Source organism: Sciurus vulgaris (assembly GCF_902686455.1).
Source record: "Sciurus vulgaris genome assembly, chromosome: 7".
NCBI lineage: Eukaryota > Metazoa > Chordata > Mammalia > Rodentia > Sciuridae > Sciurus > Sciurus vulgaris.
In genome coordinates this window covers 146,329,081-146,472,849 of record NC_136467.1, presented here as the reverse complement: position 1 = coordinate 146,472,849, position 143,769 = coordinate 146,329,081, and the positions used below count along the sequence as shown (strand labels likewise).

At 46.4% G+C, this 143,769-nt stretch overlaps 4 long non-coding RNA genes across 7 annotated transcripts in view; 3 read left to right on the top strand and 1 right to left on the bottom strand.

The window, feature by feature from the left end:
• The window catches only part of LOC306665492, a 5,185-nt gene extending 320 nt beyond the window's left edge, over positions 1-4,865 (bottom strand). Inside the window, exons 1-3 of one of the 2 annotated variants that reach the window (XR_013765044.1) lie at positions 4,551-4,865; positions 2,339-3,482; positions 1-1,654 (exon numbers count right to left, since the gene is read on the bottom strand). The exon at positions 1-1,654 is cut by the window's left edge and continues 320 nt beyond it. This is a non-coding gene — a long non-coding RNA (uncharacterized lncRNA). The remainder of the gene's footprint in view (positions 1,655-2,338; positions 3,483-4,550) is intronic. The other variant, XR_013765045.1, reaches the window with a different exon arrangement.
• On the top strand, positions 3,398-12,432 carry LOC306665497. Its single transcript, XR_013765052.1, has 3 exons — positions 3,398-3,501; positions 9,988-10,085; positions 12,370-12,432. It is a non-coding gene; the product is annotated as an uncharacterized lncRNA (long non-coding RNA).
• A 27,543-nt stretch (positions 12,433-39,975) lies between these two features.
• On the top strand, positions 39,976-113,549 carry LOC306665491. Of its 2 annotated transcripts, XR_013765042.1 has the most exons (6): positions 39,976-40,153; positions 56,499-56,627; positions 90,907-91,153; positions 101,514-101,682; positions 106,996-111,066; positions 112,624-113,549. It is a non-coding gene; the product is annotated as an uncharacterized lncRNA (long non-coding RNA). The 2 variants fall into 2 exon arrangements; XR_013765043.1 differs by lacking the exons at positions 39,976-40,153; positions 56,499-56,627; positions 112,624-113,549 and adding an exon at positions 88,791-88,885 and having other exon boundaries at positions 106,996-111,798.
• An 11,816-nt stretch (positions 113,550-125,365) lies between these two features.
• On the top strand, positions 125,366-135,468 carry LOC306666741. 2 transcript variants are annotated; one of them, XR_013765389.1, is made up of 4 exons: positions 125,366-125,509; positions 125,712-125,835; positions 134,863-135,043; positions 135,368-135,468. It is a non-coding gene; the product is annotated as an uncharacterized lncRNA (long non-coding RNA). The 2 variants fall into 2 exon arrangements; XR_013765390.1 differs by having other exon boundaries at positions 134,863-135,059; positions 135,368-135,427.
• The last annotated feature ends 8,301 nt before the right edge of the window (positions 135,469-143,769 follow it).

Here is a 143,769-nt window from a genome sequence, read left to right as displayed (position 1 = left end):
GCTACTGTTGGGATGGGCACTGGAGAGCTCCTCACGGTGCTGGTAGCAGTGTGTGTGCGTGTACAAAGGTGGAAGAAGGCTACAGAATTCAGATCCTCCAAGGTAAGAGTCTTGGTCTTTGTTTTAGCTTTTGTGTTGTGAAGAGTTGCATATGGCTATAAATATGAACGCAACTGGCAAAATCTGCAGATTAAGTAAAACCTGTGAAGGCTATAAAATGCTTTATATACATCCTGCATTGGCAGCGTCTATTCATAGACGCGCGTTCTAGAATTCTCCCTCTTTCTCTGTCTTTTAAAAGCTCCCTCGTTCTGTTTATATGTACTTTTCTCCCCTCACTTTCCTTTCAGAAACCTTATTTTGAGCAGACTAACGGGAGGTGTGTAAGTAGGGTAGCTTTCAAGATTGTATCGTCTCCATCAAAGGGCAGGACTATTCCCTGATGTTGGCCGAGGGATTATTTCACAAGGAATCCTCTGTGACATGTGGGATGACATGACACGTGGGAAAAATAAGGATATAAGTCAATATTCCCTTACCAGCTTCAAAGCTGAAAATCTTTTGTGTAAGTTTTTTTTTTTTTTTTTTTTTTGTTTCTTGTCTATTGTTCTCTCTTTGGAACTGACACCTGGAAAATTCCCCTGCTAATTTGTTCTTGTGATTCTGGCCACCAGCGTGCACGTTCGCAATCTTGGCTGCAGCGGGACCTTGGAGTCTTGCTCCTCCTTGCCCTCCTGGCCCTCCTTTTCAGCAAGGCATAGAAGGAGATTGGCTTTGCTTCAAGACCGGGCAAGTTCAAAGTATTTAAAGCCTCTTGCTCTTTTTATTTTTCAAAGTCAGGAGAGGCTGGAGATCCTGGGCATTGACCTCCATTTGGAGTTTGCAAAACAGAACCTGTGATAGGAACTTTGGTGACTTGTCACAGGTAACATCTGATCTGAACTGGAAAGAATAAACCTCCAAGCCGGGAATGAAGTCCTTCAAATGAAAGGCACATCCCAGGATGGGATTTTAGCCTTGAAAAGACTGTGTAAATCTTAATCTTCAAAATCTCTGACCTGTCTTCCTCCCAGGGCCTGGAGGAAGGCTTTGACAGGAGGCCAGGAAGGAACATTTCAAATATTCTCCACTTGGTTGCTTCTCAGACTTCTGTGTGCGCTCCGTCAAGTCATCTGAACCACTTGTTCAAATACAGATTCTGGTCCCCGAGGTGGGGGTGGGTGGGGCTTGAGATTCTGTCTTTTGGGAAGGAAGTGTGCACAATGCTCAGGAGCCTCCTCCGAGGCCTGAAGGGTCCCCTCTCACTTCCTCGTTGACAGCGAGGGAAGATGGACGTGGGGTGGGCAGGGTGCAGAGGAATTTTCATTCCTTCTGAGGACTCGCAGCCCCACTAGCGTTCTGCTCTTTGCAGGCTTCCTGCCGTGACATTTGGAAAAAACCAAGCCAGGCTGTCCTCTTTTAGGAGCCAGCCTGTGGGAGACGGGGTAGGACAGGTTTCAGAAGGGAATGAGATGAGGCAGATACAGGGACAGATAAAGCCCGACGGAGACAGACAGTCTCTGCTGTGATTTCTGTCACTCTCTATCTCTTCCATCCTTTCCTCTCTGTTTCAATTTCTTTTTTCCCCATCTTGTTTCCCTCATTGCTTTTCTGTCTGTTGGAAGATAACAGAATAATTTCACTAAAGCTCAGAGGTAGGGGGGCTTGGAAAGCAGCCCCTGAGCCCAGCTCTGCCACTGGATGTAGCTGGGAGCTGGGCTGGTTACTTGGGGTCTCTGGGCCTCAGTTTCCTCTTCTGTACCGGGAGCGAGGTTGGTTAGATGACCTCTAGGCTCTTTCCTGTTCCCCAGTGTTAAGATTTATAATCCATGTAAATATGTTTATCTGCTACTCGGGGCAGATCTGTTCAACTTTCAATGTAAATGAGTTAACTGTGAGTCGTCAGGGTTACTGGAGTGCATAATTCCCATTTCTGCAGGCGAGCAGCCGTGTGCTCCGGAAGCTATGGAGTGAGCATCATACCACCCTCCCAGCACCACCCGAGCGTGCGTGCGCGTGAACCACCCTCCGGATTTCTCAGAATTAAAAATCTGTTCTTCTTTAGGGGGTTCACAGCCTTTGTCATTCCAGCAATTTAAAAGATTACCATTATTATGATTCATATCATTGTAGGGGCAGATTCTCATCTTCTGTCCCCAGAGTCAGAACACTCACTTGGAAGCCTTCAGTATAAGCTAGTTGGTAAATAATGTCAAGCATTATGCCTTCTTGACAAAGGGCCCTGTTGCTTTAGGAGAGCTGGTGTGTGGAGGAGAGAAGGTTGGGGGACCCCTCTTACCTTTCTTTTGATTTTCCTGTAAGTCATTTGTGTTGCAAATGCAACAGGCAACAGGTAACCAGATCCCAGAGGGGGAGAAGATAGAGAGTAGCCAGGAGACATGGCAGAGGATGAGGTCTGTCCACCAGTCTGTCACCACCAGGAAGAACCTCAGCTAGACTTGGCCCTCATTCTGCATCTGTAGGGATCATGAAACCAATCGGGAGAGAAGTCAAAATTGTTCTGGAACATTTGACAACGATACAGAAAAACAGGGCTTCACTTAAGGCAGCAGCAAAGAACAGAACTACTGCAATTTAGTGGAAAGACCTTAACTGACTTTATCTGCGATTCTGAAATCAGGCCACACTTCATTCCATGAAACAGAGTAAGTGGACAGTAGGACCTGAAGAAAGCAGCTGCAAAGAAAAAGTGGATCAGACATTCCAAAATTACTCTCCTTGTAAGGACAAGAAGCTAGAACTATAGAAAAACTCCTGGTTAACATGGGGTTACTTCAGGTTACCTTTGTGTGTGTGTGTGTGTGTGTGTGTGTGTGTGTGTGTGTGTGTAAGGATGAGGACAGAGGGAAGTTCTTTATCGTGCCAATGGAAACTGGGCAGTGTGGGAAATTTGGCTATGATTTCTGTAATTCTGACTTCTAGGAAGGTCAGATAACAACTTAGTCTTGGTTTGGTTCATTTGGAATTTTAGTACAGGAGTCTAGTCCTGACCAATGGCTTCCTGTAATTTTTACTTGACAGTAGCTAGGGGCACTTTAGAGATTGCTTCTTAGGGATGGTGACAAACAGAGGGTCGACATCTGTGTTGACACCGAGTCACAGGTCCCTGGGCACCCAAGGTCCCTTAGCTAGTGAGGGTGGTGATAAGAGAGCAGCTCTGAACCCCAAGCATCCCTTCACTGGGCGGAACCTGTGGGACCAAGCAGCTCACACCTGGAGGGCTGGGAGGAGGCCCTCTGACGGAAGGTGGCTGCCTAAGAACCCGTGCGGGAGGGCACGCAGGTCATCACTTGCCTTCGCTGGACTTCAGCCTCGACCCTCGGACCTCGAACTGCAGCCACAAATAAGCAACTAGCCAAGCCAAACATGCCAGTCAAGAAACCTGTTCCCAGAACTGCTACTTCAGAGAATTTTCAGTACACCTGTGGAGGGAGGAGACAGGTACACTAAAAGGAGGGGAGAAAACTGCCCTGGGGGGCGGGAAGTGCTGTGGTGCGGGTGTAGGTTTGTTGTGATTTTTCTCTTCTTCATTTGTCCGTGAGCTCTTCTAGCTGAAGATCCTTCTGAGGGTCTCTGTAACGCTTCTCAGGTGTGGTCCACGTTCATACACCTGATAAAACCTTTCCTAGGGGCCAGTGCTTGGAAAACTCCTGGCCAAAGGCCCTGTCCTGGTTCATTTTCTTCCCTTTCTCTCTCTCTACCCCACTCTCCTGTGCCGGGGGTGGAGCCCAGCGCCTCACCCATGCCGGGAATTTGCCCGGCCATTGAGTTAACTAGCTCTTCCTCAGGCTCCAGGCCTCTGCTTACTCGCTTGCCTGGTTCCAGAGAACTCTCCTCAACGCAGCCAGAGAGATCAGTCGGAACTGCCCCCGTCAGGCGACCAGCTCACTCTTCTGAACCTTGCATTGAACTATTCCCTTGCTTTGTGGAAATGCATTGTACCTACCTGGATTTACAAATGAACATTTACACATATATATTACATAAAGATCTTTCTAAAAATACCTTGTTAAACTTTAGTTGCCTTTAACTGTATGAAAAGTTGATCAAGCGGCGCACTGTCTTCTGGGACTCGCTTTCCTCAGGCAACGGTCTGTTGCAAAGATGCACTCATGTCGCTGCACGTGGTGGTAATAGATTTGTTTTCATCACTTTTTAATATTCCATTGTGTGAATCCGTCATTGTTTATTTATCTGTTCTCCTGTGGCCTTGTGGTTGCTTTCAGAGTTTTGCTAATGAAGCAGGACTGCTGAGCGTAAGGACTGCTTTTGCCTTTGAAGTCTCTTTGTGGCCTGGCCCTACCTGACTCTTCACCTCCGCTCATTTCTCTCTCCCTCATTTTCTGTGCTTCTCCCCATCCCGGCACAGTACAGTGGAAGAAAGAAAGAAGGATGTGCTCAAGAAATTGAACTAGGTCACTCTTTCTGTCCCCCTTCCCTGTGTTGACAAACCCCAGACAGCGGCTAATCGACACTTCCTCATCTCTTACCTGATATTCCAGGGCGGGAGATCAATGCCTGTTTCGTGTGTCTATGGCCCCGGTACCTCCGCCCTGGGCTCCGCTGGGCTCACCCTCTGCAGCACACGGCGTCTGTGGAGCAGCGTGGTTTACACCTGCTCTTCAGCAGGGGCTGGCCTCTGCCGTTCACACTCGTACCCCCAGACCCTGTAGCTTTGCCTGGCACAAGTAGGAACTTGATTTAGATTTCCAAATGAATAAAAGTCATCTGGAGAATCCTTAAGCTAAGTGAAATAAGCCAGACTCAGAAAGTCAAGGGGCAAATGTTTTCTCTCATATGCAGAAGCCAGGACTGAAAAAGGGGATCTAGTGAAAATAGAAGGGAGGTCAGGAGAGAAGAAGTGGTGGCCCAAGGGCGGGGGGGGGGCCGGGGGAAGGGAGGGGGGAGGGAAGGGGGAGGAGCTGTGAACTAGGGTGACTGAAGTGCACTAGTGCAGGTGTGAATTTGCCGCAGTACCTTCCGGTTTCATGTATCGCTATAATGCACCAACTCACAAACAGATCAATGACTAGAAAGAAGACCCATGGAGTAGAGGGGGGGACGGGGAAGCAGAGAGGGGAGGGAAAGAGGAAGTACTGGGATCTAAATGGGGCACATTATTTTATATGCGTTTATGAATCTGTCCAAATGAACCCCACTATTATGCATGATTCTAATGCACTAAAAAAAAAAAAAAAAAAAAGTCATCTACAGGGTTTAGGAAAGCAATGGAAATCTCAGGGAGGGCACGTAAGAGAAGCAGGCTCCTTCCTTGAACTCCAGAGCAGGAGAGGTGAAGCATGTTCCCTCCGGGGTCAAAGTCAGCATCTTAGACTTTGTAGGTCTCAGGGCCTGGCAGATGTCCTCAACCGTGCTGCTTCGTGAGAGGAGCCACAGTGACATATAAATGAACAAGACTGGCTGTGTGCCAACCGAACCTTGTTTTTAGACGCTGTAACTTGAATTTCATATTATTTTAATTTTCCCATGTGATGCAATATGATTCATCTTATGAAATATGATTCTTTAGGTTTTTTTTTTCCAGCCATTTAAAAATGTGAAAGTCATTCTTAGCTCATGGGCTGTACTTTAAAAACAGGTGGTTGTCTGGCATTGACCTGTGGGATGTGGTTGGCAAAACCTGCTCCCGTGTAGCCTTACTGGAAGGACCTGGGGTTCCAGTCAGCTCCCAGTCACTGTAAACTAGCAATCAAAGAGAGTGAGAAAGGTCCAGACCTAGTGCCCAATTTCACACATTTAAAGGTACTTTAACAAACAAAACAAAACAAAACAAAACAAAACAAAAAAACTTTTCTCAAAAAGTTGCCAAGTGCCTCCCCTGTTGCAGGGTATTGAAATGGAAGCTCAGCCACTTGAAAGTGCATCCTATGACAACCATATCATCTCCCCCAAATTGCATAATAAAGAAACTGCCCACCCACTCACTCGTCACCCTCCCCCCAGCTGATTCATCCGGGCACCACAGGCCCCAGCTGGGCTGACATCACCTGCTCCATCTACTTTGGTTTGAATGCAGGCGTGGATTCACCAACCTCACCCACGAACTGGGAAGGCAGAGCAACAAAAAAAACCAAACAAACAAAGGCTTCTGCTTTGCAATATTTGTTAATATAAAGGCGTGTTGACATACTTTTTAATCTGTCAGCAGACAAACCCTGGAAGGTAGCCCACGCTGCCGGCGTGTTAACTTGTTCTTGCTCACTGATATGGAAATGCTAATTCACTGGAAGGGCTAGACACGGGTGCACTTCTGAGAAGGCAGTGGCAGTGTGCAGCCTGGGCGCGTGCCATCAGGGGCTGCAGAGAGGAAGGGAGGACACGTGGGCACTGTGGTCCTCTCACGTCCTGTGTTGTCCACGATGGCAGAGGAAGATCCTTGACTTACCCAGAGGCACCTGTAGACACCACAGACTCTCCCACTGGAAGGACACTGGGAAGGTCATCTAATCCTGCTCTCCGCACTTAAAATCCCATTCAAGTCATGTTCTGGCCTCTATTTGAAGGCTGATGGTCTTTGGGCGCTAGTGTGTCCCTTGGTGGACTGTCCCCAGACAGCTGGCACTTACTGATCAGAAGTTCTCTGGAGAGACTGTCGGCCCATTTCCTGGTTCTGTTCTTTGACAGGCCTCACGAGTGCTGTACAGACCTGATGGCATTAATCAGGATGCCTTCAGCCCAGCTACCGTCATCTTCCGCCTGATCTGGTGTCCTTAATTCTAGTCTGGCCCCAGTAACCCATTCTCTACCCAGAGGCCAGAATCATCTTTTAGAAGCAGAAATCAGATCCTATCACTTGTCTATTTATCCAAGGGATTGCATTCAGAATAAAATTCTAATTTTTTTACTCTGTTATGGGTTGAATTGCATCCCTACCCCTGAAAAGATGCTGAAGTCCTAAGTCCCTAGGAATGTGACCTTATTTGAAAATGGGGTCTTTGCCCATGATCAGAGTTAAGATGAGGTCAGTTAGGTGGACCTTACTCCAACAAACAGGTGTCTGACAAAAAGGAAAATCTGACATAGGGGCAGACAGCCACGGAGGGAAGACAACGTGAGGTGGGTCGGGAACCCCTGTACACACTGAAAAGTGCCCTGCAGCCACAGAAGCTGAGGAGGAAGTATGCGAGCGATCTGCCCTCACAGTCCTCAGGAGGAGGGGGCCCTGCAGTCCCCTCCAGACTCCAGAACTGGTACGAGTAAGGTTGTGTTATTTAAGCTTCTCATTTATGGCACTTTGTTACAGCAGCCCTCGGAATCTAACACACCTGCTCAAACCTGCTCATAATGCCCAGCGTGATGAGGGCCCTCCTTCTCCAGCCTCACCTTAAACTGCGCACACCCGACGTGCTGTGGTTTAGGGTTTCTTGATTGAGACATCACTGAACAGCTGCCCCAATGGCACTGGGAAAAGTGTGTGTGTGTGTGTGTGTGTGTATTTTGGTTGCTAGTACTCAGGGCTTTACTGGCGTTCAACGACGGGAGAGACCAGGGATGCTGGAAGTCCCCAGGTGCAGGCAGCAGTCACACGCTCGTTGCTACTGGTGGCCCCACCGGGACTGCTGCCCCTCACTGGCCTTCCTTCAGTTCTGCGGGTCTTCCCCTACCCTCCTGTCTGTGCATGGGCCGTCCCTCCTGCCTGGAGTGTGACCTGCTTGCTCTTGACAGGGTTTAGTGCTCAATTTAAATGTGATCTTCTCAGAGATGTTCCCTGACTGCAGGGTATTTTCTTATTCACTTCCTTTCATGTTAGTCTTAAAAAAAAAAAAAAACAAAACAAAACTCTCCTGCACCGATGGCATGCTATTTTATTTTTTTAACCTGTTGGTTTACTTTTCCCCTCTCACTAGTGCAAGCTTGGTGGGAGCAAGGACCACGTATGGTTGCCTAGGATTCAGAGCCAAGCTTGGTACCCAGTGGGTGCTCACATATAAATGTCAGGTGCATGAGTGAATCAGGAGTCCTGATGGAGGTAGGGTGGGTACCAATAAGGAATGGGTGGGATGTGGTGGCAGTGATTGACAGCAGCTGAGCTTCCTGAATGGAGAAGTCCATGCAGCAAGGGTGCATGGAGTCCTGGAGGGTTTTGGTTGGAGCACCTTCTCCCCTTCTTCGTACACTAGAGTTCATGATCTCCAAGATGGTGGAGATGGAAAATGGAGCTGGCTTTCCTATGGATGTCAAGTTGGCTTTTATTGAATTACTAGGATCATTAGGGGCCAGGTGGGGAGGACCCAGCTATAAAGTTGACTTTAAGAAAGTCAAGCCCCCTGCTTCTGTGGATATCCCTTCCTTGTCCTTGAGGCAGCTGGACACTGCTGAACAGCACCTGGACTTCTCCAGGGTGGTCAACTTTCTTTTCAGGGACTTGTTTCTTTTTTGAAAAGAGACAGAGCATATATTCAGCAAGCTTTTACAAGGACCTTCAAACTGGGTCATTTCGAAGGACATACAGTAACCAAAACAAGGTTATATTTTTCAAACCAGCTGTGGATTTATTTTTCCTGTAGAAACCTTCTATTTTGCTCAGTTTTCTTTATATAAAGTTTCGTTTTCCATCTTGCCCCGGACTCAGAACTCCGGAGGCAAGGGACACCGCTCTCAGCTGGGCGGGGGCGGCCTGCGTTGTAACTCTACCTCCACTGCTAATTTGCTGGGTGACCTTTAGTGTTTTACTTAACCCCACAAGGCCCTCAATTATTCTATAGAAAACTCGAGGAGAATCCGTTACACCCCAGGGGACTGGTGATGGTGAAAGAAGAAAATAGTATGTGAGTGCACACCAAGGAACTTTCTGGATCAACTTTGTTTTTCTTAGTTATGTTATTTCAACTCTCTCCCCAGGCCCTTTCCTCAGGGGCAGCCTTCACTTTTCCCTCAACCAGGTTTCCCAGACTTTAGTCATTTGGGTACTGAATTCGCAATCTGTTGCATACTGGAGTACTAATTGCTTTATTAATTGCTTAATGTTTTCTTATTTGACTCACTTCTAAAATGCAAATCGGTTTATTTAAAAAGGGAAAAGTTATATCCGTGGACAAGGCAAAGAAAATCGTAAGTTTGTCAAGTATTTTTTTTTTCTTATACACGTTTGTATTATTATATGATCATTAAAATATAAAAAGTTAACACCAACCTCTAGTACATCCATTATGGAAAACAGTAGTATGGATATTCCTCAAAAAAGTTAAAGGCTGGGCTACTCTGATCCAGCGTTCCCAACTCTGGGCATATATCCAGAGGAAATGAGCTCAGTATGTTGGAGAGATATCTGCTTTCCCATGTTCATGGCAATACCGGTCACCATAGCCAACACTTGGAACCAACGTGAGCGACCATCAGTGGATGATCGGATAAAGAAAATGTGGTGCATACATATGCAATGGTGTTATTCAGTCATAAAAAGAAGGAAATTCTGTCATTTGCAACAACATGAATGACCCTCGAGGACATCATGCCAAATGAAATAAGCCAGGCACAGATAGAAATATTGTGTGATCTCATATGCAGAATCTAAAAAGTGGAATTCATAGAAGTAGAGAGTAGAATGGTGGATCCCAGAGATGGGGGTGGTGGAATCTTTGGTCAGAGGGCACAAAATTCCAGTGAAACGGCAGGAATAAGTTCAGGAAATCTGTTGTACAAATTGGCGACTGCAGTTAATAATGTCAACGTACTGTACACTTGAAAATTACAAAAAGAGTAGATTGCAAATGTTCTCAGGATAAAAAAAATGCCAAGTGAGCATGTAAGGGAGTTTGTCATTCCTACGTATGTAAGTAGTTCAAAACATTATGTTGCATACCATGCAAACATACAATTTTTATTTGTCAGTTCAAAGGAAAACCCAGTATCTGAGAGTCCTGGCTCAAGTAACCCTTCCTCAAGGTCAGTTTCCTTCACTCACAGGTTGTGTCAGACCCCCATCACGTATCTGCACGTCCTCTTTTGTGACACTCTCACGTCTTCTTACGATTACCACCTCACATCTGGCTCCTCCACCAAAGGTAAGCTTCAAGAGGGCAGCACCAGGGCTGGTGTGTACACGGTCTAATACACACCCGGTAAATAAGAGACGTTCAAAACATTTTCATGGGATGAAATTAAAAAGTCCATCTGTGTGCCAACCTAAGGCTCTTGAGACCGCTGGTGGGAAATCTCAGTGCCCGAGACCTTCTTTCTTTTAGTCTTGTGCTTTCCAACCTGGGGACAATTGTGGCCTCTTGTGAGTGGTCAGGCCAGACGAATGGGAGTGGTGGACACAGAGTTAGAAATCTTCGACTGTGGATCCAAATTTCAAAGATTAAATTGTGAAGGAGAGTAAAAGCTTAGAGCTCTGGAATTGTCAAAGCTCTAAGTTCTTGGGATGTGTAACTAATGGTTAGTTGGCAACATATTTCTCTATCCCAACAGACTTCTTCCCATTCAAGAGTATTCTGCAGGGAAGTTTTACTGTTGTTGATGTCAGTGCCCAGATAGCAAGGAACCTTCCGTGGAGTCCCCAGAGGAGGCCCTGAACCTTCTTCATACCTGTCGTTCTCTTGACCTTCCGCACCTGGTTCTGTTAGAAGTTTCCACAAGTTTCTGAATGTCTGAGAAACAGCCATGGCACCTGCATTGCAGAAGTCTTGGCAGGTGTCTGGTTCTGCATGGGTACCAAGTCTTTGACAGTGGTTTTCTAGAAAAAATGATGTGCTCCTTATCTATTTGCTAATTCCTTCCACATATCACAAGACTTTTCTGTAAATTCCCATCAGCCTTGACAAAGTTATCTTGTAGACTTATGTAGTGATTTTGATGGCTGCACAGAGCTGTTTGTCTTGTTCAGAACTAAATTAATAACACCACAGTGGCACCTATTTTAGCACCAAATTTCTTAAACTCTCCTAATATACTAATCAGCATGTCAGTGAAATAGTTTTTTTTCTGGATAAAGACAAGCCTGGTGAAACGGATTAGACATTCACGTGGCATTGCATAATTCTGCATGCCAGTACGGTGCATACAATTTGCATTAATAGCCTGTACTGGAAGCTGCTGCTCATAGGTTTCTCTCATTAGGTCGAATATGGAAGATTCCAGACTGTCAATCAATTACAGTAATTTCCTTTTCCATATTTATTCCATCACTATCATTGACAGCTACCATTAAGTGACATTAATACAATACAATATCATCTTGCATTTCTACAGGAGCATCTCGGGATGCCTAAGAGTTCCTCTCCAGCCAAGAAATCATATTATAAAGGAAAAAGTGCCCTCATTCTCTAAGAAGAAAATATGCTTCCAATGCTTTGAATACTGTGGGAGTTGTCCAGAATCTCTGGAAATGTTCTTAAATTCTGGGCAAGGGTATTTGTTTTTCTGTTGTCCCCAAATACACAGACTGTGACTCTAAGGACTGGATGGCTTCATGGGCAGTGATGACTTTCTAAGGAGCATTTTTAACCCCACATCCCTTCTTGCCAAACCTGGGCTGGTGGGGCCCTTGCAGGAGAATTTATTTTGTTAGATGACCAGCAGTTGCCTCCTGCCACTATTTCTCCCCCTGCTCCTGTTCTCCTTGCTTTGCACAATCACTTTAAATGCAATTAGTGACCTTGACTCAGGAGGATGGGCCAAAACCCTCCTTTGCAGATAGATGATGCATATGTGCCATTTGCCAGAGCTGGCTCGTTCTCACTCTCCTTCTCTCTCTCCTGTAGTCAGCAATGATCAGGTTGTGCTGCCTAGCACCCATCTCTGGGGTCCAGGTGTCACTGACTGGACATGTAAATTAATCCCTTGTTCAACTTCGGATGACACTCTTTTGCAGATAGGGCACAGAATGCCCAGTTATACTCATTTCATATAAACAATGATTTTTTTTTCACATATACATGCCCCATATTGCATGAGGCACATACAATGATTTATTATTTATCTGAAGTTCAAATGTTACTAAATACCCTCTGTTTTATTTGCTACATCTGGCAATTCCACCCATCAGGTGACTCAAAGGCCTACGAACCAAGCAAACCAAGCTTCTGAGATGTTGGGAGAAATCGAATCAAAGCAATATGTCCACATTGAACTGAGGTATTCATGAAGCGCTGTGCTCTCAGCTGTGGGAGATGCAAAACTGTCAGACCTGATAAGAAAACAGGATGAGAAGGAATGTCTGCAGGCCACAGGAAGGCCATGGTGCTGCTGCCAAAATAGGCTTAGGACCTCCAGAAAAGCAAACTGGCATTTAAAAATGGTTTGTAGTGGTTTTCTTTATCCGTGACCTTTTGTGATGTCTTCTTACAGTGGGGACTTGTGCTTCAAAGCTACAGAGAAGGCTAGAGACCAGAAAACAAAGCTTTCTGACTTAGCTCTTGCCTTGGTCTTTTATTGCCCTGGTAAGTACACATCATGTTGATTGACAATTTAGAGAGAGCCTGGGAGTAATAACCAGTAGGTATTTGTGGAGTTGACAGCTGACAAATTTTTGAGCAGGAATTGCTTGATGAAAGATTTTTTTTTTTTTTTTTTTTGGCCTAGACTAGTTTGGAAGCATCGCGGGAAGGAGTCCTGAGGATTCAAGCCCCTTTGGATAACTAATAACAACAAAATCATTCTTCTACTCCAATTGGTCAGTGTTATACACTGGGACAACACCCAACACCCAACATCACCCTCCCTCCTCTTCCAACAACCTCAGGATCTGGCACCCTAGGGCTCAGGTGTCTTCGGTACTCATGGTTATTACAGCAAATTTCTTAAGCTATTTCTTAAGCTATTTCTTCAAATTTATTAAGCTATTTCTTCTGAGAATGGGGATGATTGTATGCTATGAGGGGTGTAAGAAAACTAGAGGAAAGAATTGTGGCAGAAAGAAGACAGTATTAAAAAGTGAATTAGAGACTAGCACTTCATTTGAATTTTTTTTACCCCTGACCAGCTAAGATTTGTGCAGTTGGGAATAAGAAAGCATCTTGGATTCAGCATCTGCTATGAGCCTGTATTAGTAAGTTTTCTGTTACCATGACAAATACTAGAGATAAATCATCTTAAAAATAGGAAAGGATGCCAGGCATGCTTGTAATTTCAGCTACTCAGGGAACTGAGACAGGAGGATTGCAAGTTGAAAGCCAGCCTCAGCAACTTAGCAAGGCCCTAAGCAACTTGGTGAGACCCTGGCTCTAAATAAAGAAATAGAAAGAGCTGGGGAGGTGGCTCAGTGGTTATGCAGCTCTAGGCTAAATCCCCAGTGCCAAAAAAAGAAAGGCTTATTTTGGCTCAAGGTTTCAATCCATGGTCAGTAGGTGCTGTTGCCTTTGGGCCTGTGGTGAGGCAGCACATCCCGGCAGGGAGCGTGTGGTAGAGTGAAGTCCTTGCCTCACAGCAGCTGGGAAACAGAGAGAAAAAGGAGGGCTTGATAGCTCCTGCAAGGGTACCCCGCAGCCCCCACCTCCCAGAGGTTCCGCCACCTCCTAATGGCGCCACAGGCTGGGGATCAAGCCTTCAACACATTCGGCCTTGGGGACAGTCATCCAAACCATAGCACCACTTACATATTGTTTCTGTTATATACAAGCAAGTTTATCCCTATTTTAATGACATTGTTAGCAGTAATGTTGTGGGGCGCAACTTAAGAACAGCCCAATCACCACTGAGAAGTCTGAATCTGGGAGTCTTTATTAGCCGGCCGGCTGACTGTCACACAATGCCCAAAGTGGCTATTGGGAGAACAGCCCTGACCATAGGGTTGCAGGGGGTTTTATACCATCAGTCAGTACATCAGTCATAAGGGTCTATTGCTATGATTCAAAACTACAAACTAACATCATGAGATCTAAAATCATAGGCAGAAGGGGAAGTGGGTCAAAACGACCTTTGTTGGGTACAAGTTAAAGAAAGTTTACTAACATCTAGGCAGTCGCTGTTAACATGGTACATTGTCTAAGAAAAATAGGAATCAAAAAGAGAACAGTTTCACATCATATAAGAATTGCCATTTTGTGTTGCCAAACCTGTTATGCTAAGCGACTGTTGATGGGCACAGAGACGTGGTGTTCCCACAAGAGAAGCATTTCCTACATGACATGGAGTCTCAGGTTAAAATGGAGTCTGTCTGGTCATTCCCCATGTAGCCTGGCCTATAACATTTCCATAGAGTCAAATATGTCAACCTGTCCCAGTAAGAAACTTTCTCAAGAGTACACAGGAACCAAGGCAGAACCAGGCTTGGAGAATTGGTCTTCTAGCTCCCAGTCTTGGTCTACTTCCATCTCCCTGATCTCTTGAAAACCTGCCCTGCAAACTGCCCATCTAGTCTACTGTTGTGCTTGTGGACACAACCAACCCTTTACTCTGTGTGTGTGTGTGTGTGTGTGTGCGCGCGTGTGAGATATTTTATTTTCCTGTTTAGTACAAAAAAGAAACTTACATCATGGATTCACTCTAAATGATAATAAAGATCTTACCTGCCCCTGTGACAGGATTTAATTGTGAAGGTATAAGGTTCTAGATTCACTTCCATTTTTCATTTCTTACAATGGCCAACCCTTCTGGAGAAAACAGTATTTCAGATACTGGCAATGAGATCACTGGCAACTTGGTAAAAGGGTAAACCATGATATTTTACAGAAAGAAGAACTATAGTCAGATGATATCCCTTAGGAGGAAGCACAAAGGACCAAGCAAATAGATGTCATCTTTTCATGACACGGAGATTTGTTTCTGAGGCTTTGGAGATCCAGGGAGGAGAAAAAGATGTCAAGGCTGAAATGACCTTCGTGGGACCTAAAGGTGAATGTGACAATACCCTGGTGATACCCCAGGCTATCAGGCCTCTCTTGCAGAGCCTGTCCAGAAACCAACAAAGGAGTATGTGACTCAGGAATTTCAAAATTTACTAAGAGAAGAAGGTACTCCTCTACCTCCCCACTTCTCCTGTGTTTGGTTTTGGTGCTGGGGGTTAAGCCCAGGGGCACTTCACCACTGACCCCTACCCCCAGCCCTTTTTAGTTTTCATTTTGAGACAGGGTCTCACTTAGTTGCTTTTATGATCTTGTTAAGTTGCTCAGGTTGACCTTGAACTTGGTTTTTCACATCTTAAATAATTAATGGTTAATAAAAGGGCATCGACTGCAGGCTATGCTTTTGCCCTTGTGCCAATTTTAAAGCAGGGCTCTGCGGTAGGACATTCCCCCAAAGAAAATTTGTTCCACCAGGGAGACAATGAGGATCCTACCAAAGATTGTATAAGGAAGACCAAAGAGGGAGTTGACATCTCATAATGCTCATAATGTCATTCTCTAAATCATTATTAGATATCCCTTTCTAATTCTATTCTCAACTGTTGGTCTTTAGGTCTTTAAAATCTTCTGCCCAGTAGTTTCTAGAATGTTCTCTTTTAGAGAATTCTTCCCCTCTGCTGATGGCTCTGTTGCCAAAAATTTAGCTTCATGTTTCTCAACGGGGCACCTACAGGCCTGGAGACTCAGCCTTGATCTGGTTTATCAAAGCATCTTCTGCCAATTGCATCCCTTTCCTGGCAAGCAATTTGGGTAACAATGGCTAAGAAAAGTGAGATTTTTCTCTTTTAAAAAAAATTTTTTTTAATTTGTTCTAATTAGTTGAACGTGACAGTAGAATGCATTTATACATTTTGATAGATCATACATGGAGTGTAATCTCTCATTTTACTGATTGTTACCTATTGTAGGATTGGTGAGATTTTTCTTTGTATTGTCGCAGGAACATGATTTACCAAGGAACACTATCTGGCAAAGTTTACCAGGTGCTTTGGATTTCCCAATCCTTAGGCTGTCTCTGTATTCTTACCCAAGGCTAGAAGTCAGTCTTGGTGGCAGTGAAGATAAATGGAATCTTGTCCAGCCACATTTTCAGGATGACTTCAATTCCTTCTCCACCTCTAGGTGAAAGGTTTCCGAAGCACTCCGAGTGGATGTTTCCCAGGAGCTGAGAGAGAAGCTGGGATTTTTTTTTTTTTAACTTCCCCATCCATCCCATCCATAAGGAGTGCCCAGTGATCTTTCATGCATCCCTTTACTTGAGGGCTGCCCTCCTTAGCAATTTCCCATGTCACTTGTAGAGACCATGAACTTGGGCTTCCACTGTGTGGGGACAATTCCTTTCTGTCCACACTAAACCTCAGATTCTAAGATCTTGGAATTACTGCATGAATTTCCAGACTTTGATATCATGCTCTTGGGATGCAGAAGGTAATTGATCCTCGTTGGTCTACATCCCTGGGGGTCTTCATGGTGTTTGCTCCAAAGCTGGCTTATCAATACTGTCCTCCCGTGGCAACGCAGGCTCCTGTGCTTTATTTTTTGCACAAACAGTGCTCCTTAAGATCACATACCTTTGAAGCAAAAATCAGGCTTGATGTGTGCTTGACTGCAGTAGGAGGTAGTGAAGATCTTCTGTTAAATAAAGCTGGACATTTCAGGATGTGTCGCTGGGTGATGGACCCGCCTTTCCAGAGGCTGCTGTGCTTTGCTGATGGTCAATTTCCTTCCCTGAAGGACTATTTAGTTTACTTCATTTTTCGGCCGTCATTTTCCAGAGCTGAGTGAGCCCTCTTCTCCTTCAGACTCATCTCCCTGTGATATGCTTTCATTACTGCATCATTATTTTATCAGGAATTCTGCTCAGGACCCCAAGGTTTGCTGCTGCTTCTTTTACCGACTGGCCCTCTGGTGCCTTCCTCTCCACAGACATTATCCGCAGTCACGCGGTCTCACACGTGATGCCTGTCAGGCCCGGAGCTTGGGCTGCCCAAGCCCTCCCCATGCCCCTCTGTCCCCGCAGGACCTTCCTGCAGCTCCCTCTGCCACATTTACTCCACGTCTTCTTGCTCACTGGGCTTCATTTCTACCCTGTCATCCAGGGGTAACAGTTCAATGATCTTTCGCCTTCTCTGTCCACTGAGTTCATTTACAATTTACAATCCAAACAGTTTCTGGCTGTCAGCTTGCCTGACCGTGACCTCTGATATTTACTCTGCTGTCCCCTTCCTTCAAATCTCACCTGTCATTTTTCATTTCTGCAGTTGTCAATATCCTTCCCACATCGTTTCTTTTTTCTTTCTTTCTTTTACTTCCTCCTTCATCTTTCTTGGCTCCCACTCTGTTTACTTTTTGATTTCGAAGGACTATAGATTTGCAAAGTGCTGCTATGATAGCAAAGATGATCCAGGGTGATCCCACGTGCCCTGTCCCCAGTTTCCCCCAGTGATCACCTCTTACATGATTATAGTCCTGCATCAAAATCAAGACATTGACATCAGTACCATGCAAGCGCACCGTTCCTCTCCGTTTTATTACACGTGTACATGCAGCAAGATACCACAAAGGCTCCCTCATGATATCTTCTGTGCTTTGGATAGTGTCCCACAAAGGCCCTGTGTTGAAGGCTTGGTCCCAGGCTGTGGTGCTATCGGGAGTGGGTAGAGCCCTGAGGAGGTGGGGCCCAATGGGAGGGATTAGGTCACTGGAGGTCTGCTTCCCAGCTGCCATGAGGTGAGACACTTTGCTTTACCACATACCCTGTCCTGTGATGTTCTGCCTTACCACAGGCCCAAAGGCAACAGGCCAACTATTCATAGACTGAAACCTCTGAGACTATGAGCCAAAGTAACCTTCCCTCCTTATCTACTTGATTATCTCAGGTATGTTGTCATAGTCTCGGAAAGCTAACTAACACAGTATACTTTCATAATCAAACCACACCTATCATCTCTAGGCCCCTGGCAACCACTCATCTTTTCCCCATTCTACAATTTAGTCATTTTCAGAGTGCTATCTAAATGGTGTTGTACTGTAAATGATTCATTGAAACTGGTTCTTTTTTCTTGCAGCATAATGCCCTTGAAGTTCATCCAAGCCATTGTGTGGATGAATGGTTCTTTCTTCTTTTATGGCTGAGTAGAATCTGTGGAATGGATGTACTGCATTTACCTTTCCAAGGACATTTTGTTGTTTCCAGTTTTTGGCTTGCAGATAGTCTTTGCTCTCATTTTATCTTTTTCTTCCAGATTGCTACTCTCTGGCAGGTTTTTGTAGGAAAAGAAAGTCATGGGAGAGGAAGACTTACCTGTCAGTTCTTCTTCCTAATCAAGGTTCAGGTTTAAACCAGAGTGATTGACAAAGGAGAGAAAGTGTTTCCTTTTCAGAAACTGCCCTGGCATTCTGGCATCTGGACTTAGACCTCTTGTTCCAATTCTTGCTTGTCAGTCAATGCCCTGCTCAGGGTGAATGCACTAGGTCAGCCTTCTCAGAGGTGTTCCAGTATAAACCTTGATCACAAACGAAAATCAGACTTAGTTATTTAAAATTGGAATTTAATTTAAAATGACTACATTGTTACAGAGGCTTGGCTCCTATTCAGGAGAGCCTTCGAGTTATTTCTGGCAAAATGTATAGCAGCTAGTAGCCTTTAGGACTCAGTGTGCCAGGGAAATAGGACACAGGGAGCTTCAGCTTTTGACTGAAGGCTGGGTTACTTCATGGCCTTTGCTAAGGAAAAAAAAAAAAAAAAAAAAAACAAAACACCTCACAGACTAATTTTCCAAAGTTTAAGGTTCCAAATTTTGTTACCCTGCATGGGTTTGAGAAGAACTCCTCTGCCCTGGCCAAGCTGGTGGCTATTTTGGGGCACTAAATGAGAGGATTTCCTAACATTTTTGGCATGCAGTATTGAAGGTTGTCCCAGGGTTCCTTTCTGTGAGAAACTTGGCTTCATTTTATGTTTGAAGAGTTCCTGTATTTGCATAAAGCCCAGTTGAGGTGGTTACATGGCAGAGACATAAAAGTGTAAATATTTAAATATTACGGTATATTTTACAGACTTTCCGAGTGAAAGAGGTATTTAACATGTGTGAAATAGAAGTTTGGATGGGCAAAACAAAATGTTCTCTTTCTTTTTCTTTCTTAAAGTCTGGAAGAATTTGGAAATGTTGATATTTGAAACAATAATCAGAATCTTCACTATTTTATGAAGTTCCTAGGTCTTCCTTGCTTTGTTGGGGACATTCTGTTTTGGTTGAACATGTTTGTAAAAATCAGACCCCATGCCCCTTTCCTCCCTGAATCTGAACGCCCCTTAGTCCCCGGGAGATGGGAATTCCTTGACGGCTCCTAGCCTGTATCAGAAGGGACCAGAAACACTTTGTGCACTTAATCTGATGGATTCTGTTTCCCTCCAGGTAGACAGAGGGAGGTGAACTTTGGACAGGCTCGGCGGGTGGTGGATGTCTGCGTGATATGCTGAGTCACTGACGGGATTGGGGGCATGTGGCGCTTTCCACCAGACTGGTGTCCTCAGGCCAGTGTTTTTAGCACCTGTTTTCACGACATCCCAAATTCTCCTCAGTGTCTCATGACGTTACTGTAGGATTCAAAGATCAAATTTGAATGCATTGAAAAAAAAAGGACGTAAAAGCCCACCATCCTTTTAGAAGAGTTTCTTAGGACATAGTCTAGAACAGGTCACCCGATGGCACTGTTAGAGTTCAAAGAAGTTTACGACATGTTCTGTTGATGCGCCACCCCCTCTTTCCTTCCTTATCTTTAGATGGGCCGAATCCTAGAATTAGGCCATTCAGGGAGAAGGGCAGGGGAAAACCACTGTCTCTTCAAGGGAAGTTGTGTTCGCATTAGCACGCTTGGTTGTCTTGAGCAATTCCATACATTTATTGCCACCTCACATTCTATAACCAGAATCCTTTATTAATCAGTCTCTCAGCACATCTGCACTGTGAGGACCGAGACTGGCAACCATGACTCAGGTGTGAAACGTCTCCAACTGACGGAATAATAAAACCCCATCTCATGTCACCCGGGAGTGTTTGAAGCTGTGACTCCTGTCTTTTGTGAAGATTGTACTTCCTTTGGTTTGAGCGCAGCATGTAACATGAGACACCCCATGAGCAAGTTTAGTCCTTGTGTTATTCTTTTGGGCCAGTGTATGGGAGGAAGGCAGCTGGGCACATGCCTGACCCAGTGCAGAACAGGCCAGGAGTTTCACCTCAGGGTCTGGCAAGATGGCGCTAGGTACAGGTGAGACACAGGGCTGGTGGAACTCACAGGTTTTCTGCAGGTTAGACTGGGTTCATCTGGTCGTGTCATGAATGTCACAGTGTTCTGCACATGTAGGTTGTAAACATGAAATTTGAAAACTGTACTACCTAAAACTTATTCTAAAGCTTGTATTTTCTAAAAAATCCAGGCACGACTTCTAGCTCATCAGAGGTTTGGCCTAGGAAAAAGAAATGGATGAAGTTTAATTTTTGCCTCTTTTCTTTTAGTGTCTGGAAATGAGGTCATCAGAACATGGTTTTCTCTGGTTTGTTCTCTACTAGCTTTCCAGGGCTCCTGCGAGGGATTACCACAAGCTGCACGGCTTCAACAACAGCAATGTACTGTCTCGTAGTTCTGGAGGCCAGAAGTCTGCAATTAAGGGGTCAACAGGCTTGCCCCTCTCTCTGACGGTTCTTGAGGAAGATTCTTCTTGCCCTTTCAGCTTCTGGAGGCTCAGTGTTCACCTAAGGCCTGATTCTACTCAGTTCTAGTCTCTGCTTCCATCTTCACATGTCCTTGTCTTCGAGTCTGCATGTCATCTTTTCTGGCTCCCCTAAGGATGTTGGTCACTGGAGTTAAGCCCCACCTGAATAATCCAGGAAGATTTCATCTTATGACCCTTAATTGCATTTGCAAAGACCATTTTTCTAATTGAGGTCACATTTCAGGTTCCAGGGCGTAGACATATCTTTTGGGGGGAGTCTACTAATCAACCCACTACCATCACCATGTTGTTTCTCAACATCGGATAAGAATAAAGCAGCCTTTAATAACTTTAATAACTTCTCAGCTTCCAAATCCAAGGCTTGGTAGCACCGCTGAAGTGAACTGCTTACAGGAAGAGGAGTGTCAGACATCACAAGTGACAGGCTGCATCCCACAGAGTTATCTTGTTTCCTTAAGATTGTATTTATTACCTGATAAGCTGAGGAAAAAATGGAGATCACAGTGAGTAGTTGCTAAGTTCTTTAGCTCCCGTCTGAATCGATCACACCCCTTCACTGCTACCACCAGTGACATAGGAGGACTCTGGTCATCTCTCACCTACTTTATCCCCAGCTCCCTGTCTCCATATTGCTGCGTGGTGAGCTCCATAAAAATCCAAGCTGGCGTTCCTGGCCCAGTGTTCAATAGCCTTCCCTTGTTCCTCCAGGGCTATCCTTCTTCACTTTGCCTCCTTTCCCAAAAGTTCCTTCGCCCTCTGGCTTCTGGCTGAGAATGGTCATGGGGGAATATGGTGAGATTCACAGCAAGGGGCACCATTTATCTCTCCAGCTCCTTCCCTGACTCTCACCGTGGGCTGGCTGTTCTCTGGACTGGTGCTGACAGACAGCTCCCATTGGATGGCCTTCAGTGTCTCTCTCCTCTAAGTCTCAGTGGCTATTTCTCTTTCTACCCTTTCAAGCCCACAGATGAGAGCAGGTCCCCTTACAATTTCCTGAGACTCTGCCCACAGCTTTAAACACCATCCCTTTATATATACTTCTCAGATTGCCAATTGCAGGGTGCCACATTTCTTGCCTGAATCATGACTGATCGATTCATGCTCAAAGTGTGTCACTGGCCCCATCTTGCCCAGAGCCTAGCCCATGCGGTGGGACAAGACTCCAGCCTTGCTGCTGACCTCAGTACTTCCGGAAGCACACACTGCATTCCCTCATGCCCACGGACCTCTGTTTTCTCAACACGCGGTGTACTTTGTCTTCCTGGGAGAGTTCATAGGTGCCGCTTTCTTTCCTGATTTATCTGCCTGGATGGTACCTATGTCTTGCTCTTCTTGGTGACTTACCCTCAGCCGGGTAGTTACTTCCCTACTTCCCACATCATGTTATGCAGAGGTCCATTAGTTAGAGTGCTTACCATGGCTAGAGTTCATTGCTTGCATGTCTGTTTTCCAAGTAATCTCTGGACCCCTTGACTGCATGGACTGTATGCTGATTTTTCTTTGATCTTCAAGTGTCTGCTCTTGTTCCTGGTATGCTTAATAAATATTTTTCAATGATTCCATTTTATTTATGGATTATATTACCATATAAACAGGATTCCTGCAGTAAAATACCACCTTCATCTCTGAAGCTGCATGTGTCATCTTGTGTTTCCATGAGTATTATTTCGTTTTATCTTCAGGAAAATGCTGAGAGATGGTAGAGGGAGGCAAAGCCCTCCCCGTCACCTGGATTTTTAGTGGCGGAACTATGCCAAGAATCTAGACCTCTTGATGCTGATTTGCTCCTCTTTTGATGAGACTCTTTTGCCTCCTGAGATGCCAGATTTAAAAAATATCAGAGAAGCTCAGGGGCAGGCTGGACTTGTGAGCACCACCCCAAGGGCCGTGGTGATGGAAGGCGTCTGGAGCCGCCATGGAGATACGTCCACGTGATTGTAAACACATGTCAGCAAGTCTCTTCAGGGGCATGTGTTGCCAGAAGGGTCCTCACAAATGGAGCCGGTCACATTACCGGAACCTCGCTTCCTGTTGAGTGAGAATTATGTCTGATGGAGGCTCTAGGGACTATGGGCCGAACATAACACTTGGATAAAAATTAGGATATGAACATCAAAAAGAAGTATTTGGGGACCCTGGGGAAGAGCTGGCAACCAATGGAGGAAGGGATGGATTGTTGCTATAATTCAAACCATATCCCATGAGAAAGTAATTTATAGGCAGCAGCACAAATAGAGATACATTTGAGAGCATTCAGGGCAATTTCAGTTATGTCAATAGAAGGCTTAAAGGTTCTTCCTTCTGTCTGCCTTTGGGGAAGGAGCATCATGTTGAAAGCATTGCTAACAACAGAGCTCACTCCTAAGGAACATTTGCAGAGACAGCAGCGGAGAATTTTAGGAGGAGAAGGGACTTTAAAGGTCGTCCGATCCTTGGCTTTGGACATTTGGATCTTTTCGAACAGGACAGGAAAACATAAAATCTGAATACTGCAGTTGGTTGAGGGTCAGGGCAGACTAGGTTTCAGATGTCATTCAGTCTCCAACATTGTAGGTGATGGAGCGAGAGTTGGGCAGTGACGGAGGGTCTGTGTCATGGCCCCAGAAGCCATCATGGCAGACCCTTGGGTACCTGAGTCATCTATTAGTTGTTTGGATCTCTTCCTGGTTCTCCATTGAAGACAAAGAGGTCAGTTAACCAAATATAAAGGAAATAAAAGATCCAGTTTTTCCTTTATCTACATTGGTGTTCTCGAACTTAACGTTTTGAAGGAATATAAAACTTATCAGAATCAAAATGGAGTCGTTTGTGCCAACTCTAAGGAGAAAAATAAATAAATAAAGCTGGGATGTTGTGAAGGCATGGTTCTTACATGTGGCGATTGCACGGAGACTGTCACAGAGCACTGTCAGAACCACGGAGGCCACCCCAACTTCACACAGAAAATGTTTCTGCAAGCACATCTGCCCAGCACTGTCTGGGGCTGACATCACCCTTGCTGTCCGTCAACATGGTCAAGGATTATGGTTTCAAAATATCGGACGTGATCCTCCTCATTTTTTCTTTGGATGCCTCTTGCCTCAGTGTCTTTGAATATGCCCATCATTTCCTGGGGCACGGATTTTCCCATTGCTGTGCTCGAATATCCTCAAATAAGTATCAGTATTCTTCGGAGAATCTCCCTCTGATTGTTTTTTATTTAGGTTGACAAAATGTTTCTATCTTTTGGGCTGATGATTCCCTTGTTGGGAATTTATCTTAGGGATATAATAAGAATTGTAGACAAAGATCTGGAAAGAAACCTAATTGTCCAAAAACAAAGGAAACGTTAATTAAATCTGATGATAGAATATTCTGCCATTATTTAAATCGTTTGTTTGAAAAACATTTACGGACATAAAGGCGCTTGTGATGTAAATCATGAAAGTGATGTACAAACCTGTCCCTACGGTCAAATCTTGGTCCAATTTTTTTTTGAAAATCTTTCTCTGCCTGGATATCTTTCCCTATAAATAGGAACACCAGAAGGAAAACCATCAAAATGTTAATTATGGTTTCTTCTGCATGGTGGAATTATAGCTGTATTTTATTTTCTCTTTTGTACTTAATTCGTTTTCCAAACTTTATGAGTATAAATCAGAAAATAACTTTAAACAATATTGAAAACGCTTCATTGGCTTTGCCCTCATTTCTAAGATAAAATCCAGACTCTTTAGCCTGGGAAGCAGAGTTCTTTTTTCGGTTCTGGGATTGAACCCAGTTGTGTTTGATCGGCGAGCTTCATCCCTGGACTCTTTTATTATTTTTTTTTGAGACAAGGTCTGATTAGGTTGCTTGTCTCACTAAGTTGCTGAGGCTGGCGTTGAACTTGTGATCTTCCTGCATCAGCCTCCTGAGCTGCGGGGATTACGGGTGCGCAACACCATGCCCCGTGGAAGCTGGGTTCCTAATGGCCTGGCGGCCCACTTTCTGGGCTCATCTTTCCCCATTCCTCCCTTGCCCTGCTTTCTAAGAATGCCCAGTGTTCTCTGTAGTTCCCTTCACCTTTCTTCCTTCTACGATGGCTGTTCTTTCCTTGTCAGTATTTGCATTTAAGAAAATGCAGCTCAGATCTACTCTCTACTGGGAAGACCCTGTAGTGTATTGCCATGCATTCAGGCCTGGGGTGTGTCCCTGCCCCATGGACCTGGGTCCCCAGCATCAGGGTATACCTGCTGCAGGCTCAGGTAAATCCTTCCCTGAAAACTGTTCTTGACTTGAGGGAGCCTCCTTGCCCAAGACTATGACTGTCCCCCTCCTGGAACTGCCCACCTCTTATAAGTGAGAAGAGACAGGATTCTGTTTCTTCTTTTCCCTCTTGTCCAAGCGGAGTACCAAGTCCTGGCTCCCTTGTCTCAATCAATGGCAGCTCTGAATGACCACCCTAGTGTCAGAGATGCCACCCCGTGGGATGGCTAAGAAAGGTGTCTGACAATTGCATTTCTTGTTTCCTTAAAAGTGAGCACCCTCCAAGAAGCTTTGCATGCAGACCTGTCTTTGTGTCTGTTTTCTGGGGAGTCCATCCAAGGACCGCTCCTGCGACCCCTTCCTCGTGTCCGGAGTTGGAGGCCCCGCTCTGGGCGACTCCGTGCTCTTTGCCAATCTCTGCTTTAGCCTGCCTCATACTGTGCTGCAGCAACCACGATCCTGGGGTCTCCCCCACCTGCTGGGATCTCCCGAGCGGGGGAGGCAGTGTCCGGTTCCTCTTCCTGTGTGCAGTACCTGCCACTGCGCGAGGCTCTCCCAAGGTCGTGGGTGAGTGAGCATGAGAGGGGCAGAGAGTGAAATATGGAAAAAAAGGGAACAACACAAGTCCTTCCCCGTCCTTCTGATCGAAGTTAATTTCCTATTCTGCCTTTGTGCATCCACAATAAGCAAAGCTCTGACTCGGAGGGGCCAAGCGGTTCTGCTGACTTGCACCTGCTCTGGGAAATTTCAGTGAGGGCTGATGGGCTTCTATTCCTTCTTTTCCCCCTTGTCCTGTTTTTGCAGAATGAACCCTCCTTGGCTCTCTCTTTCCTTAACCTTTTTCCTCCTCTTTCCTTTTTTGTCCTGCCTATTTTAACAAACTAGATCAAATAACTGAATATTGCCTATGGAATTACACAGGTGTCCTGGCCAAGGACTGATCCACCGACTTCTCAAGAAGTTGCAAGAGAAAAATTCAGGTGCCTTATCATTTCACACCATTCTCTGAAAAACAGCTCTTGGAGTAGGGGGTTCAGCCTCTTGATCCTCAGCAATGATTCAGGTAAGGCTTCCCCGAGGGGAAAAAGGGGATCTGTCCCAGGGTTTAGCGTTACCAGCGTGATTAATCACAATGTGTAATTAAGCCTCTGGCTGTGTATTCTCCAGACTGATTCAATGACACCCGCTCTCAAGCTGCGGTTAGGGAGTCTCCCTACCCTTCCCTCCATTTCACTTTCACAGGTCCACTCTTGGATGAATTATTCGGTGCTAAAAGAGTTCTGTGTGGTGACAAAAGGCTGCTCCACATTTATTCTATTTTTAAGGAAAAATGTTTTTCTCTTCTTATGGAATCTTCTCGTCCTCTGTGAAGTGGAGCTGGGCTATTCAGAGGCCCTTTCCCGTTCTGTCTTGGACTTCACACACATGGCAGGACAGGTGCTCTGATTTCCCAGGCGTAGCTGGGGACAGAGCACCTAGAAGACAGTGACCTTGAGTAATTCCAGAGCTGCTTAATACCCGCACCGGGGCCGGAACTCAGGACTCCTGATGCACGCAGGACTGTGCCTCTGCACTAACCCACGCTGAGAGAGATCCCTCACTGGGAGATTTCTCCATGAGGACACTCATTCCTCCCAGACTTACAAGTTGTCACAATCCCAGAATCACAAAGCATAACTACACTGTATCTGTGTGTGTGTGTGTGTGAGTGTGTATGTGTGTGTGTCTGTGTATGGCTCTGCCTGCTGTAGGAGTTAGATGGGAACATTTATTCCCCACTCTTCTCGTTTCCACTGGGAACATTTCGCTTTGAGTGTCTCCTCTGGCTCTCCCTGTCCTCTCCACTTCACAGGAGGAAGAAGGACTTCAGTTCGGGAGAAGCGACTGAACATGCACATCTCACCACCCCCATCCCCATCGGAATAGCCTGGAGGAAGTACATGTTCTCTGCTCCTTCAAGCCTTAAGATCCCTGTGTGGCAGTTTTCTGTCTGCCAGCACTACCTGGCACTAGCTGGGTGATTTCAGTGGCATAATATTAAGAAGCCCAAAGACCTCCAGTCATACTTTCCAACCAAGACTTTTTGATTTTAAATAATGGTGATATTCCCCCTCCATTCAATTCCTATGCCTTTTAATTGGTTCAGAATGTGGTCAGGGAAAAGGGGTCCAATTGATTGGGTGTCCTGCTGAGTGTCCCCCTCAAAATCAGACAAGGCTCCTCTGGCTGGTCCTCAGCAGTCACCTGGCATGGATAAAGATCTGCTCTCGGTGAATAATGATGAATTCCGGGGAGAGAGGCTGGAATGGGAACACAGGTAACTAAGATGCTAATGGAGTGAGCTTGTCCTGTCTAAGGTTGGATGACGACAGGGAGGTCCTGACTCACTCAGGGCTTATGAAAGGAAAGGAGGAGCCGTCCCAAAAAATCACTCACTCTTCAGGTGATAGTCAAAATAGTCACAGAACAAACAAGTTTCTTGCCAAGTTGGTTCTACAAACTTTCAAGTTTGAGTAACTGTGTGAGCAAGGGGCATCCCAAGAGTGGCTTCAATTGTTCTCTTCTGTGAAATGAACTCCAGTTCATGTCTGACCTTCCCAGCCTAAAGTAATCTGTCCAGACTTGTACACCCATTTCCTAAAACTTGGATTTGAGACCTTTTATTTCTGATTGGTTTTATTATTTGCTTAGTCATTGTGGTGGGGGTTCTTGTGCTTTCTACACTTTATCTCAAACTCCAAAGATTTTAATTTTATTCAGCCTACGAATTAGGCCTATCCCTTTTCATGTTTTCCTCCACCCTCTAAGAATCTAACACGAAACATACTTACATTCGGTGGTGCGGAAATAAATGAAGACCAAACAGAAAAAAAAAAAAAAAATTAAGCAAAGGCTCTTCAGAACTAACCATAGCAAGGGAATCAAGTTATTATCACTTGAGTTTTGGCAGTGACTCAGAGGCAGGAAGAGAGATGGGGAAGCTTTAGTGTGGGGAAGAAGGCTGGCTTCAGGTGTGAGCTGATGATGGAGGCTGTTGGCACTGGGGAGGCTGGAGGAGACCAACTGGGGTCCATTGTGTGGGGTCCAATGTGACTTGTTAGCATGCACTTGTGTCTCTCTCTGGTTGGTCCTAAGTTGGAAACAAGGACATGAATTAGGGAAGCTGTCAGTTGTTAATCAAGTTCTGCTATTTTGGGCCAATTATTATAGGCTTCCTGGGTTGTCGAGAGAGACAGTGGTCTGACTTCCCACGCATCTGCCTTGTGATGGCAGGCTGGCTTCCTGGGCTGGTTGCTGTTGATAATGGGTTGGTTTCTGTAGATTCCACTTTATATATTTTTTACATAGCCCCACCATTATCCATTTGTATATTCAGTCTCTTGGTAGGCACCAATAAATATTGGTTGATTAATTAATGGCTCCCTCTGACTATGGTTAGAAGCATGTCCTTTGAATTGATGTTCTTTCTTGTTCCTTTTGTTATTTGCAAAACTGCTTATTCAACACATATTTACCACTAAATTTTTACAATATGATCCCAGGAATAGCACAGGAAGAAGGTAACTGACTAGTTTTTCATTCTCTTTCTTTGTTCACATTATTATTATTATTATTATTATTATTATTATTATTATTATTATTATTATTTTTTGGTGCTGGGGATCGAGCCCAGGACCTTGAGCATGCTAAGCTTGTGCCCTACCACTGAGCTACACCCCCAGCACTTTCATTCACTTTCTTAATTGGAGGCTAAAACACTGGTGAAAATGGAGTCATGATGCGTTAGTCAGCTTTCTGTGGCCGTGACTGGAATACCTGACAAGAACAACTCATAGAAGGAAAAGCTAATTTTCGTTCGTGGTTTCAGAGGTTCAGTCCCTGGTGGGCTGACTCCATTGCTCTGGGCCAAGGGTGAGGCAGAACATCATGGCGGAAGGGTGGAGTGGAGGAGTGCTGCTCCATTGTTCATGGTAGCTGGGAAACAGAAGGGGAAAGGGGCCCCAGGGAAAATGCACCCTTCCAGGGCACACCCTCAGTGACGCACCTCGTCCAGCCCCATCCCCCTGCCTTCAGTTACCACCCATTAGTCCATTCAGACTGGGATGGACTGAGCGCACCTCATAATCTAGTTGTTTTATCTCTGATTATTCTTACATTTACCCAGGAGTTCATGTCCGCACCATAACACGTGGTTACCAATGTTTCAGTCTAAAATCGTTTTAGCTCAACTCCCTTATTTTACAGATGAAGAGGTGGAGGTTCTGACACCTGCTCTCCGTCATGCTTGCTCAGTGCTAAGCTGAATACAGAGGCAGTGACCATGGAAAACACATAGACAGTTCCTCTGTAGCTCCAACCTGTGGAATCTGCGCAACACATGGAACACATGAGGGTGGAAAGTGTGGTTTTTTTAGGGTGGAGGGGTACCGGGGATTGAACTCAGCGGCACTCACCACTGAGCCACATCCCCAGCCCTATTTTGTGTTTTATTTAGAGACAGGGTCTCACTGAGTTGCTTAGCACCTCACCGTTGCTGAGGTTGACTTTGTCCTCCTGCCTCAGCTTCCGGAATCGCTGGAATTAGAGGCACGTGCCACTGTGCCTGGCTTAAAGTGTGTGGATTTTAAAAATTAGAGGAAGACTGAGTTCCTGAGACTAGGGGACTTTGAAGAACATGGTTTCAGAGACCACGGAGCTGGAGAATGTGTGGTGTGAGTTGGGTTCACTACAATACACACGGTGCTCTGTTCATTTCCAGGGTGGCCTTTACAAAGTGCCACTAACTGCAGGGTTGAGAGCAAGAGATATTTCTTTTCTCCCACCTCTGGAGGCTTAAGGTCTGACATTTAGGTATCAGCAGGGCTACGCTCCTTCTGAAACTGAGGGAGAGAATCCTTCGCCTCTTCTAGCTTTTGGACTTTCTGGCAGTTCTTGGATTGGAGATGCCTCATCCCCATCTCTGCCTCTGTTGTCACATGCTGTTCTTCCTGGGTGTCCTGTCTCTCTGTCTGATTTTTCCGGGCATGTTGGATCAAGGGCTTGTACTCCAGAATGACCTCATTTTAACTGATTACATTTGCAATGTCCCCATTTCTAAACAAGGTCACTCTGGAGAATTAGGGGTTAGAACTTCAGCATGTCTTTGGGGGGAGCACAGTTCCATCCAGAACACACGCTATCACGTGGAGTCACATCCTCTCTGTGGACCTCTGTAATCATGAGCTGTTGGCCACCCTGGACTTCCCAGGCACTGCCAGCTGATGAATAAACTGCTTCTCCAGGAGACAACTCTGGTGACTCACAGTGCTGAAACAGGCAGAATGGAGGGGTGATTAATAAGAAATTGTCTTTTAAAATAAAGCCACCCAGTTCCTTTGTAAATAAGTGTCAGAGGGTATTTGGAATCATTGTACCAACCCACCACTGCACGTGGGTTGGACTATTAAGTGAATTACACACTTGTGCCTTTTGGGGAGGCTCTTATCCACTGTTCTCCTGAGTGGTATTTGTCTGAGGGAGTGTGCTCACCCACTACCATGACAGCATTTAACCTTGCCTGCTTCTAAAGTTCATGCTGTCCTGAAATCCCCTGCATCCACGCTGTCCCCTCTGTGAGTCATCTCCTCCCATTAGTCTTTCTTTGTGTTCTTGCAGAAAGTAGTGCTTTTGCTCAGGTAGAAGAGCTGTAGGAAGAGTGATCTGCTTGTCTGATGATTCATTCCTTTGCTTTTTGCCATTTCTAAATGTTAGCGGGGGAAACCCTTTTGTTAAGGACTTTGATGAATGGGCACGGTCAATGGCGAGGGAATGGAGTCAAGAAGCACTTTCGACTTGCGGCAGCAACGATCTGTTTATCAGCCTCATTCTCTGGAGTGGCCTTGTGGCTGCTGGAATCCAGGAGACTGACTTCCCTGGTGAGAAACTGCTTCCTAAGGGTATGAGCACTCATCCCCCTTGCTTCATGCTGTGCTGAGAGTGAATCATGGGGGGACAGGTGCTGTCCCAACATTCTGCTCACTTTGTTGAGCAGCGCGGACCCGGGCCATGGGTTCAGTGTGTGTTTGCGTTGAGGTGGAGCTGCATTTATTCAGCTGAATAATGAACACCTGAAGGGTCTATGGACTGAACGATGTCCGGTCACAATTTATATGTTAGAGTCCTCACCTCCAGTGTCTCAGACGGTGACCGTTTGGAGATAGGGCCCTGAGATAAATTAAAATGAGGTCACGTGGATGGCCCTCATCCTCCCTGACCAGTGTCCTTGTAAGAAGAGGAGATGAAGACTCAGTCACTCACAGAGGGAAAAGGTGGCCATCTACATGCAAGGAGAGAAATCGCAGAGGAGATCAACACTGCCAAAACCTTGATCTTGGACTTCCAGCCTCTGGAACTACCAGGACACACATTTCTTATGTTAAGCCAGCTAGTTGCTAGGTATTTGCTGTGACAGCCCTAAAAAACCAATGCAGAGGGAGACAGGTGCAGATGCACGCAGTGGGATTTTAAAAGGCACACCTCTACTAAAGGAGCTCCAGGGGCCGGCCCCGCAAGGTCCTGACTCCCACTCCAGCCCTCGCCCTACCTGTGCGATGTGACATTGCATTGTTATGAAGAACATCACGCTAACCATCTTCATTTATAAATGCAGTTTAATTGGCATCTCGACAGTGGTATCGAGATTTTTTTTTTTTTTTGCCATTTTTTGCAACACCAAAGGAGACTTTTCTAAGCTAGATTTTTTTTTTTAGCTGCAAAGATGACAAATGTTATCAACGAATCCAACCAGAGTGTATTTTCATCCCTTCTCCCGTCACCATAAGCCAGAAGTGTTTGTTGCCAGAAATGGAAAACAGCTTGCTCATCAGCCAGATGATCGCAGCGTTCAAAGTTCCACTCGTTTGCCATGTGTGAAAAGTTGAAGAGAGAAAACAGTCAGGCTTACTCTGCTCAAACCGTGAGCTCTGTGAAGCAGGAGAAAGATGTCTGGGTACCAGGAGAGAAGCCGTGGAAGGGGGGAAGGCACAGTGAACAGGGCCTTTTCACGTGCTGGGAGGTAGGACCCCTGTGTGGACCTGCCAATGAATATGGCTACTCATCATTTGGGTGAAAGATAAGCCTAAAGTCACTGTTTGAGTCAAAACAAAAAACCTGAAGAAAAATCAAGATTCACACTATGGACTCTAATTACCAGGTTTCTGGAAGCCCACATAATCATATTACATTTTATTCGCACCATTAGAAATCATTTGTAGTTCAACACGAATTCTTTCCTGTGTCTGATCCTCAAGGTCTTGGAGGTTAACTTGACCTCCAGGATCTGTCTCCAGGATCTTTCATTGCTGTGCTCAAAAGACCTGACGAGAACAGCACAGAGGAGGAAAATTCTTTTTGGTGTTCACGGTCTCTGAGGTCTCAGTCCACAGATGGCCTATGCCATTGCTCTAGACCCAAGCTGAGGCAGTACATCATGGAGGTCTCTTAGGACCTGGCAATTAGGAGACAGAACTCTGCTCACCAGGGACAAAATATAATCCCCGAATGCACGCCCCAGTGACCTACCTCCTCCAGCCACACCCTCCCAGTTAATCCACAGCAGTGGATTAGTACACTGGTTAGGTTAAAGCTTTCAGAACCCAGTCATTTCACCTCTGAACTGTCTTTCATTGTCTCATCCATGAGCTTCGGGGGGACGCCTCATATCTAAACTATATGTTACCTATCATGGGAGGCGACTTCTGTGTTCTAGAACAAATGTCAGTGTCCTATACAAACATGGCCCTGGAAACCCCAGCATTTCCATTTTGCAAAATTTCCTGGCGTTTCAGTCACTCTTGGATGGATATCTGCGTATTTCTTAGTGGAAGGCAGAAGTGTACAGTGGGTGGGGCCTTCCTTGGAAACTAAGGCTGCAGATGACATTTTGAATTATTCTCTTACGACTCGCTTCTACTCGTGCAAGGAAACAAGGGATATTTGTTATACTTCTGCATGACTGTGTTGTTACTCACTCGCTGATTCTGTTAGTGTGCTTTGTGTTTGCAGAGTGATTTCTGATCATTCTTATTGGTCTCTCTCTCAAACCATGAAAGGGATTTTTTTGGACAATAGATAGAGCCGTTTTAAGAATTAGAGATGCAGGTTTTCAAAGGTCAAAGGATTAACTCTGACTGCCCCGCCAAAACAAAACAAAAAACCTGAAGAAAAATCAAGATTCACGCTATGGACTCTAATTCCCAGGTTTCCGGAAGCCTACATAATCATATTACATTTTATTCGCACCATTAGAAATCATTTGTAGTTCAACACGGAATCTTTCCTGTGTCTGATCCTCAGGGTCTTGGAAGTTAACTTGACCTCCAGGATCTGTCTGCCTAAAATACACCCCATCTGATTCCTCCTTACCCCTAGCTCAAAAGAGGGTGAAATAAGCAAATTCTCAAGGATGAACAAGGCTCCACGGAGTTCTACCTCCTACCTGTAAATTCAGGGACTGCCAATTTGTGTTCAGGCTGGTGTTTTTTGGCAGCAGGAAGTTCCAGCTGGACGGAGACAGGTGACTGAGACGGGGGGGAGGATGGAGAAGACAGACGCATTTCAGTTGCATCTTCTGCGTCCTCACTGAGCCGGTTCCTGCTCACCCTACTCATGGCCTGCGGGTCTGGGGTTTGGAGTTGACAGAGCGCTCAGCGGTAGGCCACAACTGTTCTTCAGATGAAAGAACACGTCAGAAGGTACCTATTACATGTCTGTGAGCCGAGAAACAAAGGCCGGCTGCTGACACCCTCCCACTCACTTGGGTTTTAATGGTAGGTTTAATTTCCCCTAAGAAAGGGAAAAGCCCAGAGTGCAGGGAGCCAGGGTGCGGGAGCAGGGTGGTGGGGAGGTGACAGCTGTTGTATTCATGGTTAATCAGGTGTGTCTCTCTTTGTGTCGCATCTGTCTGCTACTGTTGCCGGGCCACATGTGAAAGGGGATAGAAGGGAAGGGCCATTCATGTTCAAAGCCACTGGCACTGACTGCTTGGTTCTCCTCGGGGCAGGAGAGCTTGTCTGTTTAACTTTCCCTATTATAGGAAGCTGTAATTCTACTCTATTAGCCCACCCTAACCATTTTGGCCTGACAAACTCAAGCTGCATCCAGAGTGCCATAAATCTGTTCCCTCCTTCCCGGGCTTTGGGATTCTGTTGGGTTTGTCAGATGAGAGAACCTCAGGCAGAGAATCAGCAAGGGCAGCCTGGTTCCCCTCCGCCCCCATCCTGACCCGGCCTGTAGAGCTTCCCAGCTGAGCCAGCTACGCTGCTTCCCCACACCATGCGTAGCACACCCTTTTGTCCTAGACCTGTTTGTCTCATGAGTCCCACACGTGTGTGCCGTTTGCATCAGGCCTTAGTCATCTCCCTAGCACCGAATCCTCCCCCTGCATCCCTCCATCCCCTCCCTCCATCCCCTCCCTCCATCTCCACCCATGTTCTGAGGGACTGCAGGCAGCTTCCGGCAGCTCCTGGAGCTGGGCCTGTGCTCTGGTTACGGCTGTCCAGACCTGTCAGGCATGACTCTTCTCCGTCACGTGTAGAAACAGCTGAACTGGAGACTGGCCCTGTTCCCCAGCCCCCAGGGCACCAGACTACATTAAAGCTTAGTGTCTCAGTCCCAACGACTTCTCCAGCTCGAGGCTCAAACGGAACCCCTCCTACCTGTTGTTGAAGGCCCCATCCAGCCCCTTGGGGTTGTTTGGCCGCCAGCCCTTCAGCTCTGGGGCCAGTGCTGGTGGTTCTTGGAGTAAATGGTAGTCATCAGCATTTCAAGATGGGGAGCTTCGGCTCCAACTTTGGTTTTCGTGGAGAATGGGCCATTCTCACAGCTGGCGGACACAAGAGCTTGCCACCTGCAAGATGACTTTGGTGTGGGCAACCTCTCAAAGTAGGCACTTTGAGCCCATCATGTCAATCATCATCATGACAAAGCTGAAGTTGGTTCTTGGGGTGTGGGGTGGGCAGGTCTGTGCATACATAAGTATTTATCTTTTAAAAATCAAAACGGCTACTTTCCCAGGACAGGGGTGGTGAGTGGCACCGGCTGAATTTCCTTTGTCCTGGGGCCTGTGCTGATTACCATGGCTGCACTACTGCCCTGTGCCTTTGGGGTCAGGAAGCCTCCGATTCTCTGATGCAGAAGGTCGTTGGAGAACTTCCCCACTGCCCCATGTTCTGCCCTCCTCCCTCTGATGCCCAAGGGGTCTCCAAATTCTCATGCTGTCTCTAGATAAGCATTAGCTCCTCACGGAGGCCCACCATTCTGCCGGGTTCTGTGAGGCCTTCGAGAACCTGCCCTCTTGTGAAAGGTCCGAGGCTGTATGAATTAAGCACGTGATGACAAAGTAGTGGTCTTGGAATTTAACTTGACCTCAAGGATGAGTCTAACTTAAACAGCTCCCAAGCATACAGCTCGAAGACTTGATCCCAAGTGAATGTACTCACGTAGCCACCATGCAGATTGAGAAACGGAATATTGATACAGATGGCAGATTCTTAGATTTCTATTTTTGTAGGCACCATTACATCTAAAACTATTCTTCTAGGACCCAAGTGGGGCTGAGATTTGATTCTTAATTATGTGGCTTTGGAAGTTAGAGGTGGAAGGGGTTTGTCGGGGGCCGGGTCTGAGTGTGATGTGGGTTGGTCTCCTTGATTGGACTTTTGAGGCCCTTGGTAGGCTGGATAGAGTATGATGCTCCTAGCTCTGAGAGAGGACATGGAAGATTCTGGCATGCACCCTTTCAAAAAGTCTGATAAAGTACACATGACATAAAAATTCAATAATAGCCATTTCTGAGTATATAGCTTCGTAGTGTGGAGGATGTTCATATTATCCTGCAACCAATCTTCAGAACTCTTTTCATCTTGCAAACTTGAGACTCTACCCACTAAACAGCACCTCCCCCAGCCTCTGGCAGCCGAGGGGCTACTTCCTCTATGATACTCTAGGTGCCTCACGAAGTTGAAATTGTCATAATACTTGCCTTTTTGAAACTGGCTTGTTTCATTTAGTATAATGTCCTTAAGGCTGGTCCACAGTGTTGCCTGTGTCAGAATCTACTGCCCTTTGAAAGAAGGAAAAGGAACCATAAATGAATAATGTGCCACTGTATATGTAGACCTCCTTGCGTGTATGGTGGATGATGCTGTGTGAACACGGGTGTACAGACATCTCTTCAAGTCCTTGCTTTCCAGTCTGTTGGGAACACACCCAGAGGTAAAACTGCTGGGTACTGTGGTGATTGTGCTGCTGGATTCTGAGTCCCTGCCCCATCCTGTGCCATAGCAACAGCATGGTTTGGGAGACCTCTTCTGGGTTTCCTCTGGAAAGCCTCCTGGGGGACCCGTAAGGACTCTGACACAGGGGTTGTTGGGGGCCTCTCTATGTCCTGCTCTAGGGAATTTAGAGCCACTGAGGCAGGATGGTGTGGAGACACGGCCGTCTGCTGAGAGTCCAGTGAATGGAGTGAGAGTCATTTATTTTGCACAACGATAGATGATTTTCATCTTAATTTCTGGGAGAATGGAGGGCAGGAGGTTTATCAGCTTCTAGGTATCCACAGGCCTAACACCTGTGCGGTGTTTCACCTCCAGATTTTCTTTGGGCTTTTGGTCTGTTTTGGAATATTTACAGAACAGATGGTGAAACTTTTAAACAGATTTAAAGAAAAAGGAGTAAGGGAAGTAGAAGCCAATAAGGACGCTGTGGAGGTGAGGCCCCAGCCTCGTTGCCTGATGGGGATAGAGGCCAGGATGGGAAGCTACTCAGAACTATGGGTGTGGTGGTGTGGGCAGCACTGTCGCTCATGCTGGAAGTTCAATGCTGTGTTGCAATTCCGGGACCTTCTCCAAGCCAATTGCAAGCATTTCTGTTTTAAGTCTTGCTGCTTTATTGCTCCCTAGCCAGCTTTAACATCCGGGGAAGTAGGATGATGCGGCCACCAGGGTAAGGACCGCTAGGTGTGTAGGTTTGGAGCACACGTTATTATTGCTAAAGGAATGTCTGCCCTTCAAACCCCTTTGCTTTGGCTTTCTCCCATTTCATCATGGAAAGAAACTCAGTGAAATCACATATTTTTTCTTAATTTTCAAAATAACATATGCTACCACCTAAAGTATGTAAAGGGAAAAAAATAAATAAATACCCCACCCAAAGGGTAACCATTATTTAACAGTTTGCTTTATTTTCTCCCCAAACTCTCTGTATATATTAAGCCTGCGCGTGCGCGCGCGCACACACACACACGCTTGAGGTAGCACAGCTTATTCTCTACTTACAATCCAAGCACCACCAACTACCAAAAACAAATGCACGTATGTGGCTCTTTATCATCATAAGCTGCTTTCCGACGTCGTTGCACCTCATCAACACTGCAGTCCTCCTCCCCAGCCACCATCTTGCTTTCCACAGGTTCAGTTACCAGCAGTCAATAGCAATCTGAAAATGCCGGATGGAAAATCCAGAAATAAACGATTTCCCCATAAGCTTTAAATTTCATGCCCATCTGAGTTCGGGGATGGAAGCTTGCTCTTTCCCACTCCATCCCTCTGCTGGGTTTACCCAGGCTGCACTGTGTGTATGCAGTAATCACATAATGTTGAAGTGTGGTCCTAGTCATGGCTTCAGGCATCCTCTGGGGGTCTTGAACTGTGCCTCCCACGGGTAAGGGGGCTGTCATATTTACAGTTGGTATTATTCTCATACAGAAAAGAGAGGCTGGAGAGACAAAGGCACTCCTTCAGATTTATAAGACATTCAGAAATGGACTCGGGGCAAGAATCCAGGTCGTGACAGTGCACTCTGGGTCCACGGGATCTGTAGTGACCACTGGAGGGTAGATTTTACCTTGCAGAAGGATTCAAAGAAGTCACTGACTCATGACCTTCATACTCTCCCAGTGGTGATCTATCCATGGTGCAAATTAAAATCCACTTTATCTTCTATAAGAAGGAACTCCGAATTCATTTACAAGTAAAATAAGAATTGAGATGATTGGAATAAGTATATCTCCAACAGAAGCACATGGAAAACAAGGGCTAGCCTGGAACGCATCTTTAGTATTCACAGGTATGTGGGTACCCATTTATTTATAAAGTTGTTGTGATGATTGGCATGCCTTGAACACCTAGGAACTTTAAAATAATTAAAATGGAGTTTTCTTCTTGACCATCTGAAGTAGAGTTTCTGTTTTAGGGCCGATGGTAAAGAAGTCTTCATTTGCTTCTTTGGTATAGAACAATAATTATTTTTCCTGCTAAGTTTATTTCCTCAAGTACATAAGTTAATTAAGAACCATTTACCTGAAGGCATGTTCTCTGACTTGTCAAGTACATCCTGAGAACACAGCCACAGGTTCCACGTAGCAACAGAAGCACTTTCATGATTTTTGGAGGTGGATTCTTTTAATTTTTTTGTTTTTTACTTCACGATAGCTGTATAAGGAATTGTTGATGCTTTGTGTTTTATTCTTTTTTTGTTTAAAACTTTCATAGTTGGCAAAAATAAGAGTTAGAAGCTTTGTATCCTTTATTTGCTACTCCCTTTGAGAAAGTTTAAAACAGTGAGAGAAGATTCCACGATGGGTATCACTGGTGGAAGAGGATGCTACTAGTACCTGATAGATAGGAAGAGGGAGAAAAAAATTGTTCAATATTCTGTGCTGACTAGGATTAGATTCAGCTTTATAGGAGAGAGAAATATCTTGCAATGGTGGCATAAAAAAAAGATAAAAGTTAATTTCCTGTGACTGGGGATGTAGCTCAGTGGTAGAATGTGTGTAGCATGCACAAGGCCCTGGGTTTGATTTGTAGCACCAAAAGGGAAAAAAAAAAAGTTAAATTTTCTCTCACAGAAAAACAAGTTCCCAGTTGGCTCTGCTCCAGGGATTTGCAGATACTACTTCCTTTTAGTTCATTAGTCTGTTGTTTTTAGGTTGGAGCTTCTCTCTTGTGGTCATTATGGTCCTAGATGAGTACTAGGCTCCAGCCACCATATCTATGTCTCTTTTAAAGAGGAGGAACTTTCCAGAAATTCCACACAGTCTGTTGCTTATTATGTCCTGTCGTCCAGAACCTTGTCACTTGGACTCCTGACAAGGCAGGCTGGGAAGCAGACCATGGCTGGGATCTTAAGGCTGGAGCTTCAGAGTCATCTCGGACTAAGACGTGAACCTGGGAACAGAGGCCACACGTGACTAGCCCTCAGATGCAAGTCCTGAGTGCCTGGCACCCTGGAGCTGTGAACAGACTAGCTCTGGATTTCTGTCTGAGAGAGAAATGAACATCTATTTTGATAAGCCATTTGCTTAGGGTTTTGATAGTTGCAACTGAGACTGATCTTAACTTATCTGCACCTAATCTAAACTTATAAACAGTGTTCTTTCTAAGGCAGCCCCTTACTTTACTGCCAGTGTGGGAAGACGGGCCCAGGGTCCATGTGTCCTGGCCCTCCCTCTACACCATCCTTGGTGCACAAAGACAGTTAAGAGGTGGATCTTACCCCAGGGCCTTACATCCTCCTGAGAAACAAACAAATTGATGCAGTAAAGGACTCCAATTGTAGAAATATGTATGGAGCAGAGCCATCTGCCGCCATCTTTAAATTGGCAAAACAAAGACACCAAAATCAAAACCTATGAGTAAGTTCGGGTGTGGACCATGGTGTGTTTTTTTCATTGTTAACATTACCATCATGTTAATCACCCATAATTAGTTTTGAGATATACAAAATTTAGGTATTATTTCTTTGTGTATATTGGGAGGACGATGTTATCAGATTAAACACTAAGTTTCCCTTGAGAATCTTTCCGTGTCATATGAGCAGAACATTTTTGCATAAAGCTAATGACCGGTTGGCTACTAATAATCATGGTCAAGAGGCAGTATGCGTTTCGGTGAGAAGACATGCACTTCTCACGTCAAATCTTAGGTAAACTGAATCCTTATTTACTTATTCTTATCGGCATGACAACAATCATCATGACATCTGTGTTCCAAACAGTTTCAGATTATTTAATTTCTCCTAGCAACTTCTGTTTTACAGATGAGGAAACTGAAGTTCAAAGAGTCTGGTTAATTTGCCCAAGGTCATGTTGCTGGTAAATAGTGGAGTCAGGACTTGAATTTAGATCTGGGACTCCTTTTGAATTTCATTCATGTGATCATAGTAACTTTTCCGTCCAGACTTAGCCACGAAAGCAGACGTGGAAGGTTAGCAGTAGCTGAAGAGGAAAAAGGGTAAGCTTTTTTGAAGTCTCCCTGCCCAGCGAGGAAAACATCGCTGCATTTATCAGGTAATTGAAGTGTCAACTGACGCTGTCAGAGAGGCTGGATGAGTTTGTTCCCGTTGGCCTCTCTGTGGTTGCTAAGTGAGCTGTACAATCGCAGTTTTTAGGTTCACAAACTCTGGCGGTCGTGGGGGTTCCTCTTCAGAAGCAACTCTAGTAACATGCAAAATCAATGTCACTGAAGTTTTTGCTTATGTTACTGCCGTAGACACTGTTTGATCCTTACATAAAAGAGACATTTGTCTTTTGACAGGACGAAGACTGAGAGAGGTGGTGGAGGCTTCCCCAGCTGTGTCGTGCAAACCTCTGCCAACTCTGCCTGCCCAAGTTCCGCGCTGTGTTTTCAGTGTGAAGTCTGGTCACCGAGGGGAGGGGTCCCTCTCGCCCTCTGACTTTGGTGAATCACTGTCCCCACTCCTGAGGCATCGGAAGGCCAACCCTCCTCATTTCCCCAACTTCGCCAATGAGAGAATGCTAGATCTCCTTGGCTTTGTTTTAATCCACTTCTTTTTCCTTTTCTGTTCTCTTGATTTTTGTTGTTCCTTCTGCACATGACCGACAGTCCCCATGTAGCTATCCCTTTCCTTTCCTGCCCCCCTGCCCCTCTATCCTGGCTGTCACACCTTCCAGAACCAGAAATGTGGGAATATAGGGAAAAGCTGGCCAATGGGCCTCTGAACCTTCAGATCAGCATTTTAAAAAACCCTGATCTTACATTAATTTTGTTTATTTATTCATTTCTTTTCTTTAATGTGGTGCTGAGGAGCAAACCCAGTTCCTCACACATGCTAGGCAAGTACTCTACCACTGAGCCACAACCCCTGATCTTAAGTCAACTGCTGCCCAGACCATGGGAGAGAAATAGCCCAAATTCAGAACTGCAAAAACTCTTATTTTCTCTACAATCAAATAGATTTTGCTACTGTTGAGTGGCTCTGTGCCTTTGATCAATTTCCATTTTCAGTTCTAGGACTTGCTTTTTATAGAGATCAGTGCCTTTTGCTTCTAGGAATTTAGCTGATAGCTGCCTTGACCAGATCCTGGTGGTCATGTCTCAGATTACAGGCACTTAGGTAGAGGTGTGTATCAATTATTTGGTTGAGAAAGTGAGAGCTTTGCTACAACATGGATCATATCATTCAGTAAAAAAGGAATAGCAATTGATGTTTTTCCTAAGAAGTCTTTTAAAAGTGCTCTTTCTCCTCATTGCCATACATATATTCTTGCATTAATCTCTGGGTGAGTCAATATCTTCTAGGAGCTCCTTGGATTTTGGGGCTTTTCACTCTTGTTATTGAGAATATTTTAGATGTTTATTTAACATTTTAAATACTATCCCATTAAAAAGGAAATGGAGGTTCATTTTCAGTAGAAAATATATAAAACTACAATGGAAGAATAAAAATCATCCATAATGATGATCAAATTGCTCTGTGTTTTATCTCCTTTGCTTAGAAGGTGATAGAACCTTTGTTGAGTTGCTATCGCTGAAGGTTGTGGGCTTTTGGTGAGCATGTCCTGGGAAAAACACAGTTGTCCTGATTCTCTCTAAAGTGCATGGATTTCTATGAGTCAGCCAATACTAGTATTTATTCTTTTTTGCTCAGATGTCAGATGTCAATGACTTGAGTGGTAAGTCTTCTAGGCTATGTATAAGAAATCAGTGTTCCCAACCATGATGTCCACACTAGATAGGAAAAGAAATTTGTTAACAAAATTGTCATTGAGGTTTCAGATGATTTACTTTGTTGATGCTTACAACATATTTCAGAGTGAACTTCTGTAATATGGCTGTCCTTAGACTCTTCCATGCTGATATACTTTCCTAAGCGAGAAAGAGAGGAGTGGTATATACCTGATATGTTGGCGTGTGCATGGCGCCATATTGGTGTGAATCCATTTGGGTTGGTTGCTGGGTCAGAAAGGACGTGAGGTGGGGTGTAAGGAGTTGTGCCTCTTTTCTCAGGTTTTCAGAGCCTGTGGTTGGGTTCCATTATAGATGATTTACTAGACCTCCCTAGTTAATGGTAAGCAAGGCAAGAAGGTGGAATAAGGAGGCCTGGAAACTTTAATCCTAATGTAATAATCTGGGTTTGTGACACTGAGACTATTATATGTATAAATGTCCCATGAAATAAACTGGCATACATGATATTCAAATACTGGTTATCATCTGAGTGAAAAATTTTCAGCCAGAAAAGACAGAAGGATTTCCTGCAGAGGAAATAGCTGAATGCTATCCTTTCAATATGCAGCCATTTCTGGCAGGAGGTGAAGGCACACATCTCTTCTTTGACGTTGGCCATGCTGAGCAAAGGGTCTCCCTTGCTGGTTGCAGGGGCTTTCTCCTCCTTGTTGGGCAGCTCCCATGGACTCGTTTTTTTCCCCTCTCAGAGGCTTAAAGTATCAACTCCCCTGCAGTTGTTTTTTGTGGAGAATGTCCACGATGGAACTAGAAAACTCTTCCTTGAATGGTGTAATTCGTACTTGAGGACTTTTGAGTTATGTTCTTTCAGTTTACGTTTAATCTGAACGAAGGAGAAATCCACGGGCCCCTCAGCTCTCTGCTTTGCTGCTGCAAAGGTGGGAAGGCAGCCCAGGTGGGGAGGGAGTCTCAGTAGTTCTTGTTGGGTTTTGTTCCCATGGGCCCATGTGGTTGTCCTGGTCTACAGATCTTCCTTTGCAGTTTGTTGTCCTGAAGGGTGTGAGCTGAGGATCTTGTACTTGGGCACCTATCTTTGAAACTATATGAGGACTCGTGGGCAATCAGCTGATGTCAGAGCATAATATTGAGGACTGGGTAGGGAGGAAATCAAACTCTGAGCCTTGACTATGGCAGAGGCTGTGAATGGGAACAGGGACCTGAGTAAGACAGATCTCTGCCCCAAAGGGCAGGGGGTGGGGGAGCTGGCCAGCACTCTGACACAGGCTTGTGGAGTCTGCCCACAGCAGGGGCCTGAGCCTCAGGGACCTGATACAATGGGGTTGATTGTGTGCACACTGGGAGGTGAGCCAGCTGGATACCAGGGTCTCCACCGACTGACTAATGCCTGCTGGGAACCTGTGCCTGCTTTCACTCCAGATCACCTTGAGGGGTCTTTCCCCTGCTCTGTCACCTCTCCCTACGGCCACCTCTCCCTCCTCTTTTCAGAAGCTCCGACTTTGCTTCCCTGTGCCTTCTAGGCCTCTGGCTTTGGCTCACTGCCTCTGCTTTGATGTCTCCTGGCTTACCTGCTGCCTTCACAGCTGCTTCAGCTCCTGCCGCTGGAGGGACTGTCCCCTGAGGGAGGAGGCGGGTGGACCTGCTTGCTTCCTACATGGTGGTGAGGCTCCCTCCCAGGCAGGCTCCCCTGCCGCCTCTTGTTGGAGGCCACCGCCAGCTGGTGGCTGACTTGGGTGTGGCTTCTCCCATCAGATGAGCCGATGGAGGCAGGACGCCAGTAGAAGATGGCGACTTTGAATAAGGAAGTGTCCTCGACGAGTTGGTTCCTCAGAGAAAGGCTGTGGGCCTTGGAAAGGGCAGGCCATCATTGTGTGGAGCAGTTGTGGCTACAAGTTTGAGCCGAAGTACTCTACATAATGGAAGGAAGGTTTGACTTCTGCAGGGAATCCTGGAGGAGCAAGGTTGCTGGGGCTGGGCTGGAGGCGCGCAGGCGAAAAAGACAAAGCCGCGCCCTCCGGCATGGTGGGTCGGCTGAGAGGAACTGGAATTGGATAATGTGAGTCACAGGTCCTTTATTTGTGCAGGGCGTGAATCTCGCTTCTTGCTCCCCTCTCTGATGCTTGTCAATCATTATGTAGGAATGGTGTTGAATGCAGGAAGGGATCAATGTGACACAACGCAGGGACAGTCTGTGAGGGTGTGGAAGCCAGGGGCAGAGGGCATGCTGGGAGAGGAAGTCCCTCAAATGGGCTGAAATTAAAGAGGAAGCTTTGTGATCAGAGGTGTTTTTGTCTAGGGCACCCAGACCTCCCGGGGACAGAAATGTCTGCCTGCATCTACCCATGCCAAATGAAAGGCAGTGTCTGGGGATGAAGATGGGGTCAGATCCCTAAGGCACAGCATGAGCGACTGTGCAGGCCAGACGGCTGGGTGACCTGAAGACTCAGGAGGCCAGAGTTGAGGAAGGCAGATGGAGCCTCTCTTGTGGACAGGAAGGCAGAGCCAAGATGGCCCCAGGCTGCTGGAATATGCCATCAGGGACTGCAGAGGGGTGGCCAGAGAGTGGAGAAGGCATCCCTTACGGACACTGCGATAATTGGGAAACGTGAAGCAAGAGTGATGGAGAGAGAGAGAGACTCAATCTCAACACAGTCTGTCCCTCGTGGAGCCTGCTGGTGGATGTACAAAAAGCCCGAGAAAAATACCCTCCAAATCCGCTCTCCTTCCTCTTTCTCCTCCATTCATTGTCTCCACTTCCTCGTTCCCTTGGGCCCTCTGTGAAAGGTAGGTGAGTCCTCAGTGAAGGCTTTGTTAAAACCCAGGCTCCATCCGGGCCGAGGAAAATGAAGGAAGAAGCGCGGAGCAAGGAAGCGCGAGCAGGTTCTGAGCTGGCCTTGGTGTTGGTCACCTGCTGCCTTTGCCTGTAATAGGAGTCACGCAGCTTAAAAACCCTGACTGCTGATTTGAAAATTTACCTCATGCCGTGATTGATAATAGAAGCTTTCGGGAAAGAATAAGACAAGGGGGAGGGGATGCCAAGCACGTGCTGGAGCTTGGGAGTGTGCAGAGGCCGAAAACCAAGCCTCTGTACCCGAGTGGAGCTCAGATGTCCAAATTCACCGAGTCTGTGTGACAGGTCGGGAAACAGAGGTACAGGAAGGAAAGCAGACTTGCCAGTTCTCAGGCTCAGCTTGATCATTTTCTGAATAGCTGCAGTGCCTAGGTCAACCACCTCTGGTGATGTCTTTTGAACTCATCATTGGCAGAAAAGTGAAGCCTGGTTTTTCATACAAGATGTGTCTCCTATATTCATTATCATCATTTGGCCATCCCTGGGAAGATGTCACTGTGGACCAGGGGCCATTCAAAGAGCTGAACAAAGCAGGAGTTTAAAAAGCACAATGAAGCACAACACAGACCTCTGTCTGATGGATTCTCCAGAGAGGGAAGGCATTTCCTTGTCTTCCCATCAGCCTTTGCAGCAGTCTTTGCCTCTCTTGGAGACTTTCCTCAGCTTTTCAGTGTCCTGGGCTCCAGTAGCGATTTCCTTGGGGGGGGTCGTGCAGTGGTTCTGATTTTAATGAAAGTATTATGTGGGATGTGGGTTCACTGAGGCTGATCTCAGAGCCTAGGTGAGTGATGTCCTCTGTCCCATCCATTGCTGTCAGAGAAGGAAGGAAGGAGGGAAGAAAGGATGAAAGGACAGACATACAGCAACTATCATGTATGCTGCATTCTTAGAATGACAGTCTTAAGGATGAGCGATGGCTTTATCATCTTGGAAAGAATTAATAGTCTAGAATGGTAAGTTCTAAATTGCACAGTCAAAACAGTCGAAGAACTTTTTAAAAAAATATTGATGTCTGGCCTGTGTCCAGAGATGCTGATTCAGTCAGCTGGGGTGGAGACTGGGCATTGGCAACTCGCGAGTCTCTCCTGGAGACTGCAGTGTGCAGCCAGGGTTGAGACTCACTGTTCTAGATGGATCTCTCCGAGGGTCCAGGAACAGCTGTTTGGAATAGAATCTTTGGACAGTGGAGTTTTTTATATTGTGAAAGTCCTGGACACTCGTGTGGGAAAAGGCTGCGGTCAACAGAATGATGTGAGGAGCTTTGACACCCAACAAGGGGACCATGGAGAGGCTTACTTAAAAGGTCCCTCACCCTGACCTGGAGAGAAGGGGCTCAGGCAGCAGAGTGCACAGTGCCCTTGGGAGAGCAGCTGGGTGGTGGGGGCGGGGGCGCCCAGCCTCTCACTCAGTGCCTGTGATCTGTGATTTGTGGTTCGGTTTCCTGGACTGACCCAGTCCCTGGGAAGGGAGCGCCCTGCACGGCCAGCTGGGCTCCCTGCTGGGGCCAGGAATACAGTGGAGCCTTATATAACCCTGCAACTGAGCTCTTGGAAAGAAAGGCCTGCCTGATGGGGGCTTGCTTAATAAGAGATGAGCCATTAATGGAGGCTGGGGCTCGGTTCCCAGGCCGACTTGGCGCGGGTGGTGCCTGGTGCGTGGGGGCCCCCGAGCTGTCACCATGCAGTGCTCATTCCTGATTCATCTGTGGCTCACCCAGCACATGCATGACAGGCAACACGGATGTCCCAGTGGTTGTTCCTGAGGCAAGGACTCTGCTCCCATTTTGGGCTTGCCCTACAAACTTAGTTTTGGTATTTTAAAGGATTTGCTGGCGATGACCTTGAAGGGTCCTTTTGTGGATGTGTCTGTTCATCATCCATGCTGGTGGTCAGTTCTCCCGTCACAGTCCCCAGACACAGCAGCAGGTGCTCTGGCTTCCGTCTCAGTGTCCCTTGTCCTCTGTGTTCTCACTGAACAGGACAGACATGCTCCCTCCCGCCTTCTCCAGCATGAGAGCTAAGAGCAATCTCGCTACAGGTTCATGTCTAGAGAGTACTTAAAATGAATGTGTTAATAAAAGGAAAGCCACATCGGTTCAAAGACCTGGTTTATAAGCCTATTTTACATAAGATGCTCTGTATCTTCTCCTGCAATGAATAAATTGTCATTTGAGTACAATTCAGTTCTCCTTGCTTTTAGGTCTTCTGAGCCTGGGCTCTGGTTATCTTTGACTAATAATAATAACCCAAGGCTTTGCACAGGCTAGGCAAGCATTGTACCACTAAGCTATTCCCAGCTGGAATAATGCCCATTTTTTAAGAAATCATGTCAGGCACTAATGTGAGGGGGTTCCTTATGTGTCTGCACATAGGACTAATGTAGTCAGGATGGGGGGTGTCCAGGCAGAGAGTGGTGAGGACCTATCTGGGTGAACCTAGCACTGGTTCGATTGGGATTCAGATCTCCATCTTTTGGACCCCAGCTCTTATTCCTAGCCATTGTGTACTCTGAACCACGTGGATCTCATCCAATCATGTGGCTTTAAAATCCACCTAGACCGTGAGCCAGTCTCTCACCCAGACCCTCCCAGGCTCAGGAGGGCCGCTGTGTACCGGAGTCCTCACTTGAGCTGCCAACAGGGGCCTCAAACCTCACCCCACCCAGAGCGCCCCACCCCCGCTCAGTCATCCTCCATTCACTTACTCACCTCTCAGTGTGGGAGTCACCTTTGACTCCTCTCTTTCTTTTACGTCCACATGTACTTCATCAGCAAATCCAAGGGGACCCCTGTAGCCAGATTGAACCACCTCCTCATACCCACCCTCCTCCAGGCTGTCAGCGCGAGTCAGCCTGTGTCACTCCTCTGTTCTAAACCCTTCGGAACGCTCTTGTCGTGCTCAGAGGGTGTTAGTCATTAACTTACTGCCTCCCGGCTCCATATCTGCCCTTCCATACTTGTTTTATGTTGCTGGGGTTGCGCCCCTGAAAACCTCATTCCTCCTTGGTCAGTGGGCTCACTGCGGGGCCCGGCCAGTAGGGGGCGCCAGAGGGAGCGCTGCTGCCGGTCGGGGGAGGGTTCGTTCCTTCCTCTTCTGTCTCCTGTGGCTTTCCTGTTGGTACAGCCGGGATTCAAACCCATGTGTCTTGGACTCTTGATCTTATTCCTAGTCACCGCATTCTGAGCCAGGTTGGCACCTGGCAGTGGCAGGCTCTCCTGCAGCTGCAGTTCAGTCCCCCGAGTAGCTTTCCCCACCCTGTGGAGCAGCCTCATCCTGCCTCTGCAGGGCCCTGGCACCAGCTACCATTAGCCCCTCTTGGAGGTCTGGGCTTCAGCCTCAGGGAGCCCTCTTCCAAACTTCTGTGTTTTGACAATCCCACATCTTCCCCTTTTTCCACCAGCCCTGAGGATGGAGGTAGCATCCCGCAGTTGCTGACCCCAAGATACCCTGGAGTTCTTTTTTTACCCTTTCAGTAACCTGGGTGGTGTCTTGATTCCTAGGTGACAATTCTTTGTATTAAATTAGCCCTATTGAAATAACTGGTGTGGCTCAGTCTCCTGACTGGGCTCTATTTAGGGTACTGATTCAAAGCTAAAGTGCTTAAGGTCATACCTGACCTGGCTGCTCTCCACTTCTCCTGTTCGAGCACCTTCCACTCTCCCCACTCCCCCTTGCTCGTTGTCTTCTAGCCCCCTGGCCCCTTGCTATTCGCCAACCCCTCTCCCACCTCAGGGCTTCAGCCTTTGCCATCCCTTTGCCTGAGAAACTGCCCTACAATTCTGTGGCTTTTCTTCTGGTTTTCCTACTTTGGGTCTCCCTGAAATGTTACCTCTTTTATGAGACTTTCCATGAACACCCTACATAATCCATATTTCTCCACCCCTGGGCAATTCCTGTCCTTAATCTGCCTCATTTTCTCTATAGCAGCTGTTACCTTCTGAATTAGCAGTTTTCTGTTACTGTAACAAAATACCTGAGATAATCAACTTATAAGGAGGATGGTCTTATTTTCTTTGATGGTTTTAGAGGTTTCAGTTCATGGTTTTTGGGCCTTACTGCTTTTGGGCCTGTGACCAGGCTGCACATCATGGCAGGAGTGTGTGGTGGAAGAAGCTGTTCACCTCCTGCCAGTAGGGAAGCAAAGAGAGAGGAGGAGGAGGGGCTAGGTCCCAATATCCCCTTTGATGGCACACCCCCAGTGACCTAACTTCCTTCCACCAGGCTCCACTTCCTAAAGGTTCCATATCTCCCAATAGTGCCACCAGCTGGGACAAAGCCTTTAACACATTGCCTTGGGGGACAATCAAGATCCAAACCATAGTCTCACCTGATAGTTTATATGCTTACTTATTAGTTAATTTCCTCTCTCCTCAGACTAAAGCATAAGCTCCCAGAGAGAGCAGGCTTTTTCTACCTTAGTGAACGCTGCCTCCCAGATGTTGTAACAGTGTCTGGCATGTGGAACGTGCTTGACAAGTATCTGTTGAATGAATAAATGAATCCAAGTTTCAAATTCTGTGGATTAAAACTGCTTCAGACCAAGTCTGGTGCTGCAGGAAGATTCTAACCAGGATGCCGGCCTCACAGGAAAAGCCTACACGTGCTTTCCACACGTGCGAGAGTCATCGGGATTGGCAATGTCCACCTCGACCCCTCTGGTTCTTTATCCAAGTACCTATTGTTGGACCTGGGGTGGTGGGGGAACCTGTAAGGTAATTTAGAAGCTGCTCAACTTTATCTTCAATTTCCACTCTGATGGCTTTTGATCTGACAGGCATCAATGATCTGTCTCATTAGAATACTGGAAAACCTCAAGAGGTTACCTGCTCCTCTGAGCTTAATTCATTAAGAAGAGCCAGGGAACGTGGGTTGTTGGCTTTCTGTTGTCATCTGTGTGGAGTCTGTGTCTCCGAGGGTGGATTGCCACACCTTAAATGTAAGATGGGGCCTGGCTCTCGAATCCAGGAGCCATGTTTTCAGGCCAGGAAGAAGTGAGAGAAGAATTTCGTACCATTAGCAATTGCTGGAGACCCAGCTTCACAGGGCTGAAGGCTGCATCGACCCTGAACCAGGGGCGTTGCAGGCTGCGCCCTGCCCCGTTGGATTGTGGGTGAGCCCCTGGATTACGGCGGCTGCTGCTGGGTCCTCGCTGCTGGGATCCATCTGTTCAGTCTTGTTTGCCTTGGACCTCAGCCACCCGGGTTTCAGAAGGTGCTGAGCTGGCCCATGTTCTTGGCCCCAGAACGCAGGTGTGATTGGTGCCATGTTAAATGCTAGTGGCAATTAGGGCTGCTGATTTGAAAGGAAGCTGAACACACTGGCTTTCATCAGGTCGGCTTTGCTTGGCCACATGCGACTTTCCACTGAGGAAAATGAGGGCTGAATTCCTGATCTGGGCAGCTCTTTCAAGGTGTTGTGTTTCTGCTCTCAAATAATGAAACAGGACAGCCTTGTGATGTTGGGGGGGGGCGGGGTCTGCACTGTCATTGAACTTGGTGCCTTGTGAAGGGGGACTCTTAAACACACACAGCCTGCACTCTGAGCATTTAGAATTTGCTCATTTTTGGCTCTAGTATTTGCTCAGCTTAGAGCTGTTATGACCTTAGTTAATTGTGCCATAGTTGAAACTAAAAATCACGCCTTAACTCTTAAAAATCTAGAATACATGCAGGTAGGGGGTGATGAAGAAACCCCTCAGGATACCTAGCACTGGGCTAGGGGACCCAAGGCTGAGGACCTGGTCGCTGTCCTCAGGAAGCTCCCACTATAGTTAGGGAACTCAGACACAGTAAGGCAACTGTTACATAAGCATTCAAATGCCTGTGTGGACAGGGGAGAAGGAGCAGATACTCACCGACCATATTTTCTGGAGCATTTGAGGCAGCCTTGAGAGGGGGTCTTTGGATTGATAAGGAGAAGGAAGGACCTCAAGGTCGGTGGCACCTGAACAGGGTTTGGTGGCAAGACAATGCAGAGATGCGTGGCATTATGCTAGTGGATGAAATCTCTCCAAGGGAGTCTGTGGAGAGTGAGATGAGCAGATGGCAAAGGACAGAGCCTTGGAGGACACCCAATCTGGTCGGGTAGACGGGATATGTGCATAAAAAGAGATAAGCCAGACTGTTGTTTGCTCAATTTAAAATAATAGAAGATTCAAAGGAAAAATGATAAGGAATACTTGGCGATGGACCTTAAAAGCAAACGAATGATACAAACAAGGAGAGCTTCCGGACCTCAGAGGAGGAAGCAAACAGCAGGGTTGACTGAGGAGGGAAGAATGCAGGGGGATGAGTCTTCACACGGGACCCATGAGGGAAGAGGCAGGAGGCAGGGCTGGGGAGTAGGCGAAGGGGGACTTGAGGCTGAAGCTGACAGAAGGCCTCTGGCTACTCGGACAAAGGAGATGGATCTTCATCCAGCATTGGGTCCTAAGACCGGATGGGAAGCCCTCTACCAGCCAGGCTGGGACAGCACTCGGGGAGGCTGGAGGAACAAACACTGGGGTCCCACCAGGGCCAAGCCGTTTCTAGGTGGTGTGAGCTTGTGGTGGGCCAGATCTGAGGGTGTGGGTCCCTTCCTTCCTTAGGTGTTTTGGGATTCAAGAGTTCAGGATTTGGAGTCCTGAGGATGAAGGACGAAGCCTGCGGCTGAGGAAGGCATTGGTCCCACAGCTGGGACAGCGGTGACAGGCTCAGGAAGGTGGGGACCCTGGTGGAGTTGGTGCTGCTGAGGTCCTGGGGAGATCTTGCAGACCAACATGCCAAGGAGCGGAGAGGAAGAACAATAATGGAAGCCAGAGGGAGATTATTTAGGAAGGAAGCAGAACATTAAACACTGGCTTTGGTGCTTCTCTAGTTAAGGAAGGCAAGTCGTCAATAGCAGCACCAACGCCATGACGGTGGTAAGAGAGTGAGCTCAGACCATCTTAGGATGAGCTGTTCTCCAAATTTCTTTGGATTCTCATTGTTTTCTGCCCAGATTCATTGCCCCTGTTTGGCGAATGTTCGGATAAAGGTTTTATGGAGGTTGAAAGAGCAGGGATGGCAGCTGGGAAACAGCGCCATATTTTAAATCATCTTCTAATCATGAGGTCCTGGGCAAGTCACCGACCCCTTCAGCCTTGATTTCTCATCCTTAGGATGGGAACAGCACCACCTCTCTGGTGGAACTTGTGAAGGTGAGAGTTAAGTTTCCACAAGTGAGAACTGCTGTGAGCCTCTGGGAGGAGTTTGCGTGTTAGCGTGCGGTCCCGTCCCATGCTCAGCCTCGCCCCTTCCCCCCAGGTCTCTTTTCTTTCTTGTCCTTCACTGACTCACTCACCATGTCGGCTTAGGTCTGAGGCTGGGGGTGTGGAGTGCTGAGACCTGTGAACCAGAACCGAGCCGGTGTTTTCCATAAGCTGCTAATTTTGCCACTTTTAACATGGTGAGAGAAGGAGTTGAGTTCCCCCCCATGTGTTGGGGCCATGTGGAAAGTCTCTGCTGGCCTTTGAGACGGTTGGGATCTTTCTCTTCTAGGTTCTCACTGGCCCTGATGCTGTCTCCTCCCACAGGCGCTGAGTCAGGGGTTGCTGTGCGCTGAGTCATGTGGCCATAGCTGGGAGAGAAGTGGGCAGCACTCCTCAGGGCCCCAGAGTGGCGGCCGATGATGGCATGGGAAACTGTGAGCTCCGCCAGCCCCATGGACGCGTCAAAACCACGCGGTCCCTGAGTCGTGATCCAAGTCTTAACTCCCCTCTGTGAAATGTACCAGGGAAAATAAGCCCAGGCTGGAAACAAACTCAGAGATAGTTGGAAGCTATTAATAAAAGGGAAAAAAATTTCCCCATTCCATCTCACCTTTCTCTCTATATTTAAAGCAATTTTGCCTCTCTGGTTCTACCTTTTCTGGAGGTATATTAGCAACACTGTGCTCATTTACAGCTAGGATGCTTTCTCTTTAGTATTATATGTAGAATGAAGTTCAGTTCCCTGGCACGGGGCATGGGGGTTTGGGCAGGATTTTCTTTTCTCTAATTTGATTTGTCTAAAGTATAATGAAAATTTGGTGGGCTGAGGCTGAGAAGTCATGCTTCATAGTTACCTAAGTAGATCTCAGATTTTTGCCTCATTGACAGAATAGCCAGGAGGACATAGGTTGATATTAAAAATGGATCTTCGCTGGATGTGTTGGAACACGCCTGTAATCCCAGCAGTTCCCGAGGCTGAGGCAGGGAGGATCACAAGTTCAAAGCCAGACTCAGCAAAACCTAGGTGCTAAGCAACTCAGTGAGATCCTCTCTATAAATAAAATATAAAATAGGGCTGGGGGTGTGGCTCAGTGGTTGAGTACCCCTGAGTTCAATCCCTGGTACCTGCACACCCCAAAAAAGAGAAGTTCCATAGTCTCTTGCTTTTTAACCTTTTATCATTCAAATCTTTTCTCTCAGAACTCAGATGCCAGATTTAGTCAGATACATCTGTTGCTCTTGGAATTTCAATTGTTGTTTTCTGCAACTCAGGCACCAAGTAGACTTCTTCCTTTTCAAATTCACTGTCTGAACACTCACTATCAGAACTTAGCAATCAAATAAATTTAGATAATGAGGGATACATTTCTCTTCTTCCTGCTTATTAGAAACACTCTTATTGTAGAAAATTAGGAAAGTACAGAAAAGAGTAGAGATTACAAAAGTGACTCATTGTCAGAGGAGAAATTGTGAATGCCAATTTCGTGGTGATGGTCTATGTCAGGGAGCAAGAAGTATCTTTGCTTGGTCTCTGTATCTCCTCAGCTCCCTTCTCAGAAACATTCACGATCTAGAGTGATTTAAAAAAAAAAAAAAGTTGATCAATAGCCCCAAATGTCAGTGTGGATGCCAGTTATGACTGGTCAGTAGATTTTGTGTGCACAGAGATTCTTCTCATTGCTAGTGCTTAAATCTGGATTAGGTCACTGAGCCTTCTCTTGGTGGCCAGCTTCCTGTTGATCTTCTCAGGCACAGAAAGAGAGTCTACTAGTATGGTTTTTCGAGGTGACATCTGTGCCGTAGGATCTGTGAAAACATGGGATCAATCATTCCCAGTGACTCATCTCCCTACCAATAGATGGGGATGAAAAGGTATCATCAAAATTCAGCTTGAAATCTAAGCATAAAGTCAGAAACGAAAATGATGCAGAATTGATGGCACCCATCAGTGTTCAGAGACTCACCCCCACTGCTGCCTGGTGTCCAGCTGAGTGAGTGGCAAAGCCAAGCCAGACGCGGTGGATTAACTCCAAGGCTTCCTTCTGTAACTCTGCCATGGTCACTCCCCCCCCCCCCCCCCCACACACACACACGCACACGTATTTTCTCTAAATGAGCTTCTTCAGTTCCACCTGCACTGCTTCTCGGGGATGCAGGATGCTTCTCGAGGAAAGAAGCGGGAAACAGAATCTGGTCGAATGCTCAGTGATGTACCCGGAATGCAAAGACAGCCCGCAGTCCAGTCGTCTGCTCGCTTCCAGCCGTTTGGCCTCAAACGCGCGTACAGGCGAGGACTCCCTCCAAAGCAGCAGTTTGCAAATGTGTCCCTCATCTGGCCTTCTGCAAAATGGCATCGGCTCTGGGTGTTGCTGCATTCCCAGTAAGAATCAGGCCACTATTGGGAATCTATAAAAGGATGAGGAAACGGCGCCTTTCTGAACAGATCAAACCCGGGCAATGAGGCAGAAAGCACCTATGTGTCAAGGGCAGCTTCCTTCAGTCGGAGGCAGCATAGCTCAAGGTGGAAAGAGGACTTGGATTCAGCTCCTCCTTGTGTCCTTTTGCAGTTGAAGGACTGAGCAGTGAGACCTGGTGGCCTGGTTAGGGTAACTGGAACTTTCCAGAAGACATTGTGGGGGACTTTCCTGATCATAGTACCTGTTTCGCATGCAGCTCTGAGCACCCTGCCTGCACTGTTCCCGTGCGCTCAGGGCAGCTTGCTGGCTTCACAGACGGGGAAATAGAAGCCCAGAGAGAGAGAGAGAGATGACTGACCTAAAGGACAGGGGAACCGGTCATCCCACCTAGAGCAGAAACTCATTTTAACTCATTCTATAAATCCCCCAGTGGAACGCAACTGAGATTTAATTTAGTTTGTAAGTCTTGGCAAACTGAATGCCGTGTGTTTGTGTAGACTTGCACCATTTAAAAGGTTCTTGCAACTTAGATCTTGCATGTAATTTGCTACATTAGCTTTGGGCAGAAACATTTGCTTTTGGGTCCTTTGTGGTTTTATTTCCTTCTCAGCACTGACCTGGCATGGTAGAGAGCAGTACGCCGGAGCCCAGCAGTAGGTGGGACGGTCAGGAGCCGTCCATGCAACCAGGTTTCTTAGGAATGGTAGCTTTTCAGACTGCAGGAGCTCATACAAGATTTTTCCAGTTTAGTTTGTTTGTTTATGTATTTTGGATATTACACTGTTGTGATTAGGAAACTGAAACAGATCAGACCAAGCTTTTAAAATTTGAATTAAGACTTGGAAAAAATTTTCTCCTGATTCATTGGATTCAGTTAGAGTATCACTTGGATGTATTTTGTTCAAAGTTACACTTACACTCTTGGAAATTGTCCCAACACTTCAAAGTTTGGCTGTCTTTGAGGTGAACTGACCTAGGATGGGTTATTCCAATCAAGAATTTAGCTGCTGTTTGGAGTCTCTAAAAGGTTAAATCATGCAGCTTTGGAGAATGGATTGCCTTGTAGTTGAATCTAATCCCAGGCTATTCTTTTGTGATAATAAGAAAGAGGCAGACATTATGCTTCCATTTTATGAGAGGGACAACTGAGACACAGAAAAGGAAGTATAGCATTTTCTTCCTATGTGTGGCTTCAGTTATCTATAGTCACCTGCAGTCAGAAAATATTAAATGGAAAATTCTGCAAATAAAAAAACTTTTTTTTTTTTTGACACTGGGATTTGATCCCAGGGCCTTGTGCTCTACCATTGAACACTATCCTCATTGTTTTTCTTTTTATTTGTTTTGAGACAAGTTCTTGCTAATTTGTCCAGGTTAGCCTCAAACTTGCTATCTTATTGCTTCAGCCTTTCAATAATCTGGGATTACAGGTATGCGCCACCATACCTGAACAGTCCATCAGTTTCAAATTGTGCATTGTTCTGAGTAGCATGGCAAAAATCTCAAGCCATTTGACTCCATCCTTTCTGGTGCATGAATTATCCTTTTGTTCAGTGTGTCCACACCGTATAAGTTACCTGCCCATTAATCGCCAAGTAGCCATCTTAGTTATCAGATTCAACGTTGTGGTATAATAGTACTTGTGTCAAAGTAACCTTCATTTTACTTAATTGTGGCCCCAAAACACCAGGGTAGTGATGCTTGCAATTCAGATACACCAAAGAGAAGCTGTAAAGTGCTTCCATTAAGTGCTGAAAGAACAGTGAAATGTTTTGAGAAATAGCAAGATCATAGTCATATAGCTTTTATTACAGAATATTGTCCTGATGACTCTATTTTATTATTAGCTATTGCTATTGATCTCATTATGCCTAATGTATGAATTAAAATTGATCATGAATATGTATATAAAGGGAAAAGTATAGGGTGTGGAGGGTTTGGTACTATTTATGCTTTCAGGCACTCACTGGGGTCTCCTGAGGATATAGGAGGATGATTGTAACTGGTTGAGTCATAGGGAAAAATCTCAAAGTGCTAGCTGAGTGTTCTGGGATAGTCTATGAAGATAAATGACTTATGGGGATAAATCCTGCAACTGCAGCCATGTTTGACAGTTGCCTTTCAGTCTCTGTTGACTCTCTCTCTCTTTCTCTCTCTCTCTCTCTCTCTCTCTCTCTCTCTCTCTCATTTTAGTAGATTGTGGAACTCTTTTCTTCCTATTCCTGCACCATGGCCAACATCCCAGTTGAATCTTCAGTCCCGTGGTATGTACATGGGAATGATGCCATTCAGGAGGACTTCGTTGGGACGTCCTCATGGACGGTGAGTCTTGGTGCCCATTTCACGCAGCTTGTCTAGTTTACGTGTCATCCATCACTATCAAGATATACCGTAGTATGCATGTCATCACAACTACATAAACAGCCTTTAATTTTACAGTGCCATGTCTTTGAACATTAGCATCTCGTCAAGAAGCTCGGAGAGATCAGCAAGAGTGAGGATTGACTGAGGGCAGAGCGATCACGTCGCTCCTCTCCTGATTACTCCAGGCGGGACAGTAGCTTGCTGAGTGAAGTGGTTGGTAGAGTTGCCCACACCACTGGACAGTTTCTCTTTCTCCTCATCCCCATTGTGCATGCCCCTCCGTCTCTCTCTCCTCCTCTTCCCTGTGGATATAGGGGAATTGGTAGGAGTTCAGTCTGCCTGTGCTCTCATTTTGCTGTGTGTTGCACTGATGCTGGCTCCAAGTCATGAGTGTCATTGTGAAATATACAAAAAAGAAAAGGGAAGGAAAAAGGGAAGCTTGTTGCCTTTTAGTACTCAGGACCGGAACAGTGCACTGATGAACTTCATGTTTTTGTTGGAAAGATCAATGTATTATTGGAAAGCGAGTTCTTCTTGTTCATGCTAAACTGGTAGTTTACAGTGGATGTTACCTTTTCTAAGCCCATGAGATCCAAGTCCTTTTGGAGAAGCAGGACTGCTGTTCCAGTCTGTGTGCGTTGCACCAGGAAATCACCAGCCAGGAGCAAGTGTAGCACGTGTTTGCAAAGCATCTAGGGGAGAATTCTGGAACTCACATAAATGAGTGTTCCTTACCAAGGTCTTTCCATCTCAACCCCATTTTATCTGGGCATTTGTTGGGAGATTTCCTTTTCATTACTCCAAAGCAGCAGTACTTCACCAGAAGATTGGATGGCAGCCTCTGGGGTTAGGAACGTCAGAGAAATCAGAGACCAGGAGGAGTCCACTCTGGAAAACTCTGGAAAACTCATCTCTGAAGCTAGCGCCAAGGCCACCTGGTTGGCTAGTTGTCTGTTTGCTCTCAGATCCTTTTCTCATTTTTCCTGCTGTTTTATAGTGCACAGCAATGACCAAATAGACCACAGCAATGCCCAGGCGACCTTGCCAAGTATTTCCTCGCTAGGTTGGCCAGTGAGTCATTGGAAAGCAGCAGAGAGAGAGGTCAAGGTATTTCTCCCTCTAGTTTTCTGCTTGAGGGTAACTGAGTCTCAGCTGTGCTTCCAGCTCTTGCGGGACAATCCATCCTCCTGGGCATCCCAGCCCTGGGTACTAGTAATATTACCTGCTCTTTTTATTCCCTCACTTAGAAGGGGCAGAGGCTTCTTACTATTGCTAATCTCTGGCCTGGTTTACAGTCCCACTTGGGTTTATACAACTAAAACTTCGTGTATATTCATGGTGTAAAACATGATGTTTTGAGGTATGTATACATTCTGGACTGTCCAAATCAAGCTAATTCACATATGCATGACCTCGCATACTTACCAATTTTTTAAAGCTCTTCTAACACTTCTGTGGTGGGTCCCCATATTAAATTTGCCTCTACTGAGCTATCTGATTTGGACCGTGTTCTGCTCTTGTTCTTGTTTGTTTGTTTCTGCTATATGCTGATGGATGCCCTTCATGCTCCAGGCTCGGTTTCAGGATCTTGTACTTGGCCTGGCGGGTTTGACCCTGGGCTTCCCTTAGATTTAACCAGGCCTGTGCTCTTCACATACACCTTCTTGCTGATTTATGGTTTTCCACGTTGATGCAGGGGCCCTACAGTTCTACCTGCTATGCCACGGTGACTTTGATGCCATCTCTGGAAGTGTGCTGCTTTGTGGCATGAGACATGGTATTTTAGAACCAGAAGAGTCCTTAGGTGTTTGACTCAGCTTCCTAGAAGGACAAGGATTCTCATATACAGGATGGTGTTTTAGTCAGCTTTTTCACTTTTTTAGTCAACTGTGACTAAATGACCCAACCAGCACCATTATAGAGGAGGAAAAGTTTATTTAAAGGTTTCAGAGGTCTCCGTCCATAGATAGGCAGCTCCATTCCTTGGGGCTTGAGGTGAGGCAGAACATCAGGTGGAAGAGTGTGGCAGAGGGAAGCAGCTCACAAGTTGATCAGAAAGCAGAGAGACTCTACTCACCAGATAAAATATATACCCCAAAGCCATGGCCCAATTCCCACCTCCTCCAGCCACACCCCACCACTTCAATTACCACTCACTTAATCCCTTCAGGGATTAATCTACTGATTGGGTTAAGGCTATAACCCAATCATTTCTACTCTAAAGTTTCTTGCATTGTCTCACTTGTGAGCTTTTGGGGGACACCTCACATCCTAACCATAACATTCTGCCCCCAGACCCCAAAAGCTCACATTCAACTGACAATGCAAAACACATTTAGTCCATCCTCAAAAGTCATCACAGTCTCAATCGTTTCGAGATTGCTCCAAGTTCAAGTCCAAAATCTTCTCTGAGGCTCAAGGCAATCTTGCACTGTGAGCTCCTGTGAAATTAAGTGTAATTTACAAGTATCCAGTATATAATGGTACAGAGTAACATTTCCATTCACAAAATTAGAGGCATAGAAAGAAGGGATGGGACCAAAGCAAGACTGAGATCCAGCTGGGCAGGCAAGTCCTACAGCTCCATGTCTGGCATGTGGGATACTTGGCCTCATGGTGTCCTCTCCAGAGGGCTGTGTATCTTCTCCCCTGTGGCCTTTTTTTGCTGCAGCTCAAGTGGACTTCCTGTTAGCTGGTCTCTGCTTGATTTCTGCAGCTTTCCTAAGATGATGTCCCATGTTACTGGCATGTCTAAATTTTGGGGGTCTCCACTGCAGCCTCAGCTTCCTCCTCATATCTCCACACTTTGACTTCTCAGGGGATGCCCACAGGGACTCCAACCCTGCTGTACTTTGCCTGGCCTCCCAGGTCTTCCTCTGAAATCTTGGTGGAAGCCTCCATGATCCCCTAACTCCAGTATCTTGTAATCCTGCAGAACCAGTACCATGTGGTTGACGCCAGGGTCTGCCGCCATCTCGGGCAGTAGCCAAGCCTCCAGGACCCTGGCTGCAGAAGCCGCGAGGGTCTGGGTGGCAGATCACACTGAATAAACTTCCTAGGCCCCCTTATGCAAGACGGGTGCCCCACTGGTCTCTTCTCAAGAGAATTTTCACCTTTACTTCCTTGAACTTCGAGATGGGTGTGGTCTTGCCAGCTCCTGAGCTGCCCTCAAGCCATCTTTCTCATTGTCTCTAGGCAAAGTCTTTAGCATTTCTTTAGTGGCAGTAGTGTCTTTACTAATCACAACTTCCTTAGCCCTAGTTTTACTCTGACCTTTCAAGTTGACTTTTACCAAATCTTTTTCTACTCTGCTTTTTTCTCCTGATTATCACAATAAACTTGGATTAAAACTACCAGAAATATCCATGCCACTGCCTGAATGCTATGCTGCCGAGACATTTCTTCTGCCAGATTAAGAAGTCCTTTGCTTCTAAAATCATTCTCACAGAAAGTCTCAGGACATGGGCAAAATGAAGACAACTTCTCAGCCAGAACATAACACAAATGGCTTCTACTCCAAATTCCAATAGAGTTCTTTTCTGAACCCTCTTGAGCCCTGTCTTCACTGACCATGGTCCTATTGGCATTCTGGTCTTCTGAGCTCCCACCAGAATTGGCCTTTAATCTCCACTTACAACAATCTAAAGCATTTCCTGCTTGTACTGCCACACATCTAGAAATTCCTCCCACCAATTCCAAAAAGGTCCAAATGCTTATTAACCACATCGTCAGGTTAATCACAGCAATGACCCCACTCTTGATACCAATTTCTGTTTCAGTCATCTTTTTCACTGATGTGACTAAATGACCTGACCAGCACAATTTTAGAGTAGGAAAAATTTGCTTAAGGGCTCACAGTTTTAGAGGTCTCCATCCATAGACAGCCAGTTACATTCCTCAGGGCTTGAGGCGAGGCAGAACATCATGGTGGAAGAGTGTGGCAGAAGGAAGCAGCTCACATGATGATCAGGAAGCAATAAGAGTCCACTCCCCAGATACATATACCCCAAAGCCATGTCCTAATTCCCACCTCCTCCAGTCACACCCTACCACTTTAATTACCACTTACTTTATCCCTTCAGGGATTAGTTCACTGATTGGGTTAAGGCTATAACCCAATCACTTCTCCTCCAAACTTTCTTGCATTGTCTCACTTGTGAGATTTGGGGGATACCTCACATCCAAACCATAACAATGGATAATGACTTCCCCTAAGTTGCTAAGTCAATGGACAGGAAGGAGGACAGAAGAGAAGTTTTACTTTTATGTCTTGATAAACACTGTGTTACCTTTTTTACTGGAACACATGATAGGATTGGAGAAATGAAGACTGAAATATTGATTACCCAGTGACCCTCCCCATTGCTGGTCTTTGCCTGTAAGCAGACATTTTGCACCGACTGGACAGAAATATTAATTAATGAATTCAACTCATGTTTATTGATTGTTACTAAAGACAGACTTGATGCTGAATGCTTTGGGAAGAACACATGAATAGAAAGTGACCCACATCCTCAAGGCCCTCTCTGCAGGACGGAATGTGACACACACACCAGTGATTTGTGCATGTGCCACGTGTGTTATACTCAAGACAGAAGGTTGGGAGCTCGATGATAGGGGTGCAGGTAAGATGATATTTACATGTGAAGGAGAGAGAGGTGCTTCTGCCTGGGCAGAATTAGAGAAAGCTCCATGGCACAGGTAGTATTTAAATTCACCGCAAAGCACAGATATTCTCCCTTGTGCAGCAGGTGAGAAAGGAGTGATCAAAAGCAAGAAGGAGACAGTTGAGCTGATTGCCTGTCAGTAGTGAGAGTGATGACATCATAGCTCACCGTTGCTGGGCTCCTACAATGCACCCAAGCCTTGTGCTCAATGTTTAGGTGCTTAGTTTCAATCTATTGATGAGTATTGTCATTTCTGTCTTGCAGATGGAAACACCTGGGGCTCAGAGAAATTAAATAATTCTCCAAAGTCCCTCAGTCAGCAAATACTGGAATGGGGAGTTCACATAGTTCTACCTGAGTCCACGTAGACTGTTAACCTCTTAAGCCAAATGAATAGGCTGTGCATAAAGGCAAGGAATTGCCATTAAAAAAAAGTCCTTAGGAAAAATGAAGAGACCCAGATATCTGAAAAAAATTACTGTTACCACATCCTCACTAGAGTAGAGAGCAAGAAATTTTTTCCATCCGATGTCTCTGTCAGTACATTTTTTTTAGCATACCTCTCAATATAACAAAATAAAGATAAAATTAAAGTATTTTAGAAACTTAATTTTTATTTTGATAACTTAAATAATTTTACGTTCACAAAAATAGAGACTCTTGTATGTTTGTCATTGAGTTTAGTCAAATTTTGTCAGTTGGGATGCATCAGCGACATGATTTGGAGCGTAGAAACTGCAGACATTTGCTTTCAAGTTCTGTGTGATTTTCTTTTGATGTCTCCCTAGTCAGGACAATTTCATAGCATCACTAGCTAATATCTGAGGTCATAATAGATACCAGATTCAAAGTCCATCATTAGTGATCATGAATATAAACCTTTACTATAAGTTTTAAGAAAATAACTTTGAGGACTTTTTATTTGTTGCCCTTTGAAAATGAAAACTTCATTTTTTTTAACCTTTGAATGTGAGCCATACAAAGCTTGTCTAAGTGTGAGAGGTTGGTCAGGTCTGCCATTCACCTGTCGTTTGCTTGGGTTTTTATACTTATAGTTTTTACAACAGGTGGTTTCCTTTTGTGAATCTTTTACCATATTTGAATGTTTTGAGGGTTAACGTAGATAAGACTGCATTATGTAATGCATACAGTCACTTAACTAGGCATAAGAATAAAAGTCCTTTAAGGGTGAGGATAGACTTTGCTCTCGACTCTGTTCTGGAATGCTCTGATGTTGTTCAACAAACCCCACCTAAGTACTGCAGATTGGTAGGAAACTCTAAGTTAATTTGGATATAAAACATGGGTTAAGCTTAATAAATTAATTTAAAAAAATAAAAACACATCATAACAGCCGAGTGGCTTAAATTCCTGAAGGCTTCTATTATATTGGATGATCAAAACTGTACACCAGGCCCATTTTTTTCATATGACTTAAGCTACTGGAGAAATGTATGAAAGAAGGAAGGGACAAAAATATTCTGATATTGTCATTTCTGCTTGAAAAATCTAAGATGTGATTCATAATCTCAAAAAAAAAAAAAAAAAAAATTCCCCCAGAGCTTCTTTGGGTATGGTTGACTAAATGTTGTTCTGAAAGGGAGGCGCATTTCATTTGTATAAATATTCATCTTTTCTATATATTAGGGTTGAAGAACTCAAACATTTACAGGAAATTAAATCCCTATTTTCATTAAAACTCCCCAGCCTAGAATCCTTACAGTAGATAGCCCTGACATTTAAATTGGAATCCACTCCTTTCCTCATTTTGTTGACCAAAGTAATACTGGGAAAATATGGGAATTATCTGTTTACCAAAGTGATACCTATCTCCATCCAAGTATGCTAAACCAAACTCCAAAGCCTCATGGCTGAAATATCCACCTCCTGTTAAGGCCACCGGGTTCAATTCCTGCTGGGATGGTAGTTTTTTCAATTAAATTTCCATTAACTTTTTGCCTCTGTGTCATTAGATGCTAATTCTACGTGCTGCCAAGATGAAAGAGTAAAAGGAAATATCTGATTCATGCATCATGTTGCTGACAAGTGAACGTGACGATGACAACTTCTTAATGTGGGAGATAGGCAAGCCAGTGAGGGGACAGGTCTTTTAGACCAGCACTGGCCACGGCTGAGGAGCAGCCACAGCTGCAGCAGGAAGGCAATTTGGAAGATAGTGATCACACAGGGGAGGTACTCAGGATGCTAAGCCCTGGGTTGTGGGGAAGGATGCAGGAAGGATGCGGGGCAGGATGGAGGAAGGATGGAGGAAAGATGCAGGAAGAATGCAGGAAAGATGGAGGAAGGATGTATGAAGGATGGAGGAAGGATGCAAGAAAGATGGAGGAAGGATGCAGAAGGGATGCAGGAAGGATGGAGGAAGAATGGAGGAAGGATGGAGGAAGGATGCAGGAGGGATGTAGAAAGGATGTAGGAAGGATGCAAGAAAGATGCAGGAGAGATGGAGGAAGCACGAAGGATGGAGGAGGGATACAGGAGGGATGCAGGAGAGATGGAGAAGGGATGCAGGAGGGATACAGGAAGGATGGAGGAAGGATGCAGGAAGGATGCAGGAAAAATGGAGGAGGGATGCAGCAGGGATGCAGGAGAGATGAAGGAGGGATGCAGGAAGGATGCAGGAGAGATGGAGGAGGGATGCAGGAGAGATGAAGGAGAGATGCAGGAGGAATGCAGGAGGGATGCAGGAGGGATGGAGGAGAGATGGAGAAGGGATGCAGGAGGGATACAGGAAGGATGGAGGAAGGATGCAGGAAGGATGCAGGAAAAATGGAGGAGGGATGCAGCAGGGATGCAGGAGAGATGAAGGAGGGATGCAGGAAGGATGCAGGAGAGATGGAGGAGGGATGCAGGAGAGATGAAGGAGAGATGCAGGAGGAATGCTGGAGGGATGCAGGAGGGATGGAGGAGAGATGGAGGAGGGATGCAGGAGGGATGCAGGAGGGATACAGGAAGGATGCAGGAGAGATGGAAGAAGGATGCAGGAGGGATGCAGGAGAGATGCAGGAGGGATGCAGGAGGGATGCAGGAGAGATGGAGGAGGGATGCAGGAGAGATGGAGGAGGGATGCAGGAGAGATGAAGGAGGGATGCAGGAGGGATGCAGAAGGAATGCAGGAGGGATACAGGAAGGATGGAGGAAGGATGCAGGAAGGATGGAGGAGGGATGCAGCAGGGATGCAGAAGAGATGAAGGAGGGATGCAGGAGGGATGCAGGAGAGATGAAGGAGGGATAGAGGAAGGATGGAGGAGAGATGGAGGGGAGATGGAAGAGGGATGCAGGAGAGATGAAGGAGGGATGCAGGAGGGATGCAGGAGGGATGCAGGAGTGATAGAGGAGAGATGGAGGAGGGATGCAGGAGACATGAAGGAGGGATGCAGGAGAGATGAAGGAGGGATGCAGGAAGGATGCAGGAGGGATACAGGAAGGATGGAGGAAGGATGCAGGAAGGATGGAGGAGTGATAGAGGAGAGATGGAGGAGGGATGCAGGAGAGATGAAGGAGGGATGCAGAAGGGATGGCAGAAGGATGGAAGAGGGATGCAGCAGGGATGCAGAAGAGATGAAGGAGGGATGCAGGAGGGATGCAGGAGTGATAGAGGAGAGATGGAGGAGGGATGCAGGAGAGATGAAGGAGGGATGCAGCAGGGATGCAGAAGAGATGAAGGAGGGATGCAGGAGGGATGGAGGAAGGATGCAGGAGGGATGGAGGAGAGATGGAGGAGGGGTGCAGGAGAGATGAAGGAGGGATGCAGGAAGGATGCAGGAAGGATGGAGGAGGGATGCAGCAGGGATGCAGAAGAGATGAAGGAGGGATGCAGGAGGGATACAGGAAGGATTGAGGAAGGATGCAGGAAGGATGCAGGAAGGATGGAGGAGGGATGCAGGAGGGATGCAGGAGGGATGCAGGAGAGATGAAGGAGGGATGCAGGAGGGATGCAGGAAGGATGGAGGAGAGATGGAGGAAGGATGCAGGAAGGATGCAGGAAGGATGGAGGAGGGATGCAGGAGGGATGCAGGAGGGATGCAGAAGAGATGAAGGAGGGATGCAGGGGGATGCAGGAGGGATGCTGGAGGGATGGAGGATTGATGGAGGAAGGATGCAGGAGGGATGCAGGAGGGATGCAGGAGAGATTCAGGAGAGATGGAGGAGGGATGCAGGAGGGATGCAAGAGAGATGGAGGAGGGATGCAGGAGGGAAGCAGGAGGGATGCAGGAAGGATGGAACATTGAGGAGGGGTACCCGGATGGCACCGTGCTTGGTGGGGGGAGATAAGGAGGGGTTGCCTCTTTGGAACAAGCTGCTATCAATGGAGAAAGACAAGAGTGTCACTAAGGGAAAGAAGAGAATGGGACGCGTAGATGGATACGTTCATACATTCATAGATGAGCTAAAGCTCAATCAGCAACAGGCAAACCTCCAGAAGAGTGAGAGGCCAAGGGGTGCTTGGCAGCTTTTCTTTCTGTGACCAAAATGCCTGACAAGAACAACTGAGGGGAGGAGAAATCTATTTTGGCTCACGGTTTCAGAGGTTCTGTCCTTGCTTGGCCAATTCCATTGCTTTGGGCCTGGGGTGAAGTGGAACCTCATGGCTGAAGAGTGTGGCAGAGGAGAAGTGCTCAGCTCATGGAGGGTCAGGAAGGAGAGAGAGGGGTCTGGGGAGGGGATGGCAAGGAAGAGGAACCCTTCCAGACCATGTCTCACCTGCCTACAGTTACCACCCTGTCAGTCCCTTCAGATCAGGTGAGGTGATTGGGTGCTAGCTCCCATGTTATAGTCATTTCACCTCTGCATCTTTCTGCATTAACATGGGGACTTTAGGGGAACACCTCACATCCAAACCATAACAGGCACTAAAAAGCAGTTCATGCATTGGAGCAGAAATGGTAAGAAATGAGGACCTGGAGAAGCTGGGGCCATGTGTTAGTCAGCTTTCCAATACTTTAACAAAATACCTTGGATAATTAAAAAGAGGACAGGTTTATTTTGGCTCACAGTTTTGGAGCAACAGCAAAGCCCCTGTTGCTTTGGGGCCTGTGGAGAGGCAGCACATCAAGGCAGGAGTGCATGGAGAAAGAAGCCTGTTCACCACATCAGCAGGAACCAAAGAGAGACAGGAAGAGACTGGGGTCCCACAATCACCTTTGAAGGCTCTCCTCCAGTGTCCCAAGACCTCCCACTAGATCCCCCGAAAAGCTCTGCCACTTCCAATAGTGCTGCAGGCTGAGGACTAAGCCTTAACACAGGGACCTTTGAAGGGCATTTAAGATCCAGACTCCAGCTGGGTACAAGTTATAAAAGTAGGGAAAGGAGAAAAAGACAAAAAAGAACCAACTGAAATTCAAAACCTGTGTTTGGCAATTGATTGTGTGGAGAGACCTTGATAACTGATGCCCAAGAAGGCTGGCCTGGCAAGACGTGGAAGAGGTGGCCTCATTGTCCAAGTTCTCACGAAAGCACCCTGGGGTGTGGCTCTGTGGCTGAGCCGCTGCCGAGCACATGTGAGGCCCTGGGTTCAATGTCCCATACCAAAAAAAAAAAAAAAAAAAGGAAAAAAAGATTTTAGAGTTTCATGACATAAATCTTAAATCTTAACCAAATGAGCATTGTCACAGAACTTTTCTTTCTTTCTTTTTTTTTTTTTAAATACAGGCAAAAGAGATTAAGGAGAACTTAGTCACTAGGGCTCGTTTGGGCCGTTGAAGGACTTTTGAAATGAAATTTAAAAACTATTTTATGTTTTATTTGAAAATACAAAGTTGAACATGCTCAAGTACCTTTTTACCGATGTGCACACACATGCATAGTCTGTCTGTATGTAAAAAGTAGAATTGACTTTTAAAGGCCCATAATAAAGCCTGATACTTATTGAGGGCACACTGTCTGCTGCATTGCTTAAACCTTGTCTCGTTGCTGTTTTAAGCACTGAGCATCTCGGTTATTCACTATACTTACTCTATTAGGGTTAGTATCAGATGAAAAGTGAGGCACAGAAGTTCAAATTCAGGTTCTTACTGTCAGTAAGTGGTCCAGCTAGGTTTGGTAACCAGGCATCTCAATGCTGGGACCTGTGTTTGTAAACACGATTGTGTAACAGCAGTGAATAATGCTAAAATTACATCTGAATAGGTTTGATTTTCCTATTTGAGTACAGTTTTGCCTGATGTTCTGAGCATATTTACTTCAAAATAAAATACTAGAGTCCAAATTGAAATAAATAAGAAGACTAACGTGTTTCGGGGGAACTATTCTTTATTGATGGAGAGAAACCACATTACTTCTTAGAAGGATGCAAAACATCAGTTTAAAATAAATTGACTGACCTCAGCAAAGTTTGTCTTTGATTCTTGACCTTAGCTAGTGACCAGCTTGTGGCCATGTGCCTGTCTGTGGTGTCCTGAATCTCCTTTGCCGAGAGTCTCATTGACTTCTGTCTGTGCACTGCACTGTTTGAGGGTGCCTGGTACCTTCCATCTACACAGTTTTGCTTTAGCTTCTCCCGCATGGGTGCTGACACCACTGAGTAGCCTGTTCCAGCTAAACTGTAGTGTTAGTTTGCAATGCATTTAGTCCCAAGTAACAGAAAATCCAGCTCACAGGGGCTTAAACAAATAAGGTTTTATTTTTCTCCTGAAGAGAGAAGTCTGGAGTGAGCGGCCGTGGTATTGGTTTAGCTGCCTGACATTGTCAGAGTTGGAGGCTCTGCAGAGCTGTGGCAGATGCAACTCCAAATGATCAGGCAGGCCAAACCGGGAGGAAGCTGCAGCCCCGCCATGTCTGTCTCCTTCACAGGAAGGCAGATCTGGAGAGATCCAGAGTCCTGCCTTGAGCCCCACCCAGCAGGGGCTGGGCCAGATCTGCTGGGGTCTGGCTGTAAAGCAAGTTGGGAGTGTATTTGGGTAGCAAAGGAGAAGGAAGTCAGACATGGGTGTGAAATAGCTCATCTGCAACATTTGCTCTGGCATCTCAGTGAACCTTCTATTAATTTAAGAAATAGTCTGAATTACAGAATCGTGCAATACATAAATAACCTTTAAGCTTCTGCTATACATGAAATTTCACTATATTGCTTGTTTTTATCTTATAACCTTTTTAAAATTTTTACAGACTGCATTTTGATTCATTGTACACAAATGGGGTTGAAATTGCATTTAATCTCTTACACAGTTAGCCCTACATTTTTATCTTATTTTATTTTAGATTTAATCTCTTAAAACATTTAACCCTAAAATTTATTTTATTTGTTCTTACTCTCATGAGGAAATAACATTTTAAAAAGTAAAGGTAAACTTCAACTTAGATTCCATCCAAATGGTCTAAATTTCCAAAATGTTGGATTCCCAATGAGTGAGATTTTTACTCCAATTGTTTGATTAATATTTACTTCTGCATCTATGTTCTCTTGGATGAGATTCACAGAGCAGAACTCAAATAAAATGACCTTTTTACATGGAACTAATAAAAAATTAGCATTAGCTGTTACATTTTTACTCACTAGCATGCTTTCTTGGAAATACAAGACATTTCAAGCAAAATTATGCAGTCTAATATCTAATAGGAAAATTCACACATATGGGTGTTGTTTCTACAAAAGCTCAATCTGTAAAATAAGAGGAAATGTTAAAATAAGTTGTGAAAAAGAAACAATAATTTTTAAGAAAAATACGAAGAGGGTCTATACGCTTAATGATTGATAGTGGACTTTTCTTTTGGAGGTGTATTTATCACATATTTATCATCTATCCAGGGACAGTTTGAGAGTGAAGTGAGTGCTATTAATAATTAGGATTGAGGATGAGAGGCACAGACAGTCATGATTTCAGGCAACACAGCATGGGGAGTCATCCTAATTGGACTTGGGTTTGAACCCAGGCTCAGAAATTATGGATTTGATAATTATGGGTAACTTGCATGATTTGTATCCTGTTTTCCTGATATGTCTGATTTTCATATAGGCTTGTATTATATGTGTAATTTGAAAAAAGTCAATAAAGATTTTTAAAAGAACGGACAACGTGAGATTCGCACTTACAAATATTCTGAAACTGAAAACCGTTTTGTTTTCATCAATGCTAACATTTTCTGCAGCAATCTGCCAATCAATGGCAATTTTAGCACTTGGTTTTTTTAGCTCGTTTTTAGCCACTCATTCAATTTGAAAAGTGCTTATTAAAAGCATATCATAACCAGATATTACAGTGCCTTTTAATCCATAAAGCAACTAAAGTAAGTCTTCTTCTTTTTTTTTTTTTTTTTTAGCTAGGGTCTCACTAAATTGCCCAGAAGTTGCAAACCTTCTGCCTTAGCCTCCCAAGGATCTGGAATTCCAGGCATGTGCCTGGCTAAAGTAAATATTCTTAATCTAATTTTTGAAACTTCCCTTTGCAAGAATAAATGACCCGCCCACAGTCTCATGCTTGAATTCAAACCCAAGTCCGATATGTTCTCGGATAGTATTGGTTGAATACTATTATTTATCGAAGAGCACCTTTAGTTTTTGAAATATTTGTTGAAAACATGTGCCACATTCTGAAGTGTGTTTTAAAATTGCATTTCAGAGCTAACTTTATTTTCATAGGAATGTTTCTCTAATTTTATAATTGCATCAGTGGGAAGATGCTTGCTTTAGTACCCATGCTGTGGGAGAGGTGTAAGGATTATAAGCCCAGGACCTGAAGACAGATAAAATGTTAGCAATGCCAAACGCTTCTGTTACCAATATCAGATACTTGAAGTAAAAAAGCATCTCTATTTCTAAAGGATGTCCAAAACCTCAGAACTTTGCCATGGTAAAGCTTACTGTAACATAGATGTGAAGTAAGACAGGAGACACCCCATCCTACAACAGGCATTTAGTTCATTACCCAAGCCCTAGATGTGTTGCTATAAGCAACCTAACTTACGAAGAAAGCACAACATGAAACTTTATGGTGAAACTTTCGTGTCATTTATATAGATATGAAATTAATATTTAAAAAAAAATTCGGGTCAGTGGATCCAGTACTGAAATTAAGAAATAAAAAATAGCATCTGTTTAACCACATACAGCAATATTGCACAACAGTTCGGGACAGGAGGCAAAGATGAATTATGCTGATAGGCAACATTATTTGTGCCTTTTCTTTTCACCATCAGTTTTGCCTTTACCCATTCCTTTTAAATGATCCCACTGAAAAATGCAAAAGAGCTTCATCTATTTATTTTCTTTATGGGCCCTTAAAACAAAACCCCAGAACTATAATTTGCTAATCATGTTTCATCACTCATGTGGATCACATGCACGGAGTTAGGTTGGTGAAATCACAAAGCATCAGCTCGTTCCATGAAGAAGGCCTGCTTTCGCAATGGAAGCATGTGTTGATCAAGAACCATCCACGGCATCGCAGATTCCATACACAGAGGTAGCTCCCAGGAGAGGTTTATTTTTATTCTGTCGTGGCTCTCCATTTTCTATGACTGTGAGGAAGATCACTGACCTAGATGTTCACAACAGTGGACACTCCATTTTATCCAGGGGGTTGGATAAACCACAGCCCTTCCTTTTATGGTGGTTCCAATTCTAATGGAAAACATCTCTGTTGGTGACTTCAGCAATGGATCAACTGACTGGGAACATGCCACTCTGGACATGTGACAGATCTGTGAAAACGTATTTGATATCACCAAAAATCCATTCTTTTATTCAGAAGAGTATGCGATATAAGCCAAGATATTTTGATGAATTTCTCAAAATACAAAAGGTATTTCTTTTAATTTCTCAACATTCTCAAGAGGAGGTAGGTATTACTCTCTGTGTGTTATAAAGGAGGACACTAAGACCCAAAGTTGCCTGTTAAGTGATATGACTAATAAACAGCTGAACTAAGTTTGGTCCCATGTCACTGGCTTTCAAGTTCATTGTAGTTTTCTTTAGACCACAGTGTTATTTCTCAGTAGCTGGACACACATAAGAATGTTTGGTGGATGAATGAAAGACTCAAAGGCAGTCAGCAGATGCAAGCCCAGGGCAGTTAGCAGACATGAAGATTTGGATCACATGCAGTGTGTGTCTCCTTTCAGAATTCCTATGAAAAGTGTGAATTTGGCGGGTAGCTTGTTCAAACTGTTTCTGTCTAAGGTTTCTTGTTGGTTCTTTCCCAGTTATCTACCAATTCCCTGGTGTACTAAACTTCTTTACTTTCATCGTGGCATGGAAGATTTATTTTTTAAATAGAGACATTTACAGAATACATATTTCAGTTCCTAACTTTTGTGTATACAAACGTAAGTTGGGTTGGTTCAAACTCCCTTTGTTATATCTTCTTTAATGTCCCCTTCTTCTTCCTCCTATGACCTTCTTTATCATACATAGTCATGACCCTTGTAATAGTGTTTTGGTCAACAATGGCCTGCTCATATGACAGTGGTTCTATAAGATTATATTGCTTAGAGACATTGTAGCCATCAAAATTTGTTTAAGTACACTCTATAATGTCTGTGCAATGATGAAATTGTCTTTCTCAGAACATATCCCTGATGTTAAATGACATGTGTCTGGAGTAGTAGAGAGTGTCCCATGAAGGAAAACATGACGTATGAGCCTCTCGGAACTGTGATTAAACACCTGAGTTAGTCAACTTTTAAGGAGGAGGGCTTATTTATCTTGGCTCAAAGTTTTGGAAGTTTCAGTCCATGGTGGCTTGGCCCCATCGCCTTTGGGCCTGTGGTGAGGTAGCACATCATGGCAGGAACTTGTGGGGGAGGAAGATATTAAGCTCATGGCAGCCAAGAAGCAAGGAGAGATACACAGAGGGGCCAGGATACCAGTACCTTCTTCAAGGGCACATCCCCAGCAGCCTGACTTCCTTCTACCAGGCCCACCGCCTCCCAACAACACCAAGCTGACGACCAAGCCTTTAACTACAGGCTCTGGGGGGCATGCTGGATCCAAGCCACAGCACCCGAGCACCTCCTGATGACCAGCCCTTCCTGGAACATCCCTGGTGCAACACTAGATTCTCTCCCACAGCACCTGGGTTTGTGCCTCACCCTATTCCTTCTTGGTTAAGTCACCTGGGCTACCGCACTTCATCTCCCTAAGCTTTCATGAAAAATCATTTGCCTCGTCCGTGTCATGTGAGAATAAGTTGGGGTAGTGCAGATGAGAGCAGCCTGCTGATCACAAAGTGGTCTATAGAGTTCAGCTGCTGGGTGTCTGCCCCTCCCTCCCATGCAGCTGGTTTATTCTGTGGGTACCCGCTCCCCACTGAATTGCTGGAGATGGAGATGAAGTCATATTTGGACCTGAAACTGTACAAGGGGTTCTAATTTCAGCAATAGTTGAATTCTTGCTCTGCGTGGCCTAGACTCTCTTCTAGGTCCCCACAGCCTTTAGAATCTCCCTTCCTGGTAGAACTTGTGCCATGGTATTGTAAATATTTGGTTACATGTCTCTTCTCCCTCCTTAAGAACAAGGAGCCAATGTCTACAGCCACAGTACTTGACTGATATTTGCACTCAGTAGGCCTTTGATAAACGTGTAATAATAATAGGTAACATTTACTGAGCATTTAGTCCATGCCATTGCTTTAAACGCCTTGTGCATTCCAATCCATTTACTCCTCATATCAATAAAATTATCCTTATTTTGTTGACGAGGAAACTTGGGTTTAGGCACATTACTGGAGCACCCATAGGCTAGAGACAGCCTCCCAGGTAGTAATGAGGAGGCCACAGCATGGGGCCACATTAAGTGCCTGACCAAGGTCACAAGGCTGTAAGTGACAACCCTGGGTGTCAGGATGTGAAGCTGGGTCTTTTGACTTAAGAAAGCACTTCTCCATGACTCTTGGCTCCCTTGAAGACATTAGCAATCACCATAGAAAAGCTGGACAATGAAGGAAAACGGCTAAGAGAAAAGTATCATTTCCTTCATTATTTTACATATGCACATAATTCTGCCACCTAGAGATAACTACACTCGGAATTTTCCTCATTCTGTGGGTGGCACTTTGTATGGCAGAGTTTATACTGTAAATGAATTTGTAGCTATTTTTTACTTTTAGCATATCATAATCATTTTTAATGACAAAAATATCCTTACATGAATGGGTGGATTATTATTTACCCAAACAACCTCCCATAATTGGGCACTGTATTTTTCCTTCCAGTTTTAAGCGATTCTGTAATTAACATTTTTGTGCATAAATCTTTCGTGCATATTATATTTCTGTGTGGTTCACAGAGAGGATATTATTGATGTTTTTGATACACGGAGCCAAATTGCTGTCTGCAAAGATGGTCCTGATTCACACCTCCAGTAGCAGGGTCTGAGCAAGCCTCAGATTGGGAGTGTTTGAAAGCAGGCCTAGGGACTCTGCCTGGGGAGAAGGAGGCGGGCCGGAAGTTGGGAGTTAGGCAGCGCTGGCCCCGGTCGCCCTGATCTTTACCAGCTTAGAAGTGGAACGAAACAAAAGCTGCCCACAGCCGAGGTGGAGTCTGCTGTCTCTGGCTGCACAGCCACTGGGGCCAAGTTTGGACTTGCTCCCATCTTGCCAGGTGTGGTGAGTCATAGGCCTTAGCTCATCAGCAGGATAATGCAGCTTCCGTCTGACCAAAGAAGAGTTCAGCACCTTCCTGAGTCAACTTGACCCATCAAGAAGATATTCTCAATTTGTCTCTCCTGTGTGTGTGATGTGTTTTGTGTGTTGTGTGTGATGCAGGGGTGTGGGTGTGAATGTTGTGTTGTGTGTGTGTGATGCATGGGTGTGGGTATGCATGTGTTGTGTGTATATGATGCATGGGTGTGTGTGGTGTGTTGTGTGTGTGTGTGTGTTGTGTGTGGTGGCTGTGGTAGCTTGGGGGGAGAGTGTCAGTTTGCAAACAGTTGCCATTAAGAAGAAATCAACTGATCAAAGGAATTGACTTTGCCATCTTCCCGAGTTTCCCAGCTGTCTTTGTCGCTGTGGCACTCTGTGAGGGGTTTAGGGCCCCATGCTGTGGCCTCTTCATTACTACCTGGGAGGCTGTCTCTAGCCTATGGTGCTCCAGTATATGAATTAAAAATGCATAATTCACCAAGTGTCTAACTTCATATCTTGTAAGACTCCGATTTTAATTATCCAAGAGACACCAAAAGACACTTTCACTCTTCTCTGCCTTTCTCTTGTGTTAGAGTTGGTTTTTTTCTTTCTTTTTGACTTTGTTCATCTCCCTGCATGCCCCCCCTCTCCAACTCCAGCAGTTACGTGTTAACCACGGGCACTCTGTCCAATACATTCAGGGGTTGGTTCCTTGTTTATTATTTGTCCTCACAATGCCTGTATTTACCTGTTTATATGGCATTAAAAAAAATAACCCCAAGTTTAACAAGAAGAACATGAGCTCGCCATCCCAGAGCACAGACCTGGCCATGCAGTGAGGGGCAGCAAGGGAAGCTACAGATTATGTGCTGTAACAAAATTACCTCCTTTGACAAAGAGAACAAGAATCCACTGAGACACAGTTGGGAGACAGAGTTCCTTGGGCATGTGAAAACTTTGATTTTAATTAACACCTCGGGTTTCAGAATCAGATAAACCTAAATCGGAGGGCTGGCTCCATTTAATAGTTTATGAACTTGGCAATGTCTTCTCAGTCTCAGTTGCTTCATCTGTGAAATGGGGATAATGGCATTAACCCTATAGGGTGTTTGAAGGGATTAAGTGAGATAAATCATTTAGATCACTCAGGGCAAGGCTGGCCTGTGTGTTCCATAAATGTTAGCCACAATTATTTTAATTGTTATTTTTTATCATCATCATCTATTTGACTCATAGAATTTCTCACTTAACCTATCCTATAGGATGGGAAGAAGTATATATTTTTTAATTCTAAATGTAGCCTCTCTTTGTCTGATAATCTCAACAGATGAAAGTGAGGGAAAGTCTTTCCCAGCAACCTGTTAATATTGTGACAAGAATGACACATTTTCTGGATTTCTTCTTCTTTTGTTATCATTTGGGAAGCAGCTGTCTCTTTCCATGGCTTGCCCAGAGGTATTTGATTATAGGGTTAACTGATCCCTAAGTGGAGAGGGAAGAACCTGGAGACACCAGAGAAAATATATGTGAAGAAGGAAGCATATCACACATAAATATGTCTCCAACTTGCAACACTGTCTTTCAAAACAGTGCTCTGAGCCGGCCCCTGGATGTACCGCTGAGGGCTTGCCGATATGACTTCATTGCCACACATCCTCCTCTCCTATGGTGCCTCCTATAAAAACAATAAAATATTAATAACAGAAAGAACTTTCCTGAAGATGCAGCATGTTATGACAAGTATTAGCAGCAATTCTGTAAGATGTAATTTCAGGCACATGTTTTTTTAAAAGCACGCCCCAAATCTATGGTGAGCTTGATTCAAATCGGCTGCTGAGGGCTGATGTGTCTCCTTGAATTTTACCTTTCATTGCTCCAGTTCCCTTGCACAATTTCTCTTCCCTTTCCTCCCATGATCAATTTCCCACTTGCAGAAAGCATTCCATCTCTCAAAGGCTGGTTTCTCAGTACCTGGTAAAGCTTCCCATCTTTCTTTTCTATAATTCCGGGAGGTGGTGGTGGGGCCGGGGGCAAGAAGACTTTAAAATCAGCAAGTAACGTTTCTGTGGGTTTTTAAAAAATCCTCTTTAGTTCTTCTGGGTCTCGAATCATTTCAAGAGACTGTCAACACACCCTGGGCTTTCTTTCATGTAGTAAACGGATGGAGGACAGTAAACCCACTTGGGAACCCAGGTTAGGTGTGTGACTGCCCTTTCTGGTTTCACCATCACAAGCTCGGGAAACACAGGCCAGTGGCAGGAGGACAGAGTGGGATCACCTCTTCTGTGAGCCATCTTACTGTGAATGCACCAACCGGGTAGTAACTGTAGGCAGGTGGGGTGTGGCTGGAGGTGGTGGGTCCCCGGACGGGCATGCCCTGGAAGCCTGCATCTGCCCTGTGGCCCCTTCCCCTCTTGCTCTCCCTGCTTCCCAGCCACCATGAAGGCCGCAGCTTCCCTCACCACGCCCTTCTGCCATGCTGTTCTGCCTCATCTTAGGCCTGGAGCAAGGGGGTTGCCCCACCATGGACTGAACCTCTGAAATCATGAGCCCAAATAAACTTTTCCTCCTCTAAGTCATCCTGCCTGGTATTTTGCCCAGTGACAAAAAAACCAGGTGTTATGTGTGTACCTGTGTGCATTTGTTGGTGTGAAATTCATATAATGCAGAGGTTTGAAATGAGCAATTCAGTGACATTCCATAACTTCACGACATTGTGTGACCACTGCTTCTATCTAGTTCTAGAACATTTTCATCACTGACCCAGAGGAAGCTATGTATCGATTGTGTTAGTTTCCTAGGGCTAGTGTAACGAAGTAACAGAAACCGGGTAGCCTAGCAGAAATCTGTTGTCTTGCAATTCCGAGTGCTGAAAGTCTGTAATCAAGGACTCTGCAGGACCCTGCTCACTCTGAGATACAACATTCCCTCTGTCTTCCCAATTTCCAGTGTGGCCAGTGATCCGAGTCATCCACGGCCTCTAGCTGTGTCGCCCCAATCTCTGCTTCCATCTCTAAATGGGCATATGCACCTTGTCTTCCCTCTGTGATCAAATTTCCCCCTTTTTTTGAGGATATCAGTCATCTTGGATTAGGAAGCACCTTAAAGACATAGTTTTGACTTGATTACCTCTGTAAAACCCTGTTTCCACATTTGGTCACATTCTTGGGTGTTTGGGTCTAGGACTTCCACATATTTTTTTCTGGAGAGCATAATTTACCCCAGAACCCTCACTAAGCACTCAGTCCTCTTTCCTGTCCCCCAGACCGTGGGAAACACCAGTCTGTTCCCTGTTGCTATGGATTTACCAACTCTGGACACTTCATACGAATGGAAGCATATAATAAGTGACCTTTTGCATCTCCTTTCTCTGAGCTTTACGTTCTTGGGGTTTATCTATGATATGGTGGGCGCCAGTATTTCATTCCATTTTATGGTTGGATACTGTTGTCCTTATTTTCTAGATAAAGACATTGGGGCTCAGGGAGGTTAAATAGCACGTCTGAGGTCATACAATGAGGATATTTCAGAGATGGAAATGGTGAAGGAGAGCTGGCTGTGGGACAGCCAGAGCAGAAGAGGATGTCCAAGGGCATTTGAAGGACAGTGACTGATCCTCATATTAAGCCCCCCACCCCGCCCCGTGCTCTGCAGCGACTTTTTCCATTCTTTACAATTCTTCAGATTCTTCCTCACTTTACCATTTTCTATTAAGTGTAGTTTGGGGATATAATTCAAGGGGGCATCTGGTGTGGAGATATGAATTTGGGGATGACTGGAAGACACCAGCCCCTGGGCAGCCATGGATTCATGGATGTCTGACTCAGCTCTCTGTTGATGTGTTAGGGAAACTAGGATTTGGGGGATGTCTGGAGGGGGGTTTAGGGCTTGAGACAGGATCACACAGCTTTGTGTCGTCTGTTCGAGGTCACATAGAAACTCTCATGTCTTGAAAGTAATCAGATCCCCCTCATGACTGAGACCCACTTTATCTCTTTAACCTTCCCATAAACAAGTGGCTACCGAAGTGCTTTGTGTCACAAGAGCCATTGAAGTTGTTCTTATGTCAGATGGATTCCAAGTTTTTTTTTTTTTTTTTTTTCTTTTTTCTTTCTTTCCTTTCTTTAGTACCAGGGATTGAATTTAGGAGTATTTTTTGCCAGGAACTACGTCCCAGCCCTTTTTTATTTTGAAATAGGGTCCTGCAACGTTGCTTAGGCTGGTTTCAAACTTGTGATCCTCCTGCCTCAGCCTCCAGAGTTTCTGGGATGACAGGCATGCACCATCATGCCCAGAAATCCAAAGGTTTTAAAACTCTCATGGGCCAAGTTGCCAAGCCAGAAAGATCTGGCCCTCTGCTATGCAGATGGATGATGTGTGGGTTCCTCTCAGGAGCTGGGGCATACTGCTGGCGTCCTTTGGGCTTCTGTAACAAGCCCCACAGAATTGTGCCTTAAAGCAGCAGAAATACCTTTGCTCACAGTTCTGGACAAGGCGTGGGCAGAGTTGATTCCTTCTGAGGGCTCAGGGGAGAGCATGTCACCTGCACATGACCAGGGACAATGGACTTCTGGTCTAAGTTCCTGGTGGAAGAACTAATCCTTTTGTCCCCCTGGTAATGCAGGGTACAAGCCAGTTGTGTGGTCCCAGCCTCAGCCTGTCTGCGATCACAGAGCCACCAGGACATGGAGTCATTGCCACCAGGAGGAAATATGAGCTGTTCTGGGTTTAGAGCATGTGAAATGCATGCAGGGAACAGGCTGACCCCTCCCACACGGAGTGTAGACAGATGATCCAAGCTCTGTGTAGTTCTTACCCCAGAGGACGAGCCATACATTGGACAGCATGCCTCTATAATCCCTGTACGGTAGCGCTCGTATCCATAGATTTATTCAGCTTTGGTTTGAAAATATTGGAAATAAAAATTGTACAAACTTTTTTTCTTGCCCTTATTCCCTGAACAACACATCAACTATTTCCATAACATTTACATTGTATTCGTGGAGAGTTAGGGCATACAGGAAGATGTGCTAGGTTATGTGTGAATAGGACGCCATTTTATACTAGGGACTTGGGCATCTGCAGGGGGGTGCTAGAACCAAGCCCCCTCAGATACCCAGGGAGGACTGTATTTACCTTTTGGTGTAGTAATGCTGGATTTTTCCCCCTTGATTTCAAAAGCAAACCGCATCTTTTCAGCTGAAAAAGGATGCATGTTTAATGAAAAAATAAGTACTAAATAATCTTTTCTCAAGAGTGTTAATGATGACAGAGAAACTTATGCAAATGCTTGTCCACGTTTGCCATCACTCCAGGGACTGTAGTAACAACAGTTGACCAAGGTAAACCCAGGAGACAAAAATCTATGTAACAAATTAGTAACTATTAGAGAAGAGAAGTGTTCCTGGTGATTCTGACTTAACTTGTGCTATTATGTTTCTATATTACTCAGAGAAGCCTAACTTTCCAGGTAGGATGGTCCGCCTCCTCCTCTTTCTTCTGGAACTGGGGATTGAAGCCAGGGATGCTTAGCCACTGAGCCAAATCTAGCCCTTTTAAAATATATTTTATTTTGAGACAGAGTCTTGCTAAGTTACCTAGGGCCTCCCTAAGTTGCTGAGGCTGGCTATGAGCTTTCAATCCTCCTGCCTCAGCCTCCTGAGCCGCTGGGATTGCAAGTATGTGCCACCATGCCCAGCATCTTAGATAGTTTTGCTTCCACATTTTTCTACAAGGAAAGCAATAGTTATTAATGAGAGGGGTCCATTTCACGTGTAGTCAGTTGAATGATGCAGTTTTACATCAGTTTCTTCCAAAGAAAGTCAGTACACTTAGTGAGGATTTGATTTTTTTTTCTCCCTTCAATTCATGAACTCATAGCAAAGCTTTTGGAAGTTCATTCTGTCGAAGATACAGCATCTGATATTATCGTGATTTATAGCTTCATTTTAAAACAACTCAACCACAGAAATAGCAGAGGTACTGCAGATATAGATTTTGGTGGAGTACAGCAAAACGAAAAAAACTGTTATTACTAAATTAAGAAATCTATGGAACAGAAACGTATTTGGAATTAGACGCGATGCGTTCATAGTTCGTAACTGCATCCAAACAAGCTGTGAGAGTCTCCCAACAAAATAGAAGCTATAGTTGACAGACATAAATATTTCTATTTATACACAGAGAAATTGAAATGCAAAATATTTATGGTGGAGATGAGACTGAGCTTAAAAAGTGTTGCAGTCTGGCAGAATGTGCCTTTTATCTTTTCTGCACGTTCTTAGATTTTAGAAACGTTTGAACCTTTGAAAGGCTACTTTATGAATCAACTGAAGCATACTATCATATATGTTGGCCTTTATTATTTTTTTTTAAAGAATAGACTCCTCTATTTTTTTTTTCATTTTATTCAAAATCAGTTGGAAATTCTTAGTCAAGAATTCAAGGTATGGTGAACCAAAGACTTCAGCTCTTGAAGCTTTTAGGAAAATATAATTATTGAAAACAGAACTTCTACTTACAAATCCAGAAGAGGAATTTAACAAATTAAACAATTTAAATGTGAGATTAAGTAATTAGGTTTTACAATTTCTTGATTTGTGGAAAGAAAGCTTTGAAGAAGCTTTTGCATGTAATCAGGTATATTCTCTACTAAAATAGAATGAAATTGAGACTCATACCCGTGATTTTTTGGCATCTGAATTTAGCAAAACATTTTTAAAAGCCCAAATAGAGATAACTCATTTGGTGAATTTTTCGTATAAAATATTTGTCAAAAAATTTTTCTGAATAAAGAAAAAGGACATAACCTGTGAAAATATTTAAACTGAAACAGTAATGCATTTCAATAAAAAAAAATTGAGACTATCTGTTAGTTATGAGAATTAATTCTTAACTTATGAGGTACCTTAGGATCTGCAGAGTCTTTTCTTTATTGAAAATACTATGGTCAGCTGAGAAGAGTCAGTGGAAGGTGTCAATAATTTCAAATTTATAAAATATAAAACTGAACTTCAAAAAAGATTGCAGACAATTTCATAAAAAATATTTACAAACATATATTAATATTTATTCTTTAGAAAAATATTAACAACATGGTATTAGGTAAAAATGTGACTCCAGAACTGATTACAAAAATTAGGAACCAAGAATAATATTCTGTTTATATTACTTTTCAGTCCTCAGACAAATCAAAATAAATACAAAACTTTGGTCTGTTGTACATTGATTTTTTTTTATTTTTAAAAATGATTTTTACCTTTGAAAACAATTAGGACTTTCGCTATTTTATAGATCTACCATTATATAAACCAATTTGTCAATCTTTTTTAAAAGTTACTTTAAAAATTATATATTTAAAAAAATTACATACTTTTAAAAATTATATATTTTATTCATTTTTCTCTCATTCTCAAGATTACCCCAGTGTGGATAATAAATCCTAGGCACATAGTTGAAATAGACGTTCATTTTGAATGTTGCTTTTGAATCCCGTGGCCTTGGTTATGGCTCTGACAATGATTGACAGCTATCCATCAACTCCACATCCAGAGTCCTAAATGCCAAGAAGAGAAGAGCATTTGCAGGGCAGAGCCTGTTTGCAGCTCTGGGTGAGTGTGAGCTGATGGTTCTAGTCCTTCCTCCTGCTCATTTGACCTCTCTCCCCACATCCTGTGGGTGAAAATGACTTCCACCTCTCACAGGTAGCTCTTCATTCAGTAAATAATCATTTAGAAAGAATTTATTTTGATAATTACATTTGCATTTCTTATCTATCTTTAATGAATCATTTTATTGTTTACTTACATTGCAGTATAGGATTCCTTTCAGGGTAGGAGGAAAATATAATTCTTTCAGTACTATTTCATATTACACACAAACACACCCGCTGATGAGATCATTAAGAGTCAAATAATTAGGCAATTAGTGTTTTAAATGCCTGTATCATGCAGAAATCCACAGTGGGTTCTGTTACAGGTAATTCACAAACTTAGGTGACATAGAGAATACATTATTATGCTCTTTAATATAGTAGAACATGGGTTTTTGCTATCAAAACATTCACTGTTCAGTGGAATTTCAGAAAAGGATTCGACTTGGATAATGAAGACCACCTGTACCTGGTGAGTTACTTTTTAAATGCCAGGGAGTGATCTAGGCACTGGGAATTCAGCAGCAAGCACAGGAAACAGTCTTTATCGTACAGAGCTTATCTTTGGGAGAAGGGCAGGGCCCTAAACAAACATGCAACATGAAATGGGTCAGGGGGCCATGCAGGCTAAGAAGGTGAATAAGCCAAGCGAGCAGGACATGAACGGACCGAAGAGGTGCTGCTTTATTTGGCCAGAAAAAGTCTTTGTGGTCAGGGGCAGAGACCCGAATGAATGAGAAAGGAAGTCACTGAGTGTCCAGGGCAGGCAGACCAGACAAGGATGAGCCAGGAGGGGACCTGGAGAGCTTGAGAAAGAGAAGAGCCAGTGGGGCTGGGGCATGTAGGCGGAGGAGGATGAAGATGGAGAGAGGGGAGAGAGCTGGGAGTCGGGGAGATCTTGGAGGATGTGGTAGGTCAGAGTATGGACTGAGTGAGATCAGAAGTCACTGGAAGTTCTGAGCAGAGAAACGATACACTATGACTTCCATTTGCAAAGGATCATTCTAGCTACTCTATAGAGGAAATTGTGTGTGTGTGTGTGTGTGTGTGTGTGTGAGAGAGAGAGAGAGAGAGAGAGAGAGAGAGAGAGAGAAAGAGAGAGAGAGAGAGAGAGAGCGCACTGGAGGCAATGGTGTTCTGGACATATTTTGGGGTTCAGATGGCTTGGCTTGTGATGCGTTGGCGGTGGGAGGAGTGTGAGTTTGTTCTGCTTGGTTATTAGGATGAGTGGAGTTGCCATTTTCTGAGCAGGGGAAGATGGGGAGAGGATTGGGTTTGGATGGGGTGCGGTAGGGGAGACTGCGGTCGCTCGTGGTCTTGTTACATTGCAGATGCTTCTAAGACAGCTGAGGAAAAGTAGCGGTTGATTACTTACCTCTCTGTACTCTGGTTATTTCATCAGTAGGTTGGAGCTTTTAAGATCACTCCGTAATAGGATTGCCCTCAGGATTAGCAGAGTTAACAGGTTAAAGGGCTCTGCAGAGCTTAGGGCACCCACTCAACATTATTACTGTGAATACCTTTGGTTAATTCACATTTTCCGAAAAAAATCATATCTAAAGAAAATACCAGTCCTTGAGAGCACTGAAGCCTGTGGAATTAATGCTGGAAATGGCGTTTAATCTCCACTCATCCAAGGCCTCATTTACAGGTGAGAAGACCAAGGAACGGCCAGAAAGTCTCCAAGCATCGGAGTTTGAGCCTGGGATTCTGGAAGCCTTTGCTCTTTCCATCACCTAGTCCTTTTCATGTAACATTATGTTTTACTCCCTGGGGGCTCTCAGTTTGGAAGGGTGTTTGCTAAATACCCAAGATGGTTTAATGCTTTGCAAAGCTACTCGTAGGTTTCATCTTCAGAGAGCCGGGCGGGCAGTCCGAGCCCAGAGAGAGAACCTTGAGTGGAGGCTCACTCTGTGCCTTGTTTAGAGGGTGGGATGTGAGGGGGTGGCTTTCCACTTTGTGACCTTCCAGCTGACCAAGTCCTGGGAGCATGTGGCTGCTGGTGCTGGTGATCCAGCCCTGTCGGGCACTTTCTTCTGTGAACATATCGCTCAGTCAAGCATCTTCTGTCACATGAACCTACTCGGCCAGAGGGAGTGGGGACAAGATGGAAGTCTGCCATGAAGCTGGGTGTTTCTATTGCTCTTTGTACTTTATGGTCTCTGAGGGTTCCTTTTCTCCTATCTCCCCCATGTCCCCTTTGCCCCCTTCCCCAGCTTCCGGGTTAATGCTGTTCTGATCTTTTCCATTCATCTAGAGGTAGGAATTAATACATAATTTATCCTTAAGCCCTGTGATGTCTGAAGTTTCTGGAGAGGTTTCTGGTCTGAAGTTGCTGGCCTGCAAATCAGCACACGGACCCTTTCCCACAAAGGCCTGCTGCTCTCTCTGCACTGGGAAACCGAGAGCCAAGCGTATTCTCAGGGCTTGCTAACTCTTCCCAAAGTGGGGACTTCTTTCACCAGCTGCTGAACCAGTTAAAATGACCACACCTCCCTCATTTTTTCTAGAAAAATCTAGTCCCAGTGTATAAGAACCAGTTCCAAGGTGCCGTGAGACTCCAGAAAGACACATTCACATCTGGGACTGCAGAGTGCAATACACGGGGGACTTACTGTCAGAAGTGTGGTCCTGGGTGTTAGCAAGGCCAGGGATCCCCTATATATGGAGCGGTTCATATCATGGTCAGGACAAAGGTGACTTTTTCCAAGCTGGACCGAACCTGGCTTATCTCAAGTGAGTATCACGATGTCAGACAAAATTCCTGGTGCTGTCGTAAAGTGCCGCATACCACTCTAGTGGCTTTGCTTATTTATAGTGTGCTGGGAAATGGTGTGGGAAAACCAGAGCAGGGTTTCTCAGGGCCAGTCATGGCTGCCGTCAGGTCAGGCTGGATCCCTACACCTTCCCTAGGGGAATGTGCGCCCAGCCCCAGGGCCAACAGCCTCGAGAGGCTCCCTAGAAGCCCTGCTTCATGGTGTAGCCCAGGGCATCCTAGTAAACAGGAGAGAGGTGGCTGGGCAGTGGAGCTTGGAAAGCGGAGGCTGGATGGGCAAGGCCGGAGGGGCTGGATTATTTTAAGCAGCCAGGTGGCGTGGCAAGGACAGTGCATGGATACTTTAAGCCCCTTCTATTCTTCCTTCCCATGGAAACAGACACATTTTGATTGTGGCAGGAATGTTACAAATTCTTAAGGAGCCAATGAGATATAAGGGAGTTCTACTGAAGTGGCTTCTGTGTGTCTCCCAGACGTTCATGGGTCAGAAACCGAGTCCCTCAATTAGCATACTCCTGTATTTGGAGGTGGGGCCTTGGGAGTAATTAGGGTTAGATGAGGCCATGAGGGTGGAGCCCCGTGATGGTGTCAGTGGTTTTATAAGAGACACCCGAGCTAGCAGCTGGCTCTGTCTGGCCATGTGATGCCTCTGCCATGTTGGGATGCAGCAGGAAGGCCCTCACCAGATGCTGATCAGATGGCGGCACCAGGCTCTTGGACTCGCCAGCCTCCAGAATCACCAGCCAAATAAATTTCTATTCATAAATTACCTGTTCTCAGGCAACAGAAGAAGGACTAAGACACTTCCCAAACGAGACTTCTGAGAAAACTATTCTTTTTCTAGTAAAAAGGCACAGAGTCTGGAGTAGGAATTTTGATCATGAAGATGGAGTCCTGTACTAAGGGTGGCAAAGCAGAAAGACACCAAGAGTTTGAGACTTGGTTGACATTGCAAATGTGCTGTGGCAGTCCTTCACTTGAACAGGTTCACTTGAACCTATTCTTAGATGAAAAACAAACAAACAAACAAACAAACAAAAAAACATTGCATTTGACCAACCTGTAATTTTGGAGTTTGTCATCTGCGGTTGAAACCGTCCTGAAAGCAGCTTCTCAGCCCTCAGATTGCAAACTTGGCCCTGCTCCTTCCCTGTGGTGTAGCCTTAGAAACAACACGTGAGCTCTGTGAGCTTCAGTGTCTCCATTTCTGAAATGAGGACAGTAGTATCTTTCTGCTTGGATCTTGAAGGAGTACGGGAAACTCCATACCCATTGAGCATTTTGTGGACTCGTACTGTGGTTGCCAATAGCCCCCACGTTTTGTCCATCTGGGGAAGGGGGAGCAGTAAGGGTTGATGGAGTGCATAAGGAAAGGCATTTGGAGGGACAATAACAGGATAAGAGGCAGGAACCCTCGGAGGACAGATCTGCCAAGTCCACTGACCAGAAAACAGAGCCCAGTGTGTGAACTTGCCAGAGGCAAAGGCCATCTCAGCTAAGTTCTCCTTCGGTGTTTCTTGCCAAGGCAGGAAACGGGGTCTGGGCACGGGTGGGCTGGGTGTGCAGGTGCGTGAGTGTGAGTGGCTGCAGCTGGTGAGGAATGAGGGTCCTGGGGCTGCAGGCAGGTCCTCGCACTTACATCATGGGGGTGAAAGAATTGACGCGTGTGTCCATGTGCGCGTGCTGGACCTTGGCAGCGGTAGGTCAGAGAGTGATCTTTTACAAATGGAATTGTAATTTCCTCAGAGCTGTTTAAAAATCCTTTGCTAAAAACAAAGAGCAACAACAGAACCCTTTGCTGCTTCTCTTTATATGCCTGGGAGGAGGATTGCAGTGTGACAGCTAAGGGGTACAGGGGCTGTGTAGGGGCAGTGAAAAGGTAAGAGAATTGACTCTGGTGATGGATGCACAATTCTGTAAATACTGAATTATATACTTGATATAGGTAAATTTTATGGTATTTGAATTATAACTCAATAAAGTTGTAAAAAAGAAAAAGAATGCTGTGTTGATTCCTTGTTGGCAATTGCATAAAGATTCCTGTGGAACTGATGGCCGCCGGCCCCTCTAGTCGGATCATCTGCAGGTGCCAGGTGCATCTTCGCCCGCTGCCTCAGGGAGCGGTTTGCATTCTCCTGGCTGAGCATGTGTCCTGCCGCTGGGCTGCGGTGGTGGCTGCTCCCTCCTCGCAGAATCCTAGCTAACATTTCTTCCCTTGACACGGGTCGCTTCCTACTATTACTTCATCTAGCTGTCATTCTCCGCAGCGAGGCTACAGGCTACTGGAGGGCAGGAACCACACTGTATTGATGTGTCTCCGGTCAGTGGTCCTCCAACAGTGGGGTACTCCAGTGGGAGCCACGCCAGCAGGGCTAATGACAGTGTTCAGGACGGCTTCCACGCAGTGATGATAGAGGCAGACTGGCAGGTTCATCGCCGTGTTTACATTTTCTGCAACAGCCCTCATGTCGCTTTGCACCCAGGGCCGACCACTGCCACCTGCCCTGCCTTCTTAGGTATTGAGCATAGGGCCTTCGAGGTAGTAGGCGCTTTATAAATGAGCCCTAAGGACGAGGAAAGGACTAGGGAGGAAGTTCTGCTTTAAGTGCAGGAAGCAGCCAGAACACAGGGACACTTATCAGGCTGTGCCAGAGAGAGCCTCGGGACCTAGGGAGGAGCCGGGGACTTGAGGAAGCTGGCCCATCTGGTGGAGTATTCTCAAGGTCTGGAAGAAGTTGTTAGGGAAAAGGGTACAGGACAATCATCCCAGACTGGGTGACTTTGACCACAAACATTTATCCTCCCAGTTCTGGAGGCTGGAAAATCCAAAGTCAAGGCACTGGCAGATGGGGAGTCCATGGGAGCCCACTTTCTGGTTTGCAGATGCCACCTTCTGCAAAGGTGCCCTCACACGGAGGAGGGCAGGCAGCAAGAGCAAGCTCCCCACCTCTTCCTTTAATGCCACTAAACCCCTCAGCGAGGGCTCCGCTCTCCTGGTCTAAAGGTCCTGCTTCCTAATGCCATCACATTGGGGCTCAGGATTTCGACATATGAATGGTGGGGGACACACACGCTGGCCCTAGCAAAGTGACTATTGCTGTTTAAGATTTCCTCCACGAGCCCTTTTCCCTAGTCACTTCCCCTGTCAGTCTACCCCCATGTTTCCATCAGTTCTCCATTCTGGGAATCTCCTCTCTCTCATCAGTTGCAAAGGCAAAGGTTCTTTCTCTAGGGCCTCTAAGTAAATGAATTTACTTTACTTCTCACATAACATTTAAAATTACTGAGCTCCTGCTATGTTTTGGGTGCAGGACTACTAAGAATCTGCTAGACATCAGACAGAACTAGTACTCTGAATGAATGCATTGTCTCATTCATCTGTTAATGAAATCTATGTTAGCTAGGGTAAATAACATTTCCTGCTTATGTTAGTCAGCCTTCTGTCACTGTGACGAAATACCTGAGTAAAACAACCTGAGAAAAAAAGATTTATTTGGGCTCGTGGCCTGAGAACCAAAACATGAACCAGGAACCATGGCTGGTTGGCCCCATTGCTATGGGGCTGTGGTGAACCAGAACATGGCAGGAAGTATGGGGCAGAGAAGAGCTGCTCATGTCACAGTGGCCAGGACCAGATGGAAGGGGCAGAGGACAAGGTCTTCCCTTCGAGGACATGACCCCTGTGACCCCCTTCCTTCCACTATGCCCCACCTCCTAAAGTTTCCACCACCTCCCAATAGTGCCACCAGCTGGGGACCATGCCTTTTTAACACATGAGCTTTGGGAGGCATCCCAGATCCAAACAATAGCATTGTTTTAATAAACAACTGCCCCCCTTCCCAAATCTCAGTGGGTTAATATGATAAGATTATTTTTTTCAAATCACAGTCTAATATGGCTTCTGTGGTGTGTGTGTGTGTGTGTGTGTGTGTGTGTGTGTGTGTGTGTGTTCGACTTGGAGACTCTGCTCTTTGCAGTCTCTATGGGACCCAGAATTCTTCCATTCCATGGCCCCACGTTGGTGTGGCCTGTGGGTCTTCTGCTGGGTCTTTGCCCCTGGCAGGCTAATGAGCAGGACAAAGCACAGGTTGACTGTGGAAAAGGTCTCACAGGCCAGGCCTGAGAGTGGCCTTCAACTGTCCACATCCTGCTGGCCAGAGCCCATTCACCCAGGCACACAGGGCATGCTGGGTAATGGGATTTGGCGAGAAACGGCTGTAAGTGTCACTACTTGGAGGTTGGCCCCCTTTAGCTGTCTTCTGGCACAAAGGACCTATTCCCTGGGGCAAGCTTGTCATCTGCTCTAAACCCCCTTGCCTTGCTCTGGTTCAAAAATGTGTACTCAACATGTCCCTCCTGAGTTGAGTGGATTGGAGAAGCCAGACCCCGTGGCAGAGATGAGTGATTCTTAGATATGTCCCTTCTCCAAGACGACCTGGTTTTCCCTTTTGCTGGCAGCCCCTGCCTTCTGGGCTGGAAGGTTAACAGCTGGAGTCCCTGGCTCCCACCCGAGGTGCTGCCACAGTGAGCATCTTCCTTGCCAGGTGGGTACCCGGGGGGGCTTTGCTCCCTCTCTGCAGATTCTTTAGTGGGACAAGAAGAGTCTCGTGGTTCTGGAATACAAGGAGGTGGGAAGGAAGAAGACTGACTGTTGAACCTGTGAGTTTCATCTTTCCCCTTAAGGAGAAAGGATGAATGCACACCCTAAAGCAGACGATTACCACACTGATTGCTTTAGGGGGACATTTCCCTACTATTATTATTTAGACATGGGGTGACCCCCAAATGCTCACGTGTGAGACAATGCAAGAGCGTTCAGGGGTGAAGTGATTCTGTTAAGGGAACCTTAACCTGATCAGTGCATTAATCCACTGATACAGATTAGCTAGGTGGTGACTGTGCGCAGGCAGGGTGTGGCTGGGGGAGACAGGTCACTGAGGGCGTGCCTTTGGGGTATACATTTTGTCTCTCTCTTTCTCTCTGCTTCCTTCTTGTCTTGTCCTGAGCTGCTTTCCTCTTCTGCCATGATGTTCTGCCTCATCTTGGGCCCAAAGCAATGGAACTGGCCACGTAGACACTGAGACCTCTGAAACCATAAGACAAATAAACTTTTCGTTCTCCAAAGTTGTTCATCAGGCCTTTTGGTCAGGGTGGCAAAATGACTGACTAAAACACCTACTTACACCAGGCAAGCTGTAGCCTGTGTACAAACGCAGGTCTTGGCGTGTGTTCCACCGTGGCCTCTTGTCCCCCCTTTGCTGTCTGCATGTCAAATGTTATGGCATCATTCTCTTCTTTGCTGATTCCTTCACTGGGGAAAATAGCTCATGAAACTTCATATCCCTGATCCAGATGTTTGACCTAGAAATGCTTCTATGGCTATTTCTTTGATATTTTTCTTCCTTCCTTTCTTCTTTCCTTCCTTCCTTCCTCTCTTTCTTTCTTTCTCTCTCTCTCTTTCCTTTCTCTCTCTCTCTTTTCCTGCCTTCCTTCCTTTCTTCTTTTCTTTTCCTTCTTTTTCCCTTTTAATCAATGATTATCACTGCAGATATCTGAGAAGAACAGACACAAATGAAGAGGGGACTGGTAAAGGGCTACCAGAGAAGTTTAAGAAAGTATCCTAGAGAATGAAAATCATCAAAAACAAAGCCTGGCATTGCAGCTTAAATTATTAATTTAGGAAGCTTGAAGAGGGTTGGTGAAGAGAAAGGGGCAGTTAAAAACAATCCTAATGATAAGTCAGCCATGCACAGGAAGATTGTGCAGTCCTCTTGACAGCTGGAATGTGCTTCCTTGGTGGCCTGTGGGAGAGCACTCTGTAGGTGACGGGCCCTCAAAGGCAGGCAGTGGGTGCAGGCTTGTGGTGTCCCAGCCTACCCCTGGATGGGCCCTTGTGGGGTTCTGAGAAGGCTCTGTGGGGCTGTACTGCCTAATGGGCATGCCTCATCAAATATGGAACCCTTACCAAGAGGGCTGAGCGTTGACAGTCAGAACAGAAGTCACCTGCTGCGCCCAGTCAGGGTGATCCTGCTCCACTGTTTAGCAGTGTTGGTGAGTTGTGGGGGTCATTGGGGGTTTCAGGAGAGGGGCCAGGGCAGCTGAAGCCATGGGTGAGAGCAGGGCTTGGAGGCTGTCTTTTTGTCAACCAGCATGTGGTGTTTCACTATTTTAACTACAGCTCAGCTGTCCTGGTGCCGGCTGGCTGAATTTCAGCCTTGAGAATATCATGCCCGTAATTTGTGTTGCTGTAGTGAGGGAGGCATGAAGCAGAGCGGGTCTCCTTGGTGGAACCATTCATGGTCTCACAGGGATCACAGCCGACAGTTCTCCAGAGCCTGTGTTTGAAGGAACACCAAGGCCAGTCACCTTGGCCTCTGCCACACCCTCAGGAGTGCCGGTCCCTGGGGCTGCCTCCTTCCCTCCTTGGTCTTTTCCCCTCTCGGGCCTCACTCTCCAGTCCTCAAGCCTGTTCCATGTGTGTTAATCAAAGGCGAGAAGGCAGCTCTGCTTGTCACGAGGATGATGGGATGTGAAATGACCTCTGTATTGTTTTCATCTCTCCAAGACAGCAGCCTGGTGTTCTGCATTGCCAGCTCATTAGAGGATGTCACCGAGAAATGTAAAGCAGCTCAACTCCAGCGTCCTCCACTCTCTCCGGTTCCCTCAGCACAGAACATCAGAGCTGGAGCCTGCTGATCCGATTCCATCGCTGTGGCAGGAGAAGTTTTTACTGAGCTCACTCAGGTGACTGCGGGCCTGAAAAAAGAAGCCCCTCCTTTTTGGGAGGTGGGGAAGCAGTTTGCAGACAGCAGGTGTGTGTCCACCCTCTCCTCTATACCTACGTGTTAAAAAAAGGGTTTAAGGCTGTTCTCAATCCAACATGCTTCACTTTAAATCCAAGATACATGGCTTCAAGACACTGACGTTTTTAAAAAAGGAGAAATTAGAGATAAAAATTCCCTATATAAAAGAATTCTTGACCTTAAAAAAATTGTTTCTTCTGACTTCTCAATAGCATTTAAGATACCTAAATTTAAAGTAAAGGAAGAGTCCTCTTTATTGGGAGATTCAGAATGGCCTCCTGATGTTTTTTAAACTTTCTATCAAATACCTGATACTGGAAGACCAGGACTTTGCATCCCAGAGGTCTAAGGGAAGGGGGCTGGGGAGATAGCTCAGTTGGTAGAGTGCTTACTTTGTAAGCACAAGGCTCTGGGTTCAATCCCCAGCACAGGAAAAAAAAAAAAAAAAAAAAAAAAAAATCCCAGAGGTCTAAGGGAAGTTCAAGGGGGGCTGAACTTTTCAAGTGGAAAGGTCTTCAAATTACATAATTTAAATGGCAAATCTTGCATGGTCTTCCACAGCCTATCTTTTTTAAAAATTAGAAAATGATGCACCTAATATTTACTTTTAAAGAAGATCCCTTTCTTGCCTCACGTGTGGCAGAGCTGACACTCTGCCTGTGTCCTGTGGCTTGTTGTCCTCACAGTGCACCAGGGCTCCCTGCCTCCTGCAGTCTCTGTCACAGGTGAAGGTTTCCTGCAGGCAAGGCCAGCTTGCAGCATCAACGAGGGGACACTGAGGAGGGACCAAAGGTCAGAGGACCTCAGACCAACTTTGGCATTTCCATGGCCTCTGTGGTCCCCAGTCTCCTTCAACCCTCCTCACTGGGTTATGGCGACAATCTGCTTCCCTCCCAGGCCTCCTGGTTAAGAGAAGGAATAGAAAGAATCTGGAGGAGTCTGGGTATATATTGCCAACTTTTAAGATTTTTTCCATTTGCTCTGAGTTTGAGTTGGGTCAAGTCTCAGTTTTTCTATGTATAAAATACGTAGCTCATAAAATTCATAAAATTCCTTCCTTAGAGAGAAATATAGTATTATCAGGGCTATTTATGTCTTAAAATGTTTGAGTCCTTCTAGGACCCAAATGGTATTCACTGAACACCACTTGAAGAAATCAAGTCTCCTTAAAGAAGTGGCCAATTCCAGTCATAGAGAAAATGCAAGATGAACCTAGAGAATTCTGTCATTCTCAATGTAAGAAAACTTTTTAAATACTTATTTGTGTCAAAAAAGACTCAGGAATCAACCTGAATGAGTGCATAATGTCCAAAGATAGGACTATTTAAGCATTAGTAAGATAATTACTGCAGTAGTTGGGACACATCCAATTCCATCACACCCATGACTTCGTAAAAGATTCTTAAAAAAAAAAAAAACAAAAAAAAAACACAACCCATTGGTTGCCTTTGGAGGAATCTAGGAAATGGCATTATTTTGCAAATGATTTGCATTAGTTTTCCTTTGCTGGGACAAAACACCTGATGAACACGTTAACCCAAGGAGGAGAGGCGCATTTCAACTCATGATTTCAAAGTTTCCAGTTCATAGTCAGTTGGCTCCATCACTTCCGGCCTGTGATGAGGTTTGAGCTCATTGGGGAGGAAACTGCTTACTTCAGGGAAGTTGGGAGGCAAAAGACAGGGAATGTCCGAATACCTCCACCGAAGTCCCAATACCTCCTTCAAGGGCAGGTCCCCAGGGACCTCACTTCTTTCCACCAGGGTCCACTTTCTGAAGATTCCACCACCTCCCAACAGCACCGTAGCTGGAGACCAACCCTGTAATGCACAGGCCTATGAAGGACAGTGCCCATCCAAACCAGAGTGCTGTAAATAAAACAATCAAACATTCACTTACATTTGCCATGTGAATTCTACCTCGGGGAAACTAAATAATTGACCAGGGAGTTTTTCTTTAGACAAGTATTCTAGCTAATAAATAAAAAATGAATGATGGAATTAGAAGATAGCATTCAACAAACGAATAAAAGGATCCAGCCCAATGTTTCTCAGCTTTGTGCATCTAGTATTTGGGGCAGAGCATTTTGGTGGTGGGGCTGTGCTGTGCTCTGTAGGACATTTACCAGCCCCTCCCTGCTCCAGCCTCTCTAATAGATTTCAGTAGTGTCTCCTCCTCCAGCTGTGACAACCTAAAATGAATCTGGATATTGCCAAGTGTTCCCTGGCTGAGAACACCGCTGCTGTAGGTGACAACCATCAGTGACAGATAATGCCACAGAAAGAGGGACAACTGGCCTTTGTAGATCCGACCACATAAGCGTACACTGTCCCTTTGAAATTCTTGAAAACAAAACAAAAAACAAACAAAAAATAAAGCCCCAAGCCCCCCAACTAACTGACCTGAACTAAACCTCTGTATCTAAATTTCACTTTACAAGACAAATGTGAGGTACCCACGTGGGCGCGCGCGCACACACACACACACACAGAGAGAGGAAATGATTGGTTATGAGTTCACAATACCCGGAGACAGGTGGGGGGCATACCTGGCTCACTGTGGTATTGTCCACTCTTTGTATTATGAGTGTGTGTGTGTGTTTTCCTCTCTAATTCAGTCCTGAGGTCCCTCTCTGGAGAGTGACCATAGACGTGGCCCATCCTGTTGAGACACCAGGGACTCAGACATGGCTGTCCATAGTGTCCCTTTCAGGGGGTGTTTATAGGAGACAGCCTAATGTCTCAGGGTCTGACTGTGACCAGGGCTCCTTCTCATGGGGACACTTTTTTATACTCGTGAGGTCCTTTTGGCTTTTGTCTGAACAGAGTCCAGGTTATTCCTACCAGAGAGCCACTGTCGAGGAGAGCCCTGGCCAGGGAAGAAGTCAGGATCCATGTGTCAGTCACGTGAGATGTAGAGAAACAAAGCACACAGATTGACAGAAGTGGATGCTCTGAATTCCAGATAGAAGAGCTCAGCTGGCCTCACAGGGCCAGTGGGAACCGGGGTGCACATGGTCAACTGGCAAATGAGGGTGGGGGACCTGTGGGTCGAAGCGTCATCCAGGCAGCCTCCTGGCAGGGGCTCTGATTGGTGGGTTTAGAGCAAGCATGCATGAGCTTTGTAGGGCTGCACTATGGCCCAGGCGTGGTCTCTGCTGCATAACTGTGTGGTGTGTGTGGTCATGGGGTCAGTGGGCAGTTGTAGACATAGCTGTCCCCAGGGAGGTGCACAGCAGGAGGCGACTGTATGAGGTAAGTACCTGGGTTGCCCACCTTGAGGAACCCAGTAAAGGAGAACCAGGGACCGTGTCAAAGGTGACTGAGCCCTGCTTCTGGCACGAGGAAGTTGAACCTGTGTTTGCAGTGGGTGCTAAATCAACATAAACTTGGAATTCACTATACATACGTCTGACTATTCCCATAATAGAAAAAAAGTTTTTTAAAAGCGTGTGCCCTCAGTGGATATCCTGACATTTCTAGAAGGTTCCTTTAGTTGACCCCATTGGCTTTGCACCACTGGGCCTGACAGGGTCAATGTGAGCTCCATTTCCTGCTCCGGGACTGTGTCTGCAAACGGGTGCCCAGGAGTTAGTGCAGATGAGAAGAAGGGTCAGGCCCCATCCTCATGTTAATTAGCTATTAATTGTTGTGAGTAATGGATTAACTGATCCATGATTTTCATAAATTTATTGGTCCTCCAGTTAATGAAGATCTCTTGCGGTTCCTTTGTCATATATCATTCCTTTGCAGGACCTGCTCCCTTTCTGCAGATTGCTGAGCTTGGCTAAGCAGGGCTTGACAGCTGCTCCAATTTGGGGCTGAGGAAGCTTAGACAGAAGTTGGAGGGAGTGGAGAAGCCAGGCCCACAGGCAGGAAGGGGTGAAAATGGCCCTGTGAATTATTAACGCATAGGCACTTCCAACAGCCGGCGGGCCTGGTGTATCTGTGTATCAGGGAAGTGGTCCTGAAGAATCAGCCTGCGTTCTGTCTCTCCCCAGCCCTGCCACGCTCCTTCTGCCAGCTCCTCCGTCCCTCAAAGCAGCAGGGCCATCAAATGCTTGTTGCCTCAGGGGAAGGACGTGGTAGGATATAAAGCAAGTGAGTAGCCTGGTCCTTTTTGCCTGTTTCAGAGGAGGGACCCTTAGGAAGAAATGTCAGGAGATGAGGTCGGCTCCCTAAGCCCAACCTCGTCCTCAAATCTAGATAAGGCTTTCCCGGGGTTAAAAAAAGGAGGAAAGATGGTGGGTGGGTGATGATCCCCTGGGCAGAGGAACTCCCACATCCCCTGTCCATGGGCAGGCTTGGGACTCTAGAGAGTGAGAGACTCCCATGCTCCAGGGTGGCACTGTCCAGACCAGGAAGCTCCTCTGACCTTGACTCACCTTTGCACAGGCTAGTGAGAGCACCTGTGAACCAGGAAGTGCCCAGCACAGAGGGGCCAACGATGTCTCAGGCCTGAGGGCCAATGCCACCTCAGGGGCCTACTGCCTGAGTAGGTGGCATCAAGGGGTGTGTGACGGTCCCTTTGCAAGACCTGGCTTGCTTCGTGTAGCTTCTTGGCCCCAGGAAGATGGATCTGCAGGTCTGACCAAGATACAGTTTCTTCCTGGCCCTCAGGTAGGACTGCGGTTCCCGGCACCACAGCAGAACCACCCCAGCTGAGGAGAGCAACAGGAGGCGGGGATACGCCTCCATCTTCGACCCTCTTCTTTTTCTCATCGGCGCTGTGGAAAGTGCCTTTCTCTCTGGTGCTGGTTGCAGGGTTTCGGAGAGGCCGTGGGGTATGAGCTCTGTGCCCTTGTCTTCTGAGCACTCAAGGACAATTCCGGACTTGTTAGGACTATTTGGTGGCGAGGGACTGGACAACAGTTGAAAGAAGTTTACATGAGGAAAGAGGTCTGGGATGGGGACTCAGGATGGCCGGAGGCAGGGCCTGGGAGTCACCAGCACCGTCCCTCATCTCTTGTCTCTGCCGTGTTTCTCTCTCTGACTGCAGTCTGGTTTGATATATAGTGTCAGGGCCTTTCTAAGGGTAAGGGACCAACTGTATCATTAAGCTGTGTCCCACCCTAGACCTATGGGATCAGCCTCTGGGAAAATGTCCTGGGAATCTGAACTTCAGTCAACTTCTTGTCCTGTTCATGCCCACCTGCTATAAAGTTTCAACCCGTGGAAAGAAGCTGAATTGATGTCATCTTTGGTTCTAAAAGAAAACCCCAGGGAAAGGACCCACTTGGCCTACCTTGGATTAGCCACCTCCACCTGGACTGCGGATGGGGAAGGAGACTCATGATAACATGGTTGCTGCTTGGAAAACACTCTGGGTGGCGTGAGGAGGGACCCAGAAGGGACCTGGGGAAAGAGGGTGCCTGCCAGACAGACAACACTGTAGGAATCTACCTCCCCTTCTAACGGGCTCCACCGAGTGAGGACCCCGGTTTCCAGCGGGTTCTCAGCCCCAGCCGCTCATTACATCTTTTTCATCTCTCGTTCCCATTTTCTGAGCAGCTGCTTCACATCTTTGCCAGTTCCCCTGGACCTTATCCTGTCCCTCCTTCCCTCCTCCTTTTTTAAAAACATTTTAAAATTTATTCTAATTGGTTGTACATCAGTAGAATGCATTTATACATTTTGATAGCTCATACATGAATAGATGTGATCTCGTTTTTCTGATTGTTCCTATTGCAGGATCACAGTGGTCTGCAGTCCTGCGGGCACATGAGGTCATCACGTCAGTTTCACTCTCCTATCCTTCCTTCCCCCACATCCCTTCCCCTCCTTCACTCCCCTCTACCTAATATAAAGTAACTCTATTCTTCCCCATCCCCCCTTATTGTGAATTAGCCTCCACGTATCAGAGAAAACATTTGGTCTCTGGTGTTTTGGGTTTATGGACGGTCACTCTTTCCACTCCAGAACGAAACGGAAGCCAGCCGCCAAGCTGCCGCATGCCCCGGCCAGACTCCCTCGTATTGTCATCTGCTCTTAGGTATTCTTTCCTTTCTGGAGGGCAGGGCTGTGCGTGCTCCTTCCCAAGGTTGGTTCCTTCTCCGCTGCTTCTTCAACTCCTCTCTTGATTTTTCTCTTTCTCATGGATCTCCAACCCCTTCCTCTCTTCTGGGTCTTGCCTGAGTCTAGCTCATCCTGAAAGCTCAGCCCCCTGTCCTGCCTGTCCACGAAGGGGTGTCCACACCCCCCACTTCCCTCCCTGTCAAGTATTTATCTCTTAAATAATAATGCTATAAATTTATGTTTTTCTCTAAGCCAAAAAGCCTCCAAATGAACCCAGAAAGTTAGACAAATACAGAATAACCTGAATAAGAAAATAAAATCTATCTGTAAGTTTGCCAATAAAAGATGACATTAGTGACACTTTAGTGTTTGTCATGCATATGTTTTGTATTTATACATATATATGAAAAATTGAGATTATACTATATATATATTTTATGTCTTGTTTTGTTCATTTAAACAATGAACATTTCCCCATGTTCTTAAATGAGCTTCTATTATAGAATGTTTTATTAGCTAAAATCATTAGCTTGTCTCAAATGTTTTTCTTTTTTTTTCTATCAAAGATTGATCCCAGGGGTGCTTACCCACTGAACCACATCCCCGGTCCTTTTTATTTTTTATTTTGAGACAGGGTCTTGCTGAGTCACTAAGGGCCTTGCTAAGATGCTGAGGCTGGGTTTGAACTTTCAATCCTCCTGCCTCAGCCTTCTAAGCTGCTGGGATTACAGTCGTGTGCCACCACGGCTGGCAGCTTGTCTCAATATTTATTAAATATGTGTATTATGCTTTTATTATAACTAACTCTCATGCATAAATAATTTTGCACTTCTCTGTTTTACTAACCCATTCAATATTTTTGAAGGTGGTCTATCCTTGTTACCTCCTGCTGTTTCACACACCTTATTGGGTCCTCCATACATAGAAGTTGGTCCCCATCACTCTGGGGTTATGGAGAGGTTCCCAGTGACCTCCCAGGGGCAAAGTCCAGGGACCCTCTTGTGCAGGCCATGGTGATGCATCGTGTCCTGACCCCGCTCTTCTGATCTTGTAACCGGGCTCACTTTTGTGTCCTTCCTCTTCCTCTTTGGTGGTCCCCTTTGTTCTTCATGTTCTCTTTAAGCTGGGACAACCCAACCGTCTGCCACCCTCCCTCCTCCTCCAACAGGGTCCTCTGGGTCTCGTGTGCAGAGGACAGACAGGCACCCCACGCATGCCCAACAGCCAGGGACTATCCACTGCTCCTTCTAGAAGCAGCTCTGACCCGGCGTAACCCTGTGCAAACCAGTCCCAAAGGGGACGCTCGAGTCAGGGAAACTGTCCAGCCTCCAAAGCAACCTAAACACAACTCGAAGCTTTATTCTCGAGTTCAAAGACATCCAAAAGGGCGTCAGGCAGGCCGTGCAGCTGGTTCTCCTACTCCATGCTCCCAGCCTTCACTAAGTCGCTCCAAAGCGCTTCATTTCCAAGTTCTGCCACACTACCAGAGTTGCCTGGGGGTCGTTCCTGGTTCTGATGACTTTCTCCTCCTGGCTGCTGGCCTGTCGCCATCCTGCACCCTCTCCCGTCCTCTCTAAAGGATGAATTCCAGACAGAAGCTCCCCATGCTTAAGCAGCAGCACCTCGAGAAGCAGAGAACTGGAGAAGACAAGAACGAGGGTCCCAGCAGGACGCGGCCCTGCTTTCCAGCGCACGTCCCACTGTTCCTGAATTCTCTGTCCTACTGACACAACGTCCAAGTTAGAGACCTTCAATTCTCTCTTCTGCATGTGATATCCTGGGAGACAGCAACTCTTCTAGATGCTAGTTCAGAAACGTCTCTCATCTCCGCTTGCCCCTCGTCCCTTTTCTTTATGGCCACTCTTACGGCCTGTGTTCTGCTCTTCCTTGAACCTTTGTGAGATTCTTCTGAGTGTTCTGGCTAATCCTCCTGCCAGTCACCCTTCTCTCCTCCAATCTTCTGTCTACATTGCTGCCAAGAAGCAATCTGGTCTCCTCCCTCTATGACTTGGCAGTCTCTGCAGGCAGCCAGTTCGAATTCCTGTCTTTGGTTCTTAGCCCTTCAATCTGTTTTTCCTCCTGATCAGCTCTTCCATCACTCTCCTTCATCACACTCTGGTGCTATTGCTGTTTTCATTTGTTTTCTGTTGCCATAACAAAATAACTAAGGTTGGACACCTCATTTTATAAAAAGGTTTATTTGACTCACAATTCTGGTGTCTGGGGGGTTCAAATGGTATGGTGCTGGCACACTGGTGAGTGTCCCCTGGCTGTATCAACATGATGGACAATTGGAGAAGGAACTGGCCTTGAGTGGAAGGGACCAAGTGTGAGGGGTGGCCTTGCTTTGCAGCATCCTGCTCTGGAGAGAACTAACTGACTTTGTGAGAGCAGCATTGATCCCTTCCGGGTCAGGGCCCTTATGACCTCTTTGCCTCGCCTGGGCCCCACCTCCTTGAGATCCACCACCTCTCAACATTGCCACTTTGGGGCCTGAGCTCAGACACATGAACCTTTGGCAACCATGTCATCTACTCACGGTCCCCCGTCTTCCCTTTCACACTTCGACCCTTGTGTTCATGATGTTTGACGCCCTGCGATACAGGCCCAGCGATTCCTACAGGCTCTTCAAGGCCGGTCTCACTGCTTCCTCCTTCTGGAAACTCCTTCCATGCTCTTCCCAGCCCCAGGCTTCTAGCTTCAGGCTCTCCATGTTGCACTCCCAGGAATTTGTTCCTGCCGCTGGGATGCCACTTGTCACACTGCAGTTGTCCCTTTATCACACCCTGAGCTCAGGGGCAGGGGCATTTTTCATTCTGGAAAATTTCCAAGGCCCAACCCGCAGAAGTTGCTGCATCCAGAGGCCTTATCTGCTGTGAGCGGGCTGGTGTTTGCTTTCCGCCATCCCATTACTGTGTGAAGGCTAAAGGGGCTTCTGATTCTGGCTTATAAGGGTGGACGGTGGCAGAATCTCTCTAAGCGGCAGCGAGGCTGGCTGAAGGAGACAGCGGACGGAATTTATTAGTGTAGAAAGATTCAGTTGCATCAAAGCGATTGCACATCGGATATTTTCCTGGCTATAAACAAGCACGCTAAGTGTGAAAAGAGAGATTTACAAAGCAGATGTAGTGCAGTACGGTATCGTCATTCACTTTGTAAAAGGAATCACCCTCCTGTCCGCTCCTCTCCCTACTCAGTCCTTAAAGACAAGAGAAACCGCCATTACCAAGTCCACTAGATCCTTTCTCCTAAAATCTCTCTAGTCTGACTAGTCTTCTCTCCCTCCCCAGCCTATGCAACCTCTCTGACAAACTTCAGGCTTCACTGTCAAGCCTTTTCTACCCTCCAAGACTGGGGTAGGTGACTTGCCCACGTGCTCCTGTACAATTATATCGTGACTTTTCTATATCTCTTATAAGCCCAAGTTTATTGGTCCTTAGCAAGCAAGCTTCTTAGCATTCGGGCTTATGCATATCTTCATTTCGGCTGCCTGCACACATTAAGTACTCAATAAGTATTTGTGGCATGAAGCTATTACAAAGATATGTATCAAAATATTTTGAATACATATTTTTTTTGCATCAAATCTATTAACCCAAGCAAAGCCCATTAATATTTGGATGTAAAAAACCAGACTACTTAGCAAATTAAATTTAATTGGATTAGGAAGAAGGTCTTTCATTTTCATTTTTGTCTTTGAATTTTCAGTGCAGATTAAGATGTGCCTGACCTCACATGTACTCAGGCGTGTGTCTCTGACACAGGCCTAGGCTCTTCACATCTGTTTTCTTTATCCTATAGTTTTTTTAAATATTTTTTTTTATCAGCTAATTGGAGGTAGTAATTAGGCGTGTTTGCAAAAGTGCTGTAAGGAGTGGGTTTCCATCTTGAAGGGACATGTGTGCTTCCCTTAACCCCTGAGTGATTATTAGAATGTTCTCCGTGATGAACTAAGCCAGGTATTGCAAGTGTTTTGAAGTCCCTTAATGGAAACACAACTAACCACCTAGCCATGCCCAGTTTGGAGCACTCAGAAGAAATCCTCAGGTTTTACATTTTTAGAGAAATAAGGTCAAGCATTATATTTTTAAACATCTTTATAAGACAAACCCAGCAGTCTGTCTCATTCCTTCTACCCATGCAGGTGACTTCTAGCAATTTCATTTTGCTCTCAAATTAAACAAGAGGAATTTTTATGAAATTTCAAGGGCCATGCTATAACACTTAGAAAATAAAAGTCAATCTAAAAGAAAAGACTCCATGAAAAACAGGACGGGAGATGAAGCAGGATTTTGAAAGTAATGTTTACATGTAGGAGGTGAGTCAAGTACTGGCTCTCTCTTCTCCCACTCTAGGTGAGATCTGGATTCTTATAACCTCCAGAGAAGAGGGACAGTCTGAGATCCCTGCCATGGAGCTGTGAGATCTCTGTTTGCCTGATAGCAGCATCCAGGGCAGGAATCCTGGAAGAAGAAGCTGTGGCCCCAGGAAACTGAGCCATTGAACCCGATGTCAGTGACACTGGTGAGCCACTGAGAAATTGCAGATGGAAGGAAACACGCCCACCTTCTTCCTTCATCCAGCCTCGTAAAACGCACCAGGACAATGCATTGTCCTGTTCTGCTGACGAGTGAGAAGCAGCTGTCACGCAGACACAAACTGAGTGAAATCTTGTAATATCGCTCACAGCGCAGAGGAAGAGGAGAAAGGAGCTGAGTCTCAGGGGCGACGGAAGGGAAGGATGGGGAAGGAGAGGACTGTAGGGGACACCACTGGGTATGGAAGGGGTGTGGAGAAGACCAAACTGGAAGTGGGACCAGTGCTTCCGACTCCTTTAACCCCAGGAGATCTTGACAGCCATTCCTTCACTCCCATGGGGAATAAGCAGAGTAGCTCAGGTGCTAAGGGAAGATACTAGAAGATCACAGGGCAAGGGGAGCAGGGGCGTGTCAAGCTCACCTCCTCCTTTTCAGTAAGCATACTTGGTGGAGGCCAGCAAGGACGGAATGTGCACCCTGCACACTCTGGGGAGGCTGAGCTGGCTGCATCAGAGAGGAGAGGAGCTTCATGGGAATCAGGGGTACAGGCTGAATTATGTCCCGCCCACCAATGATTCATATGTTGAAGTCCTGAACCCCCAGTACCTCAGCATGTGAGCTTATTTGGCAAGAGGGTCTTTATAGAAGCAATCAAATGACAGTGAGGTCATGAGGGTGGACTCTAATCCAATACAACGGATATCTTTATAAGCGGAAATTTGGATACAGACACAAATGAGAGACCTGGCCATCTACAAGCCAGGGAGAGAGACCTGAGGCAGATCCTTCCCTCGCACCCCTCAGAGGGGGCCAACCTTGCTGACATCTTACTCATGGACTCTAGGCCCCAGGTCTGTGGTTTAAGCCCTCCGATCTACAGTCTTTGTTGCAGTGACCCTAATACCATCAGTGAGCTCTGGTGCCTCTCGGTCCTCCAGGGGCCGGGGAGAGAAGACAAGGGATCTGGAGATTCTGCAAAGTGAAGGTGGCTTCTTGTGGCATGAGGCCTGGAAACCCCAATGTGCTGGCACAGATGAGGTAACCAGCTCATGTCCTAGCTGATCAGGATCAGCTGATGGTTTCTGCCATCTGAACAGGTGGTGTCCACTGACGCGTGATAACTGTGCACTTGCTTTGTGATCAGCTGTAAACTGACCAGACAACCTCATGGGCCTGTGTCATGGCCAGTTCTGTGCCTGACTGCAGGAACACACCAATATGTCTTGAGTGAGAGCCACACAGGAAGTCCTTCTTGAGGTTCCTGTCGATCTTCTGAGACTGGTCTCCCAGTCCTTTCTGGTCATAAGGGTTAGAAAGGGACCAAAGTGTGGGCCAGAAAAGTTGCCAGAGACACCCACTGTCCTGGGCCACGCTCCTCTGCATGGAGTTTCCACTTATCTGAACAGGACAGCTGTCAGCAGGAGACCATGCATTCATATTTTGTCCATTTGTAAATGATTCTTTGAAAGGAGTCTTCTTTCTTTCCATTTCTTTCCCTTCTAAAAATGTGTACAAAGTATGAATTCTAAGTAGGGATTCCCCCAATAGGGTACGTGTGACAAATAGATGGTCACCATAAGAATGATCTGGCAACATAATGAACTATTTGTTGGAGAATCACGAGAGAGGAGAAGAAGGGTGAGCCAGCACGTGGGTTGACATCTGTGTGCACACAGACACAGGTAATCGGGACGCGCCCCATCCTCTTTAACTCATGAATCCACTGGAGCCTTCACCTGTTTGGTGGCTGGGCCTCTAAGCATGTGTCCTGCACCAACACCTCCAGGTCTCAGGTGCAGTGTGCATTGCTAGTCTCTGCTACTCAGTCAAGTCCCATGGTACTTGAGACCCTGATGGCTCTATTGGAAGAGTCAATCAAAGCAGCAGAGAAAGGAGAAAGCAAGGGACATGCCTGAAGGCAACAGCTCTGTCGAGGTGGCAGGTGTGGACACCTGTCACATTGCTCTAATATCCTCTTCCAAGCACCTCCCAAATTATTTACACAAAAAAACCTTTGACCCTTGAGGGAGGGGCCCTTACAAACTTAGCCTTTCTGAAAGACCCTACAGTATGACACCTAGCAGCGCTGTGGAATTTGGAACCAGGTCAATCTGAGTTATAGTCCCAGCTTCGCACACTTGGGGAAGTTCTTTTGCACCTCTTGAGTCCTGGCGTTCTTAACCTTACCACTGTAACCTTTAATTTTAAAATGGCATAGAACTCTCCGAGAGTAAAATGAAAAAAATAAATAAATTGTGGCATATTGGTGTGCTGGAGAATTCTGTAGCTGTGGGGATGAACAATCTGCAGCTACATACAACTCTGGGTGAACGCCACATGTGCAATATCAGGTGAAAGAAGCCAGTTACAAAGGGCCCATATTGCACGACGGCATGATGGCGAAGCTGAAAGTCTGGCGGAGCTGACTCATGAAGCTAGAGGGTGAGATCTGCTTACCCAAGGACAGCGTGAAGCCTCGGAGGCATGGCTGGGCTGAACCTGTTCTGTGTCTTGTGATGGGTGTGGTCAGTTTGTGAAGCTCACTGAATTGCATACAAAAAAAATCAGCATAATTTTCTGCATGTGTGTTTTAGTTTAATAAAGAAACTCCAAAAAGTAAATCCTATCAGTACCTCACTCATACAGATAGGACGCTTATGTGAAACCGTGAATGCAAAACACCTAATGAGAGTAAGTGCTAGATACATGTTAGCAACTTACTATTGTTATCATTTTTACTATTTGGATGCAGCAATTGGTGACAAATTTATTTCCTCCCCCAAAGACCTGTTTCATCTGAGCAAGCCTCTGACACGGTGAAATTTATCTAACAAGGTGTATAAAGGACCCAAATCCTTATTGGAGGTCGACTCCTTACCACTTTCATGTCTTATTCTAGTGGGGAAAGCAAGGGAAAAAATTTGGCCCTGAGGACTTTGATTTCAGATAAGATAGTTTTCTAATTTTTTTATTTTTATTTTTTAAAACAAAAGCCCACCCTGTGTCCTCCGGAGTGTGTAAAAATAACTTGGCAGGAAAGAGGAGGCCAGTTTCTGCTGTTCTCAGACTCATTTCTACTTCCTCTCGCTTCCTCTGTAGATAAAAATAGCGGTTTAATCTACTGACAGACAAGAGCCTTCCAAAGTATGAGCTCCATTTGGAGATGCTTCTCTTTATTGTTGATTTTTTAATACAGATGTTTTGGGCATAATGTATTCTCTAGAATGTCCTCTGTCAGCTCAGTAAAAAAGACAAACAGCAGCCTAATCTGAAAACAGGGTTCCTCCATAAACCAGCTGACATAAGCTCAATTGAGCTTCACCCCACATAAAGATTTTAATAAACAAACCTCGCTGGTCAGCATGTCGCTTGGGCATATTTAAACAGATCACGTGCTCTCTGCTCCTCTTTACAGTTCTGCAGCTTTGGCTCAGAACAAGCTTGGGGTTAACAGAATGTAATGAGTCTGAACGGGAGGAAAAGTCTCTTCCCTACACACCGTGAGGGAGCCAGGGTGTGACCTCATTGAACACCGGGTTGCCCAGAACCCAGGCTCAGCTTCCAGCTCCGGACTGCGATTTCTGCAGCTGAACTGGCATTAAGAAGAGTACGCTGGGAACCATATTCCCGACCCACTGCACTGGTTTTAAATGGGTCTCTTCCCAGTTCTTCTCTTCTTTCTTTTATCTTGTGTTGGAATTTGGTTGCCTCTCTGGCTTTTCACTCATCTACCAATCTGTTCTTCTGACTCTTGGATCCGACTCCCTGGATTCCAACCCTGGAAAGGCCCCTTAAGACCTCTGTGAATCTGGTCATATTCCATAACCTCTCTTAGTCTGGGGTTGCTCATCTGCTGCAGGATCGTAGCCGGCCTATGCCATGGATTTATGGTGCTGATGTCGGCCAAAGCTCTTAAACGGGAGCTGGGCCAGTTCATAGTAGCCGCTCAGTAAATGATGGCTACTGTTCAGTGCCTTTGTGAATTCAGCTTCTTCTGAATTATTGTTTGTCCATCTGTATGTACACAATCACTCATTCTTTATCAATCAGGGAGAAAAACTCTGGGTTCAGAGAGATTCATGGTGATTAATTGGATTCAGGGAATCTTAAACTAGAAAGGCGATTCCTAACTTAAGGGCAGAGTTTAGAAGCGAGTCGTTTTCTCAGTTTTATTGACATTTGGGGCTTCATAGTTCTCTGTGGTGGAGGGCTGTCTTGTGTTGGATGTTTAGCAGTAGCTCTGGTTTCTACTGATTAACTGCCAGAGGCAACCCCATCCTAAGTTATGACAATCCAAAGTGTCTCCAGACCTCTTCAAATGGCTACTGGGAGCAAAAGCGTCCCTGATTGAGACCCACTGGGCTAGGGCTAGACCAAGATGCTAATCATAGAGCTGGAGTGGGATTGCATAAGAAGTGATTCATGAAAAGAGCAGGTACAGAAAGTTAGCCCAAGACAAGTGCCTTCCTTGCTCTGTTAGTTAGCTTTCTGTTACTGTAAGAAACTAACTGAAATAATCAACTTTAAAAAGGAAAGGTTTATTTTGTCTCACAGTTTTGGAGGTTTAAGTCCATGTTTAGTAGGTCACATTGCTTTTGGGCCTGTGGCAAGATAGCAGATCACCAGGGAAGGGCATGGTGGAGACAGAGCTGCTCACATCATGGTGGGGAGGGAAGTTAAACAGGGAGGAAGGGGCTGGGGTCCTAGTAACCACTTCAAAGGTGCACCCTCAGCCACCTAACCTCCTTGCACTAGACCTTTCTTTTAAAGTCTGCACCACTTCTCATTAGCATTGTGGTCTGGCGACCAAGCCTTTAACACACTGGCCTTTGGGGACACTTAGTCAAACCATAGCACTTAACTTACATGGGGCTTTGGAAATGGACAGGCACTGAAGTCAGGTTCAAGACCCCACCAGCTCCTCCTTCACAGGCAGTGACTCCCTGAACACGTCCATCTCACAGGAAGGTGTAAAAGCAGAACAACAGGAGAGGAAAGGACTCCGTTCCCAAAAGGCTGCGGAAGATGATCGAATCCCTAATCCAACCTCCGCTTTTAGATCCAATCTGTGGAGATATATTTATGGCCCTTCGTAAAAGTTCCTTCGCTCAGTTATTTCCCTCTGCAGGTTTAAATCCGGTAAGTGTTTAACCACATTGGTCTGCCGATGTCCAGCTTTCTCCTGATTGTGTTAAGTTCATGAGAATTTCATTTAAGTGCTTTCATTTTTTCCATTTCTTCACTCGTTTTTATAAAACCATGGGGGCAAAACGCAATAAAAATTTTCAAATAATTGCAGAAACATTGCCGTGCAGATAAAAATGGCAACACGGCTGAGACTCCACTGCAGGCGCACAGCACCACCATGCAAGAGCCCCGCATGCTCAGTGTGTCATCTGATTGCGAACATCTGACTCTGGCAGATAAAAACTGGAGGAGCAGCCTCTGCATAAAGCGTGAGAATGGATGGAGTGTACCAGAAATTTCCGTCCGTGTAAGTTGAAAATCACTAGTGATTAAGACAAGGTGGCGTGCGGACGCTGGGTCATGCTGGATGTTTCCTCCTCTTAATTAGATGATAAATACTTCCAGGGGAAGGAAGAATTTTCAAAACAAAAAAAATGCCTGAGAACCCTCTTTACAGTGCCTGCAATAAACACTTATTAATTTCTAATTTAATGGTAATGGGTGAAATCAAATTAATAGTTTCTTTCAAACAAGGGTGCCAGGCTTAAAGTTGCCTTCAATTTTAGATCCAAATGTGCTTTGCAGTTGGTTCAGGAATGTTGTAGGTATGACATATAGATGTAAGTATACGGGTAGATATACGTGTGTGCACATATGTATGAACAGAGAGCTCTAGACATGTAAATATATAGATATCTGATATTAGAGATACAGAGAGAGTGAGATAGAGATACAGAGATAGACATAGATCTCTCTCTCTCTCTCTTTCTCTCTCTCTCATATCAGTTAGGAATGTCTGAGAGACAGAAGGAGAGAGAGAAATATACATTATTAAAAACAAATCTTCATCCCTTACTTTCACTAGTCACTCGTTGAAGTCGAACTTCTGGTGCCAATGAGCTGACTTGGTCTTTGGTCTCACTGTGCCCCTTAGGGCCGTGGAGGCCAATAGGAGGCACCCGTTTAGCTGAGATTGGAAGCCCTGTCCTGAGACAGGCGTGGGTGGCGGGGAGGACACCACGAATACAACCTGTGACAGCAGGGGCCCTGGGCCGGTCCCCTCTGGCTACGAGCATCCTCCACATTTACACCAGTGAACCCTAAAGATATTTTCTTTCTTGTATTTGAAAGAAGATTGAGAAGCTCAGGTAGGAAATCAGTTCCTTTTATTCTCCTTCATTTCCTTATAGCCTGTTTGACCTTTCCTTAGATTAGTTCTTGAAATGACTTTCTCTCTGCAATGGAGAGCTGTTGACGGCACGAAACAAGCTGAGTTAATTGTTTTCCAGTGTTTTCTTCCAGTCCGCTGTAGGGAGCTATAGTGCCAACCGGTGGGAGTGCCCAGGAAGGAAAGTCTGGTTTGATGCCACAGAGAGAAGAGAGAAGTTCTTCACTATGGTGGGGACGAAGCCGGCTGCTCTGTGAAACCCTAGACACTCCATGCTGGTACAGCAGATGCCACAGAGCTCCATCAGGGCCACTGTCCATCAGTGGCACGTGCGTGGAAAGTGGGCACGTGGCCTCTGCTCTGGGTGCTCCAGAGCAGTCATCTGAGAGGGAGCTGGATACAGAGCACAGCAGCTTCCAGCCGGGAGGGGGAAAGATGAGGCTTTCACTGTCCAGGAATTTTAAATAGAGTTGCCGGCTTTTCTTGCAAATAGACTGATAAAAATTAAACAGTTTGCCATTTAAGATCTGGTCGTTAGGAAATGACTTTCGCAGCTATGAAAACCAAAGTGCTAGCTTGCTCCAGTCAGGAACGAAAGGGAAGGAGCTTTTGATAGATGATCAGAATGTCCAGGCCAAGGGCTTTTCCTTCTTGAGTCCATAAGCTCAGAGTGCTCCTGGTTCAATCTTCCTCTGTGAAATGCCTTGAATGAATGTCTTGCTACATGCTTTCTGGTGACACTTTGCATAGACTTCTCTATCATTGTCTATCACATTGTACCAACATTCCTGCACAGCCAGGGGGCTCAGTTTCAGCAGACCCCCCGCCCAGGGGATGCCACCATCTGCAGAGGCTCAAGTCCCTCATGTAAAGTGATATTTGCATAGAACCTACACACATCTTCCTGAATGTGTCAATCATCTCTGGATTACTTGTAATACCTATAAAATGTAAATGTTATGTAAATAATTGTGATAGCATATCGTTTAAAGAATAATGACAAGAAGTCTGTGCATGCTCAGCAAAGATGCAATTTTTCTCCCAAATATTTTTTTATCTGAGGTTGATTGGGATCTGCTGATCAGAACCCAGGGATGTGGAGGGTCGACTGTGTTCTAATTTGTTTACTTTTCAGTATTCCCCCTCTCTGATCCTTAGCAGGCTCTCAACCAGTGTTTGTTATAAAAATGGTATAAGTAAATCAGTTCTGGAAGGAAAAAAAAGGAATTCTCTATGATAAATAGTGTATCATATTACCATCTCCCTCCATGAGATGTTGAAACAAAATTCACCATCTGCATTTCCCTGTTCTTCAAAGGATGGAGTTTCTTGCTTTTTCTGGAAGACTGAATTAGGAAAGAAAAATGGGCCGGAACCCATTTGTGTCAGAATCACTTGCTTAAAGTAACCCAGTGTCTGTGTGGGGTTCCCGGCCCTCAGGAGGTAGATGAGTTCAGCACAGACCATCTTCTTTCTACTGAAGTACAGTCTGGGGGGACCTGAGAGGTTCTCCCAGTCCACCCGCCTCCCACTTCTTCTTATTTCTCAGCTGTAAAATTGGGTATACGCAGGTGCTACCCTTTGTAGCACTGATTATGATCACTCTTGTTTTTCTTTGTTGAAATATTCACTCAGGATTCAACATGAATCATTTTGCAGAGCAAATATTAGAATTTATAACATGGTATTTCCCAGCGGCCACTTATCTCAGGCAGAAAGAGTTCTTACTGGGCAGCGATCAAAGCAGGGCTTTCTAGGAAATGTTGCAGCTGTGCTTTGGACTTTCTTGGACAGCTGGTAGGTCTTTGCCAATTCCCTTAAAAACTCTCTTCCAGGATTTAATTCCTTTTTCAAAGATAATGGCAGGGCACTGAAGAAAAGGGCTGGTTCAGGATAATTTATCTGTGCCATATTCATTGAATTTCAACTATGAAAAAAATCATAAGAAAAGTCCCTTTACTATAAGATACTCTGTATATTTCAAAAAATAGAAAGTGTAGGAGTCACTCTAAAAAACTGAACAGGGTTTTATTTTTGACTCATAGTGTTCCAGGCCATTGGTACCTTGTCTATTTACACCTCTCATGCTATACTTTGTATTCCAAGATGCACACTATCCAGAGTTTGCTTCCCAAACTATGGAAAACTTTAGCCAAGGAAAGGAATGTATGATGTGAGATAGAGCCTTCTAGAATCACTTCATGAGGGATTGTTTGATTTCTCTGTACCTGGCACCTTATCAACCTGAATAAAGTCTGTACAACGTCACCCCCCACCTGCTTAGGAAGTGTAGGAGCCAGTGTTAGCATAACTGAAGGGAAGCTCTTGCCTTAATTCCCTGTGTGTGAGCCAGGCCATCCTACCTAGAGTGCCAGTCAGGCAACGGAGCGAAGGCCTGGCTCCTGTCATGACTTAGACATGAGGTGTCCCACCAAAGCTCACGTGTGAGACGATGCAAGAATTTTTAGTGGTGAAATAATCACATTATGAGAAGTATAACCTGATCAATGGCTTAATCCCCTGCTATGGCTTAACTGTTCAGTAACTGGAAGCACGTAGGGTGTGGCTGGAATAGGGCACTGGGGCGTACCTCAGGGTTTGTTTTTTTCCCCTGGTGAGCAGAGCTCTCTGTTTCCTGATTGCCATGTCCTGACTGCTTTCCTCCAGCAGGCCCTTCCGCCATGATGTGCTGCCTCATCTTGGGCCCAGCACAATGGAGTCAGTCATCCCTGGACAAAGACCTCTGAGGGTGTGAGCCCCAGATAAACTTTCCTCCTCTAATATTTTCTTGTCAGGTCTTTTGGCCACAACAAGGAAAAGCTGACTAAAACAGCTCCACACACCTAAAGTATTAAAATGATTAAACAGCTCTGCAGTGAAGGAGGGAGTCTGCTTCTTGGCATCCATTCCAGTGGTTGATGTGTGCACAGATTCATCGATGGCTTTTCAGGGGGCCATCTGCTGTCCGGGTGTGAGCCGTCTCTGACTCTGAGATGCTCTCTGCTCTGATTCCAGGTACCCCCCACCCCCACTGCAGTGTTTTTACCAAATGTCTCCTCACATTTTAAGTAGACAGACATTCGTGACCTAGAGGAACTTCTCCGGGGGAGAAATCTCTGTTGTCCCCCTGTCACCCTCTTACTCCATCAGCGTTCATTTTTCTGCTTAAGTAGATTCAGTGACATATGAACAAAAAGAGGAGGACGCTGCCTGGAATATGGGAATTATCTGGGACACGGACCAAAGCATTCTTGAGTGATGGGACCTTTCTAATATTTTCATGGCGTCTATTGCATTGCATTGTGATGATTTACTTGTTCTCTCTGACTCCTCGCACTGAGAACTTCTGGAGGGATAGAAATGATGCTTTATTCATCTTGTATCTCCAATGCCATATTAATATCAGCATTCCAGTGCTTAGGCCATGCTCAGCACATACTGGTTAAAACGTGTGCTATGGTTTAAAGAAGATTCCCCCAAAGGTCATGTGTTAAAAGGCTTGGTCACCAGCCCTTAGCACTACTGGGAGATGGAATCTTTAAGAGGCAGAGCCTCGTGGAAACATATTAGGTCATTGGGAGCATGCCATTCAAGGGGATATTGGTAACCCAACTCTTTTCTTTCTCCTTTTGCTTCCTGGCCACCATGAGATGAGTAGCTTCCCCCAAAATGTGCTCCCACCAGGATGTACTGAGTTGTTACAGGCCCAAAAGCAGTGGAACCAACCAACCATGGATCAAAACGTCCAAAATTGTGAGGAGACATAAACCTTTCTTCCTTATAAGATGATTATCTCAGGTATTTTGTCACACTGATGTAAAGCTAACACAATGCTGAACAACTCTGAAGTATAATGACTCACTTCTGATTTGGGGTGAATAGCAATCACTAGAAGAGTGTAGCGGGTTAATTCATGACCTCCAAAAAGACATAGCCACATCCTAACCCACAGAATCTGTGAATATGGCCTTATTTGGAAAAAGGAACTTGGCAAATATAGTCAAGCTCAGGATCTTAAGATAAAATCACCCTAGGACCAGGTGGACCCTAAATCCAATGACAAGTATCCTTGACAAGACCAAAGAGGGGAACACAGAGAAGAGGAGAAGGTAGGTGAAGACAGAAGCTGAGACTGGAGTTATGTAGTATAATGGTTGGACCTGAGAGTCCCCTGGAGTCCCCAATGCAATGTTCAAAGGTGGGGATTTGGGGAAGTGATTGGTTCATATGGGCTCTGACCTCATCAATGGATTAATTCATTGAGTGATTTCATAATTTGATGACATTATTGAGAGGAGATGAAACTGTGGAAGGTGAGAGCTCATGAAAGGAAGTGCATCACTAGGAATGTGCCCTGGAAGGGTGTATGTTGTCCCAGTCCCTGACTTGCTCTTTCTATCTCTGCTTCCTGGCCACTGGAGAGTGAGAAGCTTTCCTATATCATGTGCTTCTACCATGACATTTCTGCCCCATTATAGGCCCAAATGCAACTGAGCCAGTGAGTGATGGACTCAAACCTTAGGAACAGTGAGCCAAAATAAAATTTCCCCACCTTTAAATTGTCTTTCTCAGGTATATTGTCACAGCAATGAGAAGTTGGCTAACATATGCAGGTATGTGCCAAGGAATGCCTGGTGCCACAGGAAGCTGGGAGAGACAGAGTCTTCTAGAGGGAGGGCGTGTAACCCTACTGACACCTTAATTTCAGACTTTAGGGCTCTACAAGAGAATAAATGAAGTCCCCAAGTTTATGGTAATTTGTTATGGCCACCATAGGAAATGGACATAGAGGGTAAACTGCCTTCAAGAAATCCTTTCAAACCACCATCAGAGCTAGGTTCATAGCACTGGAAATAAACAGACATGGAAAGGTCGTTGAAGGATTCCTGTTCATGGAAACCAGGGAACATGGACTGAATTGAGAAGAGGGGCTAGGGGATAAGGATCTTAATCTCTAGGGGCCGTGAGGAGCTGAAAGAAGCCTCATCGTAGACCGAAGAGCTGGAGTAGCAGGAGCTTATATTGTACCACAGTTGCATACTGTGGACCTGGAGCAGGCACTGTAGTGGCCTTAAGATGACCAGAAAAGTCCTTCAAGGGTTTGCATGGAACAAGAGAGAGTAGCCCAGAGAATAATGGGAGGTGGGTATAGAGAGGACTGTCGTTTTTCTAAGTCAAGCCTTTGAGAAACCATCTTTTGTCACTGCCAGGTGAAGAAAAGAAAGAAGGAAAAAAAAAAAAAAAAAAAAAAAGGACCCAGACAAAGAAGTCTTCTCTGCCCAAGGAAGCAATGGTAGCAAACCAGTTGGTTCATTCATCACTCCAGTGTCTAGCCCTGCCCTGCCCTGGCCTGAGGTCTCCCTGCCCCATGGGGATCCCATTCTCATGCACTTGGTTGGTGCAGAACTGATGGTTCTTGGAAGAGCCAATTCTTCTCCGGAGACCAGAGTGGCATGAGGTCAGGAAACATTCAAGGTGCTTTGGCACCAGGGCCACATCCAAGAGAGCAGAGTGTTTTTTGTTTCAGAAAGACAAACAAGGCATTGGGATTTCAGGCACTAATGCCACTCCAGCACGCTGTGGCTGAATTACCTTGCAGGAGTAACTCAACTTGCTTGTCTTTACCATGAAGAGGTTGATGAAACCACCTTCGCGATCTTTATCACCCTCAGATCCGTGATTGTCGCCTGGCTACTGAGTGAAAGGAATCCACCCCTGAAAGTCTTCTCACTCAGACACCAGCACGTAGTTGAAATATTTGGTGATATAGTCTCTCCCACTAAAACCAAATAAAACATAGTATATGATATGATTTACATGGAGAATATATTGCTGAAAAAGGGCTTCATGAGCAGTGTGGTACAATATGGGCATGGGGTGGATAAATGTTGAATGAATGGGTGAGGCTGCATATCCCTTTTTGATAAAAATATGATGTACTATAATACAATGGAAAATTACTACATGATTATAGCACAGTACAATATGGACATTCAGTGAATGAATGTTAAAGAAATAAATGGTGAAAGTTGTAAAAGAATTTTAAGCATTTTTGCCATATAATCCCTTAAGACTCCTTCTAGTTAGTTACCTGTGTGATGATGGAGTTAATTTTGTTTAGCTATAGCCACTCTCTTTAAGTCGCTGGTGTAGGGGAGGCCCACTTCCGCTCTTCCTTCTATCATCTCCACAACGGTTAGGCTGGCCGCCTGCCATGCTGGTGCCAATCCCTCGTTGACTCACCAGGGTTGAATGTCCTTCGTCTGTGCCATGGGCTGCACAGAAAGCCCAAGATAATGGGCTGGCTTGAATCTGCTCCATGTTTTCCACCTTTTTTTTCCTCAGACCTTACTATTTATTTGTATCTGACCTTACTATTTGTGTCTTCTTTCCTTGTTTTGCTCAAAGATGTGAGAATGACTAATTGTTTCCAAACTTCACTTCTGGTGTAAGAGACCTTTGTAAGGACAGACACACATGATGACACTATGCAGCGCTTGTTTTTTTTTCTTTCTTTTTTTTTTTTTTTTTTTAGGAGATTACCAGTTTTTCTTAAAAGCTACAGGCAGGAAGACAAAGAGGGAAAACTCAAAATGGCGGCAGGAGGCCAGGCAGGTGGCTGAGAACATCCCACCTGCCTGACCTGAGGTGCGACCATGCTTGGTGGAGGCCGGCTTGGAGCTAGCCTGCCCTGCTTTGACCGTAGCCAGTGTCATTTCTGTATAAAATTCTCCATAATCACAGGAAAGGCCATTATAGACCCCGTCACCGCTCTGACCTTGAGGCATTGGTCCAATTTGCCTTGAATGAGAGATCAGGTTTATTGTGATGGGTTGAGGTGCCTGGTTCTCCCCATCCTCCTGGTACACCCATCCCTGCCTACCCCCACTGCTGAGACCTACTGGGGGACCCCTGTTATGGAGGATGCTGCCGAATCACATCAGGACTGCCAGGTCCCCTGCTCACATAGGCGATAATTATGCTCCTGGAAAAACAAAGACAACAAAATAATGCTCTTGGCTGAGTGAGATGAAGCTCGTGTTGCTCCAGACTCTCTGAGTTTGTGTGATGAGCTGCAAAAAACCACAGTCCAGTATTAAGGAGACCCGAGGAAGTGTGTCTTTTGTTGGAACTGGTGGCATGCATGGGGGTCAAGGGAATGAGAGAGCTGGGATACTCATTCATTCATTCATTCACTCAGCATTGATATAAATACCTGAGGTTGACCGACTTACTGGGAGAGAAGGTCATCTGGGCCTAGTGTGCAGGTTTCAGTCCATCATCGGTGAGACCGGAGGCAGTTCGCCATGGCCGAGGCACGTAGGGAGAAAAAGTGCTCACTTCAGGCCAGGAAGAGAAAGGAGCCAGGGTCCCTCTATCTTCTTCAAGGGCACCTCAAATGACCTCAAGACCTGGCAGCAGACTCCTCCTTCTCCCAGGAGTGCCACCCTGAGGACCAAGACTGACACTTAGGGCTTTGGGGACACTCTTCATTCCAACCGCGGCACATGCATTTGTCTTTAGAGTCCGCATACTGCAGGTGCCTGGAGACATGAAGTCACGATCTCTGCCTCTGCTCCTGTGCCCGCTCCCTTTCACACACACAGTCCACAGACGCAGCCGACGTGCATAGAAGGAGTGACAATGTCACAGAAGCGCTGCAGTTGAGGGACCAGCTGACATTATCAGGGTGCAGGAGAGGCAGCTGCCTGCAGGCGGCCAGGGAGCCTTCCAAGGGGCGACGTGCAGCCTGATACAAGAGTAAAGAAGCACTTGCTGATCTGGGGATAAATTAACTCAACTTTCTGTTATTTGTCCCTTTCTGATGGTCACATCAGCATGTCAAGTGCCAGAGCTGTGTGTCTTGCTCCTTTGTGCAGTGAGATCTTGACCCAGTGCCTGGTGCATAGGAACCACTGATCACATTTTAGACAAATAAAGGAGCATATCTATAAATGACAGGTCCTGATACTCTTTCTGTGATACACCTCATTTGGTTTTAGGTGACAGGAGGCGTGGAATTCTGGCAGATATATAGGTTATACAAAGACTAGGGGTGTGGATATTGTCCATCTGGGGTCCGCTAGAAGCTGACTCTGGGTATACCCCAGTTTCAGAGTCACCTGCGACTGCTTATCTGCCTGCGGATAGCAGAAGACCTCTACTGCTTCCCCTGCTGGTTTGGGAAGTGGACTTCCAACTGGGAGGTTCTTCCTAAAAGTGGGTTCCTGGGGAAGCTCCTGGAGGCTCTGCCTCTCTCTCCAAGTCTTGGAGAGTGTGATGATGATGAGCTTCATCATCTGATTGGAATGTGGATCGAAATGATGGTAGTGATATGCTACAGCTAAAGTGGTACTATTTATCACAGGTCAATTTGATGGGTCCCAGGTCTTGCCTTTCCAGAGGAGCCAGGAGCCCAGGTGTGTAAATTCAGAGATGCAGAAATCATCTCCAATAAAAACTGATACCTTTCATTATAAAATTGGATTTTGAATTAAAATGAAAATATGAATGTATAACAATGGAGTTAAATAAATACTGATTAATTCATACTAATGTGTAAATGATTGATACTGGACCCTAAAACAAAGCACAATAGGGCAAACAAAAGGAATTGCAAGGGCGGCAGGGCATGGGGAGGGGTAAGGACTTGGCGAGGAGAAAATGAGTTTCAAAGAATAAATTTCTCCTTCCTTCCTCCTTTTTCTCCAAGGTCGGACAGAAGCCAGTTCTATAAGATCCAATTTCAGAGAATGTCATCGTCTCCTTGCTTTCTGACCCAGGTTAATTTTCAAGACCAGAACACCAACCACTTCCACAAAAATCAGCTCGAGCTGCCAAAGCAAACCCCAGGATCTTGAGGGACTGTGGGAAACTGAAATCAGTTTTCCTCTTTACATCCTGCGCTCTTAGCACCTGTGAAGGTAAGCACACCTTGGCTGTAGAACAGTTAGATACCAAGACAAAGCGTAAGGCAGGCGATGGGGACCATCTTCAGTTCTGCCATCTTTAATGTCACAGTGCATTTTTGTTCTAAGCTGAAAGGGAGTTTTCGGAACTGTGTCCCGAAGTATGAACAGAAGTGGGGCTTGTGGCAGAACTTGGGACTGATCTTCTGGGGGGAAAATAAAACAGCCCTGCATTCCGTGAGCTGTGTGCACCTCAGGGTGGGGGTCCTGTCCTGTCTGGCCTCCACGTCTTCCACCTCATCCTGCTAGGATGCAGGTTCCTGGAGGAGTCCGTTTGCCACGTTCTTATCGGAACTGAGCTTTGAATTAGATGAACGCTGTGGGCGATGAAGATCACAGAAAGGCCGCATATGTGTGTGCTGGTGTGTGTGTGTGTGTGTGTGTACCAGCACAGAGATCAAGTGAACAAACTGGGAACTGGGAACAGGGTGGGTTCAGCAAAACACTCCTTTTGCCATCTTTATGACTTGCAAATGAAAATGAAGCCTTTCTTCACAAGGTAAGGCTGTGGGCGAATGATCCAGAAGATTGAAGGGAGTGTTTCCACAATGCCTGCTCAGCCTGAGTGGGGTTGGCAGTGCTGCTGCAGGGAAGCGGAGGCTGCAGGCGAGGCCTTGTCCTCCTGGCTGTTCAGAAAGGGCCTGGCGATGATAATAAATATCACTTGCTGACATGGAGTCCTAGGGCTGCGCTGGCCACAGGAGTCGCGGTCCCCAGGACGCTGGGACCGCTCACAAAGCAGGCATTTATGAACTGGTTGGCTTTGCATTAATTAATTCCCCAGCCATTCACCAACAGTAACAATCCCTTCAATTAGAGTCCAGGCCCTGGAAAGCCCTGGTGTTTATTGGAAGTGACATCTGCATAGCAAAGTGTGACTGTGTTAATATGGAAAAGCACAAAGGGACCCAAAGTCCCTCTCTTGCCTCGCGCCTTCCTCCCCGCGTAGCTTTTGAGGAAGAAAGAGGACTCGACTCTTAGGAGTGGTTAATTTGTGAGTTCTTCTCTTTGGTGGTTAGCTTGTCAGCTGAAGTCTTCTCATCCGTCTCTCGGGGGATGGGTGAGCTCTGAAGTACTGTGTTGTCATGAGCCCGTGGAGCGCCGAGGGAACCTCAGACAGCCCAGGGCCTGGCAGGCGGGGGAGGCTGAGCAGCCGGGATGGAACACAGATGCATGTGGACCCCACTGGGCAGACTTGGCACAGCCTGGAAGATTCTCTCATCAAAGGGAGAACTTGGGGGCCAACCAGAGATGTGGGACACCATAGGTCTTAGTGTTCTTGAAGCAGCAGGGTGGGGGAAAGGCAGAAAGCAGAGCTGATGGTCAGTTCCAGAAGGCAGGGCAAACGTCTGTGCTTCAATGTGGAGTCCTGTTTGCTCCCTCACGGGCTCTACAGCAGCATGGTCTGGGTTGAACAGGCACTTGTCCCTGGGATGCTCCACATCCCCTCAGCCTCCAGGTCCCTCATCACTTCCCGGTGTCTGCTCCCTTGCTGGTCCGGACAATGCGCACGGTTGCTGGGTGGCATACTTCGTGCGGATCTTTCTTGAACTGCAGAGGCTGGGCTGGTCCCCCCGCACATCCATTTCAAGTCCCGCTACTTATTCACACAATTATCCAATGCTCCTTAGTCAATAGGGTCATTCATCACTTTTAAAGTCTTCTGCTTTCGTTTCTAGCTTTGCAATTTTAGGAAGCTGACTTGAAATCTCTCACCCTTTTCTGGGTGGACACTACACTAGATGCTACCAAGATGATTAAGAGAGACAGCCCCCTTACCAGGAGCAAAGAGGATCAAACATGTGCACATTCACAGGTAACTGGAAGGTGGGATTTAGCCCGGCCAGCGCTGAAAGAGACATAGAAATTAGGGCATGGGGACTTGCCACCAACCAACTGGTGAAGGTCCCCAGGCGCTGGCAACTCCTGAGAGATGGGCAGGGCTTCGGACCTGCGAAGGTAGGGTGTTCTCCTAGAGGGGACAGGGAGCCATCCGCGGGCACGTGCTCTGAGAAGAGCTGAGAGGCACACTTGGGGGCAAAGCAGGTGGGGCCAGTCGTCCTGGGGGCATGTCAGCTGGGGACATGTTGTTCTGAGACAATGGAACCAACAGGGGTGGCACTTTCTGGGGAAGGGACACAGAGGCAAATGAGGGACAAGAACACACAATATTTAAGTAGACACTGTGAGGTGCCAGGCCTGCCCTGGTGGGTCCCTGCCGTGGTTTGGATGTGGTTTGAGTGTGTCCCCAGGGGTCCATGTGCTGGAGGCTTGGTCTTCAATGTGGAGCTGCTGAGGTGGTGGCATCGTGAAGAGGCGGGGCCTAGTGGGAGGTAAATAGGCCATTGGGGAACCACCCCTGGCAGAGATTAAAGGAGTTCTCTCAGAACTGCAGTTAGCTCCCTCAAGAGTGGGTTTTTATAAGGGGTGAACTTGACCCCTGAGTCCCCCTGCTTCCTGTCTTGCCACCTGACAGTTTCATCGGCCTCAGTCCACTTCCACCGTGACGCCATCCACCATGTGGTGATGTAACCAGGAGGCCCTCCCCAGAGCCAGACCAATGGGGCTGCTAGATCTTGCATGTTCAGCCTCCAAAATCATGGGATAAATAAAGCACTTTTCTTTACACATCTCCCAGCCTCAGGCATTTTGTTATAGCAACACAACAGACTCAAACCAACTCTGATGTCTGCTTTCTGCAGTTCCAGCTCAGCCTGGGGAGGGGTGAGGAGTGGAGAGCAGTTTTATGATGAGAGCTTTTATGTTCAAAAGATGACTGAGAAACCTCTTGGTAGGATGGATGGGGAAAGGGGGGACAGACGAGATGGTGCAAACAGAGTCAAGGCAGAGCAGTCATAGCTCATGGAGAACCACGGGGAAAAGACTCTGAGTTTCTTTGAGAGTGAAAACAGAAAAAAGCAGTAAGGAGGAGGGGTTCTGACGGCTGCTCCCACCCCATGATTGCTAACCATGTCCAGGACTGGTTCCGAACGCTTCATGCTCATTAATTCATCTAATGATGCTGGAAGGAGACCCTCACTGAGACCCAGAGAGCTGAATTCAAGGGTGGCCCTGTGGAGGCCCTTGGGTCTCGGCTCTTCCAACAATAAAATGACCAGGTTACACGAGATAATTGCAAAGGTCTGTGACTGCTGAGCATCCCATGTGGCTCCGTATCTTTGCTAATATCCGCTGACCTAGAGCAAGAATCCCAGCCTTGGGGACCCCCCTGGGCTTATCCAAGATCTCCCGGGCCAGGTCCCTCAGGAGGCAATCCCTCTGTCCAGGCTTATCTTCCATCAGTTCCTTGAAAGTCGCTTCCAGCATTCCTAAGGTTTCAGGTCCCATGGAAGACGGAGATTCCAAGGTTCCATGTTCAGTTCTGCCTCTGACTGTTCCACCTTGTGTTAGCGGGCTCCACAGCCTGGCCCATGTTTCCCTCCCCCTCCCTCTTGCTCTTGTGTCATTAACAAAGCTCCCCAGACCTTTGCAAAGCCCCTACAGCAGAACTGTCCCAAGAGAGAAGCAGTGGATTTAATAAGCTTCCCCTTAAATGGCCTCAAATCCCTTCCAGTTGATTAGGGGGGAAAACAGCAACACACAGGACAGTCTCCTGGTGCAGGAGGTGAGAGAGGGAAAGAATAAAGAAAGTTCCCGAGATCCTGGGCCTCAGGGACCAAATTAAGAAAGCAGCACCGCTTATTCAAAATCAGATGAATGTCAGCAGAATGTTTGTCAAACAAACTTGTCATTATTTGTCACAATTTGAGGAAGCATCAGTCAGTCGTCGCACTTGAGCATGTAACCGGGTTATTTATAGCTGCCAGCCCTGGAGTATTAACTCCTGCAAGGCCACGGCTCGATGTTATAAACAGCTTTATTTATAATGATTGCACGGCTATAAATAGTTTGGTTTGCTGGGTGTCACAGAACAGCTCTGGGATGTTCTGCCAAAGTCACAGCCAGGAGGAGGGTGCTGGCTCGGAGCAGATCCTGGTGGTGTATCCTCCTGTCTGTGGACCATCTCTGAGTGTCCCTGGCCAAGGCACATTCTCTTCCTCAACGTCCCTTTTGGAATGGGGAGCTGTGAGCCACAGTGTTCCCTGGAGATGGTAGAAGTTACTCACTTAATTAACATCTGCCCCAAGATCTCTGACTGAAAGGGAGCAGGGATACGGTACTCCTCCTCCTTTGTGCCTATTCATGGACAATGAGCTAATTATGGTCTCCTTCTCCTGCTCCAGGGTGGAGGGAGATATCCTGTTATTCCAGTGAACAGGCAGCTCTCCAAAGGTTTGTTTATAGCTTCAGATTTAATTTGAACGACAGTGTTGTCTCGTCTAAAAATAAGAGGTTGTCAGAAATTTAGAAATTTACTAGTTCTTTGTGTCAGCAGAACCTTGTCTGAGGAGGATGGGGTGAGGGGAGAGGGGAAATATGTACACATGAATTTTACATGTAAAATACATAGGTGTGTCAGCTTAAAAACCCATCATTATGCCATCTGGCACAAGGGTAGCATAATCACCACCCGCTGAATGCCCTCCACCTCTGCCCCCCAGGATGCCCATTTATTGGTCATATTGAAATTTCCCATTTTATACTGATTCCTACCCCATCCCTAAAAGCCTTCCACTGAATTTTAACTCTGTTAGGATCAATCTTATTTTACTTTTTTTTTTTTTTTTCAAAAAAAAGAAAAGGTGTGTCCATGAAAAAAAATTTATTGGGTCTTAATTTGCAAGATTAGTTCTGGTTCATTTTATTGCTGTAATTTAATACTCATAATGATTTTCTGACACATATGTCTTAGCAGCAAGATCTACTTCCTATTCATTTTTCATTTCAATACAGCTTAAGTATATTAGGCAGGATGGTACCAATCAGAGAGGACAGGGCCCTGTAAGAAACTGACTTCATGCTGCCATCTTGGCTACATGCCTGCAACAAGGCATATCCAAGCATCTGGGACCAAGGGAGATGAGCAAGAAATCTTTCTTCAGAAGGGACTGTGTTTTCTTGTTCATTTCTGTCACCATCCACAGCATCTCTATCACCACTGCAATTCTTTGTCTAAGGATGCTGTGAGTTGTGTTCTCCTTGACCATCTTCCACTGGTGCAGAAGCAAAGAGAACCTGCTTGGGTGGACCAGCATATCCATTACAGGTGACGTGGTCATGAGTACTATGGACCCAAAGCTTTGGGACCCTGAGAGGGTGCTTTGCATCCTGATGCAGGTGCAGGGAAAGTATCCAGGAGGAGGTGGCCCTCCGAGTGAATCCCACAGGTGGTTTCTTAGGGCAGCCATGTTTTGTGTCTGCATAGACACCTCCTGCCATAGCAGCCACGTTGTAACAAGGCAGGGTTTACTTCTTTTGGGATTTTGACTGTCCCTCTGAAAATGCTTGTGTTGTTCATTTGCAACACACATGTAAATGCATAAATGAATTAAAATGTTTAAAAATAAAATAGATAAGAGGTTTTAGGAGTGTGCACACTGGAGAGGAACATGGAGCACCTTCTGAGTGACACACCGAAGTTTCCCATCAAAAGGATGAGCTCCCTGTTGGGTAATGGCCAGGATGCTCAAGGCCAAGAGGTGGGCAGTGGACTGGGCCCCAGGGCATGCTGAAGTGGACTGGGCTCTGGCCATTCCTCTCTGTTTGCTTTTGAAGGCACCGTTACCCACTCATGAGGTTGAGACCTCTGGGGTCCTGTTCTGTACTCATGAAGGAGGTGGCCTTAAGCCAGAAGGAAAAGGACAAGGACAAGGACACATGGATGTTCTATCAGTTCTCTCCCTCACTGTCTTTCCTTTCTTTGCAATGGTTTCTGACGGAGATTATACTTGTTTTCATGATTATTTTCACCATTTAAAAAAGAAAGATTCTCCATGTTCATTTTAAAATAGAAAGGCTAAATTTTTTTCATATTGTTTATTGGGTGAAGGGAGAATTTTAATATTTGTATGATGAAGCAAATAATTTCAGAGAAAATTCTTGGAATTGGAAATGTGTTTGGCCAGTCAATAACAGCTCCCATCTCAGTGATATTAGGATGATAACTGTATATCCTAGACCTAAATATTCCCATTCAAAGAAAAAGAAAGAGCAAACCAAATTTTTGTAACACAATTTGTAAATCCGAGGGTCAGTTTATGTTTTATATTTTTGTTTATTTTTTTTTTACTAAGAATTTTCCCCGATGCTGAGTTCCAGCTGAGGAGGATATGATATAAATGCATGAAGTAGTTTAGGGTCTCTGTCCACTAGTTCTTAGAATTGTAGATTTTTAGAGCTTCAAGAAACCATTAGGATTTTCTACTCCATTTCTCTTCTTTCACAGAGGAAGAAACTGAGCCTGAGGGTCTGAGTGACTTCCTCAAAATCATTTGACTTGCAAGAGGCAGTATTGGGAAAGACCGGATGTTTCTTGCCTCCCAGAAAAAAATAACTAATATTTGCTGAAAATGGGTACATGTGTCCTTATCTGGTCACAACATAGCAGTTAAGGACGAGGGTTCTGGAGTCAGACAGGCCTAGCTTGAACTCTGGCTCCGAAACAATCTGTGAAGTAGTGAGTGACGTGTTGCTTCTTTTCTTCATTTTTCTTAATTTTTAAAAATCGTTCTTTAGGAGGGGCTCACTGGGATGCAAACCCTGCTTCTCTTCTTTTACCTTCAGCAACAACAACGATAGTGCAACAGAGGTGCGGGAAGAAGGGATGAAGCCACCCAGGCCTACTGTTTCGTGATGGCTCCTGGTCTGTGGACCATCTTCAGCACATAACAGAAACAGCAATAAGAATGAAACCAAAAATCCAACCAACCCAAACCAAACAGTGTCTTACCTCCAAACTTGGTTCCTTCCACCCCGGCAGGTCTGTCCCAGATCCAGTGGGTGAAGCTTCTGTGCATCCTTGCCTGCAGGCTTATTGTCCCAGGACCTGGAGGTGCACCCCTGGGAAACCCAGGATCCCTAGTCTCCTTTCGGCTTTGGGCGCACAGACAGAAATGACAGCATGGTCGTGAGGGATCGGGGGACAGTGAGGGTCACCTGTAGCGAGGGGAATCTGGGATGTTTAGCAGGGTCTGCCACAGGAACAACCTGAACAGAGGCAGCTGGGACCCAAGCCCTGAGGTGAGGACTTAAGCAGGAAGGGGCTTAGAGGGACAGAATCTCATTTGAGACTTATTTATAGAAGACTGTATCTGATAAGCAGGCAAGTGGAGGCTTAGACCATTAGAATTTGGAGCAGTTGTCTAATCACACAATCCAGGGGATTTTACTCATGTCCTGGGAAATACTATTTGCACATAAAATTATCCCATTTAATCCCTCAGCAGCCCTGGGAAGTTTTTATGGTATTTTGCAGATCAGAAAAATGGAGGCCCAGAGAGATTTAAATCACAGGCTCACAGTCACAGATATCAAAATGGAGCCTAGATAGAGAGGAAACACTATTGGTTTCGAAGGTCTGTAGACCGAGCTGGTTTTATGTGGATGCATTCCTCAGTACCCCCTGTGGCTTGTGGGTGGAGAGGTGGCTGTGACTTCCTGAAAGAACTGGGACTGGGCAAGTGAACCAAATCTGGAGCCAGGCCACATCACCCAGTCCTGCCTGAGGCCTCCAGACCCTGGAGAGCAGTGAACTGCTTTCTGCCCCAGTTTCCTAATCTGAAAAGTGGAGTATTGTCAGCCCATTTTGAGTTGCAACAATAGACTACCTGAGATAGAGTAATGTATATATGAGAAAGAAACATTTCTCACAGTTCTGGAGCATAGTGCTGGCATCTGGTGAGGACTTCTCCCTGTGCCATGACGTGGTAGAAGGCCTCTCATGGTGTTGTGGGTTTGGCAGTAACTTCAAAAGGCCGGGGTGTCCACGTTTGCTGTCCAGCCTGTGGAGCTGTGGGAGGTAGTGGACCCTTCAGGAGGCAGGGCCTAATGAGAGGGAGTTAGGTCATTGAGGGGATATTGGGATCCACCCCTTCCAGTCTCTCTCTTCTCTCCTGGCCACCATGAGGTGAACAGGCCTCCTCTACCCCATGTTCCCACCATGATGTACTGTGCCCCCACAGGCCCATAGCAATGGGATCATGCAACCATGGACTGAAACTTCTAAAACTGGCAGTCTTTTCTCCTTACAAGTTGATTATCTCAGGTATTTTGTCACAGTGATGGACAGCTGATTAACATGGCAAGATAAAGTAAGTGGGCAGACCCAGGTCTTACCTCCTCTTCTTATGAATCCAGAAATCCTGTCTCTGGGACCCTACCCTACCTAGCCCTGATTACCTCCCAAAGGTCCCTCTCCAAATACCACTGATGTACGAATTTGGAGATTCAAACCATAACAAGTATATTAGAGTTCTCCAGAGAAACAGAACCAACAGAGGTTTGTCTTAAAGAGTGGGCTCCCGTGATTGTGCAGGCTGGAAGGTCTGAGACGTGCGGGGCAGTCTGGCAGGATGGAGGCTCTGGGCAGGGTAAGTCTGGGCTGTGTGAAGCAGGACCGGCCTGGGCAGGGTTGTGAGGAAGGGGCTGGGGTGGGGCCCCTCAGTGTTTCCCCTTAAAGCTTTCGACTAATGGAAGGAGGCCCTCTCACATTACGCTGGTTAATCTGCCTTGCTTGAAGACCACTGATTTAAATGTCAATCTCTCTAAAATCCTCTTCCACCCTACCTGTAGACTGGTGTCTGACCACATAGCTGGTATGGCGGGCTAGTCAAGTTGACGCTCGGATGGACCTCGGCCTGGGACTCCTAAGATCTGCCTCCTGAGACTGAGGTGAGGATTCCACCGGCAGATGCAGGTGAAGAATTTAGAATTGGGCCAGGGGAAATGTAAGTTCTCGCCAAAAGTTACCCATCATTCCTTCCCAGAAATGGGCATGCTCTCTCTTGTGCTGGCTGGGAAGCCCCACGTGTGCCACGGGCTCCTGAAGTCGGCGGGGTTGGCTTCTCTTCCATTTCCTGCTCTGCTGGTGACTGCGGGAGAGTCCACATCCTCCTGCGAGGCAACTCGCATCCGGGAGACCGAGCTTGGGCCCCCGCGTCATTAGGATGCTAGGTGGTGTTCTCCATGGGTGCCCTGGGAAGGCCCAGAGGAAGAGGCTGCAGGAAAGGGCAGCGGAGGACATTCCACCCCATGGGTCTCCGCTGGCTAGACTCGTGGCAGGAAGCGAGAGCGCTGCTCTTTAATTTTCCCTGGCAACCCGAGCCGCATGGCGCTGCTGCCAGCTCCGCAGCCGCCCCTGCGGGCCCCACCTCCCAGCTGCTGGCCCCAGGTGGATGGATGTCCCACGGCAGAGCCGTTCCTGGAAGAAGGAACATGCAGCCCTCGCTGCCTGCCTCCCTTTCAGCCCCAAACCGGCTCTATCTCTTGTGCCCAGCTGCACCTGCGGTGGCCCGTCCCTACCTGCCAGAGGCAGATACCTGTGACAGCCAGGTGCGCAGGCGGACGGCCACAGGGGCATTTTCATCTGGCTTTGGTTTATTGGGGGGATTAATGACTGGGACAAATGCAAAAGACCCTGGAGGACAATGGGGAAGGAAGGCTGAGGGAGGCAGAGGCGGGAAGGAGGGGTGCTGGGAGGGACCCAGGACTTTCATCTGATCCATTTCTGAAGGGAAAGGTCATGAATTTTAAACCGTCTCTCCAGCCGACAGCTCTGGTCGTAGAACCAGCCCTTGTGGAAGCTCCAGCAGGCAGGAGGCTGGGAGGCAGCAAGTGGCATCAGACAGGGCGGGGCACGCTGGCCTGGGCTGCCCGCTGACTGCAACCTGCGGCCACCAGGCTGCATGCTGGCCCCTGTCCTGTCCAGGAGGTTCCTACCACCCAGCATCGCAGGCAATTTTCCGAGTAGGTCTCAGGGCGCTGATGGCTGCTTTTGTTAACCGCACAGCGCAACACACACCGGCTGCAGAACCCCGTGTGGCTTCAAGCACGGCCCTGTGCAGGGACAGGCAGGCAGGGACCCTGCTTTGAGAGCTGTTCCCCAAGGGGAAGGTGAGGAGGAGCCTGAGTCTGCAGGTGGCCACTGCGGTTCTGTCTGGGTTGCTAAGTGGCTGCTGAGTTTTCTGGGATGAGGAAGCCTTGGTGACCATGGTCTCTGCAGCCCTGGGAGAATTGTCAGTGCATTTTACTCAACAAAAAGTGCATGCTCTTGACAAATGGAGTGTGGGTGTTTTAAATATATAGATATTAAAAATTATATATAGATGTATAATATCAGATCTTAAACAGACATGCTCATTTTTAAGAACACTGAAGACTTGCAACCATGACTTATCTGTTTGTAAACTGAGAGGACTATGGAGTTTTCTGAAATCAGGGATATTAGTAATGAAAACCAGAGGGTGTTTGTGGAAGTAGACAGGAGATGAGAACAGTACCATGCCAGCCGCTAAGGACCCTGCTCCTTGGCTGAGCCAGGAACGCAGGGGCAGTGGCCCTGGAAAGAGGAACACCAAGCACAGCCAAGTCTGTAGGGACCTGGGTGCTTCAGGGAACCCTGTGAGAACCGCCCCTCATGGTGGCCTGCGTGTTATGTCCTTCCACTTTCCCAGAGGTCAGAGGTCCCTCGAGGTTCTCACCATGTCCACACCAGGAGTCTGGGTCTCTGTTACAAGGGGACTCCTTATACAGGGTGTGCTGAATCAAATAGCTCCTCCCTCATTTAAGAAAAAGGTGGGCTCAGTGGTGTATACCTGGAATCCCAGCGGCTCGGGAAGCTGAGGCAGGAGGATCGTGAGTTCAAAGCCAGCCTCAGCAAAAGCAAGGTGCTAAGCAACTCAGCGAGACCCTGTCTCTAAATAAAATACAAAACAGGGCTGGGGATGTGGCTCAGTGGTCGAGTGTCCCTGAGTTCAATTCCTGGTAACATCCCCACCCCCCAAAAAAGATTGTTCTATGTAAAGACACAAATGATTTACCATTTTAACTAGGTGAGTGTGCATTTCAGAACGTGAAGCACCCTCCTAACACTGGGCAACCTCCCCACCATCCATCTCTTGGGTGCTCCTAACCAAGACTCCCCACCCGTTGAACACGGGCATCCTCCTGCCCACTGCCCTGCCTCTGTGGCCACCATCCTCCTTCTCGCCTCTGAATCTGTTGCTCTGGGTACTGCTCAGTGTCGTCCTTCTAGGAATGGTTTCTTCCACTTTGTCCAACGTTTCCAAGTTCATCCGGGTGTAGCATGTGCCAGCAATTCCTTTTTTTACTGTATGGCAAAGGTTTAAAAAATGCTATTATTATAGCCAATTTAAGTGGCCTCAAACACAGTCACCACATAGTGTGACCATCACTGCTAACAGTTTTCCATCCCCTCCCTGAAACTCTATAGCCTTGTATGCAAAAACTCCTCTGCCCTTCTCCCTCTGGCCCCTGGGAACCTCCACTCCATTCTCTATCTATGCATTCGCCTCTTCTGGGGCTCTCAGAGGACTGGAAGTATACATTACCTTTCTCTTTTGGGACTCAGGATGGATTAGAATAGATACTTGCAAAGTCTCCTCAAAAAGATGGAAGATCAGCAGTGATGGCATAGAAGACTTGATGGCCGCTCTGTTGACAGTGGGTTCCTCCGGGAGATGGTGGGCTTGTAACAGGAAGACCATCCAGGAGCTGGACAGGCTGGACAGGAACGCTGGGGCCCCAGAGGGCAGGTACTTTGTTGGGGATGACCGGGCAGGTGTCCAACTCCGAAGAGGGCTATAGCAACAGAGGGGGGCCCTGAAAGTCTTGTTTTGATTCCAACCTCAGTGAGCATCCTTCTGAAATCTGACATTCAATGGAACCTGCCCGTAGAAGGGAAAACCCAGGACGGGCAGACTGGCTTTGACAACAGGGAGCCATCTTGTAGGCACAGCTAGGCATAAAGAATAAGGAAAATACTACAAAGTGCAGTAATTCTGTTCTGTCCCATTCTTGACCCACATGAGCTTCAGCAGTGATAGTAGTCCTCATAATTAGTCATTTTGATGTGACTTCTCAGACTCTTGTAGGTTTTGCTAACATATAGTTTAGTATCAAGTCCAAAAAATTTTAAGACATTGACCTTGGGGTATGCGTGCCCTAGGGATAGGCATTTCTGTGAATTTGCTGTTTGAATAATACCTTGTGCATCTTGGGAAATCGGTGTTCCATCTCCCTGGTGATGTCTCAACCTATCACTCATTTCCCTTCCTAAGTTTGATGGAAATAGGGAATTGGGAAGTGTGAAGTCATCAGTGAGGGATTACATCATAAACTGCATCCTAGTCAGCTGCTCTATTGCAAGCACTATACATTATAGAAGTGGTGCTATGGAAAGGTATAGATGGAGTAATTTAAAATCTCCCCAGATGGCCAAGGTCACCAGTAAGGGTACAGGGCAGGTCTGGGGAGCCCTGCAGCTGAGGCAGGTGCGCTCTGTCCTAGGCAGCTGCCCAGGAGTCTTCAGAGGTTCTGCTTGAAGTAGGAGCTGCTGCGACAGTTGGTGGATCTGGGTGATGGTTCTCATGGTCTGAGGATGGGCCTCCTTCCCTGGGGTGACATACAACAATGGTTCAGACCCACGTAGGGGCAGCCTCCCTGCCCATCCAGAACTATCACCCCTTTGATGGCCGTGGAATAGGAGTCCGCCCACTGGTGCCAGTTCCCCTAACCACAGGTGGACTCTGTCTGTAAAGCTTCCTGGGTCCCTTTTGCCACCCCATGCAGGTCCTCCGTGGATTTTTAATAAGAGCAGACCTCAAAGCCAAAGCTCTGTGGTCTTGGTCCCTTTCCTCTCAGGTGGCCTGCAGCTCCCGGACACATTTGCTCAGCCCCCAGTCTCCGTTTAGCAATGGGCGTGTCGGGGAGGGTGATGAGCGTCCATCTGCCCACAGACCCCAGTTGGGTGGATTAATTAATGATTATAGAGTACTTTGAAGGTTGCAGGGCTAATTATTTAGCCAGTTCCCTCCCTTCCCCCAAGTTCCCTTGACAGCCTTTTGTCTCTTTCCCTCATGGGGTGTCCTTTGAAGTGAATGGGAGAGGATGAATCAGGGGTCAGTTAATAGGGTTGGCCATTGCAGATGGCTGGCCAGAGAGAACCGTCTGGATGCTGCTCCGCGGCAGGGGCTGATTCTGTCTGTGGAGACCAGCAGCATGACGGAGCTTTCTTTTCATCAGAATTGGCCAAGGCTCCCAGGACACGGTGGCTGCCCGGTGTCCTGACTAGACATAACAAACGGCAGCTCTCCTCTGGCTTTGAGGTAGCCTGATGTCCTTGCGCTTCTGGGCTTTGCTCCCAATCTGGACGTGAAATCCTCTATCCATTAATTCAGTCTCTCATTTTGCTCTTGTTCTTCTTTCCCAGAGCGTGGCTCCATGGAAGAACCTGTGTGTTCAGCTCCCAGGCCTGGGTCACTGTAGGCTGAGCATCCCTAATCCGAAAACCCAAAACCTGAAATGCTCCCATATCTGACGTATTTCCAGCACGATATTGACATTTAGGAAGATTTAAATTCAGAGCATGTTGGATTTCAGATTTTTAGATTAGGGATGACCAACTAGTAAAGTCTGCAGGAATAGCCAAATGTCGGAAAAATTCCCAAATCTAAACCCATCCTGGTCCCAGGCATTTCAGATAAGGGATACTGAGCCTGTACCATGTTGGAGCAAATGGATCGTGAACCACAGAGAGGAGCAGAGAGTTCAGGCTGCCTGTAAAGTGAGAAGACCACATCGTCTAAATCCATATGACTTCTTTTCCCTTTATTTCTCCCCCAAAAAACCATGGTTTTGAAATAAAATACAATTTCCTAGTATTCTAAAATCTTGAGTCATGCATACATTTTTTTTAAATGTTGGCAAAAAACTTTAATATTCAGGGAAAAATATACCTAATAGACGTTTTTTTAAAATTTATTTTTATTGAAAAAAAAAAGGGATACATGTTGTTTCTGTTTGTACATGGAGTAACAGCATACTATTTATTTGCATAATCATACATTTACATAGGGTGATGATGTTTGATTCATTCCGTTATTTTTTCCTTCCCCCCCACCCCTCCCACCCCTCTTTTCCCTCTACACAGTCCCTCCTTCCTCCATTCTTGCCCTCCTCCCACCCCACATTATGTGTCATCATCCACTTATCAGTGAGATCATTCATCTTTTGGATTTTTGAGATCGGCTTATCTCACTTAACATGATATTATCCAATTTCATCCATTTGCCTGCAAATGCCATAATTTTATTATTCTTTATAGCTGAGTAATATTCCATGGTATATATATATACCACAGTTTCTTTATCCATTCCATGCATACATTTTTAAGTTAGGAAAACCCAAGGAGAAAATAAATATTATAGGTAGTAGGATTATACTTCCACATCCCCTGCCTGAGCTCAAGGGGGCCTTCCCGGCCTCTGAGTGCACACCAATGGGGAGAGGTTTGTGGCTAAACGTCCTGAGTTACCACAATGTGCACAATGTCCATCCATCTCTATTATTTTTGTTGAGAAGCTGCTCCATTGTAGAGATGTTTGAAATGCAGAGGGAATATAACACTGTTCTGTAGCTGTTTCCAGTTTAGTTGGGGGAAAAACCATAAGATAACATGTAAATTTGGCAAAATAATATTCTGATGATTATTTTGTACTTTGCTCCATCCCTACAGTCCCTCAGACAAACAGGTCGATGGGTCCTGAGTCTGTCCTTGCCTCGGGATATTTTCGGGGCAGAAAACAGAAGTCAAAGGCTTTTGTAAAAGTTCCCAGCTCTTTGAAGAAAGGGTGTCAGGGGTCCCAGAGGTGAATGGAGAGAGAAGGCCTCTGAGGGCAGCAGAAGGTAGGGGAGATGGGTCCAGGGGCACAGGGCTCAGCGAGAGGGCTTTGAGGGTATGAAGGAGTAGAGCGAGGAATACAGGAGAGGGAACATGGAAAGATCTTGAAGTGGTAGATGAGGCAGACCTAGAGAAGTCAGTGAGACTCTAGGGGTCCTGGCCCAGCTCCCCAAGTGTGAACTTGAGGCAGAAGGACAGGTGGCCCGGGAGGCCCTTTTAGGCTGGGATGACTCTGGGGACTACGAAGGCTGAAGATGGCCAGTGAGTGGAGGAGGTGTCTCCATTCCAGGTGATGCAGGAGGTCTGCATAACCCCCTGGGGCAGGTGCTGGGATTTCTGCTGTCCCAGAAGGATGGGAGCTCAGAGCGGGATCCTCTATAGGTTAAAATAAAATAAAAAAACTCACACTGGGATGATGGATCTGACGCCATACTCGTGACATAGCCATGACACAATTAAAAACGAGGAGGGGTCCGGAGACACCTAGAGTAGTCAAAGTCCTAGAGACAGAAAGTGGAACGGTGGCTGCCAGCGTCCAGGGAGGGGCGATGGTGAGTCAGCTGTCCATGGGGACAGGGTCTCTTGGCTGGATGAAAAGAGGTTTGGAGAAGGTTGTGTAACAATGAGAACACACTCCCTTCTACTTAACACACCCTTAAAATAGCTCAGATGGTTAGTTTTAGGGGATTAAAATAGAGGGTTTGGCCCAAACAGGGTCAGATGCAGAAGTGGAGGCAGATCTAAGACAGCTTGGGGGTGGTTGGGGGAGGGTCCAGACTGGCTGAGACCCAGTGGAGGAGTGAGAAAGGAGGTAGAGGGATGATGAGCGCAGAGAGAGGGAGACGGGGGAGGCGAGCGAGGACACACACACACACACACACACACACACACACACACAAGGCGTGGCGTATCAGATTGGTGTTCTAGAAAGTTCACAATGGCTGCTGCGTGGAGGCGGGAGGTGAGCCCAGAGACAGAGCCCCGACTGGGGCTGTGCCTGCCGAGGACTGGCATCTTCAGAAGCCCCTGCTCAACGGCTCCCTGAGAACCTCCTTCCCAGGCCCCGTGAGCACCTCCACCATCTGAGGCCCATGGTCTCCTGTATGCACGGCCATTTTTGCCGCTTTGAGGATCTCTGCTCTTATCTCATAGTCAAAGCGCAAGCAGCACAGAAACCTCCTTCCTCCACGAGTTGTCTTTCCCCTCACCCAATCCCTTCCTCCTCCTCTCCCATGGGCAGAGAGACGCATTCCCACACAAAAGACTATAACATGTTTTCTGCATCCTACATATTCTATCAACCCATGTTCCCATTAGTAAAAAATTTCTGGCTTGGCTGAGATCACCCATTGCTGTTTATGTATGCAGAATAATGCTTCCAGGGGCAGGAGTAAGCTCTCACGGCCTGGTGCGATCCCCATGCTGCCGAGTTTGTCACCTTCGTTACCTTCTCTGTACCAAAGGGACAGTAATGATCTCACCTCACTGGATTGCTATGAGGATAAATGAGTTAATAGTTAAAACTTAGAAAGTTGCTTGACACACATCTTTAGTAATAAGAGAAATGCCAATCAAAACTACCCTAAGATTCCATCTCACCCCAATTAGAATGGCGATTATCAAGAATACAAGCAACAATAGGTGTTGGAGAGGATGTGGGGAGAAAGGTACACTCATACATTGCTGGTGGGGCTGCAAATTAGTGCAGCCACTCTGGAAAGCAGTGTGGAGATTCCTTAGAAAGCTTGGAATGGACCCACCATTTGACCCAGCTATCCCACTCCTTGGCCTATACCCAAAGGACTTTAAAATCAGCACACTACAGAGATACAGCCACAACAATGTTCATAGCTGATTATGGCATTTGCAGGCAAATGGATGAAATTGGAGAATATTATGCTAAGATAAGCCAATCTCAAAAAACCAAAGGACAAATGATCTCGCTGATAAGTGGATGATGACACATAATGGGAGGTGGGAGGGGGGCCAGAATGGAGGAAGGAGGGACTGTATAGAGGGAAAAGAGGGGTGGGAGGGGTGGGGGGGGGGAGAAAAAAATAACAGAATGAATCAAAAACTATTACCCTAGGTAAATGTATGATTACACAAATGGTATGCCTCTACTTCATGCACAAACAGAGAAACAAGATGTATCCCATTTGTTTACAATAAAAATAAATTAAAAAAGAAAGAAAGTTGCTTGACCCAGAGCTGCCACGTATGTGATTGTTAACTAAAACCCTACTTCAAAAAGTATTTATGGGGGTTAAAGGAAATGTTATTCATGAGGTGTTTGGCACAGTGCCTGGAATACAGTAAGCACACAATAATTGTTAACTTGGACTGTTTCTATTAAGTTGCTTATAATTGTGTTGGGGCTTACCTGTGGGAGATGAGAGGAGAGGAGATGAGATCGAAGTTTGTGTTGGGTCATAGTCACATGGGCACTTTTCTAGGGAGCTAAAGAAGTCCACCATCCCTCTGGGTCTGACCTCTCATCTGCCCTCCACATTGCTGTGGTCCCAGCTGTCTGGAGACCACTGACGTGGATCTTGTCACGTGTTTCAGTCAGCTTTTTTCTCGCTGTGATCAAAAGAACAACATAGAAAAGAAAAAGTTTACTTTGGCTAATGGTTTAGTTCAGGGTCAGCAACTCCATAGCTCTGGGCCCAAGGTGAGACAGAACACCTGGCAGAAGGGTGTGGTGGAGGGAAGCAGCTCAGGATGTGGCAACCAGGAAACAGAGAGAGTTCTGCTCACCAGGGACAAAATATAAACCCCAAAGGCACCCTCCCCGTGACCTCCCTCTTCAGCCATTCCTGCCTGCTTCCAGTTATGGCTCAGTGAATCCATATCAGTGGATTCATCCACCAATTAGGTTGCACCTCTCACGATGTAATCATTTCAGCTCTCAAAATTCTTGCATTGCCTCACGTAGGAGCTTTTGGGGGACACCTCACATCTAAACCATAATATGGCTACTCTTTGACTTACTTAACCATCTATTATTGATTCTTGTTCTAGGTTGAGCAGCACCCTCCCAAAGTCATGCTGAAATTCCAACTCCCAGTACCTCGGGATGTGACCTTATTTGGGAATGGGGTGGTTCCTGGATGCAACTACAGATGGCTCCCGTCTGACGATGTGTCACCGTCATGCTCTCTGCGATGGTGGGAAGGCTTTCCCACACACCACTGTTCTCACGGTCAGTAGGGTAGTCAGTAAGTTACGGGAGGCGCTCAGCACTTCTGCAGAGCAGGCTTTGTGCAGAAGGTTAGGCTGAGTGTTAGCACATTGGAGGGGACCGAGGTGGAGCCATGGCGTTGGGCGTGTTGGGTGCAGTTAGCGCATTTTCAACGCAGGTTCATTGGGAGGTAGCAGTAAGCCGAGGAGGGTCTCAGGTAAGATGATGGCATAGTGGGGCATCATAACGGGGCACACAGGTCAGGGACAATGCCACGTGAGGATGAGGCAGAGATTGGCGTGATGTCCCTACAAGCTGAGAAATGCTAACTGTGGTCATCACCAGGAGCTAAAGGAGAGGCATGAGCACCTTCTCTCTCAGCCCTCAGAAAGAGCCAGCTGTGCCACCCCTGAACTTCAGACGTTGAGCCTCTGGAACGGTTAGACAATAAACTTCTGTTGTTTTATGCCACCCAGTTTGTGTTGCTGTCTTTTAGCAGCCCGTGGAAACGAGCACAGTCCTTATTGCTGCAATATCCCAGAAGCCAGTTCAAACTTGTCAGCATAGCAGGTGAAGCCTGATCTCTCTGCACGCGCGCACACACACACACACACACACACACACACACACACTGCACCGTATCAGATGATTATTTGTAATTCCACCAACAAATATGACCAAAAAATAAGTGATTGGTGATAGGAAGTAATTGTTTGGCGCTTGCCTTTCCTCTCACAGTCTACCAGACGTGGAAAACCTGCAGGGCTGGGGATGCGCATCTCGGAGGCCATGGAATCCAGGGAAAGAATAATCCAGAGTTGGTTCCCGGGGGCTTTGGAGGACCAGGAATTGAGGGGAGACTTTGTGGGGTGGTGCTGGCTGCTCTGTGACGCGGGTACCCTGCTCTCTCTCCCTGTAACACGTGGGTACAATCAGTGACCCGTGATGCTGGCGACACTCATGCCCCGCCCCCGCCCCACTCTCCTGCAGTGGTGGCAGTGGGGCCCCTGCCTGAGGGTGGCCCGAGATGAGACCAGACGGCAATCTGAGCTCTCCACGCCCACCCCTGCATACTTTGCCCATGCCATTCCCCTCACCTGGGACCCCTTCCCCTCTTTTCTGCCCCAATCCGCTCCTCTGTCAAGTGTGCTCACTTCCCCGAAGACTTCTGCAGCTCCTGCCCTCCCTGTTCCTGTAGAATCCCAGGTAACCGCTACCTCTGAAACCCACGCGGCTTCGCCGATGCTCCATGGCAGGACTTCCGCCATCATGCTGGGGGCCATGCCTGGTCAGAATTTGTCTTTGCCACTGCCTTGACCCGTCCCTGCACAGAGCCCAGAGCCAGGCACTCAGTGTCCAGCAGGGTCCCGGTCAGAGCGCAGAAGATCGGCCGCAGGTACAGGATGAGGAGGGGAGAGGCATCTGAACCAAGAGGAAGGGGGACAAAACCCAGGAGGGCTGAAGGCGTTGAGGACACCCTTGCTCTCAGCACCCCTCAGAGGGGCCTGATCGGCATAACTAAAACCCGGATATCTAGGAGGACGAGTGGCGAGTGAGGTGGGAGCGACTTGGAGAGATGGGAAGGGGACACAAAGCCAGAGGGAAGGCGAAGAAGGGGCTTGAGAGAGGTTTGTCCTAGAATTAAAAAAAAAAAAAAAAAGACCCAGTTGGAGAATTTGAGGAGGGAGAGGGAGTCTGAGAGCTGCGGAGGGGGCCTAGGAGTTTTAAGTTAAGCAAAGACATGGAGCAGGGGAAATTCTGCAGATGGAAGCAAAATCCACAGGCTTTCTCCCGCGTCCTGCAGTGGGCCGGGGCGGGCGGTAGTGAACTTGGTCTAAAATGCAGAGAGGTGTCTCCAAGACTGTGGAAGCTCTGAAGCAGGATAATGCTGGGGACCGGGAAGGTGGAAGGAGGAAATCGGGCGGACGGGCGGGGACTGGAAACAGCGCCCCGAAGCTCCCCAACCCTTTTGCCGGGAGGGAGGAAACGGCGGATAATAATATACTGTAGAGATAAATTAATAATACTAAGCTACCTCACCAGGGTGTTACCAGTGTTAATTAATTAATTATTGTTTGCAAAGCACTTTGAAGGTGGAAAGGCTCTATAATTATTATGAATAAAATGTCAGAGATAATAATCCAGCAGAATGCAATGACCTCATCAGCACCTCATTTGCATGGCTTGAAGTGAAGCAGCCATTCAAGGATTCTCTGTCAAAGGGGAGACCTGCTGGGGACGACAGATGCCGGCTGGGTCGCCCTACCTTCTCCTGGCCGCATCTCTCCACAGGCCCAGAAGCTGTGACCTCTGCTCCCTTGGCAGCGGGTTCACTAGGCGACGATTTTATCACTTGGGAAGCTCTGTCGGAGACAAGCCGGGATTTGGATGGTGGGATGAGGGGTAGTGTGCTCCTGTCCCAGGCCTGCCGGGCGCCCTGCACACTGAGCAGCTTTCCATTTTGCAGGCTGTTTTGTTTCGAAGGGGATCAAACCATGGCCGTTGGAGGCGTCTCTTCAGGGGTGGGACGGCTGGACGTTAACCGCGAGGGCAGGGAGCATGGGGACTCTGGGCAGAGGATGGTGCTTTCAACAGGCTGGCTCAGGTTCTGCAAAACAGTAGTAAGCAAATCACCATCTGGGCTCACAGAGCTGATGTTTGAAATGTGGAGATCAACAATAAATAACCCACAACTCCCTGTTTATAAACGGGCTGTCAGGCTGTAGGGACAGGCAAGGAAAATAGAATGGAGGAAGGGAAACGGTGAAGGAGAAAGCTGTATAAACTGGGAATGTGTGGAGCTGATGCCAGGTCTAGGGCTGGGTAAGGTCTTTGGGGTATTGATCCTGAAAGGAAAAGGTCGGAGGACAGCTGCTTTCTGCCGAATTGTCCCCCCTGCCCCTCAAGATTCGGATGGTGAGGCAAAAGAACCTCGTTTACTAACCCTTGTCTCTGTATCAGAGAAACAAATGGATCTTGCCAGCAAATACCCCTTCCTAACAATATGGAAAAGAGAGGAAAAGAGAGAGAAAGGGTAATTTTTATAACGGGCGAGCATTATCAGAGTTACAGACATGTAAAGGAAACACAAAATGACTCTCGAGTGCGGACAGCCTTTCACACCACTTGACACCAATCTGTGCCTCCAAATAGAACCAATGATGGAAACTTCGTGGGAGACAAGAGGACGCACCTGTGTTTGTCTCATGGCTGCTGTGTGAGAGAGCCCTGCTAATTCCCAAGGACAAGTGTCGACAGTGTCAAGGTCAGGATGCCCATGACCTTGGATGTAAAATCAAAAGGTCAGGCTCATAGGGAACCTATTAGGTTCTCAAGAAGACACCCTAAAGAGGAGGGGGTGAGCAACCCCCTCCTAGAAGATTTCCTCATTTCGCCCCACCATTCCCATTGGTGTCTATTCATCTCTTTAAACCTAGCTCAACTAATCATTGGAATCTTATTCCTGTGGACGAGATCCCAGTTTCTGCTTTTGCAGTTGGCTCCTGGCTCCAATCCTGTGAGCTCAGGAAAAACAATACCGGGCTTCAGGCACCTTTTGCTGTGCTTGGATTTGGGCAGTGACTCTCACACATTGGAACCTGCTGGAGGACTTGTGACAAGGGATCACAAGACCCAGTCCCAGGGTTTCTGCCCAGGGGGTCTGAGCTGGGGTCCAAGAATGTGAGACAAGAGGACTAGGACAACTGCCTAGTGATGCTGCGGCTGCTGGTCCAGGGACTTTGAGAACCGCAAAGTTGGAGAATTGAGGAGCTCGCTTTGAGAGAGAGAGAAAAAGAGAGAGAGACTAAGGTGGTCAAATACAGATCAAAGGAGACAGATGAAGGGCAGAGGAGGAGTGTGGCTTCCAGATACTGAGGGTTGGTGCTTGAAAGCCATGTTAAATGTAGGCTCTCCCTGGTCAGGAATGTCACTCTCTCCCTGCCCTATGGTGGGCTGATCTCCCTCCTCTGCATTTCCCACCCTCTATGAGAAGCATCTGCAAGGACTTTCCAGTCTCCAGGACTGTTTAGTGTTAAATGAGATAGTCTGCAAGGAGTGCCGGGTACAGAGGTGGGGGCTCTGCTGTTCGAACAATTAGGATCTCAACAGGCAATCCAACCAAAAAAAAAAAAAGGTGTCCTGGGAGTCCCGGGGTATTTATTTGAATGGAGACTTTGCCAAGTCCCGACTTTGCTTCCCCTGCCCTCCCCCACCCTGCAAGTCAATGGCTTTGAACTGGGACTTCAAAGAGAAGCCGGGCTCTTTTCTTCAAACAGGTTTATAAAGAGATTTTGATACAAGACAACAATACTTGTCAGCAGTGCCCAGTTATCGTCCTTCCCTTTGTAGTTTTATTAGGAAATAATTTCCCTGCCGGCGCTGCTCCTGCTGGCTCTCCTTGTTTCCCATTTGCGATCGGATCTGCCCACCGGAGGGGCTGCCCTGCGCCAGCGCTTTGCCAACTGGGGGCTGCAGAAAGACATCACCGGAAGGGTCTCCCCGCAGCCAATTCACCATCGGCCCCGCCCCTGCCCTCCCCCTCTTCGTGGCAGAAATGCAATTTGTTTGACCTGGGCTGGGGTGCTGGGCAGGGATGGTAAAATTCCAGCTTCTCGACCCTACACCTTATCACTATTATATTAAAGAAGGGAGAGAAAGAAGGAACTGGCTAGGAAACAGAAGCAGCACTCAGTGACCCTTCCAGGATGCCCTGCCTTCCAGGCTGGCGATAGTATTCCCAAGAGAGGAAAACCAGGGGCCTGTTCACTGTGGGGGTAAATGGGGACCCCTTTGCAGGGGTGGCTCTCCTAGCAGAGCTGAGGAGTGACTTTTCAAAAGCGAGTATTTATTCTTCTTTCCTTGGTGATGTTTGCCCATTTTGCTGGTACAAGTGACAATGAGTCTGTGTGCAGAGCTTGGTGGCTGCTTTGAGGGTACAGAGATGACACACACAGGGTCCCTGCAGTCCTCTTCTCAGGGGTGCATTGGGTACACAGTAGACGCCACAGGGGGTTGTTTACCAAGCAAGGGACCCTGGACTCCAGGAGTGGGCTCTTGGTCACCTGCTGGGGGGTGACGGGGAAGCAGGGTGGAGGGACAGTGTTCCATGGTGGTGGTTTCAGAATGCATTTCCACCATAGAAAATGGGACAGAGGGAGAGTGGAGATGTAGGTGGGGGAATGACAAGGGAGATACGACCCTGGGAGAGGGGGACAGAAAGGAATCTGGGTGGCGGGGGCCCTTGGCTGTGGAGGAAGAGATACCTCACTTCCTTTTTGTGGAACTGGGAAAGAAACACAAGAGAGGATGTCGAGCACGTAGTGGGCGGGAAAGCAGTAGTCGTAGGCAAGTTCTACCTTTCTCCCCTCTCTTTATTTTCCCCTCCAGGAAATTAAAGGCATCTGCTGCGGGGGCTGAGGCTGGGGCTGCCTCCATGGGGTTTAGGAAGTTGGAGGCAGAGGATCTCGGAGATCTTTCAGCTGCAAGCCCTCACTGTAGCCAAGGTGGTTCAGAGGGATTTAGAAGTTTCTCCAGGTGGTTATCATGTGGGATGATAGAGCAGAGACGGGAACCCCAGTCTGTGCAGTCCCAGGCCAGAGTCTGCAGCTCTGCAGAGTGTGTGCTGCAACCCAGAGGGAGGGTAGGTGCAGCCCTGTTCCACTCCCCCTGGGAGGATGGAGGAGCCAGGGCAGCTGAGCGAGGCCCCTGGAGATCTATGACCTACCAGTGATGGCGTTGGTTCCAAAGCCTTGGCTCTGCCAACAGGACTCAGGTCATTGCAGAGGAGCGTGCTGTCACCCAGTGCCATCCAAACCACTGCACTGTGAACAGAGTCCTCCATTCCCTGTGAGCCACAGAGCTTATTGATTCCTCAGACTCCAAAGCGTTTTGCTGACCTGGGATTACTCCTCTTCCCCTCAACAGAGGAAAGAGTTCAGTGAACCAGCCTAAAAACTTGTAGTTTCTGTGCAGAATGTGCCAGGCCCCAGGAACACAAGAGAACTTTGGCTACTGCCCGGGGATCTGGGCAGATGCTATTATACCCACTGTGCAGATGGAGAGACTTGAGTGGAAAGATTGACAATTTCCAAAGATTTGTTCAAAGACAAAAAATAAAACTCCTTGCTTGGTTTGTCTTCCACTCCTTCCGAACATTCTGCTGATGAGTGAAGCACCCACAGGAATGAGAAAAAGCAGACTGTGGACCCTTACCACCAGGCCTGGCCTGGTTGAACCTCAACCCCTGTCACTTATATAATTTTTGAGGTAACCAGTGGGAAAAAAAGAATAGTACCACAAAAAATGTAATATCTTTTATATATTTGAATTTAGGGGATGGAAAACTATGGCTTACAGCTTTAATCTGGCCTGAAGCCTGTTTTTATACAGACTGTGAGCTAAGGATGGATTTTACATTTTAAAAGGGTTGTAAAAAAGCAAAAAAGAAAAAAAGAATATGCAGCAGAGACTGTATGTGGCCCACAGAGCTTAACATGTCATCTAACTTTATAAAAAAAGTTTGTTAACCTCTGATAATGAATGCATGCTTTTATCACAATAAGACAAGGATGTGGAATTGCATTATTCACTAGATAGGCAAAATATTTATTTAAAAATATTCATTTGTTGTGTAGTGTGGCCTTGTAATGAGATATCAGTTCCAAGTTGCTTGCCCACTGCTGTTTATTCCGATCGTGTTGGCTAATCTCACTATCTCCACTTGGACATAAGGTCAGAAGTAAACCTTGGAGGTCTTTGTAACCTCGAGGCTTGGCTGCGTGACCCTTGTGGATCCTGGCCCAGGGTTTCCTTTGAGCTAGAGACAGCAACTGCAGGGCCTGCCAGCCGGGGATCTACTTGCAAACATTTGGTGTCTCAGTTTGTCTGACCTGCAGTATGAAGTTCATCCACTGGAAGGGTGAGGGAAGCCCACGCTGTCCTGTGTGTAGCAGAGGTGGTCAGGGCCACCGGGAGCGCAGCTGACCAAGACCCTCACTCCCTGGCCAGTGCGTGTGTCCCAAGCCTCCTGGTCATTATTGTAAGTTAACTGAAGGGCTGGCCAACACCACAGACAGGACGGCCCTGTTGCTGAACTGCCAGGTCCTCTGACAGGTGCCCCTGTGCTCTGGAGCCTCCTCATGGAGACGGCCAAACGAGTTAGCACCTGGTGACACACAGCAGCTGTCCAGGAGCGGGGCGCACACACTGCAGCAGGTGCACGAACAGGCTGCCGGGTCTGGGAGGGGTGCGGGCTTGGCGCTCCTCTTCTGGAACCAGAAAGGCAGAGCAGTGGTGCCGCGTGCCAGAGCAGGTGGGTGGTGACGTCACAGCCGGATGAGGTCGTGCCTCTGCTGTTAATCAGTCCTACGACCTTGGACAGGTGTCCTAAGTTCTCACCGCTTTAGTGTTGTCGTCAGTAAGAAGCAGATAACAACAGGTCCTACTACAGAGGGAGATTGGGAGCCTGAGAGGAGACTGGATGCCAAGAAATTGGTCAGAGAGGTGAAAGCAAAGGCTCTGGAGCCTGGTGTTCTATCTGCTGTGCTTGGTTCTGCATAGGCGCTTCCCCTGATCTGGGGGAGTCTCCAATGAGGAGAAAGAGGTGGAAATACCGATACACACAGACAGTGGGGCAGAGAGAGGGAGGCAAAGGAACAGAGAGAGCGCAGGAACAGTATAGAAAAGGTGAATCTGGAGACAGGAATTATCACTACATCATTCAGTACCACTTAGCAAATTATAAGAATCAGAGACAGATCGATTGCGGTGTCCCATGCCTGACATCCCAGCAGCTCAGGAGGCTGAGGCAGGAGGATCATGAGTTCAAAGCCAGCTTCAGCAACTTAGTGAGACTGTAAGCAACATAGTGAGACCCTGGGTCTAAATAAAAAATAAAAAGGGCTGGGGATGTGACTCAGTGGTTAGGGGCTCCTGGGTTCAATCCCCGGTACCCAAAAGAAAAGAATCAGAGAGAAACTGAGGAGACAGTTATCTCAGGATCATGTAGTTCATTCATTCTTAGGTGCTTTTGAGGGAAGAGAGGAGGAGAGCCCCGTGCTCAGACCTGACTCTGACATTGAACTGGGCAAGTGATGGACATCTCCTTAGCCTCAAGTCCCTGGTCTCTAAACAAGCCACAATTATCCCAGCCCACAGGTGTGCTGTGATGTGGGCACTTGGCCTCAGGGACATGCTCTGAGCGAAGTCAAGGACGGGGCACCTCCAGGTGCCAGGTGAGACCATAAAGATGGAGACTAGGCTGTGTGCCTCCACTGGTGTCCCAGGATCCAGGTCTCCACTAAACGATGCTCTACGGAGCCCTGAACAGGCTTCCCTTTGTGGAGATCCAGTCCCATTAAATGACGACAGCAACAACCCAAAACCTTCTAGCCTGTGTCGCTGAAGTCAGACCCGTGCAGCTAATTTCCTGTTTCTCTTATGGCTTGGTTGCCCCTGCTCTTGGTTGGGGAAAAATCGGTTTTGAAAACACCCCTTGAAATAGGTGTTTGAAAACAGGAGAGCATCGGTATGAGCCTATTAAATTCTAACAGCTCTGCTGGCAGGTAAAGCACATTTATAGACTCACAAAATACTCATGCTGTTTGCCTTTTGGACTGCTGGGACCATTCTAAAGAGATTTCATGCTTAAGGTCAAGGAGTTTTGAGGGGTGGATTTTGTTTCTCCAACTCGCTGGCCTCATGTTGTCCTTGCAATATAAATTGCAGGATTGTTTATCTGCCTCTGG